This window comes from Melospiza melodia, chromosome 1, assembly GCF_035770615.1.
Source record: "Melospiza melodia melodia isolate bMelMel2 chromosome 1, bMelMel2.pri, whole genome shotgun sequence".
Lineage (NCBI taxonomy): Eukaryota > Metazoa > Chordata > Aves > Passeriformes > Passerellidae > Melospiza > Melospiza melodia.
Window position 1 is genome coordinate 1,146,605 of NC_086194.1, and position 119,146 is coordinate 1,265,750.

General features: G+C 54.4%; 8 protein-coding genes and 1 long non-coding RNA gene across 13 annotated transcripts; 4 read left to right on the forward strand and 5 right to left on the reverse strand.

The window, feature by feature from the left end:
* Positions 1-9,206: 9,206 nt before the first annotated feature.
* On the reverse strand, positions 9,207-19,797 carry LOC134422178 (zinc finger protein 282-like). 3 transcript variants are annotated; one of them, XM_063164297.1, is made up of 10 exons: positions 19,442-19,797; positions 18,843-18,972; positions 18,520-18,621; positions 17,996-18,091; positions 17,619-17,738; positions 14,233-14,346; positions 13,071-13,163; positions 12,423-12,536; positions 12,151-12,261; positions 9,207-10,568 (listed from the first exon to the last, which is right to left on the reverse strand). In XM_063164297.1, exons 1-10 carry the CDS (start codon positions 19,757-19,759, stop codon positions 9,610-9,612), a joined length of 2,157 nt encoding a protein of 718 aa, XP_063020367.1. In that variant the 5' UTR covers positions 19,760-19,797; the 3' UTR covers positions 9,207-9,609. The 3 variants fall into 3 exon arrangements, with proteins under 3 accessions (XP_063020367.1, XP_063020219.1, XP_063020304.1); XM_063164149.1 differs by having other exon boundaries at positions 12,423-12,539; positions 19,442-19,796; XM_063164234.1 differs by having other exon boundaries at positions 12,423-12,539; positions 17,619-17,735; positions 19,442-19,794.
* Positions 19,798-22,215: 2,418 nt separating this feature from the next.
* Positions 22,216-27,498, forward strand: LOC134428971 (uncharacterized). The gene is made up of 6 exons (XM_063176059.1): positions 22,216-22,317; positions 22,872-22,973; positions 23,015-23,174; positions 23,889-23,999; positions 24,349-25,155; positions 25,582-27,498. Exons 1-6 carry the CDS (start codon positions 22,216-22,218, stop codon positions 26,910-26,912), a joined length of 2,613 nt encoding a protein of 870 aa, XP_063032129.1. The 3' UTR covers positions 26,913-27,498.
* A 921-nt stretch (positions 27,499-28,419) lies between these two features.
* LOC134428978 (zinc finger protein GLI4-like) lies at positions 28,420-32,414 on the forward strand. The gene is made up of 4 exons (XM_063176072.1): positions 28,420-28,872; positions 29,707-29,830; positions 30,213-30,326; positions 30,973-32,414. Exons 1-4 carry the CDS (start codon positions 28,420-28,422, stop codon positions 31,998-32,000), a joined length of 1,719 nt encoding a protein of 572 aa, XP_063032142.1. The 3' UTR covers positions 32,001-32,414.
* A 384-nt stretch (positions 32,415-32,798) lies between these two features.
* Positions 32,799-41,557, reverse strand: LOC134428981 (zinc finger protein 184-like). The gene is made up of 8 exons (XM_063176085.1): positions 41,185-41,557; positions 40,318-40,737; positions 39,251-39,705; positions 39,014-39,140; positions 38,406-38,591; positions 36,722-37,603; positions 36,012-36,119; positions 32,799-35,392 (listed from the first exon to the last, which is right to left on the reverse strand). Exons 1-8 carry the CDS (start codon positions 41,555-41,557, stop codon positions 34,398-34,400), a joined length of 3,546 nt encoding a protein of 1,181 aa, XP_063032155.1. The 3' UTR covers positions 32,799-34,397.
* Positions 41,558-45,496: 3,939 nt separating this feature from the next.
* On the forward strand, positions 45,497-48,767 carry LOC134429125 (uncharacterized). 2 transcript variants are annotated; one of them, XM_063176228.1, is made up of 4 exons: positions 45,497-45,642; positions 46,241-46,315; positions 46,512-46,598; positions 46,789-48,767. In XM_063176228.1, exons 1-4 carry the CDS (start codon positions 45,522-45,524, stop codon positions 47,922-47,924), a joined length of 1,419 nt encoding a protein of 472 aa, XP_063032298.1. In that variant the 5' UTR covers positions 45,497-45,521; the 3' UTR covers positions 47,925-48,767. The 2 variants fall into 2 exon arrangements, with proteins under 2 accessions (XP_063032298.1, XP_063032306.1); XM_063176236.1 differs by having other exon boundaries at positions 46,792-48,767.
* A 7,548-nt stretch (positions 48,768-56,315) lies between these two features.
* Positions 56,316-58,427, reverse strand: CAMP (cathelicidin antimicrobial peptide). Its single transcript, XM_063176245.1, has 4 exons — positions 58,250-58,427; positions 57,416-57,523; positions 57,237-57,320; positions 56,316-56,456 (listed from the first exon to the last, which is right to left on the reverse strand). Exons 1-4 carry the CDS (start codon positions 58,421-58,423, stop codon positions 56,346-56,348), a joined length of 477 nt encoding a protein of 158 aa, XP_063032315.1. The 5' UTR covers positions 58,424-58,427; the 3' UTR covers positions 56,316-56,345.
* A 3,548-nt stretch (positions 58,428-61,975) lies between these two features.
* Positions 61,976-82,866, reverse strand: KLHL18 (kelch like family member 18). The gene is made up of 10 exons (XM_063176105.1): positions 82,819-82,866; positions 72,281-72,411; positions 71,972-72,112; positions 69,163-69,361; positions 66,629-66,789; positions 65,647-65,783; positions 64,192-64,414; positions 63,407-63,511; positions 63,101-63,212; positions 61,976-62,356 (listed from the first exon to the last, which is right to left on the reverse strand). Exons 1-10 carry the CDS (start codon positions 82,864-82,866, stop codon positions 61,976-61,978), a joined length of 1,638 nt encoding a protein of 545 aa, XP_063032175.1.
* On the forward strand, positions 82,822-106,718 carry KIF9 (kinesin family member 9). Of its 2 annotated transcripts, none has more exons than XM_063166807.1 (23): positions 82,822-83,151; positions 83,698-83,775; positions 85,324-85,460; positions 86,697-86,784; positions 87,355-87,520; positions 87,644-87,750; positions 89,269-89,493; positions 90,508-90,591; positions 90,718-90,810; positions 91,348-91,495; positions 92,947-93,011; positions 94,483-94,560; positions 95,639-95,707; positions 96,331-96,435; positions 96,725-96,780; positions 97,182-97,323; positions 98,481-98,587; positions 99,576-99,833; positions 102,477-102,685; positions 103,234-103,413; positions 104,758-104,873; positions 105,645-105,749; positions 106,506-106,718. In XM_063166807.1, the coding sequence occupies exons 1-23, from the start codon at positions 82,906-82,908 to the stop codon at positions 106,611-106,613; spliced, it is 2,970 nt and encodes a 989-aa protein (XP_063022877.1). In that variant the 5' UTR covers positions 82,822-82,905; the 3' UTR covers positions 106,614-106,718. The 2 variants fall into 2 exon arrangements, with proteins under 2 accessions (XP_063022877.1, XP_063022963.1); XM_063166893.1 differs by having other exon boundaries at positions 83,063-83,151; positions 85,351-85,460.
* LOC134423698 (uncharacterized) lies at positions 106,393-108,923 on the reverse strand. Its single transcript, XR_010029187.1, has 2 exons — positions 108,230-108,923; positions 106,393-107,979 (listed from the first exon to the last, which is right to left on the reverse strand). It is a non-coding gene; the product is annotated as an uncharacterized LOC134423698 (long non-coding RNA).
* Positions 108,924-119,146: the final 10,223 nt, after the last annotated feature.

Below are 119,146 nucleotides of genomic sequence, written 5' to 3' on the forward strand. Positions count from 1 at the left end.
TCTCCAAACAACAATTCCCGATTTGCTGCTTCTGGACAAAACCCTTAAGTTTTGGGTTAAAAAAAAAAAAAAAACAAAACCAAAAAAAACCACAAAAAAAACCACACACACACAAAAAAATACCACCAAAAAACAAAAAACAAAAAAACCAAACCAACAACAACAACAAAAAACAACCAAAAAAAACCAACCAAAAAAAAAAAAAACCAAAAAATCACCATCAAACCAAACAAAAAAACCCCCAAAACCCAAAACAAATAAACAGACAAACAAAAACAAAAAAGCCAAAAAACCAAAATCACTCCCCCCAAAACAAAAAACAACAACCTCCCCCCCAAAAAAAACCCCAAAAAAAAACCCCACAAAAAAAAACCCCCAAAAAACAACCCAAAAAAAAAAAAAACCCAAACAAAAAAACCCAAAAAAAACCCAAAAAACCCAACCCAAAACAAAAAAAAAACCCCACAAAACAAAACAAAAAAACCCCAAAAAACAAAAAAACAAACAAAAAAAATGCAAAAATGCAGCAGAGCTCAGCTGGAATCCCCCATCCCTCCAATCCTACTAATTTCAAGGTGCTACCAGACAATTCCCACAACACCACACACCTGTGCTGAGGATGGCAGGGATTTTTCTTTCCTCCAAATCTTGCGGATCCCTGACCCATGCCGCTCCTCCTTCTGGGATATGGCTTTTGGGAACAAGAGAGCCTGAACAAGGAACAGAAAAAACATGGCAATGATGGTCATCACTATTTCCCCCTGATGGTTTTCCAGCAAATCCCTGCATCACCCACTCTCTAAAGAGCATCTCTGTTATTCTAGGAAAAGATCCACTGGGGAGGGAGAAGCAGCAGCTGGCCCAGTGTCTAAAGGGGTGTCTGGGATGAACAGGATTTGTGCTCCAACTTTTATAAAATATTCCAGAAATTACACCCAGGAGGTTGGAGATTAAATGTTGAAAATTGGAAGGTCTTGGATTTGAGCCTTAACCCCCAGCCTGGTGCTGGATTTCATGGTTCAGTCCTGTCCCTAATTCCTCCTCGTGCAACGCCCCCAGTTTCCTCAGGTTCTTCCAGGAATCAATCCAAGGAATTACCTGAATGCTGAGGAGCCAGGAAGGGCTCACAGCTTCAGAATTAAAACATAAGTGACTTCAAGCAAACATACAGTTGGGCATTTAAAGCTAAATATTGAGATTTCTTCATTTTCCGGGCATCATTCAGGTTATTTCACTTCTGCATCATATGGTTCAATTCTCTTAAGCAAATCCCAAACCCAGACATGCATCAGGGTCTGGGGATGAGGAAAACACAACTTCACTGTAATTAATGAGGGTACAGGATTAATGATCCCATGTGTTGTTGGGACCCTGGATGCTGAGAATTTCAGATTTCTGTGCTGCCAGGCACTGACCCCCAAGAGAACACTGCACTGACCTGAGGCCGTGGAGAAGCTTCCAAAATGGAATGACAGAACTGGGATTGTGGGTGTGGAGTTTGGATAGAAGTGTGTGATATCACAGGGTGGGAAACTCAGAGTTTAAGGGTTCAGAATGTAGTGATATATATAAAGATAAGATAGAAGTTTTAGGGTGAAGACTAATCCTTCTTCTTCACCTTCTTCTCCATGGGTTTGGGTAGCATTGTGTAATTAGACAAAGTCCACGTTACAAGAAATGAGTGATTAATTATTAGGTCAAAAGTAAAAATAATTTAGGCATCATTTCTTAATTAGATTTTTTTTTTCTTAAAAGACCGTGTAGAGATAAACACGGGGCCATTTTATAACTTGTTAGTGAAATACTGTAGAACTTGACTTGTAAGACTGTAATACAGATAAGAAATAGTAAATATCTAAGTCCAAACAGAAACTATTGTCTCTGCACATTTAATTCCAACACTGACCAAGACAAAAAAATAAAAATCAACAGTGTGTCACTGCAGCTCCTGTATTCAAAACTTTTCCATTCCTTATTCCTTGTTTTTATTGGCAGCTGCATTCCCTGGGATCCTAAACTGTCCTTCAACCTTTTAAAGGAAAATTGTGGAGCTTTTTGTCTCTCACAAAGGTTCACAAGCTCTTAAAGATGAATTCTCTAAACATCCAGGGATGTGAGGAGTGACAAGAGCCAGGCCAGACCCAGTGTGTGTCCCTTTGGGGAGGGAAAACTGACCTTTTCCCAGTGTGATCAAAGGCCCAAATTTCTCCTTCAGCAATTGCTTGTAAAATTCATTCTGCCAATCCTGCAGACGTGGCCACTGAGGAAGCATCGCAGGGACCTAAAAAGCGAAACGCTCCACAGTCAGGGGAGCTGAGAATCCCTGAAAACCCTCTCATCCCAACAGTTTAAACACGTTGGAACCTCCCAGCTGCTCCCAGCGATGTCTGTGCTATGTGTAAGCAGCATATTAATGAAGGATTTTACATAAGAACCTTCTACTGTTAATCCAGAATGAGAGAAAAGGCTTTAAAGTGATGTGACTCAGCCAGAACAATGATTTGCTCCAATAACTGGGTCAGAAATTAGTCATAAAACCAGATATCTGCGGTCAGCATCCACACCCAGCCCCCTCAGGGAATGTGGTTCTTCCTTCAATGAAAAATAAAATAATTCAGTGTTTTAAATAAACCCTGAGGCTGTGCCTTGATCTGTCAGACTGGCTGGAAAAGCTCCTCCCTGGTCATGAAAGCTTATTATTAGGGAACAACAATATTATTATTACTAATTAAACCCTCCGAGGGATATTTTTGCAAGCTGCTTCCAAGGCTTTACACACAGATCTCCCTTTAACTGAATTCATTCCCACCACCCAGCCCCTCGATTACCCCACAGGGCTCAGAAATCCGGATCCTTTTTCGGGTTTTGCTGCTCATCGCGTCGCCAGGGCCAGCCTGGGGGGTGCCCACGAGCCAGGTGCCATCCAGGGCCAGGATGAACTTGCTGGGCACGGCCTCCTTCAGCAGGCGCCGCCGCTTGCGGGGTTTCACGGGGTGCGCCTCGAAGGAGCTCTCCTCGAAGTGCTCCGAGCACAGGCAGTGGTACTTGGAGGGGGTCTCCATGTCCCTCCCCATGTTCTGGAGCCACTGCCTCAGCAGGGCTTGGTTTTGGAGGGGGAAGGCGTAAAAACTGACCGAGCTGTTCTTGTAGGCGCCGCTGGTGCCGTTGCGGCAGTTCAGGGCCGCGCAGTAACCCATCCTCAGGGGCCAGGAGTGGGGGAACACCCCGAAAAACACCCCAAAAACACAGCAGGGAGAAAGCTCAGGGAGTTTCATCAACCTCAGTCCCAAAGAGGTCTACATTTCTCTGAAAACCCCATGGTTTTGGCAAAGAGGAGCTGAGGTGGCCGAGTGAAAGGCGGGGCTGAACTTCCCACAGGAGCTCCCCACGGAGAGGAGCCAGGTCTGTCCCAACTGCTTCAAATCGACGATCTGAGAAGGAAAAAAAGCTTTAAGATCAGCTTAATGCCCACTGAATATGCAGGTTTACATTTAATTAACCCTTGTGGTATGCACACAGAGTGAGCTTAGTTTATTTGTGATTTCACAGTGAGTTTTGTTCATTTGTGTATCCACAAGAGACACCGAGCTCCAAAGGTCATCCAGCACACACAGCACAGGGCTGAGAGACAAATAATTCCCAAAAACTGAAAGTTTGGGGTGTACCAAGAGCTCTCCCATCATATCAGAGGAGAGTCTCAGGGGTGTCAATCAGGGAGGAGATCTTTGGACAGGAACACTGAAAAAGGGGATAAACCATCCAGGGATGGTGCTGCACCCTGCTCCGAAGAAGAGGGGATCCCAAGGTTTGAGGATGCCCAGGGTTAAAAAGAATCAAGGATCAGAAGGTCCAAAAAAAGCTCACAGAGCCTGATTATTAAATTAAACACTCAGCGTGGAGATTGGTACTTCTGCCCTTATCTTCTGAGAGAATGTAATGAGAGAAATAAAAGAATAAAAGAAAAGAGGGAGATCAGATGACAGAGGGAAGGAAATCACCAATCCCGGCTCCAGCACTAATCCTGTCCCGAGGGCACATTCTCACAGGTAAATTTTCCCCGCCCTGGAATTAGGTTTCTCCTTTTATATGTAAATGAGCGAGGATGCACAGTCCCTTCTCCCAGAGCTTTCTGGAAAGGGCCTTTGGGGCTCTTGATCACCTCTCCTGGACCAGTCTCCGGCTGACACTCTGCGCCCCTTTCCCGACCCCATTCCTTTTCCCTCTGCCCTTATCTCCCTGGAGCAGAAGGGAAGCGGCCCCTGGAGGTGCAGCCCCACCTCCGTGTTCCTCATTTCTCCAACCACATCCTTTTTAAACTGCTGCTTACGGGACTGTGGGACACAGCAGCCCATCAGCTCCTTGGGGCCCAGGTGTCCCCAGGTCCCCAGCACGGGGAGGACAGGGACACTTTGGGGTGAGGCCAGAAGGGGCCACGGAGCTGCTGCAGGGCTGGAGCCAGGCTGGGAGAGCTGGGAATGTTCATCTGGAGAGGAGAAGGGAGAGCTCAGAGCCCCTGGCAGGGCCTGAAGGGGCTCCAGGAGAGCTGGAGAGGGACTGGGGACAAGGGATGGAGGGACAGGACACAGGGAATGGCTTTAGCTGAAGGAGAGGTGGGATATTGGGAAGGAGCTCCTGGCTGTGAGGGTGGGGAGGGCCTGACACAGGCTGTCCAGAGAGCTGTGGATGTTCCCTGGCAGTGTCCAAGCCAGGCTGGACGGGGCTTGGAGCAATCTCGGACAGTGGAAGGTGTCCCCGCTCATGGCACCGGATGAACTTCCAGGTCCCTTTTAACACCGCTCCAGGCCAGCCCGGCTTTCACCGCCTGCACATGCCCGGGCTGTCTGTGCCTCTCTCGCCGTCCCACAGCCGTGGGGGAGCGGGTAGCGGCGCTGCCATCGGGGGCCCGGGGCCCTCGGGAAGGCGCCGCAGGGCGAGGCCGGACACGACTCCGCACCCGGGGAGCGCCGCGGGACCCCCGCGCCGCCATCTTCCTCCCCTCAGCCGCGCCGAGCCGCAGCAGCCAATCACAGGAGGCGCCCGGCAGCAGCAGCCAATCGGAGCTCAGCACTGACCATTTCCCTCACGCCATTGGCCCGCGGTTCCGTCCAGCCCCCGGCGCGCTGTGGCCGCCACGAGGAGAGGGCGGGAGGGACGCTCATCCCCATTGGTCAGCGCGTGGGGGACAGCATGGCGCTGATTGGACGAGACGGGAAGGGAGGCGGAGATTGGGACGGCGTCCGCCCGTTGTCACGGCAACGGCAGCGCGGCGGAAACCGCGGGAGCCTCCGCCGAGCACCGGCCGCGGGTAAGCAGCGGAGCCCCGGGACTCCTCACCGAGCACCGGCCGCGGGTCGGGAGCGGAGCCCCGGCACTCCTCACCGAGCACCGGCCGTGGGTCGGGAGCGGAGCCCCGGGACTCCTCACCGAGCACCGGCCGTGGGTCGGGAGCGGAGCCCTGGCACTCCTCACCGAGCACCGGCCGTGGGTCGGGAGCGGAGCCCTGGCACTCCTCACCGAGCACCGGCCGCGGGTCGGGAGAGGAGCCCCGGCACTCCTCACCGAGCACCGGTGGGACGCGGGATTCGCCATCTCGTAACGCGGTCCCGGGCCAGGGCAGCAGAGGGACTCTCCCCCGCTCGGATCGCAGGCGGACGCCGGTCCCGGGCCCGCCTCTCCGCCCGTTTCATCCCAATGCAAAGATGCCTCGAAACCTGGGATTTGTGGAGTGGCAGCCGGTCAGTTCCTCCTCTGGCTTCAGCCTCGCTCCTCCCTTCCCCTCCCGCTGCAGAACGACCCGTGGCACTTGACAATTTTAATTAAAACCCCTGAAATTTCCAGCCAACGAATCAAACATCCGGACAAAACTCAAGCACAAATACGCACGCAAAAAAGCTCCTTGAAGGAAGTTTCCTTAAAGTTAAAGGAGCTCTGACCACAAACAGGCTCTTCCCTGACTCTGTTTCTCTATTTTCCCCCACGGTGCAGGTGACAAATCTAGAATCTTATTAATAAATCGTGTCCTTACAAGGCCACGACACAACCTGAACACGAGCAGAAGGGCTCGGAAGGAGGATGTTTAATGAGCAGTGCCGCGTCCCGCTCCAAGGCGAGGGAAATTCCTCAGGCGTGGAGATGCCCCGGGTCCAAAAGGAATGACAGAGGGTCCCGAAAGAGCGACCAAGTTTGATTAGTAAATGATCGACTTGGCATGGAAATTGCCATGAGTTAGCACCTGATCTTCTATTAGTAAATGAAAAAGGAAGGAGGGGCGAGGGGAGAGATGAGGGAACGTCACCAGTCCTGGCTCCAGCGCCGACCCGGGTGTCCAGGGTGTCCAGGGTGTGCAGGGTCCCGAGGGTGCTGTGGGGACACCTTCTTATGGGTAAATTTTCCCCGCCCCGGCATCAGGTTTCCCCCTTCCCATGCAAATGAGGGAGTGTGCGCAATCCGCTGCTGGACCGCTCTGGAATTGGGTCGGGGGCTTTGAGGGGCCGTGGTGATCTCGATGCTCCCCTGCAGATCTCCCTGCTCGCTTCCCCGCTGGCCTTGTCCCGCGTTTGTCGCGTCTCCGCGTCCCCAGGGGGAGCTGAACAGCACCGGCCCATGCGCCGTGCCCTCCTCTCCAACCACATCCCGTTCTACCCCGCTCCTTATCAGTGTTTAGGGCACAGCTTTAACTCCTTGGAGCCTTAGCTGCTACAAGTGCTCAGATTAGAACGGGATGGGAACTCGGGGTGATGCCGAGAACCGAGGTGAGGCCATTCCTTACCTCCTCCAGCACCCCCCGAACCTCCTGGAGTCGGGAAATGGCTGATGAAAAGCCATTTCAGAGCTCCATCAGAGCCAGGTTCATTTGCAAGAGCATCCCGGGCCCTGGGGAGGGAAACAATCCGGAGTCAGGCTGGGAACTGCCCGAGCTTTGCATAACAAAGGGCACAGCGAGGGACACAGCAGGAGCCGCTCATCCCGCATTTTGTTTAGGGGGTGAGGTGAGAAAAGCCCGGAGAGGGGGTGGGATTCCTTTGTTTGGGTCCCAGCATGGAGGCACCACCTTGAGCCGTTCCCCTGCCGTTGTAATCAAGGTTAAATTATTGCGAGGGTCCAGCTGGCCGAGGCTCTGCAATGGGAAATCTGGGATGGAGACGGTAAGGAAAGCTGGGTGAGATCAAGCACGCACCCATGGGCTCACAGGAGCCGGTCCCAGCTCAGGTAACGCTCAGCTGTGGCTCCACAGTGGCTCCTGGATGGGCATGCAGGGAAATTTCCTTAATAGCCACACATCCAGCTAGGGGAATCTTATCCATGCAGCCAGAATAATGGCCTGGATATTCGCATTCCAGCTGGTTCTTGTCAACAATTAATAAAATTTTTTAATAGACACGGGAGCACAATTTCCAGCATTAACACAGCAGCATGCTGGTGTAGGACCCGGAGGGCAAAGAGTTAAAATCCCTGGAGCAAATCCCCCTGTGCCAAACTCAGGGTAATTTATGGCTCCTGGGTGAGAAGCAGCAATCTGCCAACCTTAACCCCAAACGAATTCCAGAGGCTATAGGGCACTGACTCCACGCAGCACCTGCCCTCCTTGATTCAAAATTAAAGTACCACGATGGCAAATTCCTGATGTGGCAGGAATGGGAATTTCTGGAGCTGAGCTGGTCCCAGTAGGAGCTGTGTGTCCCAACACCGTGTGGGCAGTGCCCTGGGGTGCACCATCCCGGGCACCAAGGAGTTAAAGTGCTGCTGTGTCCCAAACCTGGGTAACAAGGGACAAATTGGAAGAGGACATGGCTGCGGAGGGGGACCCTCTGAAATTTTCAGCCCCTCTGATATTTCCAGTTTTGGGCTTGTCTTCCTCCTTTTCTTCCTTAACTCTTTCTGCAGTTGCTCAGTTTTCACTGACAGCAATAATTCAGCTCTTTCCCTCCCTTTCATTTCCTCTCTGGGCTATAATTTCTCTCTACCACGCTTTTCCCTACCTAAATTCTCAAATAATTCTCTTTGCCTGCATTTTGCTGAAGCAAGTAGAGCCCCAGGCTGGTCATTTTCCAGGCCCAGGTTTATCATTCTGGATTCTGTAGAAGGCCAGGAGATAAAGGGCTGTGTCTCAGCTGTGGAGCCAGCCAAGGACTGTTGTGTGAGACACTGAATGGGGAAGGATGGGATGTGGCTGGAAAAGAGGGGCACACGGAGCAGGGACAGCTTTTTTGGGACAAAAACCCTCGTTCTGGCTCCTGGAGATAAGCACAGCATGCACAGCACAGGGCAGGGAGTGCCCAACAAAGGCTGATCAATCAGGGGGGATCAAAACCACCACAGACCCCCTGATCCATTTCTAAGAGGATCCAGTCTCATGGGCTGTGTCTGCTGAATTGTTTGCATCAAAGTGAAAAAAGCAGCCCCAGGGTGTGGAAAATGTGGCTGTAAAAGGGTGACCCAGGGCTCACAGGGCACCTCTGGGATCCTGAACACAGCTGGAATGATGCTGGAGCCAGGACTGGTGATGTCCTTCCCTTTGTCTCTCTGATCTCCCTCTCTCTTTCCTCTTTTCTTTTACCTTTTTATTTCTCTTCTACCAGAAGGGCAAAATATACCAATTCCCATGCTGAGACTGGGATTTGCTGCTAGAACTTTTTGTGAGCTTTTCTGGACCCTTCTGACACCTGTCGTTCCTTTTTGACCATGGGCATGTACAAACCTTGAGAGTTTCTTTCCTCCTGGGAGTGGGGCAGAGCTGGGGGAGGAGGCTGCAGGAGCAGAGCTGCCCCTACCTCCACCCAGCAGATCCTGTTATCAGTGCTTGGGACACAGCAGCTCATTAACTCTGTGTTTCCCAGCTTTCTGCAGCATCTCCACGGTCTGCTTGCAAAGGATTTGGGAAACTGAACAAACAGAGAAGTCTGTGAACGATGTGGCAGAAGAAATGCAAGACAACTTTTAAAGGCTGTGCAGAATTAAAACCATATTCCAGGCTCCCTGGCCAACTTACAACTCCCAGGAAGGATCTCAGCCTTCAGGAATTCTCCCTTGGGGCTCAGCATCGAGGAGCCCCAGGATGTGAGTGGGAATGAGCTGCCTCCCTGGCTCTGCAGCCTTCTCTCTGTTTGCCACAGAAGAAAGAGGCTTCCTCCTACAGCCACAGGGGTAACACTTCCTTTCCCAAAGCACCTCACCCAAGTGTGTGTTTCCTGACAGGGCTTCACTCCTTAGTGGACAATCAATACCTTTAACTCACTTGTTCCCAGCCCAGGCACTCGTTAGTGGACAATCAATATCTTTAACTCACTCGTTGCCAGCCCAGCCCAAGGACTCCGGATTCCTGGGATAACATTTTGGATACATTTTGGATCATTTCTCTCTATTCAGACAACTCTCCTTTGTAACACACATCGCAAATTGTTCCATGTCAAGGTGGTTTCTCTCCCACACAGCCAGCAGTCCCTCCGAACTGCACCTCCCCAAACCCACAGGCACTGGTGAATGCTGTCTAACACAAAACAACCCCCAGCCAGCTCCCTTTTCCCGGGAGAGGCTCGGGATGGCTGCAGCACAGCCTCCTCCTGCCGTCAGGGTGTGTCACAGCGCTGGGGGTGCTGCCCTGGGGATGTCCTATATGGAATGCATCACGGAGCCCCTGATGTTCCCGCAGGGCCAGCTGACCAGCGGCACGTGGGTGTCCTGCATGTGACCCTCCTGGTGCTTCAGCAGGCTCCTCTTGAGCACAAACCTCTTGCTGCAGAGGGGACACTGGAAAAGCCTCTCCCCCGTGTGCCGGCGCTGGTGGTTCAGCAGGTAATCCTTCCTCCTGTAGGTTTTGTCACACTTGGAGCACTTGTAGGGCCTCTCTCCGGTGTGACTCGTCTGGTGCCTCACCAGCCACGAGTGGCACACAAAGTTTTTCCCGCAGTCGCTGCAAATGTAGGATTTGCCCCGGGCCTGGCTCTGCTGCTGGGCTGGGCTGCCCCGGGCCAGGGGCGGCTCCCAGCAGGGGCTGGACCCCGAGGTGTCCGTGGGGAAGCTCTCCTCGTTTTCAGCAGCCTCCTCTGTGCCCAGGCTGGCCCTGCCCGGGCCTGGGGGAGTCTCTCTGCACTCAGAGTGGGATCCTGGCCCCTCACAGGGCAGGGGAGCAGCTCCAGGGCCCATTCCCTTCTCTCCAAGGTTCATTCCCCTCTCTCCAAGGTTCATTCCCTTCTCTGCCAGGCCCACTCCCATCTCTCCTGGGTGTGGGTGCAGCAGAGGGAACATCCTCTCATATGTGGGGCCTGGAAATATCTCCCCTTCTCCCTGCAGGTCCTGCTGTGGGCAGCTTCTCTCACACCTGTACATACAGGGCCTCTTCTCCAGGCTCTTTTCCTGAGCACTAAAGAAATCGTACTGAGCATCACCTCCAAGGCTGTTCCCATTCCCTGTGGGGGCTGTTTCCATCATTTCTGAATTCCACTGACTGTCCCATGTCACTCCATGGCTGGGATCTTTGGGGAACACTTCTCCCGGCCTTCCCGGTACCTCTAAGTCACAGGTCTTGCTCTCCAAGGAATTTGCTGGATGGTCCCTCTTCAAACTTTCATCTGAAACAGAGATTTCAGAGATTTTTAATTCAGGAGTCCCCTTAGGAATGTCCCTCCCAGCCCAAAGCCACATCTTTAATAATGAGGGAGGAACAAAGTACCAGCATCCACTGAAACAAAAATTCTATTTTAAGAAGGACTTTTTTCAACTGTATTTTTAAAAATCTACATAAAAAAATGACTGCTGCAGTTTCAGATTCAGCCTCTCAGACAGATAACAGAGCAGACACTGTCCCACCTCAGCGTTCCCAGCTGCTCTCCAGACACTCTCCTGAGCATCTCCAGGAGCAGGGTCCAAGCAGGGCCCTGAGCTGGCTCAGCAAATCACAGAACTATGGGATCCCCTGAGCTGGGAGACACCCACAAGGATGGAGCCCAACCCCTGGCCATGCATGGACACCCCAACAATCCCACCCCGTGCCTGAGAGTGTTTCCAAATGCTCCCTGAGCTCTGGCAGCCTTGGGGCTGTGCCCATTCCTTGGGGAGCCTGTTCAGTGCCCAACCATTCCCTTGGGGAAGAACCTTTTCCTGATATCCAACCTAAACCTCCTCTCCTGGGCTTATCAGAAGCACTCTCTGCTCCCAGGAACTTGTGCTGTCTAACAAGCACCTGTTTTTTGGTGAACAGCCTCAGAACCTATCTGTCTTGCCTGAATAACAACCCAAGTGGAGTAACATTTTTGTTATGGAACTTTCAAAGAAAGTCACTGACTCAAATTGCAGCCAGGATGGAAAATCACTGATTAAAGCCCACTCTCCTGCAACCCTATAAACTGAGGTACAAAGTGAGACCCACAGAGCTCCCAATTCCCAGAAAATCAAGGAATGTGTGTCCCAAACACTGATAACTGGATGGCCATGGAGCCATGAGAAAGAACAAGATGTGCTGGAGAAGGGGGTGCCATTTGCAGACAGGGCAGCAATTTCTGGGACAAACACCCTTGCTGTAGCTCCTGGAGACAAGCACAACACAGAGCAAAGGCAGGAATGAGGTCAGGAAGTGGGAATGGATTACAGGGGGGGGGATCAAGACCACCAAAAATCCCCAAAGCCTCCAAACCATTTCCAGAAATGCCTGGAAGAACTGACAGCATGGGAAGTGAGAAACTTGTCCTCAGGGCAGGGAACTCTGGCCATGAAAAGGAGTGAGGGTGCCATCCCTCCCCTCATCCACATTGCTGACAAAGACATCAAACACAGTGGCCCCAGCATGTCCCCAGCCCTGGGGACACCACTGGCCACCAGCAGATGTCCCTCCCTTGCCCAGCACTGTGGGCCCAGCCCTAAGCCAGGTATTTATCCAGATAAAAGCAGCACAAACTCGATCCATGCAGCTCTGGGCCTGCCTCTACACAAGCCCAAGCCAGTGCCTCTGACAGCTTTTGGCTGGCTCAAGAGGGAAGGAACCTCTTCAGCTGACAGAACCCAAAATTTCCGTGACCAAATATTAACCAGCAAACTGAGGTTTGTCCCAGTTCTCTCATGGTTACATTGTGAGGTTGTGACATTTCATACAGTATTAAAAAATACTCGAAACTGGATTTACTGTCCCCAGAATCCCAGCTGAAATCCATTACTGACCTGTGCTTGGATCTGCAGAGATTTCCTCTTTCTGCAAGTCCTGTTGTTCAGAGCAGGGTGGCTCCTCTTGTTTAATCCACGATGAAACACCCCTTGCATAAGTCTGAAATCCTGTTTGTTGGGGAGAATTTACACAACTGAGAAACACCAGGGGAAGGCACAAAGCCTGGACAATTTGGGAACGCACAAAGGTAACAAAGCAGCAGGGAAAGCACGACAGGAAGAGCCAATAAGGGGCAATTCCTGCAGTGGAGTTTTTGGCAGATCCTCACCTGTGGCAGGATCTCTCTGGAGGTGCTCACCCTCTGTGCCTGGCAGCTCCCTGGCATCCACCTCGCTGCCCTTCCTGGTCTGACTGGATGCCTCAGGCTCGTAAAATCCTCGCTCTGCTGAGGGAAGAAGTCCAGGAGAAGTGTATCATACCTGCCTAAACTCAGGATTTCACAAGGCTGAAACACTGCTCTGGTAAGTACAATTCTAGTGGAGCCAACAGGCAGCACCACTACCTTTGTAAAGAGTGAGGAAAATCTGCAAAGCAGAGCAGCTGATTTGTAAAACAAAGAGGTTCCAAGTGAGGGGGCAAAGAACAGGGCCCTGGGCTCTGCAGCCTTCCAGAGGAGTCTGTGTGCTCCTCCTTACCCAAAAAAGCCCCAAAAGGGAAAGGAGGAGGGAAAAAGCAACCTGAAGGAATTTAGGAAGAGCCACACTTGGATAAAAACCAACCATGCAGCCACAAACTCCAAAATGCCCGTGAGAAGGGAATGGGGCAACACCAGCCCTCACCTGGGGGATCTGCTGACAAGTCTGCTCAGAACTTCTTAAAGATTTGGAATACATGAGCAGAGGTGGAGAATTTAATCACACAACCTGGAATTTAATCCCTCTGTTTCATTTTCCCTCTGAGGTATGCAGTTACTCACCTGGGCAGGGCTCTCCAGGAGCTTTTGCAGCCTCCTCCTTCCGATCTGCAGTGCACAACCCTTCCTCTTGCTTAATCTGGATTATGCTGTCCTCTGTTAACAGGAACCAGTGTTATTTTAACACCATACAAAATTAATTCCAATTGTCAGCCCAGCCCAGGCAGATCTGCTCTGTTCTAGCTCACATTCCAGTTCTAGTTCCTGCTGACCAAGGCCTCTTGAACAGACCTGAAATGTTGGTTACAAAACCCTCAGCAGATGTTTGAACCTGAGAAATGCACAGAATTTTCATACAAGTGGAAACACGTTCTCCATGGCCCCAGGAGAGGCCAGAGCCACTTGAATTCTTGTCCTTGAGTTTCGTTTCTCTCTTGGTGCTGCCAGAGTTCTGTTGTTTTCTTTTCAATCCCTCTCAGTCACACACCACTTCTCACTCATCAGAGAAACACTCATGAGAACAGAGTTCTTAAAGAAATTCATTCAAGTAATGAGAAAAGAAAAAAGAAGTCTGTAGAGTAAATAAAGAAAAGCAGATGGGCTGGTGCTCTGCACCCTTACAGTGCAGACCTGGCCCAGGAACTGGAGGATTTCCCAGGAGAGAGAGAAGAAGGATGTGATGGAAGGTCCTGGAAAGGCTGGTGGGGATGGAATGCCTGACAGCAGCAGCTGGAAGACCAAACTCAGCACAGCAAGTGCCTTGGGGAGATGTTGGTCATAGAATTGTGAAATTGTTGAGGTTGGGAAAGCCCTTTAAGGTCACCGAGTCCAACCATTCCCCCACCACTGCCAAGGCCACCCCTGACCATGTCCCCAAGTGCCACATCCACAGGGATTTTAAATCCCTCCAGCAATGGGGACTCCAGCACTGCCCTGGGCAGCTGGGCCAGGGCTGGACAGACTTTTTGGGGAAGGAATTTTCCCAATATCCACCCTGAGCCTCCCCTGGCCCAGCCTGAGGCCGTTCCCTCTCCTCCTGTCCCTGTTCCCTGGAGCAGAGCCAACACACCCAGCTGTCCCCTCCTGTCAGGAGCTGTGCAGAGCCACAAGGTCCCCTCTGAGCCCCCTTTTCTGCAGGCCAAAACACCACCCACACCCCAGATGTCCCCAGATCCTGGCAGGTGCTCCCACATCCCTCTCCCACCATTGCCCTGACAGCACTCACCGGAGCCGGTCTCTGTGGGATTCCCTCTCACATCCCGCTCCTGGCACCTCCGGGCCCCTGGCCGGTTCCCGCCCTCCGCCGGGGCCTGGGCCTTGTGTCCAGCGGTGTCCGGCTCTGCGGGGAATGGCGGCTGAGGGGCGGCTGGAGGCACCATGGGGCTCCTTCACTGCCCACCGTGACCCCGGCCACCCTTGTTCACAGCACTCCATGAGGGAACAGGGTCCCCCTCAGAGCCGTGAGGGATCAGGGTTCACCCAGAGCCATGTGGGACTGGGGTTCTACCCAGAGCCATGAGGGAACAGGGTCCCCCTCAGAGCTGTGAGGGATCAGGGTTCACCCAGAGCCATGAGGGAACAGGATCCTCAGAGCTGTGAGGGATTGGGGTTCAGCCCAGAACCATGAGGGAACAGGATCCCCCTCAGAGCCTTGAGGGATTTGGGTCAACTCGGAGTCATGAGGGAACAGGATCCCCCCCCTCAGAGTTGTGAGGGACTGGGGTCCACCCAGAGCCATGAGGGGACAGAGTGCTCAGAGCCATGAGGGATCAGGATTCATCCAAAGCCATGAGGGAACAGGATCCTCAGAGCTGTGAGGGATTGGGATTCATCCCAGAGCCATGAAGGAACAGGGTCCACCTGGAGCCATGAGGGAACAGGGTCCCCCTCAAAGCTGTGAGGGATCGGGGTCCACCCAGAGCCATGAGGGAACAGGATCCCTCTCACAGCCATGAGGGAACAGGATCCCCCTCACAGCCATGAGGGATTGAGGTTCACCCAGAGCCATGAGGGAACAGGATCCCTCTCACAGCCATGAGGGAACAGGATCCCCCTCACAGCTGTGAGGGATTGGGGTTCACCCAGAGCCATGAGGGAACAGAATCCTCCCTCAGAGCCGTGATGGATTGGGGTCCACTCGGAGTCATGAGGGAACAGGATGCTCAGAGAAGTGAGGGATTGGCATCCCACCCGGAGCCATGATGGAACAGGATCCTCTCTGATCCATGAGGGCCAATTTCCTTAGAGCAGTGAGGGATCGGGGCTCCACCCAGAGCCATGACAGAACAAGGTCCTCAGAGCCATGAGGGGTAAGGGGCCCACTTAGAGCTGTGAGATATCAGGGTCCCATCCAAGCTGTGAGGGGCTTGGGGATCCTCTCAGAGCTATGAAGGATTGAGGATCCTCTCAGAGCCATGAGGGAACAGGGTCTCCTCACAGCAGTGAACTGTCCCTTTCTCTGTCACTTCACATTTTGTCTTGAATTCAGGACTCTATTTTGCAATTCAAACAACACAAATCCAAAAATAGCTCAGAGATTTGCTACAAATACATGTATTTGTCTCTGAAATTCAGGAGAGCTGGGCTGGAACAGAGAAACTGACTGACTGTAAAATATTGCATCATCTCTGATATCAAAGGCAGCTTCAAAAAGTGATGAAACACGGAGCATGTACAATACAGAAACAGCCCAGAAAGGGCACCTCAGATTGTTTGTAGAATAATCCAGAAGTGCTTCTGAGATCATCCCAAACAGAACTCAGGATATTCTGGTCACAAGGGAATCACAAATGTCCCTCCACTGCTTCAAAGGGCCACAACTTTCCCTCTTTATCCCAGAATACCTCCTGCTCATATGGAATCCTGGAATGGTTTGGGTGGGACCTTAAAGCTCATCCAGTGCCACTCCCTGCCATGGGCAGGGACACCTTCCACTGTCCCAGGCTGCTCCAAACCCTGTCCAACTTTTCCTTGGGCACTGCCAGGGATCCAGGGGCAGCTTCTCTGGGCACCCTGTGCCAGGGCCTGCCCACCCTCAGCCAGGACTTCCTTCCCAATAACCCACCTAACCCAGCCCTCTGCCAGCAGGAAGTCTTTGCCTCAATATTATCCTGCAATTTAGGGCACAAATAATATTTTTTAAAATTAAGGTATAAAATGTTTTAATCCAAGTTCAAACTGGACCCAAACACAGAATGCAATTTTCCCTCTTTCTGTACTAAACCAAAATTTTAGGGAGAGTTCTAAACTCATTTGTTCCTGAGTGAGGTCTGACTGAGCAGATTGTGACTGGAAGTTGGTTTCTGTCTCCAACAATTAAATCCACAGGAGATGAAATGTAACAGGAACCCCAACAGTTCCATTGTCATGACACCATCGAGTCAAGAGGTTTGATGTTTCCATGTCATTTTAATGTGAGATGAACTGTTGATTTCACAGATTTCCTTGGGAGGGAAAAACTCCATTCAAATCATCTGACAGTCCACAGAACCCATGGATTCTTGGATAAGAGCAAGCTAAAAATGCTCTTCACAACTGAACATTTTGACTGAAAGCCCAAATTTTATGCTGAACCAGAAAGCACAAACTTCTCCATGGGAAACTGATTTCTGTGTGACCTAAACAATAATGAGGTCATTATTATTTAGGTGTTTTGATTTGTTAGTTCTGTTTATTTTCAAGTTCTCTCCTCTCCACCCTCCATATTTGGGTCTCAATTTCTCTATAAATTGCAATATTCTACCACTCTTGTGACAGCACTCACAGGGACTCTGGAGGGCAACAACCCCCCTGAACTCATGCTCCAGGACAAACAGCTGCCGTCAAACACAAGTGAAATTCACCAAGAAATAAAAAAAAGAAAAACCAAACTTAAAACAAATGAAACATTTTTTCTCTCCCTGGACTAAACCCATCACGACCACAACACTGAAAATGTTTTGCTGGCTGCAAATCTGGGTGAGAATTGTATTGTGAGCTTATTTACACCCTATTTTTAGACATTTTTACACTAGGCCTGTTTGGATCTTGGATACACACATGGAGAACCATTCTCCTGCTCAGGTTCCACCACAGTATTGAAAAACAATTAAGAACAATTGAACACCATTGGGTTTTTCTGATTTGAGGTCAACTTCTGTCTCTCCATCCATAAGGTACAATACTACAAACTACCATTTACAGCTGGTAAAATTATGTGAAAAATAAAAAAAAAGATTGAAAGAAAGCATTTAGAACTTCACAGGCTTAATGCTATTTTTATTAAGAATCAAGTCTTTACTGCTGCAAATTTAATCACCATTTTTCAAATAGACAGAAACAAGCTCCCTGCCTTGAATTGTTCTCAACTTAATGATTCCTCGTATTCCAAAGGATTCATTCTAGGTATGCCAGAATCCTCACGTGCAGTTCCTCATTCTCCCAGCTCTTTCACCTTCCCAAAAATAAAACTCTCCCAGGCTTCCTGCCCACTCCCCACCTCAGCATGGCTCCTTCTGTTTCCCAGTGCCTCCCCTCAGCCCCCACATCCCAGCACACTGTCCCACAGCAGGAATGTCAGGGATTCCCACGCCCCCAGCAGCACAGGGCGCTGTGGGATCGCTCACAACTCACCCACACCAAGCTCAGAGAACTCCACACCCTCCACGGCTCCCTTCTCCTTTGCATGTGGCTCTTCCTCCTCTTCCTGCTTCACGGTGACAGCAAAGCTCTGCTCTGGAATGCTGCTGTCTGCTGAGGAAAAGAGGAAACTCCTTTACTGGGAAAGAGGAGACTCCTTTACTGGTTATCACAGCCCCACTGGACTCCTCCCTTGCTGCTCCAGAAGTTTGTGCCCACTCACCCACTCTGCTGCTACACATAACCTTCAGCACCTTCCATTCCTGCTCCTGGGAGCTCTGCTCTGCCCTGCAGGGAAGGGGTTCCCCCTGTTCCCCCAGTTCCAGAGGGTTCTCCACACCCTCGAGGCCAGGCCCTTCCACAACACTCACCATGGCCAGGTTCAGCCAGCCTTGCTCTTCCCTCCTGGTTTTCCTGCGCTTCTCTGCTGTCCCAGCTGCTCACGTTGAGTTCAAACAGCAGAGCCTCTGCCAATGCCAGAAATCATGGAATCAGATCACAGAACCCCAGGAGGGTCTGGGTTAAACCTGTCCCACCCTCTGCCACGGACAGGAACACCTTCCCTTATTCCAGATTGCTCCAAGCCCTGTCCAACCTGGCCTTGGACTCTTCCAGGGATCCAGGGGCAGCCACAGGGCAATCTGTGCCAGGGCCTCACCATCCTCACAGCCAAGAAGTGAGGATATGACGCAAGTCTTCCTTGTAATCCTTAAAATCAAACCTGTTACACTTTTTTATCACTCTCTGTTACTTCCCCAGAACCTGCTCCTTTTGAGATCCAGAAGTTCCCTCAGAGCAAACCAGGACAACCACTTTGTGCCAGCCTCTGTGTGGTGACAGCACCACACGACCCTCACCCTCAGGATTAAAGCTTTGATTCATCCCTGGCCTGCACCTGGTTCTGCTGGGATCTCTCCAGGAGGTGCCTCCTCCTCACTGCAGGGCGCTTCTCCTCCCTGGAGCCGGGACAGGAGGGCAGGTTCGGAGATGACATCGTCTGACAGGGAACAGAGAAAGGAATGAATGTTTCTGTGCTGTACCCACAGGGAGGAACACACCCAAAACCAGCTCCAGCAGCTACAACGCACGGCTGGGCAGCACAGAGAGTCCTCAAACACAGGCAGCGGGCTCACTGTGTTCCCACAAATCTGCTTCCCACGTCTGGGAAAGATTCCCTAACCAGAAAGTGCTGATAAGCGACGCAACAGCAACACTCACCCAGCAGGACCAGGGCTTCTCTCTTCCCTGTCAGCACCTTTCCATACAGCTCCCTCTGCCACTCCTCCAGGTTCTCCCATTCCTGAGTGGAAAAGCCGGTGGCATCGTTTTCCAACGCCACAGCCGGGGCCTGCAATCCCAAAAGTGACACTCAGCACAGCTCCTGGAACACAGGGAATCCTACTCCCTACTTATCCCTGCTACCAGGTGTCAGGGAAAGAAAATTCCTGCCTCGGGGCATCCTCTGGACACTGAGAGTAACACTTTGGAGCTTTGCTAAACTTAGCGAGATGAACTGTGTATTCCACGATATTCTTACTTCCCCCTGGAGCCTGATCCCAATGGGGACCTCAAAGTGGGGAAGAACTTCCCGCTGTTGGTAAAAACGTGACAGCCCATCCTTTTGTAGGGAAAACCAGCTGAATCTAACAATACACAGGAGAATCACTTCCTGCTTCGTGCCTTGGCACGACAGGGGACAGAAGAAATCTCGGCAGAGATCGTGGAATGATTTCCATGGCGGAAAGCTGAGGTGAGGAGCAGAGGAACCTCCGCGCTGTCCCTGTCCCCCCCAGGCCCCTTAAAGACCCATCCGATACCTTGGGGGCCTCCAGCCCGGGGGGCAGCCGCAGGATCCAGAGATTCCTGTTCTTCAGCAGGTTCTCCATGTTCTCCAGGCGCTTCTGGAGCCGCCCGTACTCCTGGACGAGGGTGCCCAGCGCCGCGCACTTGCTCTCCAGCTGGTTCCCGAACTCCCCGACCATTTTCTCGCAGTCCTGGTGCTTCTTCTCGCTGTTCCCGGCGCGGTGCTCCAGGCTGAAGAGTCGGGACGCGTGTGCGGCCACGCTGCGCTCCAGCGCCTGCACGGCCGCCACCACGGTCCACAGCGAGATGGTGCTGCCGGCCGCCAGCTCCATCGCCGCACCGGGAACGGCGGAGCGCAGGGACGGGCTGCGCCGCCGGGGCTGCCCAAGGCACACGGCGGCCCGGGAGAGCCTCGCCTCGGCCGCCGCACACCGGGGCCGGCCCGCTCCTTCCCGGGCCTCCGCACCGGAGCCGGAGCTCTCCGCTCCGCTCGGACCGGCCCTCGCCCGCCGCCGCTGCTGCGCTGCCCCGCCGCCGCCTTTCCTTCCCTTGCCGCCAAGAAGCGCCGCTTCCTCTTCCTCCTCCGCTTCCGCCGCCGCCACAGCGGCCCCCGCCGGCCGGCAGCCCCCGCAGTGATTGACAGCTGTCAGTCACCGGCAAGGGGCCGATGCTGATCGCTGTGGCAGGAAACCCTCCCGGGGTTCCACCGCAGCGGCGCTTCCCCGCAGGACACAATCCCGGAATTCCTGAATGGAAGGGACCACAGTGGGTCACTGGTGGCACCTCCCTGCTCCAGCAGGGCCATCCCAGAGCACAGGGCTCAGGATTACAACCTGACAGGTCTGGGATATCCCCGGTGAGGGAGATCCCACAGCCTCTCTGCTCTGTGCTCAGGGCTGGGCACTGCCCAGGGCAGAAGTTCTGCCTCCTGTGCCGGGAGAATTCCTGGGATCAGTCCCTGCCCGTGGCCCTGGTGTCACAGCTGGGTCCCCGGAGCAGAGCCTGGCCCTGCTCTGCCCCTCCTTGCACCCAGGGACAGCCAGGGACACTCAGGGACACCCAGGGCTGAGGGCCCCTCTCACTGGGGCTCCTCTCCAGGCTGAGCAGCCCCAGCTCCCTCAGCCTTTCCTGGGCACAGAGATGCTCCAGGCCCTTGCTCAGCTCCAGCAGCTCCTGTCCCTGCTGTGCTGAGGAGCCAGAGCTGGACACAGCACCCAGAGGTACCTCTAGAGCTGAGCACAGGGGGCAGGATTGTCCCCGACCTGCTGGGAATGCTCTTCCCAATGCACCCGGGATCCCATCGGCCCCTTTTCCCCAGCACACTCTGTTGGCTCAGGGACAGCTCATTGTCACCCAGGACCCCAGCTCCTTCCCCTTCCATCTATCCATCCAACCCCCAGCCTGTGCAGGTACCTGGGGTTGTTCCTCCCCAGCCGCAGCACCTACACTTGCCCTTGTTGAATTCTAGAAATTTCCTCTCTGCCCATCACTCCAACGTGCCGAGGTCCCTCTGAGGGGCCACACAGCCCTCGGGGAGCTCAGCCACTCCTCCCAGCTTTGAGCCCTCAGCGACCCCTTCACCCAGGCCAGCGATGAAGCAGGCAAACAACAGCGAGCCCAGCAGACCCCGTCCTGCAGCCACACCCCGTGCCATCGCCCCCGACCCTCCGGGAGCTGCCACTCAGCCGCTTCCCAACCCATCCCACCGCCCATCCATCCATCCATGCATCCAACCAACTCATCCCTCCGGGGGCTCGGTGCGGCCCTCCCAGCCCATCCCTCCATCCATCCATCCAACCAACCCACCCCTGTAGGAGCTCGGTGCCGCCCTCCCAACCCAACCCATCCCACGGTCCGTTCGTCCGTCCATCCATCCATCCATCCATCCATCCATCCATCCATCCATCCATCCATCCATCCCACCCCTAGAGGAGCTCGGTGCCGCCCTCCCAACCCAACCCATCCCACGGTCCGTCCATCCATCCATCCATCCATCCATCCATCCATCCATCCATCCATCCAACCAACCCACCCCTGTAGGAGCTCGGTGCCGCCCTCCCAACCCAACCCATCCCACGGTCCGTTCGTCCGTCCATCCATCCATCCATCCATCCATCCATCCATCCATCCATCCATCCATCCATCCATCCCACCCCTAGAGGAGCTCGGTGCCGCCCTCCCAACCCAACCCATCCCACGGTCCGTCCATCCATCCATCCATCCATCCATCCATCCATCCATCCATCCATCCAACCAACCAACCAACCAACCAAACCAACCAACCAACCAACCAAACCAACCAACCAACATACCCACCCCTCCAGCAGCTCGGTGCCGCCCTCCCAACCCATCCCACCGCCCATCCCACCGCCCTATCCATCCATCCAACCAACCAACCAACCAACCAACCAACCAACCAACCAACCAACCAACCAACCAACCAACCAACCAACCAACCAACCAACCAACCAACCAACCAACCAACCAACCAACCAACCAACCAACCTCTCTGGGAGCTCGGTACCGCCCTCCCAACCCAACCCATCCTACCGCCCTATCCATCCAACCAACTCATCCCTCCAGGAACTTGGCACCGCCCTCCCAGCCCATCCCACCGCCCTATCCATCCAGCCAACCAACCCACCCCTCCGGGGGCTCGGTACCGCCCTCCCAGCCCATCCCACCCCCCTCTCCATCCAGCCCACCCTCCCTGCTGCGCTCGGAGCCGCCCCTCCGGCGGCGTGTCCCGTCCCGCGCGGTCCCGCCCCGGCCGCGGCGGCGCGGGGCCATGGCGGAGCTCCCGGCGCGCCTCGAGGCGCTGGAGCGGCGGATGGAGCGGGCGGAGGCGGCGCTGCGGGAGCTGCCCCTCGCCGCCCTGCAGCTCCACGGGGTGAGAGCCGCGATGGGCGAGCCGGGGGAGCGAGCAGGGCTCGCTGGTGGGGCTGAGGGTGAGACCGAGGAGGGCTGGGAGTGGGATGGGGGAGTCATGGGGTCATTGTGGGGCCGGAGGTTGGGAGTGAGGCTGGGGGAGCACTGAGGGGCTGGTGGGAGGTTCAAGGGGAGGCTGGGGGTCGCTTTTGGGGCTGTTGGAAGGAGGGTTGGTGGCTGGGAGGGAGCCTGGGGGTCGCTCATGGGGCTCTGGAGGGCTGGGAGCGGTTCGGGAGCCCCCTGAGGGGGCTGCGGGGGGTTCAGGAGGCGGGATGGGAATCCAGTGGATTCCCGGCTGGCCGGGAGCAGCTCGGGTGGCTCCTCAGGGGGCAGCAGTGGGTTTCGGGAAAGTGGGGATGAATCCGGTGGGCTGCTGGGAGCAGGCTGGTTTAGGAGACTGGGAATAAACAAGGGGGACTCCGTACGGGGGTTTGGGAGCTATTGAAGGGCTGGGGGGGGGGTCTGAGGGTCTGGGAGTTGTTCGGGGTCGCTGCCCCGTCCCCGTCCCCATCCCAGCCGGTGCTGCAGGTCCCGGTGCGGTTCGAGGATGTGGCAGTGCGGTTCAGCCGGCAGGAGTGGGCAAGCCTGGACGAGGGACAGAAGGAAATGTACCGGAGCGTCATGGAAGGCAACTACGAGATGCTGGTGTCCCTGTGTAGGCTGCGTTTGCGCCGGTTTGGCAGCCCCAGGGAGCTCTCTTGGGGTCCTTTCTCTGCCTCTTTGCCTTTTGCTGCAATCTCCAGCTCTCAGATAATCCTCCCTTTCCCCTGTCCCCTCCGGCAGCGTTTGGAGCATGGCAGGGAGTCGCAGGACAGGGTAGTAAGTGCTTGGTGTCTTTTCCTTGTGGAGAACAGGTCCATTGTTGGTGTTATCATCTCCCTGGGTTGTCACCTCCAAAATTCTCTGCCTGGGACACCCTTTTCTATGAGATTTTCCCCTACAATCCAACCTGAACCTCCCCTTGAAGCTGTTTCCTCTTGTCCCGTTCCCTGGGAGCAGGTCCTAATTCCCTCCTGGCTGCACCCTCCTGTCAGGAGCTGTGCAGAGGCAGAAGGTCCCCCCTGAGCCTCCTTTTCTCCAGGCTGACCCTCCCAGCTCCTGGTGCTCTGTTCCCTTCCCTGGACATGCTCCAGCCCCTCAAGGTCTTCCTTGGCATGAGGGGCCCGGAGTATCCCCCAGGATTCAAGGTGGTCCCTCAGCAGTGCCCTCATGCAGTCAAGAGTCTCACAATTCCCTTCCCATCATTCAGGGTATTTTCCTATCTGCAAGGTGAATTTCTGGGAGAACAGGGGATTCTGTAGCAGGCCCAGAGCAAGGATGGGTTTTCATGCAGTTGTTCCCAGGGGACTGTCAGAGGCTGCTTTCCATACTCCCTGTCAGCTCTGCCTGCTGTTTCCTGTCTGTGTCCATAACTCCCGTCGTGGCCACGGTTGCAGATGAAGTTTCTGGGGTCGGGACTGGCTCTGTTGCCCAGCTGTGGGTGCAGAGTCCCTGTCCCATCATGTTCCTGATGTGTGTCCTGCTCTTGCCCAGACTCTGCGCTGTCCAAGCCCGAACTGTTACTGCAGCTGGAAAGTGAAGAGCTCAGCACACCGCCAGAATCAGAGACAGAGGCAGAAGAGATGTCCCCAGAGCTGGCTGTAGGTGGGTGACACTGGGTTCCTTCTGTGCCACCAGCTTCTGGCTGCTCACTGGGACCATGAATCTCAGAATTTTGGGTTTGGGTTGAGAGGAATCTTAAAGCTCATCTCTTTCCAAGCCCCTGCCATGGGCAGGGACGCCTTGCACGAGTGCAGGTTGCTCCAAGCCTTTTCCAACCTGGGACACCTCACAAGGACTGGGAGGTGTCCGCTGTGAGGGAACACCTGCTGGGACATGTGGATAGCCTGGAGCCCCTGCCCCATCGGCTGCTGGGTGTGAGGGACCCTGACACCCTCTGGAATGGGATTTTTCACTGGCTGCTGGTGAATCCAAATGTCCTTGTCCTCCACAGAGCCAGCCCGACAGAACTGCACCAGCGATGATGCACTGCTGGAGACAGAGACAATGGACAGGGGCTGCAGGGAGCCAGAGGAAAGCGGGAATGTGGCAGAGAAAAGTGAGAACCTGGTGGAGGAAAGCTGGGGCCTAGTGGAGATAAGAGGGAACGTGATAAAGGAAATCTGGGACGTGGCAGAGGAAAACAGGAGCTCAGCAGAGGAAAACAAGAGCCAGGCAGAGGAAAACAGGAGCTCAGCAGAGGAAAACAGGAGCCAGGCAGAGGAAAACAGGAGCCAAGCAGAGGAAAACAGGAGCCAAGCAGAGGATAACAGGAGCCAAGCAGAGGATAACAGGAGCCAAGCAGAGGATAACAGGAGCCAAGCAGAGGATAACAGGAGCCAAGCAGAGGATAACAGGAGCCAAGCAGAGGAAATCAAGAGCCAAGCAGAGGATAACAAGAGCCAAGCAGAGGATAACAGGAGCTCAGCAGAGGGTAACAGGAGCCCAGCAAAAGAAAGTGGGAACCCAGCAGAGGAGAGTGAGAACCTGATGGAGGAAAGCAGTAGCCCAGTGGTCCCAGAGAACTGCAGCACACGTGAGTGCCTGGCAAACTGTGCTGCTGCTGCTGCTGTGGGGGGTCCTGGAGCCCTGCCTGGCTGTTCCTTACCCACCTTCCTCCCTGCTCTTGCCCTCACAGCACCTGTCCCTCTGGAAGCCCCTGCTGTCCCGGCGGATCTCAGCCAGCCGAGATCCCCTCCCTGCCCGCTCTCCGTGCACTGCCAGGACGCCGTGGCTCAGAACAGTTCTCCCCCTGCAGCAGGTACTGGGGCAGAACCCTTCGCCCTCCTTGGTGGGGCCAGCAGCTTGGGGGGGGGTCTATTGGGCCTCTATCTGGGCTTGGGGCTTCCAGCAAAGGGAAGCAAATCGTGTTACCAGCCCTGAAACTGTTTGGGTTATGGCATGGCATCGGGGCACCTGCCCAGACCAGCCCCGGGGTGGTTGTCAGAGTCCCTTGTCCCCCTGGGTGATGTTTCCACCTCAGACTGTCCTGGGGTGTCTATGGGGATCAGCTCTGGCTGTTCCTGCCTTTTACACAGTCCAAAGACTGAGCTGGAAGAGGAGAGTGGGGCTGGGACTTGTGCTAGCTGGGAATAGGGCAGGAAGTGAGGGAGGGTGGGAGCAAAGCCCTTTGCTTTTCATGCCTTAAAACCATGTTTAAAATGATTGGATTCTAAAAAATTCCCAGGAGATGCTGAAGCGGGGATCCCGATGGAGGTGCCACAGGAGGAGGTTGCTGCAGAGAATCTGTCAATGCCCAAAACACCCTCCAAGGGTCAGGAAGAGGACAAGGGTCAGGAAGAGGAGGCCATGAAAGATCCATGGAATACTGGCCAAGATCTGGTGGCCGACATTCCTGAAGAACCAGGAAAGGAGGTGGCACCAGATGTCCACAAGATGACAGAACAGGCAGATCCCAGCCCAGGGGAGCCAGAGAAGGACTCCTGCGTGGGCCGGCCCGTGCCCTGGCAGCGAAATTCCGCCCGGGAATTTTACTCCTGCCCCATCTGCAGGAAAACCTTCCTGCTGAAGATCAACCTCCTGATCCACCAGCGTGGCCACACCAACTGGGTGCCCTATGTCTGCGTCCACTGCGACCGCAAGTTCATGTCCAAGAAGAAAATCAGGCGGCACCTGCGCGCCTGGGCGGCCAACGGGACGTGCCAGCCCTCGGAGCTGGAGGTGTGTCCCAGCCAGGTGCCATTCCCAGCGTCCCATCCCCAAACCTGGCCAGCTAATGGCATGTACCAGGCCTCAAAGCCGGAGGAGTGTCCCAGCAGGACACCGTGCCCAACATCCCAGCCCCAAACCTGGGCACCCAACGGCACCTGCCAGCCTTTGGATGCAAATGGATGTCCCAGCCAAGGGATGCCGTGCCCAACATCCCAGCCCCAAGCCTGGGCACCCAATGGCCCCTGCCAGCCCTTGGATGCAAAGGCATGTCCCAGCCAGGGGCCATGCCCATCATCCCAGTGCCCAACATCCCAGCCCCAAACCTGGGCAGCCAATGGCACCTGCCAGGCCTCAAAGCCGGAGGAGTGTCCCAGCCAGAGCCTGTGCCCGTCCTCGCAGCCACAAACCCCGAGCAGGGACTGTGGCACGGTGTGGCAGGAGCCCGGCCCTGCCCGGTGCTCGCTGCCACCTGGAAAAGTGATGTACACGTGCACCGAGTGCCGGGAGAGCTTCTCCAACCAGGTGTTCCTGACGGTGCACCAGCGCCGGCACTCGGGCCACCACCTCATCCTGTGTCCCTGCTGCAACCGCAGCTTCACCTGGGTCTCGGACTTCGTCCGGCAGCACTGGATGCTCATGGGCGTCCGGCCCCACCAGTGTGGCATCTGCCAGAAGACCTTCAAGAGGTTCTCCCACCTCAAGGCCCACCAGAGGATCCACAGGCGGCAGGAGCGGCCGTTCGCCTGCGCCAACCCGGGGCCCGTCGTGGCGGCTCCCGCGGCAGGGGACGGGGTGGGAAGCCAGGCTGTGACCCCCCAGGGATGGGGCCCTGCTGTGGGACCTTGAGGGGACCTCCCGGAATGGGAGGCTGCTGTTGGAGCTCAGGGTGTACACACAGGGGTGGGGGAAGCTGCTGCTGAAATTCGAGGTGACCTCCCACGATGCTGCTGATGACTTTGAGGTGACGTCCCGGACACAGGGTGCTGCTGATGGACTTTAAATTGAGATCCCTAGGATAGGAGGCTGCTGTCTGATCTTGAGGTGAAGAATGGGCTGGTGCTGCCGATGGGCATTAAGGTGTCCTCTCAGGAATGGGATACGTGATGAACCTTGCTGCTGTTGAACCTTGAAGTGTCCTCCCGAGAACAGGATGGTGCTACCTAGACTTTGAAATGACTCCCAGGGATGCAATGCTGCTGCTGGATTTTGAAGTGACCTGGGGACTGGAGGCCGCTGTCAGACCTTCTCCCCTCTATCCCTGCCCAGATGAAGGCTGGAACATGGACAACATTTTCTGGCTCCCCTGCCCTGGTGTGGGGACGGGGGGCACCTGCCCAGCCCATGTGAGGGGGCTCCTTGTTCCCGAGCCCTGGTGGGTGGGTGGGATGCTGGGAGTGGGTCCCTTTTCTGGAGAGTGCCAATAGATGCTGTAGAAACCAGGATGCTGCACGTGGATTCCTTGAGGGGGCTCTGGGAGGGTCCTGCCGGGTCTGGCTGGGTGGGCAGCACCAGGAACGGGATCTGTGGGATGGAGTGATGGAAGAGTGAGAATGGAACACTGGGTGGGGGATGTCACCTGCTGCTGGGGGGCTGCAGTCCCAGTCTGAGATGGGGTGGGATGGGACTGGGGGTCTGGATGGGCCTCTGGGAATGGCACTGGGGATTTGAGGGCTGGAGCTGTGATCCTCATGCAGGGCTGGGGATGGATGGGATGAAGATGGAATAGGGGTAGGGTGGGATGGGGGTAAGAGGGGAGATGATGGATGGATGGATGGATGGATGGATGGATGGATGGATGGATGGATGGATGGATGGATGGATGGATGGATGGAATGGGGGTGGATGTGGATGTGATAGAAACCAGGATGGGAATGGAGATAGGATGGGACTGACAAAGCTTGGCTCTTTGCTGTGGGACCTGGCAACAGGACAAGAGGAACAGGCAGGAAACTGATGCCCAGGAAGTTCCACCTGGACAGGAGGAAGAGCTTCCACCCTGTGCAGCGACTGAGCCCTGGACCAGACTGTCCAGAGAGGGTGTGGGGCCTCCCTCACCGGAGATATTCCAGAATGGTCTGGACACAATGCTGTGCCATGTGCTCTGGGATAACCCTGAGCGAGCAGGGAGCCGAGACCAGATGAGCCACAGTGATCCCTTCAGTGGTCCCTTCCAGGCTGACCCATCCTGGGATGGGATGGGGATGGGGATAGTGTGGGCTGGGGCTGTCGATGGGCTGGGCTGGGGCTGTAACGGGGCCGGGCCGGGCCGGGGTCTCTCGGTGCGGCGGGCGGGGCGGCGCGGTTGGCGCGGGGCCGGCAGGGGGCGCTGCGGCGGCGGCGGTGAGGGGCGGCCATGGCCCAGTGGGGCCGCGCTCAGGTACCGGCGGGACCCCCCGGCACCGGCACCCCCGCAGCCCCGGCGGGACCCCGGGCCCGGCCGCCCCTCACCGCCCTCTTCCCCCCGCAGCAGGACCCCGAGCGGGCGCCCGAGGCCTGGCCGGGCGCGGGCCCCGATCCTGGCGCGGGCCCCGGCGGGGCCGCCCCGGCGGAGCTGTCGCTGCGGGCCGTGGCGGTGGCGGAGCGGCGGCTGGAGCGGGGCGTGGAGGCGGCGGAGCGGCGGCTGGAGCGGCTGGAGCGGCGCGTGGCGGGGCTGGAGCGCACGGTGCGGGCCGGCGGGGCCCGGCTGGCCGCGCTCCTCAGGGACAACTCCCGCCGCCTCCGCCGCATCCAGCGCCAGCTCCGCCGCTGCCGCTGCGGGGGAAACCGCACCGCGACCGGTTCCGGGACCGCCCGGGAGCGGACACAGGTACCGGGACGGGGTAGGGGCCCAGGGAACCGGGACGGGCCCGCACGGGGACACGGTGGGCCCGGGGGACGCGGGGATGCGACCCGGGGAACGGGAACCAGCCCCGGGGAATGAAGAAAGGAACGGGCACCGGGGAATGGGGAAAGGGCTGAGCCCACGGGGACGGGGACATGCCAGCGGTGACAGGGACAAGTTCTGGGTAACGGGATGGAGATGAGCCCGTGGTAATGGGGATGAGTCCCAGGGAACAGGGATGTGCCCTCAGTGACAGGGATGTGGTGTAGGTAATGGGGACAAGCCCCAGATAACGGGGACATGCCAGCGGTGACGAACAGGGACAAGCGCCAGCTAATGGGAATGTGCCAAAGACGGACAGGGATGTGTCCCAGCTCTCAGGGATGTGCTCAGCGTGACAGGGACAGGCCACAGGTGACAGAGATGTGCCCAAAGCAGTGGGAAAGTGCCCCAGGTGACCATGTGGCCATGGGAAGAGCTATTGGCTCTCAGGAACTGCACGGAGCCAGACGGACACGGCTTGTTTGGTGCTTGTCACTGTCCCCAGGGGAGAGGGGGAGCAGAACACCCACCCCAAGTGTTTCAGTCATATTTCAGGGCCCCACTGGGGTGATTTGGGATGGTGCCACTGTCCTGCTCCCACCTGAGGGGTCACTGCTCACCTGGCTGACAGGATGGATACTGGGAGGAACAGCTGAGCCTTGCTGGGATGTCTGGGGATGTCCCTCCTGACATGGCTCTGTCCACGGGAGCTCTGGACCCCAGGGGCTGGGGAGGGGCTCAGTGGGGACCCCCAGGTGGAGCCTCCTGTACTTCCAGGTGCCAGCAGCGGGCGAGGGCGAGGAGGCCGCTCTGCCCGAGCAGGAGCTGGGGAGCAGCGTGGGCAGCCGGGAGCTCCGTGGGACCGCCAGGAAGGGCAGCTACGAGGCCATGGTCCCTCTCGGTGAGGATCACTCAGATCATGTCAGAAACATCATCATCCCCGGGCTGATGCAGCTTCCAAACCTTCCCCATGTGGAACGTGGGGGGATTCCAGGTGACGTGTCCTGCAGCCAGTGTTCCTGCACTGTTTATCCTGGAATATGGGCTGTACATGGATCACCCTGCAGGGATTTGCTGCAGAGATTCCTACATTTTAGTACTCATTCATTTTGGGCTGAAATTTTAGAGCTTGAGTGTCCATCAGGCACTTCTGGGATAAGGAGAAATCCCATGCCTGGTTCAGCTGCCAGTGGCCTGTGTGATCAGATGTCCTGGAATTCCAGGAGCCCTTTTTGGGTGGTCCCCACTGTCAGCAGTTCATCCCATTGCTCCCTCCTTCCCAGGCTCTGAGGATGATGGTTCCAAAGCTGCGCTGCTGCCACCAGCCGAGGACAGGGAGGATCCAGGGAGCCCCGGGCTGCCGGACAAGGGAGCGGGGCCAGGACAGCTTGGTGACAGTGAGTGACAGCGAGGGGGGCTGAGGATGGGCACTGACAGCCTGCCCGGACTGGGCAGCGTTCTTAAGGATGGAAAATGGGAAAACCTGGGGCAAGGCTCAGTGAGGGTGGCTCTGGAGCTGGGTACCTGTGGGTGGATGCTCCCTCCTGCTTTGGGGAGGCTTTGCTTTGACCCTTTTCCCTGGATTCACACACTTAAACTCTGCCACTCCTGATGGGGTTCTTTCCAGGATGGAGGACTCTGCACCTCAGCTTTTCCTTCACATTCCCTCTGGTTTGGTTTTTTTGTGAGGATTGTATTGTCAGTCCATAGTGTCATTGAGTCCAGCCATGTGCAGGGCAGTGGTGGAGTCTCCATTCCTGGAAGGATTTAAAAGCTGTGTGGATGTGGCACTTGGGGACACGGGACAGTGGTGGCCTTGGCAGTGCTTGGTTTTGGTTTTGAGGGCTTTGCAAACCTCCCTAATTCCGTGATTCCAAGATGTCCCTGAGGTCCCACAAGCTGCACCTCATCTCCTCCTGGGAATCCCTTCGTGCTCCCTTTCGTTCTTTGCCAGTTCCTCTCACCTCTGCTCCCGCTCCCACTCTGGAGCTGCAGGCACGGGAGGCCTTCCCTTCCCGGGAATGGACTGCGGTGTCTCCACAGGTGAGATGATCGTGATCAAGACGGAAGAGCAGCAGCCGCAGGAGGACGGAGCCGAGCTCCTGGCGCTGCCGATGGTGCCCGCGGTCAGGCTGGACGAGGAGGTTCCCCTCGGCCAGGAGCAGCCGGTGTCCTGGGAGAGCCACGGCGTGGCGGGGCCCAAGGCGGCCGGGGAGGGCCTGGGGGAATTCTGCCTGGGGGAATTCAAGCCGGTGGTGGTGCCGGTGGAGGCTCACCCCGCCCCGGGGCTGCCGTTCCCCGCCGAGCACGCCCTGGGCGCGGGCACGGAGCAGCCGTTCGCGCTCGCCCAGGGGATGCCGCTGCCAGAGGACCCCGCGGCCGAGGTGGCGTCGCCGCAGGCCGGCTGGGAGCAGCAGCAGAGCGCCCAGGACGATCCCCGGGCGCTGCCGCCGGGCTGGAAGAGCGTCCGGCTGACGCGGAACCTGCTGGCGCGGCAGCAGAGCCGGGAGAGGAAGAGCAACGGCTCCTTCATCTGCACGTCCTGCGGGAAGAGCCTGGCGCACCACGCCGCGCTGCTGCGGCACCAGCGCCTGCACACGGGCGAGCGGCCCTTCCAGTGCCCGGCCTGCGGCAAGAGCTTCAACGAGAAGTCCAACCTCAACAAGCACTACCGCATCCACACCGGCGAGCGGCCGTACCGCTGCCCCGCCTGCGGCAAGGGCTTCGTGCAAAAGCACCACCTGCAGAAGCACCAGCGCATCCACGGCCCGCAGCTCCGCAGCGCTTGGCCGGGCCGGCCGGCTCGGGGCGGCGCCGCCGGGGAGCGGCTCTACCGCTGCATCGAGTGCGCCGAGAGCTTCCCGCAGAAAGCGTCGCTGGAGGAGCACCAGCGGCGGCACACGCAGCAGCGCCCCTTCCAGTGCCACGGCTGCACCAAGAGCTTCCGGCACCGCCAGTCGCTCAACCACCACCAGAAGGTGCACGCCGTGAGCGCCTCCCCGGCCGGCAGCTTGCCGGGACACGAGCCGGAGCTGGAGCCCTGCGAGGCTCTGAGCCAGGACAATCGGTAGCCAGAGGCACGGGGAAGGGAAGGGACAGCGGTTCTTCAGCGTGGGACTTGTGGCAGCACCCGGAGTTTGTGCGCGGTGCTGTGGGACTCGTGGCACCACCTGGGTCTCGGGAGGAGGAGCAGCAGGAACCTGCTGTGCTGTTCGGCAGAGAAGGGCCCAGGTGGGATGGGACTGGCCCCGAGGCAGCAGAGGAGGGTCAGTGAGTGGAGCTGACCCGGCGGTGCCGCTGCCCTGGATTCAGCAGAGGAGAGGCTCTGTCAGCTCCCATGCTGGAACTGGGGTTGTCTGAACTCCAGCGCTGTGCAGGGAGGGGGGCTGGGAGTGGTCAGTGGCCTGGGGGCAGCTGATAGCCCCACACGGCTCTGGGGGCTGGGTGGCCGGACCAGCCGGGAGGAGAATCAGATAAAAGACTGAGCTGACTGGTCTCCTGTTGTGCTCCGGGGCAGCTGGGGGGCGACATCCCGGACTCAACAGGGATGGGGCCATCGGGGGAGGAGTGCAGAGCTACCTGCTGGGAATGTGGAGCAGTCACACAGGAATCCCCCACAGGATTCTCTGGGCACTGTGGGACTCCCTGGCAGTGCTGAGGGACGTGTCCCACCCATGGTGGCCAGGGCCACTCCATCCCCTGCCCTTCCCTGCTCATCCTTCCACGCTGGCATTCCACAACTCTCCCAGTGGCCTGGGGGCTCTGGAGCTGCTGGCAGTGACTCCTAAACCCCTCCTGCTGAAAGCTGTCCTGGCTGATCCCAGTTCTGTGCCCACAGGCACCAGCACAGCCCCCAAAGCAGCCAGACATAGAGACAAATACTTTATTGATTCCACAGCCTGAGAAAGGGATCGGGAATGTCACAGGAAACTGCTCCCGGTCACAGCAGATTTAGAAATGCCAGGCTGGGGCTGCTGGCCCTTCTGCTGGCCTTCAGCACTGACACACCAGCTCAGCCATGCCCCTGGGATCAACTGGGGAGCACTGGGATCTCTGCTGGGCAGGGATAACAGGGATAACCAACCACTGGCACCCCTCCCAGCTCCTGCTGCAGGCTACGAACGCTCCACAGTCCCAGGGGCAGGAAGTGTGAGAGCAGCCCAGAGGAGCAGTGGGATGCTGGATGCTGTGTGTATTCCTGTGGAGCAGCTCAGGTGCTGCTGTCTGTCCCGTGGAGCAGGAGGTGGCTGAGGATCACACCTGGATGTGGCAAAGGCGTCCCCTCAGCTCCCAGAGCTTCCCACAGCAGCACCATCACACCTTGGGAGTGACTCGGAATGAGAGATGGGAAAAGCCTTCCAGTGCTCACTGCTCAGAGAGGGACAGAGATCTCAGGATGTCAAATAATTACATCAAACAGCTCAAAACAAAAAAAAAAAAACCTGAAAAATGAAATGCAAGAGTCCCAACAGCTGCTCCACCGTGTCCGTGTGGCGCCGGCCCCGGGCGGGAGGCGCTCCCTGTGCACACCCAGCACGTGGGGCTCTGGCCATGGACACTGCTCTGGTGGCTCCAGGGGACACTGGGGACACTGGCTTCCACTGGCTGCCTCCGGGCAGGTCCCCTCTCCCTGACTGAGGTAGCTGCAGAAGTGTTTTCCCATAGGATTCATTAAGGTGGGATTTGGGGCAAAAGGGGACGAGCTGTGGTTGGGGAGTGGGAGTTTCCTCCAGAGCTGAGGGGCTGCTCCATGCAGATCCACAGGGATCAGGGTGCTGCTGCAGCATGGGGCTGGCTGACCTGTCAAGTATTCCTAAAATCACTCTGCAGCCGTGCAGGATGGTCCTGAGGGTGCCTGTGGCCTTCCTCATGGACCTGCCCTGGAATATGGAATATGGAATATGCCAGCACAGAATATTGGGGTTTGGTTTTTCCTATGGATCATCCAGTGCCAAGCTCCAGTGTTCCCAACCTGCTGGAGGGGCTGTTGGCTGATCTTTTCCCCAGGGTGGCCAGGACGTGGTGGGGTCTCAGAGATGTCACTCTCCATCTGGTGTCTCAAAGGGCTGCATGGGAATGCTGCCAGCTCCATTCCCTTCTCCCTGCCCTCTTCAGTTGTGTTTCTGAATGCAAGGGGTCAGCTCCAACATCAAAGAAAGGCAAAGTTCTGCTCCTGTTTGACCAGGATTCACCTGGTCATCTCCCAGGAATGTCAGCTTGGGAAAATTCCAAGTATCAGCCAACAGGACCAAGTCAGTGGAATGGTGAAGCATTATGGATCACTGGAGGCTTCTGCAATTTGCTCTCTGTTGTGGTCTCCAAGCTTCCCATCCTTTCCACAACCCAGGAAGCTCCTAAAACACAGCAGATTCCCAGCCTTGGTGTCCCACCAGGTGCAAACCCAACAGACTCACAGCTTCCTTCCAGGGACACGCACAGCTCAGATCTGTCCCAGGGCCTGTCATCTGTCATTTCTCTGTCATCTCTGAAGCCACTGCCCTGGATCCCAGCTGGACCACGGGCTGCACGGCTTTCCTGATGCACTCAGGGAGGGGGGAGCCTTTGCCCGGGAGCCCCAGGGGCGTTGTCCCCAGCAGCAGCACGTTGGGCAGGCTCGCTTTCGCGGCCTCAGGGCTCCCGTTCTCTGGGGAAGGGCTCCTCTGGGCCTCGGGAGCCGGGTGCTGCAGGGACGCCGGGAGAGCAGCAGGGGGCTGGGCCAGAGCCCTCTCGTGGATCTTCTTGTGGCGCAGCAGGTGATTGCTGCGCATGAAGCACTTGTTGCAGGAGCTGCAGCAGTAGGGCCGGTCCCGCGCGTGGGTCTTCAGGTGCCGCCGCATGGACGTGGAGAAGGCCAGGAACTTCTTGCACAGGGGGCACTTCTGCCTGGGGGCGGGCGGCTGCACGGCCCCCGAGGCGGCCAGGCCCTCTCCGTCGGGCTCCTCCTTGGGCTGGCCCGGCCAGGCGCCCGCGGCGTGGCCTGCGCCGCCGCACGGCTCCCTGCGCGGGCGGATGCGCAGCTCGGGGTGCACGTTGCCCCAGACCTTGGCGCCGAAGGCTCTGTCCTTGACGTGGATGCTGCGGTGCAGGTCCAGGTGCCGCTTGGTGCCGAAGCCGATCTCGCACACGGGGCACTCGTAGGGCCCCTCCTTGGCGTGGCTGCGCTGGTGGATGATGAGGTTGATCTTGAGGCGGAAGCGCTTCCCGCACTCCGTGCAGGGGTGCGACCATTCCCGCACGTACCCGCGCCGGCAGTTGCCCATCAGGAGCGCGCTGGCCTCGCACCGGTTCGGCTTCTTCTTCATCTTGGCTTTCACCAGCTCGTTTTTGGGACACTTCTGGATCTCTGAGCCGGGAGAGGGGGTGGATTCCTCCGCCAGCAGCTCGGGCTCCTCTTCCTTCACCTTGATGTCCTCCAGAGAAGCCCCTTCGAATGGTGTTTCATCTTCCATGGATAAGGCTTCCTCTGGAACAGAGAGGCTCCGTGTTGGTGTCAGCACTGGTGTGACACAGGACCAGGGCCCCTCCCTGTGCTGGCACTGCTTGGGCGCCTCCAGTCCCAGGGGCAGCTCTGGGCTCCTCATGACAAGAAAGACATTGAGGGGCTGGAGTGTGTCCAGGGAAGGGAACAGAGCTGGGAAGAGTCTGGAGCCCCAGGAGCAGCTGAGGGAGCTGGGCAGGGGCTCAGCCTGGAGAAGAGGAGGCTCAGGGGGGACCTTGTGGCTCTGCACAGCTCCTGACAGGAGGGGACAGCCAGGGGGGTCAGGCTCTGCTCCCAGGAAACAGCACCAGGGCAAGGGGAAACGGCCTCAGGCTGTGCCAGGGGAGGTTCAGGTTGGATATTGGGAAAATTCCTTGCCCAAAAGGGTTGTCCATCCATGGCACAGTGGCCCAGGCTGAGCCCTCCGTGGGTGCCATTGGGACCAGTGGCACAAGGGTCCCACCTCTAAACCCACATGATGTTGCAGGAAAGAATAAAAGGAACCCCTGAAGCCTCATTTTCCCTCCCTGCTTCAAGCCCATCAGCTCTGGAAGCTGCTGCCACCCTCCTGCCAGCCCCGTGTCCCCAGCACAGGGTGACTCACCAGTGTCAGGCTCAGCCGGGTCCTCCTCCATCTCCGCGTCCTCCTCTGCCACCGTCCCCTGCTGATGGTCCCCCAGGGACATCACGTCCATCATCAGGATGCGGAGCTCTGTTTGCAGGGAACAGCATTTGAAAGACCCATGGGGACCTCCCAGGCCCTGCTCCAGCAATATGAACCAGGGATTGCTGGGAGTGTGTGGAAGAGCTGGAGGAAGCTGCAGCTCAAGAGCCAGGATGTGGATCAGCTATCAGGAAAATCCCCTCTGGAAAGGGCTGTGCAGCCCTGGAACAGGCAGTGCTGGAGTCCCTGCTCCTGCAGGATGTGTGGATGTGGCACCTGGGGACGTGGGGCCTTGGCAGTGCTGGGGGATGGTTGGACCCAGTGATCTCAGAGGGCTTTTCCAACCCCAGCAGTTCTGTGGAAAGGCTGGAAGGTGTCAGGAGGAACTGGGGTGAAGCCACACATGGACCAAAAGCAGAGGGAGGGCTGGGAGGGAAGGACACCAAGGTGCCACATGCCACCAGCTCACAGAGCAGCCTCACCCCACCACCTCCACAGGCTGCATTACCGTGTCCAGACCTTCTTCCCCTGTGCTGTGACAACATGCCAGGGGTCCCTGGCAATGCCTCTGCAAGCACCAGGGCCATGCACCTCTGCCCTGGAGAGCTGGGAAGGGGAAGCACATCCTCCCTGGCACGCCTGGCACTCACCTGGGCCAGCTTCCGTGGGCATGGGATCCTCTCCCGAAGCCTCCTCCTGCTGCTCCATCTCTCCTGGTGTCTGTGGGGGCTTCTGAATGTTGGGGACACCTGTCTGGAGGGGGTTCTGACTGTCCCCAGTCTGTGTCTGAGGCAGTGTCTGGCTGTCCCCACTGTGTGCCTGTGGGGACTTGGGGCTGTCCCCAGTCTGTGCCTCTGGGGGTTTGGGGCTGTTCCCACTCTGTGTCCTTGGGGACTTTGGGCTGCTCCCGCTCCGTGTCCATGGGGACTCTGGGCTGTCCCCAGTCTGTGTTTGTGGTGTTTTCTGGCTGTTCCCACTCCGTGTCCATGGGGACTCTGGGCTGTCCCCATTCTGTGTCTGTGGGGTTTTCTGGCTGTTCCCACTCCGTGTCCATGAGGATTTTGGGCTGTCTCCAGTCTCTGCCTGTGAGGGGTTCTGGCTGTCCCCACTCTGTATTTGTGGGGTTTTCTGGCTGTTCCCACTCCGTGTCCATGAAGATTTTGGGCTGTCCCCACTCTGTATCTGTGAGGGGTTCTGGCTGTCCCCATTGTGTGTCTGCGGGGTTTTCTGGCTGTTCCCACTCCGTGTCCTTGATGATTTTGGGCTGTCCCCATTCTGTATCTGTGGTGTTTTCTGGCTGTTCGCACTCCGTGTCCGTGGGGATTTTGGGCTGTCCCCACTCTGTATCTGTGGGGTTTTCTGGCTGTCCCCACTCTGTATCTGTGGGGTTTTCTGGCTGTCCCCACTCTGTATCTGTGGGGTTTTCTGGCTGTCCCCACTCTGTGTCCGTGAGGGCTCAGGACCCTTTCCATTGCTGGGCTCTTCATCCCTCTCGATGCAGGTCCGGCTGCTGGGCTTGGACTTGGCACTGTCTGTTCCCAGGGCACAGAACGGGAGCTTTATTAGGGTTTAACTGCACCTTTACCCTGCCAGATTCCCAAGGTGAGCCTTGTCCCCTCTCCCAGCCCCGGCAGAGACACAAACACCTCCAAGCCCAATGGCAGAGCTGCCTCCTTGGCCCCGGGCAGGACCCACACAGGAGAGAAGCTCTGAGTATCAGAACCTGAACCCCAAATGAGATGTCCCTCTGTGTCCCTTTTCCTGTCCCCAAACTCCCAGCTGGGCTCCAGGTGAGTGTTCCCATGGGACAGCACCTGCCCAGCTTCTCCTGGGGTGCCTTTAACCCCCCCAGCTCCTCAATCCTGCAGGAAAGAGCCCTCAACCGCAGCTCTTCCCACATCTCTGCTGCTCCCAGCTCTGTCTGGGTCTGCCTGTCCCTTCCCAGCACCTCCCACTCTCCTGCCCAGCCCTCCCACTCTAAATCCACACCCCAGGGATCCCCACATTCCTCTGTTGCCCCAGGACAAGCAGAGCAGCTCCAGCCTCCTCCTCCCACCCCAGCTCCCAGTTCCTCACTTCCCAGCCTGTTTCCTGTCCCTGCACAGCAGGCAGGAATGCCTCTGGAAGCCCCAGTCCTACAGGAGGCCTTTCCCGCTGCTCCACACCCTCCTGCAAGGCTCTGACTGCTCTTCTCCATGGGATTCATCCCACCAAGCACTGCCATTTCTCCTGGAATGAAGATTCACGCTGCTCTGGGGTGCTTCTAGTCCATGGAGAGAGCCCTTCCTTCCTCAGGGAGATCCCCAGGAACAGCCACCTCCTCCTGGCACCCACCTGGGGCAGCTCCCATGGGGCTTCCATCTCCTGCAGCCTCCTGTGCCTTGTTCCTCTCTTCTGCTGCCCGGAGGAGCTCCTGACCATCCCCAGTCTGTGTCCATGGGGACTCCTGACCCTCTTTGTAACAGAACTCCTCGTCCCTCTCCAGCTGGGACAGGAGCTCGGGCTTGGACACGGCGTAGTCTGCTCGTGGGGCAGAGCATGGGGGGTTGATTAGGATTTGGCTGTGGCTTTAGTCTGGCACATTCCAACAGCGACCCTTGTCCCCTGCCCCAGTCCTGGCGGAGACACAAACACCTCACCCCTACCCCAAACACTCCCCTGGCCCCAAGGCAAGGTCCAGCCCCAAGCACAGAGGCAGCTGAAGCAGAGAGGATCTTAACCAGCAGGACATGAACTAAAATCCCAAATGAGGGAAAAGCTTTGGCTGGAACATTTCCCTCTAGTGGAAGTCAGGGACACCTCCCACTACCCCAGACTGCTCCAAGCCCCATCCAGCCTGGCTTTGGACACTGCCAGGGATGTGGGCAACCTGGGCCAGGGCCTCGCCACCTCACAGCCTTCCAAACCCATGATTCCATGAGCTCCAGCCCCCCAGGCCTTACCCAGGGACACCAAGGTCTCATAGTTGCCCCTCATCACGGCCCTGTACAGATCCTTCTGCCAGCGCTCCAGCCTCTCCCACTCCAGCTCGTTGAAATACACGGAGATATCATCGAAGGTGAGTGGCACCTGGAATCACAGGGAACTCCCTGGAACCACGCCTGGCCCGGGGCATGCAGGAGCTCAGCCCCCAGCCCTCGCACGGTCCCAGGGTCCCTGGGAAGCACCGCTGCTGCTACCTTGGGGATCTCGCCCCCGGAGGCGGGGGGCAGGCGCAGGATCCAGAAGTTCCTGTTCTTGAGGAGGTTCTCCAGGTTGAGCAGGCGCTGTTGCAGCTGCCCGTAGCCCTGCAGGAGGGTGCTGAGGGCGGCCAGGCCGCTGCCCAGCTCCCCGACCAGGTTCTCGCAGGCCAGCAGCCGCCGCTCGGCGCGCTCCGTGCGGCTCCGCAGCTCCTGCAGCTCCGACGGGGCCGTGCCCGGGGCCGCCCTCCGCCGGAGGCTGCCCGACACCTGCGGGGATGCACGGTCAGGGCCCGGCCACGCCCTGGCCACAGCACGGGCAGGCAATGGGGCCCCGCTTGGGACCCCCCGGTAGCCCCGAGGGACGTCCCCAGACCCCAATTCCGCAGGGATCTGCCACAGCCTGGCCGCCACCCCCCGCGTCCCGCTGTCCCCACCTCCCCAGGGAGCAAAGGCTGAACGGACAGCCCAGGGGAGCCCCCCGGAGCAGCACCTTTGGGGGGCTCCCCAGTTCCACCTCTCGCAGGAGCAACGTGCCTGGGAGAGCCCCTCACCCCTGGGAGAGCCCCTCACCCCCGGGAGAGCCCCTCACCCCTGTGAGATCCCCTTACCCCTGTGAAATCCCCTCACCCCTGGGAGAGCCCCTCACCCCTGGGAGAGCCCCTCACCCCTGGGAAAGCCCCTCGCCCCTGTGAGATCCCTCACCCCTGGGAGAGCCCCTCGCCCCTGTGAGATCCCCTCACCCCTGGGAGAGCCCCTCGCCCCTGTGAGATCCCTCACCCCTGGGAGAGCCCCTCACCCCTGTGAACCGATATCCCCGGGGCAGCCCCGTCCTCCCGAGCTGTCACCCAGGACCCAGAGGGACACCCCTGGCCCCAGACCCAGCACCCTGGGGGCTCCCTCAGCACCCCCTCCCTCCCCTGGGGACCCCCCAGAACCAGCTCTCCCGGAGAGCCCCGGGCTGTCACCCCCAAGGACCGCCCCGTGCCACCTCTGTCCCCCCATTCCCCGGACCCTGAGGGGCCCCCCTGACCCCCAGAGCCACTTCCCCCACGGGACCCTCGCACCCCCCTGAGTCAGCACCGCCGCGCCCCGCCCCGTCCCGTGTCCCGTCGCGCATGCCGGCCCGTGGCCCGTGGGCCGGGCGGGCCCTGACCTGTGAGGGCCCCCGGCGGGACATGGCCGCGGCCGCAACCGCCGCCTCGGGCCCCGCGCCCGCGCCGCCACCGGGCCCACAGAGGGCGCCGTCCGCCAGAGCGGCACCGCGCGGGGAGCGGCGCCCCCTGGCGGCCGGGAGGAGCGAGAGCCGGGCGGGGGCGGGGCCACGCCGAGGGGCGGGGCCACGTCAGGGGGCGGGACCGGAACAGGGGCGGGGTCGGGTAAAGGGGCGGGGTCAGGGCTGGGGGCGGGGCCGGGCCCAGGGTCACCAAGGCCGGGGCCCCCAAGGCCGGACCTGTGGGCACTCCCTGGGCCCTGAACTGGGAGCCCTGCGGGAACCCCAGACCGGACCCACGTCCTCTGGGACCACCATTCCTGGGGGTCTCCCCATCCCTGTGATCCAGCATTCCTGGGGGATCTCCCCATCCCTGTGATCCAGCACTCCCGGGGGATCTCCCAGTCCCTGTGATCCAGCATTCTCGGAGATCTGCCATTCCCCTGAACTGGGAGCCCTGCGGGACCCCCAGGACTGGCATTGCTGGGGGGGGGGTCCTCCAGCCCCACCTCCTTCGGGACCAGCATTCCTGGGGAATCTTGCCATCCCTGTGATCCAGCATTCTTGGACATCCGCCATTCCCCTGAACTGGGAGCCATGTTTAGGACCCCGAGGACTGGCATTGCTGGGGGGTCCTCCAGTCCCACCTTCCCTAGGACCCCCACCTTCCTGGGGGATTTTCCCATCCCTGTGATCCAGCATTCTGGGGAACCTCCCATACCCTTGGACTGACATTCCTGAGGGACCCCCAGGACCAGCACCCCTGGAGGGTCCCGCAGCCCCACCGCCCCGGGGTCCCCCCGCAGTCCCCCTGTGCAGTCACCCCACGGGTTGGCTCCGACCCCCGGTGTCCCCACAGTGCCACCCAGCCCAGCCCAGCGCGGGGCGGCTCTATCGGGGGTCACCCACTCTGCGCGTGTTCCCCCAAACGCATCCGCTCCCTCCGGTGTGCCGGCTTTATTTGGGGGCTTGGCAAGGCGGGGGCGGCTGCCCCAGAACATTTTGGGGGTGGGAAGGGCGGGGGGCTCAGCGCAGAGCAGGGGCGGGTGCTGAGCTCTCTGCTGCCGTGGGGCTCTCCCGGTGTCCCGCGGCATGCCCAGGCTCCGGCACCGCTCCCGCCGCGCTCTCGGCTGCTCGGTGACTCCTGCAAGGTTCCGCGGGGGCTGCCGGGGGGTTCCTGCCGGGCCCGGGCTCCTGCCGGGGCTCCGCTGTCACCTGTCACGGCAGCGGGATGTGCCCGGAGGGCTGGGCCGGCTCCGGGCTTTCCCTTCGGGCTCTGCCCTGCGGGAGTGAGGCCGCGTCACACGGAGAAGGGACAGGGAGATCTCATCGCATCGCATCCCATCCCGATCAGACCCCATCCCATTCCCATCCCATCCCACCCCGATCAGACCCCATCCCATCCCCATCCCATTCCACTCCCACCCGACCCCGTCCCTTTCCCATTCCAGCCCCATCCCGTCCTGTCCCGTCCCTTTCCCATTCCACTCCCACCCCACCCCGTCCCTTTCCCATTCCAGCCCCATCCCGTCCTGTCCCGTCCCCATCCCAAGCCAGTCTCCATTCCCACCCCATTCCCGGGCAGCCCCGGTACCTCCGGTCCCTTCCCGCTCCGTGCCCGCCTGCCCGGCTGAGCCGCCTCCTCCTCCCGGGAATTCCAGGGCATGGACTGCGACTCCTGCGGGACAGACGCGGCTGTGGGAGCCCCGGCCCCCGGCCCCATTCCCTCATTCCCGCATTCCCGTGTCCCGGCTGACCTCGCTCAGCACGGAGAAGCAGCCGGAGCAGGGTCTGTGCGGCCGCCGCCGGCCCTGCGGGGGAAGGCTGGATCGGCATCTCCCGGAGCACAGCGGGGAGCGCGGGCAGGGCCGGGAATGCCGGTGATCCCCCCGGGATGTCCCGCGGCTGCGGGGCCCGGGAGTGCCGAGCCCATCCCCGCAGGGACGGGAGGCTGGAAAAGCTTCAGCCCGGGATTTGCCCGGGCTCGGTGCCGGGATAGCCCCGAGGGGCGGGAGGGGGCACGGGCAGCTGCCCGCGGAGCCAGGGCCGTGCCCAGCTCCGCCATTCCCGGCTTACCCCTCTCTGTACAGCACCGACCTCTCTCCTGTGTGCCGCCATCCCGGAGCCGCCGTGCTCAGCCCCGGCCAGCCCGGCCACGGCCACGGCCAGGGCGCAGAGCAGCCACAGCCTCATGGCGTCCCCGCGGCTGTGCCGGGCCCGCCTGGACCTTGGCCCCGATGTCACCACGGTGACCCCGCAAAGGTCACTCGGGCTGGAGCTGCCGCGCACGGGGAGGGGAAAGGGCCGGGTCTGGATAAGGGATGAGCTGGAGAAAACTTCTCCCCAAAACTCTGCCTTGGGGTCCTGCTCCTGCTGCACCCCCCTCACAGAGCCCTGGAATGCTGGCATGGCCTGGGCTGCGAGGGGATTCAAGGATCGTGTTGCCAACAGCAATTCCAGATCCTGCTGCTGTTGCTGCAATAACCCCACAATTCCAGGCTCTGGGATTGTTGTTTAACCAAACCAGGCTGGCTGTATCCGTTTAGTGACCAGCAATTAGTCCTGGCCACTCCTGAGGATCCCCAGGACACGATGCAATTTGATTCATTCCAAATTTCTGGCTTTTGGTGGCGCAGATGCGAAGGGTCCAGGCAGGACAGAGGAATTCCACAGGAAATTCCAGGCGGTATGAAGACTACTACTAGCTGGAGACTGCTTTCAGGGGGTTGGTGGGAAGGGAATCAGGGACAAGCTGCACACAGGATTTACAGAATCGACAGGAAATTTATTCAGGAGAAGAGGGAAATCTGGAGGAGGTGAATCCAGGAGGGATGTGCGGGCAGCGGGGAACACCAGTGCAGGCCTCAGGAAAGGGCACGGGAAATCCCAGAGGTGGGACCAGATCTGAGAGATCTCCGGTGGAAAACCTGAGGATTCTCACGCTAAATCTGGGATTTTTGGGGAATCGGTGACTCTGGAGGCCAAACGGGATGGGAGCGGGCTGGATCCGGGAAGGGCTCAGTCTGCGCTCGCAGGGAACGGGGACAGGACGGGAGGAAACGGCCTCAGGGGAGGGCACGGGGACAATCCCTCCCGGGAAGGGGCCGGGCCGCGTTCTCGTTCCGGTTCCCGTTCCCATTCCGGTTCCCGTTGGGATCTGACCCCTGCCCCGCCCCGCCTCACGTGCCGGGGTCACGGCGGCGCTTCCGGGGCGCCGCTTCCGGCGGGGCCATGGCGGCGCTTCCGCCGTGGGCGGGGCCTGTACCGGAAGCGCGTGCGGGAGAGGCGGCGGGAGGAGCCGGGACCCCCCCGGGGCCCCCGAGACCCGCGGGGCCCCCCGGCCGCCATGGCGGGGCAGGCGCAGGTAGGAGCCGGGAGATACCGGGGAGAGCCCCGGGCCGCCCTCGCCGCCCCCCGGGCCCTCGATGTGCGGACCCCCGATCCCTCCCCCACCCCGGATCCTGGGGGGTCCCGCAGCGTCCCCTCGGCAGCTCCTGGGGGGACTCGGCCTCCAATGGACAGGGACCCGCCACCCCGAAAACCCAAATCGCCCCCCCAAGTAACCCCCATCCCACCCCCGATCCCACCCCATCATCTCCTTCATTGCCCCCCACTCCCATGGAATTCCGCCTTGAGGACCCCCCATCACCCCTACCCCATCACCCCCCCAAAATCCCCATCACTCCCCAAATCCCCATCAGCCCCTAAAAACCCCCGTTCCATGCCCCCAATCCCACCCCCATCACCCCCCACCCCAAAACCCCTCTCACCCTCACATTTCCCCTCACGTCCCTCCCCTCACTCTCTCTGCCCCTGTTCCCCCATCCCCACTGGGATCACTCCTGAGGGATTCCCTGGGATGGGCGCTGGGGGTCACAGGGGCCTCTGGGAATGTCCCCCAGCCCAGCTCCAGGTGACCTTGGGACCTGCACTACCCCAATCCCGCAGGATCACGGAGTGCTCCCGGTAGGAACGGTAAAACACATCCCAAGGTGCTGGATTGCGGTGTTTGGCGCTAGATTCCAGCATGTTCTTCTCCCAGATCTGTAATTCCCACCCCAGTGGGGAACACACCTTCCTGGGACAGCCCCATCCATGGCCTCGTGTCCTGGGAGCTCCCTGGGGCTGGGAAAGGCTTCTCCTGCTGGGAGGGAGGAAGTGATCCGTGAGGGAAGGTGTAATCCCTGAGGGAACATGAGATCCGTGAGGGACGGTGTGATCTGTGAGGGAGGGGGTGATCCCTGAGGGAGCATTAGATCTGTGAGGGAAGGTGTGATCCCTGAGGGAACATTAGATCCGTGAGGGACGGTGTGATCTGTGAGGGAGGGAGGGGGTGATCCCTGAGGGAACATTAGATCTGTGAGGGAGGGTGTGATCCCTGAGGGAAGAGTTGATCCCTGAGAGAGGATTAGATCATTGAGGGAAGCTGAGATCTCTGAGGGAGGATTAGATCCTGAGGGAGGCTGTGATCCCTGAGGGAGGATTAGGTCCGTGAGGGAAGCTATGATCCATGAGGGAGGATTAGATCTGTGAGGGAGGAATTGATCCCTGAGGGAAGTGTGATCTGTGAGGGAGGAGTTGATCCCTGAGGGAGGGTGTGATCCCTGAGGGAAGAGTTGATCCCTGAGAGAGGATTAGATCCATGATGGAAGCTGTGGTCTCTGAGGGAGGATTAGATCCCTGAGGGAAGTGTGAACTGTGAGGGAGGAGTTGACCCCTGAGGGAAGGTGTGATCCCTGAGGAGGGAGCAATCCCTGAGGGAAAGAGTTGATCCCTGAGGGAAGTGTGGTCAGTGAGGGAAGATTAGATCCGTGAGGGGGGTTTAGATCTGTGAGGAGGGTGTGATCCCTGAGGAAGGAGTTGATTCCTGAGGTAAGCTGTGATCCCCGAGGGAAGGAGTTGATCCCTGAGGAAAGTGTGATTCCTGAGGGAGGGTGTGATCCCTGAGGGAGGATTAGGTCTCTGACAAGGGTATGATCCCTGAGGGGAGGGTTTGATCCCTGAGGGAAGCTGTGATCCCTGAGGAAGCTGTGATCCCTGATCCCGTGGCAGGAGCCGATGGCCTTCGAGGACGTGGCGGTGTTGCTGAGCCGGGCCGAGTGGGACGCGCTCACGGCGGAGCAGCGGGAGCTGTACCGGGACGTCCTGTCTGACACCTACGAGCTGCTGACCTCCCTGGGTAATCCTGGGAACCTCCCCGGGCAGGGCTTCCCTCAGATCCCACCCCAGCGCCTTCCAGAGCGCTCAATCCCAGAATCCCACAGTGGCTGAGGTCGGAAAAGGCCTTGGAGATGGCTGAGTCCAACAATTCCCCAACACCGCCAAGGCCATCACTAATCCATGTCTCCAAGTGCCTCACCCTCACAGCTTTCCAATCCCTCTAGGGGTGGACAACCCTCCCCGTGAGGAGTTTTCCCTTCTAGGGGCTCATCAGGGAGTTTAGTGCTGGAAAAGGCAGGATTTGGGTCTGGGTTTGAGCACCCCTGGAAATGATTCCCTGAGATCAGGGAGCACTGTGGGATGTCCCACCCCTGGGATGAGCAGGAGACATTCCCTCACTGGGAAAGCCTGTCAGTGGAACTGGGAGGCTGTGGAACTTTCCACACTTGCATCAGGGCTCTCAGGAATAAATTCCTCTCTGGCAGCAGCTCTGGTTTCTCCCTTGCTTTTCCCACATCCCAGAGGTGTTCCCATGCACGATGAGGCACAGCTGGGGTGTCCCAGTCCTTGGTTTTCCTGTGATCAGGGACAGTCCAACACCCTCTGTCCATTCCCAGGTTATCCAGGCCCCAAGCCCGATGTCCTGCACCGGCTGGAGCGCGGGGAAGAGCCGTGGATCTCCTCATCCCCAGGTGAGCAGCAACATCCCGACCCTGCGAGATGGAATCCACATCCAGGATGGGGTCAGAACTTCCTGCTCCATCCCCATGGCTGTGGAGAAGTCAGGATTCCTGGTGGGGACAAGGACAGGGCTCTTCCTTCATTCCTATGGCCGTGGAGAGTGAGGATTTCCAGCCTGGCTGGTGACATCTGCTGTTTTCCCTGCAGGACACACTGAGAGCTGGCTGGAGGAGCCTTCCTCTGACTGGTGGTCCAGATCCAGTGGGTACCAGGGTCTGGAGACCTCGTGTCCAGGTGAGTCCTGCTCCCTCCTGCTCCATCCCCATCCCTGGGCCACTCCCAGGACTTCTCCCACTGCGGGGCTCCTCTGATGTCTGGCAGAGGTTGGGATGTAGAGCCTGGGTAGTCCCAGACTGGGAAGAAGGGATGTTCCTCTCCCTGCTCCAGCCAGGAATGATCCAACCCCTTCCCGCCTCTCTCCCAGCAGGATGGAGCACGTTGTGGTGTCTCCAGGACAGGAACTTCCAGAAATTTGTCTGTCACAATGGAAGGAGCCAAGCCCCGTCGGAAGCAGACAGTGGAGTGGGGAGCCAAACCCAGCCATGGCCTGTGAAGGAGGAAGTGGAGGATAAACCTGAACCCATGGAAGACATAGCCCACAGTGAGATATTCCCGCTTCATTCCATGATGGAACAGCAGAGCCTGCATCCTTGGGAACAGCTGTGGGATGGCCCAGGGCAGAGGAGTCACGGGAATGCCCAAAACCACGGATACACCTTGGGAGAGGCGACGCTTCTCCCGGGGACCCGGGGGCTGCGGGTGGAGGAGCTGCGAGCGGCGGCGGCGAAGGACCACGGCTACTGCCTGCGGAGCGAGCCGGGCACGCCCTGCACCCCGCAGCCCTGCTCCCTGTGGGAACATAACTACTGCCAGCAGCTCCAGGCCGGGGAGAGCCACGAGGCCGAGGGGAGCCGCGAGGGCCGGAGGAGAAGCAAGGCCGGGAGGAACCGCAGGGCCGGGAGGAGCCGCAGGGCCGGGAGGAACCGCGAGGGCAGCTCCCTGCGGGCCATGCGGCGCCTGCTGGCGTGCCGGCAGTGCCGCGGGCGCAGGACGTTCCGCAGAGCCAGGGAGATCCTGCGGCGCTACCAGCCCTACTGGAGGCTGGGCTTTCCGTGGAGAGACCGCTCCAGCTCTGGCGGTGACGCCGCGCAGGGGACGAATCCCGAGGTTTGTCCCCCGACGGATGCGGCCGCGCCGCGCCAGCTCCAGAGCGCCGGGAATGCCGAGGGGGTGACACTGGACACGCAGCGTGCCCCGGAGGGGAGTTTGGGAACTGGAGGGTCACCCCCTGCCCTAAGCCTGGATGCAGGGGTGGGGAATGGAGCGAAGCCTCTGGAGCATCCTGGTGCCACGCAGGAGCTCGAAGGATGCACAGAAGGCCAGAAAATGCAGGAGCTGTCGCTCCAGGATGTGTTCCGGAACGTTCTGAAAGCAGTCAGGTACATACTGGACTCCATATGTGAGAAGTTGGAGCTCCAGGGGGTCCCCAAAGGGAAGAGCATCTGGCCCATCATCATCCAGATTGACAACTTGACAGAGAAGAAGAAGAAGAAGCTCTGACTCCCGGGGGGAAACTGGGATTGGATTCACTGAGGCACAGCGCTCAATCCCCCCCAGTTCCGGGGGGTTCAGGAGGAGAGGTGTGGCAGAGGTGGATTGGAGGAGGGGAAACTGGGAATGTGGGGCCTGCCTTGAACTGGGATTGACTGAGAGGCTTTGGAGAAAAGCAGTGGGAAAGGGGAGGGTTTGTGTGGCTCAAAGGAGGAAAGAAGGAAAAGTGAGCATGGGATCCTGAAATCCTGGAATGGCTTGGGTTGGAAGGGATGTTAAATGCATCTCTAAAAACCAGCCAGGGGTTGGGCTGTGCTCCTGTCACTGAAACGATGGGAGAAACAAAAACCCTCAAACAACGTTTTTGGTGTTAGACAAGGCACTGCCATATTCTGGCTGGGATGTGCAACAGAAATTATTTCACCCACACGTGGCCTGGGTGTGCAGAGAAAATCATCTCATGGCAGGTGAATTTTACTCGATTTTTCCCAAACTATATCCAGTCCAAAACCCACAGAAATTCATTGGTTCAATGCTCATTGGTTCCAAATTGCAGAGTTCTCAGAATTTGGTTTCTTATTGGACCGGGATTTTTTTGCCTCTGATGTTTATTAGGCCCTGACAAATCTCTTTATCAGCCTTTTCCAGCTCCAGGGGTCTGGGGTAGATGTTCCTCAATGTTTGCTGATGGTTGTCATCTTTTTGGGCCTCTTTTGGGCTATTCCCAGTTTGTTGAGATGTTAAGTTTATCAGGCCTCACAGAGGGGAACAATACCCTCAAAAATATTCCTCTAATTCCCTTCTCAAAGGCAAACTGAGCCTGACTAGAGAAATAAAATAAATTTTAAACATCGTGTAGTTGCCAAAACTCCCAAGGAAAAGAGACAGGATGAGGGGAAACACTTTCGAGTTGTGCCAGGGAAGGTTGGGTTGGGTGGAGGGGTGGATATGGGGAAGGACAAAGGAAGGTTTAGTTCCAGTCGTGTGGAAGCGTTTTCCTGGGAAATCCAGCCTGGCCTGAATTCCCAGCAGCTTTTGGAACCTCTGGAATTGGATCATGACAAGGAAAAGGTGATTTCTGGCATGTTCTCCAGTGCCCTTCCAGGGGCCAGGTGCTGTTGTGGGGACAGAAGGAAGCTCCAACAAATTCAAACAAACTGAGCCCATGGATCCGTTCCCTCTCCCAGTTCTCCATGGAGCTGGGGCTGGCCTGGGGAAAATCTGGGGTGCCTGAATTGGGGATGCTCCCACCATCCGTGGCTGCTGCTGGTTTTGGCAGCAGGATGTTCCTGACAGCTGGGGGTGCTGACTTTGGGGCTTTCAGCATTCTCCTGCCAGATCCCAGATCCTTCTGAGGGAGCTGCAGGGGCTGATCCTGGAGAAGAGGAGGCTCAGGGGGAACCTTCTGGCTCCTGCAATTCCCTGGAAGGAGGAAGGTTGGAGCCAGGAGCGGTCGGGCTGTGTTCCCAGGGAACAGGACCAGAGGGAAGGGCCTCAAGGGCAGGTTCAGGTGGAATATTGGGAATGTTCCTCCTGGAAAGGGCACTCCAAGAGAGAGAGATCTCAAACTCTGCAAAGCTGCCCAGGGCAGGGGTGGAGTGCCCATCCCTGCAGGGATTGAAAAACCCTGTGGATGTGGCACTTGGGGACATGGGGCAGTGCTGGGCTTGGACTCGGGCATCTCTGAGGGCTTTGTTAATCTCAGCAATTCCATGACTCTGCAATTCCTGTAAGGAATTGCCGCCTTTTAGTGCTGGCGGACGGTGAAACGGGACTTTAAAGCAAATAAAGCCGGTGAAATGTCTCGAGAGCCGCTGTGTCCCGGCTCCAGGCTCGCTTTGAGGGCCGGGGCTCCCCGTCACCTTCCCGCATCCCGGTTACCCCCCAGGACCCCCGATCCGCACCGCGCGGAAGCGGCGGCACCGCCGCCCAATCGCGGCGCGAGCTGCACGTCACATGCCGCGCTCCGCCAATCACACCGCTCACCGCCCTGCCCGGATGCTGTACAGCCTCTCAACATGGCGGCGCCCAGTGAGCGCGGGAACGCGCCACTTCCGGGTCGAGGCGCGAGGTTACGATGGGGGCGTGGCCTAACGCGGAAGCGCCGGCGCGTGTTCAGCGACGTGACCACGCCCCCTCCGGCGCGGTTGCCATGGTGACCAGGGCGGTGCCGTCGCCGTGGAAACGGGGACGGGCCCGGAGCCGGAACCGGGAACCGGGAACCGGGCGGGGACGGGGCTGAGACCGGGCGGGAACCGGGCTGGGACCGGGCTGGGACCGGGCGGGGACACGGAGCGATCCAGAGCCGGCCCCGGAGCTGCTGCAGGGCTGGAGCCAGGCTGGAGAGCTGGGAATGTTCATCTGGAGAGGAAAAGTTCCAGGGAGAGCTCAGAGCCCCTGGCAGGGCCTGGAGGGGCTCCAGGAGAGCTGGAGAGGGGCTGGGGACAAGGAATGGAGGGACAGGACACAGGGAATGGCTCCCAGTGCCAGAGGGCAGGGATGGATGGGAGATTGGGAATTCCTGGCTGGGATGGAATTCCCAGAGCAGCTGTGGCTGCCTGTGAAAAATGCATATTTTATGATTGGCTTTTTGCAAATATTAAAATGAATATTATATGTGTTGTGTGTTAAAAAGTAATGCTGTATTAATTCTCTTAAGTACTGTGTTAAATACAGTTTTAGGTTATTAAAAAATGTTAAAGTAGAAACCATGCTGTGTAGGATAGTTTTTTAAAGAAAGGACTCCCAGCGAGATAGCAGCCAGGACACCTGAATCTTTCAGAGAAAGAGAATTTATCGCTCCATTATCAGCAGAAAGGAACTTCTTCCCGTCTCGAAGGCGCTGTTAGGATTCAGAGGAAGAAGTTGACACTGACCAGACAGAATCCTGCGTTTGAATGGAATTTATGCATCATGTATGAGGTGTATGAATATTCGACAGGCCATTGTTTTTAAGGGTTAATCCTCTGTTAACGGGTGTTCTGTTTTTGGGCTTTTGCTGCCCAGAAAAGGAACCCGGACTGTCCATAACTCTTTGTTTCTATTGTCTCATATTGTACTAATTGTCCAAATTAATATTACTCTAATTGTGTTCCTATTTTTATAACCATTTTATTACTATTAAACTTTTAAAATAAAAAAAAAAAAAACCAAGTGATTGGCGTTTTTCACACTGCCCTGGATCCCTGGCAGTGCCCAAGGCCAGGCTGGACCCTGGGGCTGGGAGCAGTGGGAGGTGTCCCTGGCCATGGTGTGGAATGGGATTTGTGCTCCATTCCAGCCCAAACGCTCCAGGATGATCCCACGACGGACCAGCCGTGCTTTTCCTTTCGTATCCGAGCATCCCAGACCCGTTGGGATGGAAGGATCCCGAATCCCCTCCATTGCCAGCCCCTCTGTGGGACTGGGAGCCGGGGCCTGGCTGTGGGAGCGGCTCCAGCACAAACCCAGGAACGTTCCGGAACGAGGAGGGGCAGCTCGGCCCTGGCAAGGGCAAACAAACCCCGAGCCAGATTTATGGGCAGGGAACTTCCCCAGCTCGGGGCCCAGGGTTTGGTTTTGGGTGGGATTTACTGTCCCTGTCAGGGCTGGGAGACGTCCTGGGAGTCACAACTTCCCAGTCAAAACTCACTCAGTTTTCCCTTTTTTATTCCCAAGGATTTTGTGGCTTTTTGGAGCCTGCTCAGGGCTGGCGCGGGCAGCTAAAAATGGAATTTAAATATTTCACATCTATTTTGAAACTCTTGACGTTAAATCCTAGGTGGGATACATGGGGTGAAAATAGGAACAGCTGAGGGGTTTGGAAGGAGCTGGGAGGATTTTGGAGGAAATTTGGAAGGAATTGAAGTATTTGGAGGGAACCTGGGAAGGAATTTGGAAGGAATTACAGAATTTAAGGGGAATTTTTAAGGAATGGGGCACATTTTGGAGGGAATTGGGAAAGATTGAAGGGAAGCAGCGAGACCAATCAATCCCCCAAGGAAAACTCACTGAATTTTCCCTTTTTTATTCCCAAAATGGCCTCCAAGGATTTTGTGGCTTTTTTGGAGCCTGCTCAGGGCTGGCACGGGCAGCTAAAAATGAAATTTAAATATTTTACATCTATTTTGAAACTCTTTCTCTTGCTGTTAAATCCTAGGTGGGATACATGGGGTGAAAATAGGAAGAGCTGAGGGGTTTGGAAGGAGCTGGGAGGATTTTGGAGGAAATTCGGAAGGAATTGAAGAATTTGGAGGGAATCTGGGAAGGAACGGGGAAGGAATTACAGAATTTAAAGGGAATTTTTAAGGAACGGGGCACAGTTTAGAGGGAACTGGGAAAGATTGAAGGGAAGCAGTGAGACCAGTGAATCCCTGGGGATGTGTTGGATCCCCAGCCCTGGATGTGGATCCCACCTCTCTCCATGGAAAGCTGGAGCTGGCTGCACCTGGACTGTCCCGGGGCCAGCTGGGGTTTGCTGCAGGGCTCTGACTGGCACTGTCCCTCCCAGGGGACTTCCAGGTGCCACCCCCGGTGTGGTGTCATTGTCCCCGTGTGATTTATGGGGATGTTTTTCACTGCTGGTGGCTCCGGGGTCACGCTCGGGGCAGGATCCTGGGTGTCCTCCTGAGCTTCCTGCTGCCCTGTTTGCACGGGGGACAGGCCATAAATCACTCCCGGGCTGGAAAACCCCGAATGCCTGCAGAGAATCAGGGGAAAAGTCCTTGGAGAGCAAAAAAAAAAAAACCCCAATCATCCCCCAAGCACTGCCACTGTGTCCCCAAGCGCCGCATTCACAGGGGTTTTAAATCCTTTCACCCACGGGGACCCCAGCACTGCCCTGGGCAGCTGGGCCAGCCCTTTCTGGGGAAGGAATTGTCCCAAACCCAGCCTGAACCTCCCCTGGCCCAGCCCGAAGCTGTTTCCCCTTGTCCTTGTTCCCTGGGAGAAGAACCCGACCCTCACCTGGCTCAGACCTTTCATCCCCACCACGCTCTGGACCATCCGCGGCTGTGAAAAACGCCGATCGCTTGTTCTTAAAGTTTTTAAAAGTTTAATAGTAACAAAATGGTTGAAAAGAATAGCGACACAATTAGAGTAATAACAATTTGGGCAAATTGAATTAGGACAATATGAGACAATAAATACAAAGATTTACAGGGGTACGGGTACCTTTTTCTGGGCATCACGAGCCCAACGTCTCCCCTCTAATCCTGACAGCGCCTTAGAGGTGGGAAGAAGTTCATTTCTTCTGATAAGAAGGCAATAAATTCTTGTTCTCTGAAAGATTCAGGTGTCCTGTGGCTGCTGTCTCACTGCAAGCCCTTTCTGTTAAACAAAGCATCTTACATAGCATCGTTTCTATTTTAACAATTTTTATAACCTAAAACAATATTTAACACAGTACTTAAGAGAATTAATACAGCATTACTTTTTAACACACAACACATAAAATATTCATTTTAATATTTGCGAAAAGCCAATCATTAAATACACGCATTTTTCGCAATGGCCAATATGGGAAATGGATTTGTAGGGAATTCTCCGAGCCTGACAGAAGGCTCACAGTGTGTGATCTGTGTGCAAACCCTGAGACAAGAAATGCTGACTCAGAAATGCCATGGGGCAGGACAGGCATTGCTGAGGGAGAGAAATGGAACTAGGAACAAGTTTTAAAGGATGGCCTTGCAAATAAGACTGGATATTTTGGAGAAAAAAAACTATGAAAGAATTAAAAGTAATTTTAGATGATTGGTTTTAAAACATTTACAGCATGGTGTGGCAAAAGCTGATAGGCCAAGAAATGCTTATAATGTATTGTAAATAGGAAATAGTTGGATTCTGATTGTCACGGTGAGAACGATAACATCTGTGTTGTCTCACCCTTCGACTGAAAACGGAATAAAAATTTTTTAAATTTTTAAAGTTGCCCCCTCTCTGGGTCAAAAAAGAGCTTAATCTGGCAGGCCACGTGTGTCACCCCTGTCCGTGTCCTCGCTGTCACCCCCGGTCACACGTGGCAGGGGACGCTGACCGCTGTGTCCCTGCTGGCCGCGGTGACCGGCACGGCGCTCCCCGCTGCCCCGGGCCCTGCAGGGCTGGGCCGGGCTCCTGGCCAGGTTCACCCCCTGCAACGCCCAGCGCAGCTCCCATAAAAGCGCCGGGGAGCAGGAGCAGCATCCAGGAGCGCCATGGGGCCCAGCCGAGCGCTGCCACCGCTGCTGCTGCTGCTGCTGGGGCTGCTGGGGCCGGCTGGAGCCTCCACGCCAGGCCCACGCGGATCCACGCTGGGACAGGGTGGCACCGCGGCGTCCTCGTCCCCACCGGGGTCCCTGAGCTACGGGGACGTGGTGGCGGCGGCCGTGGAGCTGCTCAACGCCAGGGCCGCCAGTCCCTTCGTGCTGCGGCTGCGGGAGGCTCAGCCCCGGCCCGGCTGGGTGAGCGCTGGGCTCTGCCTTCCCAGGGAGGCTCCAGGGCCGGGCACTGCTGGATCCGGCCTGCTCCGCCTGGGGCTGCCCTGTTTTGGGGCTGACCCGTTCCAGGCTGGATTCCTGGGGCAGGTCCTGTTTTGGGGCTGACCTGTTCCAGGCTGGATTCTTGGGGCAGGTCCTGTTTGGGGCTGACCCATTCCAGGCTGGATTCCTGGGGCAGGTCCTGGTTTGGGGCTGACCCGTTCCAGGCTGGATTCCTGGGGCAGGTCCTGTTTTGGGGCTGACCCGTTCCAGGCTGGATTCCTGGGGCAGGTCCTGTTTTGGGGCTGACCCGTTCCAGGCTGGATTCCTGGGGCAGGTTCTGGCCCGTTGTGGGAGGAGGATCGATCCCTGATGGATCCTGTCCCTTTTCCCAGCCCTCAGACCTGCAGAGCCGGCAGGAGCTGAGCTTCACCCTGGAGGAAACCACGTGCAGGACGCCGGGAACGGCCGCCAGCAACTGCAAGAGCCGCTGGCTCGGGGTGAGGCTTCGTCCCGTGGGAACTGGGGGTTATCCAGCGGGGAAACTGAGGCACGAGGGGGTTGTGCTCTGCTGTGTCCCCTCTGTGCCCCACAGGCCCTGACCTGGTGCCAGGGCTCCGCGTTCCTGGAGGGGCAGCAGCCCACGGTGGAGCTCTCCTGCCAGAAGGCCCCGGCCGCGGTGAGAAGGGGCTGCAATGGCTCCATGTCCCCCGGGGGTCCCCAGGTCCCCTCCTCACCCCCCCTCCGGGTCTGACCCTGCTCTTTGTTTCCCCAGTTTGGCCATGTCTGGAAATCCAAGATCAAGGATTTCTTTGGCAAGGTCAAGCAGCGTTTCCAGGGCTTGTTCCAGTGCGGTCGGATCTGGATCCGGGACAGGCTCAACCTCAAGGCACCCAAACCCTGAGGGGTGACACTGGTGTGTCCCCTCCCTGTGTCCCCTCCCTGTGTCCCCTCCCTGTGTCCCCTCTCTGTGTCCCCTCCCTGTGTCCCCTCCCTGTGTCCCCTTCCTGTCCCCTCCCTGTGTCCCCTTCACTGCCAATAAAGGTCCCTGCATCACTCCCGGTGTCACCCTGAGTGTCCCTGTGCCCCAGTGGGGACCCCTGAGTGTTCCCGGACCCCCCAAATCCCCCCGTGCCCAGCCAGGGAGCTGTGAGAGCTGGGAACACCCTGGGGTCACCAGTGGGGGTGTCACGAGTGGGGGGCGCTCTCTGGGGCAGATCTGGGGTCCCCCCATCTCTCCAAGGCCGTGGAGGGGCAAAGGGACCCCCCCCCTGCAGGTGCTGCCACCTCGGGACCCCCGAGAGCCCCTCCCCAAATCCAGCTGCCTCCGGCGCTGCCCCGCGTTCCCTGCCGCTGTCACCGCAAGGGGGACGCGAGGAGGGGACGGTGCTGGTGACAGAACCCAGGAGCGGCTCCCCCAAAATGGGCACGACACGGGCACCCCCGGGCTCTCCTCCCGCCACCGGCCCCTGCCGGGACTTGGGGCCCTGCGATTGTCCTTCCCTGTCCCCACAGAGGGGTTTGTGGGGTACAGACCCACAGGAATATCGGGGGGACAGGAGGGACCCCTCCAGGGGGCTGCAGCCATGACCCTGCCCCAGCCGCTTTTGGGGCACAGGGGTCCCCGAGCCCCCCAAATCTGCCCCCACAATGTCCCTGTCCCAAACTGGGCCACCATGGGGGTCCCCTCGGGACCTGAACCGCCCCTTGCAGCTCCCTGGAGGGCTCACAGTGTCCCCTGTGTCCCCTCCCCAGCTCCCTTTGCCATCGCTGCTGGTTTGGGGGGGACAATGCCACCACGGGGACAATGACTATGGCGACAGTGACACCCTGGGGATGGCAGTGACCCCTTTTTTGGGTGGGCTCCTGGGGTCTCCCCAGAGCGAACCCAAGGGCGGAGCAGCCCCGTGTCCCGGCCGTGCCTCAGTTTCCCCGTGTGACAGAGACAGACAGGAGGACGCGGTGCCCGCACGGCCACTCCCGGTGGCTCCTTTATTGCTCAGCCCAGCCCCACGGAGCCCCTCAGGTGCACGTTGAACTTGACCTTGGGTCGGAAGCGCCGAACCTTCCTCAGGAAGCGCCCGAAGCGGCCGCGCTGGATCAGAACCGGCTGCAGGAGGAATGGGGGGCTCAGGGGGTGCGGGGGTGGGGGAATCCCCCTTGGGAGCACAGCCGGGACCCCAGCCAGGGACCCCCGGAGCTGGAGACCCACCCAGGGCCCCGCACCAGGGACCCCATCCCTGGGATCCCACCCAGGATCCCACATCAGGGGTATTTCCCATGCAGGACCCCATTCCAGAGACCCCATCCCTGGGATCCCACCCAGGACCCCATTCCAGGGACCCCATCCCTGGGAATCCACCCAGGACCCCATTCCAGGGATCCCCTCCCCAGGATCCCACCCAGGACCCCGCACCAGGGACCCCATCCCTGGGATCCCACCCAGGACCCTGCACCAGGGACCCCCTCCCCAGGATCCCACCCAGGATCCCACATCAGGGGTATTTCCCACCCAGGACCTCATTCCAGGGACCCCATCCCCGGGATCCCACCCAGGACCCCACACCAGGGACACCGTTCGTGTCCCCACACCAGGGACCCCCCTACCTGGGACACTTGGCACCTCATATCCAGAATCCAACACTTGGGACCCCACTCGTGTCCCCAAGCCCAGACCCCACCCAGGACGACCCACCTGGGGCCCTGCACCCAGTGAGCTCCCCAGGACCCCCCACCCTCCTGTGGAGCCACCACGGGGCAGCGGAGCTCTCGGGGTGTCCCTTTAGGGGGATGCGGGACCCTCAGGGACCCTCAGGGACCCTCAGGGACCCTCGGGGACCCTCAGGGACCCTCGGGACCCTCCCCTCCCCGCCCGGCTCCCCCCGCTCACGTCGGAGGAGGCGTCGGAGCAGCTCAGGTCGATCTCGGGCGCGTCCTGCCGGAACTGCACCGGCCCCGAGCACTCCTTGATGGCCTGGGGGGACACGCGGGGTCAGCCGGGGACGGCAGAGGGCCCCGCGCCCCCTTCCTCCCGCTCCTCCTCCTCCTCCTCCTCCTCCTCCTCCTCACCCCGTTCTCCTTGAAGTCGCAGTCGTCGGGGTTGGCGCGGGCGCTGGCCGCGCACTCCGTCTCCATCATGCTGAAGTTGAGTTTCCGCAGCGAGCTCAGCTCCACGCCCTGGGGACACGCGTGGGGGGCAGGTGGCAGCAGAGGGGTCAGCAATGGGGTGGCGCTGGGAGGGGTCACCAGTGGGGTGGCAGTCACTGGTGTGGGCTCAGGGCCGGCGCTGAGTGGTGACAAGGGGGGGATCATGAGGGGTGTGCGACAAATGGGGGGTCACGAGTGGGGGGCACTCACGAGTGGGGTCGGCACTGTGCAGCCCGAGTGGGGGGACAGGAATTGAGGTCATGGTCACAAATGGGGGGTCCCGGGTGGGAGACACTCACGAGTGGGGTACCGTGAGTGGGGGGACAGGAATTGGGGTCCTGGTCACAAATGGGAGGTCCTGAGTGGGTGACACTCACTCACGGGTCGGCTCTGTGCGCCATGAGTGGGGTACCACGAGTGGGGGGACAGGAATTGGGGTCCTGGTCACAAATGGGGGGTCCCGAGTGGGTGACACTCACTCACGGGTCGGCACTGTGCACCCCGAGAGGGGGGACAGGAATTGGGGTCCTGGTCACAAATAGGGGGTCCCGAGTGGGGGGCACTCACTCATGGGTCGGCACTGTGCACCCCGAGAGGGGGGACAGGAATTGGGGTCCTGGTCACAAGTGGGGGGTCCCGGGTGGGGGGCACTCACCGGGGCGGGCTCAGGGTCGGGCTGGGCAGCCCCGATCAGGCACCAGGAGCGGGGTGGGGGTGTCACCCGTGGGAGGGGGGTCCCGGGTGGGGGGCACTCACCGGGCCGGGCTCGGGCTCGGCGCTGAGCAGCCTGAAGGCGTTCTGCACCTCGGGCTGTTGGTTGTAGGAATCCACGGCCTGCGCCAGCGCCTCGGTGTACGAGAGGGGCGCCGGGGCGGGGAGGGCGCAGGCGCCCCCCAGCACCGCCAGCAGCAGCACCCACGGGCTCGCCATCGCTGTGCCCACGGCCACCCCCGCGCCCCTTTTATCCCCACGGGAGGTCGGGGACCCGCCCCGGGGCTGCCCCTGGGGAAACGCCCGGCCCCAAGCCGCAGAGCGGCCGTTCTTTTGGGGGGGGTCCCCGCGTGTCCCCGTGATGGGCGGTGGCATCCGCACCCCTCGGGGTCCCCTTGGCCAGGAGCCGCCGGGTGGTGACACGCTGCCCGTGTCAGGTGGGTGCCCGCGGGGTTGCACAAGCCCAGAGTTGCCCCATCGCTGTTGCCCAAGCCGAGGGTGCCCCCCAAACTGTCACCCCCCCAAACTGCACACACGCACAGGCCCGAGCCCCCCGAAATCTCTTTATTGCGGCCCCGCTGGGGACAGGGGGCGGCGGGACGCGCTGGGAGGGGGCCGAGGCCGCGGGGGGGGGCCCGAGGATGATGATGAGGAGGATGATGAGGATGAGTGACCTGGGCTGGTGCCAGGGGAGCGGGGCTGGGCGCTGTCACCGGGCTGCTGCGGGGAGAAATAAAGGGGAGATTTCACTCCAGAGCCAAAAACCCCCCCGAAGCGATGGGGACGCGTGTCCCAGCCCGGGATGCGCTCCCGGAGCCCTCACCGGCTCCCGGCCGCACTCCACCATCGAGAGCGGCACGTCGGGCAGGAAGGTGAACACGGACACCTGGGCCGAGCAGCGCTGCACCTGCGGACACAGCGGCCTCAGCACACCGGGGACCCCCCGATGCCCGGGCTCGGGGCCCCCGCTCCCCGCTCACCCTGCCCGGGCGGCCCCGGCAGCCGCGGGGGTCCGGGCCGGGCTTGGGGCAGGGCGGCTGCCGCGCCGTGAAGTTGATGCTGAAGTGGGTCCCCCAGTCGAAGCTCTGCCGGGAGAGAAGCTCCGTGGGGCCCCGCACGGGATGCTGCGGGATCCCGGAGCACCCCCGCACCCCTTTTCCTACCGTCCGGGCCACTCCGAGCAGCCGCAGCAGCCGCAGCTCCTGCCCGTGCGTCTCCAGCACGGATCGTGCCAGCTCGCGGGGCGCGGGCACGGCCGGGGGCACGGCCGGGGGCACGGCCGGGGGCACCGCAGCGCCCGCCGCCCCCAGCAGCAGCGGCAGCAGCAGCGGCAGCGCCATGAGCCCGCGATGAGCCCCGGAGCGGGCTCGGGCTCGGGCTCGGCTCGGGGCCCCCGGCTGCGGCTCCAGGGTAAACAGCGGCCCCATCCCGTGCCGTGCCGGGAGGGGATCGGCTTCCCGCTGTTTGCCTTGGCCCGGTGCCGCGGGGAGCGCGCCTGGACCTGCAGGGGATGCGGCGATGCTGGAGCTCGGCGGGGCCGATCCCCCTCCGCGGCCCCTGCCCGGTGCCTGCTCCCAGCTCCTCGGAACGCTGCTCCTCCCGAGCCCCTTCCCTGTGCCTGCTCCCAGCTCCTCGGAACGCTGCTCCTCCCGAGCCCCTTCCCTGTGCCTGCTCCCAGCTCCCTGGAACGCTGCTCCTACCGGGATCCTTCCCTGTGCCCGCTCCCAGCTCCTCGGAACGCTGCTCCTACCGAGCCCGGAGCCACAGCAGCCTCCTGCTTCCCACTGAGAGAAGAAGCAGGAGCCCCCTCCCCTCTCCCAGCTTCTTTACACGATTTTGGGTTTTTAATATCCCTCTCACCCTGCTCAGATTCACCCAAACACCCCAGGCCCAGGTTTTCCTTGGATTCAGGAACACAGGGTTTACTGAGGACTGCACTGTGTGCATCCTGCTCTCCCAGTCTGCCTTCCTTGGGTGAGCAGATCTCATTTCCCCAAAATTCAGGATCTTCCTGTTGCCTTTGGAGCTAGGAGCTCTCCTTTCTCCTTGCTTCATCCACACTGGAAAAGCAAAGAAATGCCTGGGGAAGGGATCCTGGGAAGCACATCTGGGGAGATGTGACACCCCGAGCCTCCCTCTGGAAGCCCTGGGGCCATGGACAGCCCTGGGCCCAGGGGAGCTGCTGCTCCTCCAAAGGCCTTTGTTCCAATATTCCCATTCCTAGGGACACAAGGCCCAGGTGGGAGACGGTGGGAGGGAAAGGGATAATGGAACACCAGGAGAGCAGCTCACCAGAGCCTCCTCTGCCCATGGAGACCATGGGGAGGGGTCCTGGAGAAGAGAAGATGCCACAGGCAACAACTTCATTCTGATCGTGTTTTTTCTTATTTTTCCTTTTTAAAGTTTGAGCAGCACAGAAAAGTCCAAAGGATTCCCATTGCTGGGAAGCCAGCAGTGGATAGATGTGGGGGAAATGGATATGTCCTGACAGATCACATGGATAACCAGATATGCTCATTGTAGACCCTAAAATATACACAGAACCCCAATATAGACATCCACATGTACAGCCAGAGTCAGTCAGTCCCGGGGACGTGGGAGCAGGAGCAGCCACCAGGAGCGGGGCTGGGGGGCACATCCTGCTCCTGCCAGCCCTGGAGCACCGGGGGAGAGCCCACATCCCCGGCCCTGCTGCCCGGAGGAGGTATGGCAGTGCCCAGGGGGGCACGGGCAGCTCCGGGGGGATCACGGATCATGCAGGGCAGGGCTGAAGCTCTTTGGCTCTGCCAGCATTCCGAAGTTTCCTGGCACAAAACCCATGGCAAAGACCTTTCCCAGCAGAGCATGACAAGCTCACAAAGTGTTTTCCTTGCCTCTCCTAAAATATCCCAGCCTTTCTGTTCCAGCTGCCTCTTAGGCTTGGAAAATACCTTGATATTTAATTTAAAGGACATCCTGATAATCTGTTTTCCATTTTGAAACCCTCAGGCTGTTGCCTGGAGTCGTTTCCATCTATCCTTCTCCAGAGCTTGCCCAAACGATCCTGGTTTAACCGAACCTTTCCTCTTCCTGGTTTCTCCATCCTGTGGCTCTTGTGGAGAAGTTTTCCACATCAAGCTGAGGAAAGCACGAGAAACTGGGGGTGTCTTGTGTAAGGAGCTCCTGGAAGCGACAGCGCCGTGTTTGTCCTGTTTGGAGACCCCCTGTGCAACCAGGACCCCCCAAATCGCTGCTGGTGCCCCTGGGAGGGAGGGCTCAGGTGGCTTTGCAGCTCCCTGAAGGTGCAGATGGATTTTCCAAGTCCTTGAAGTGGCTGTTTTTATGTCACAATGAAGCCTGGCTCCCTCCCCCAGCCCACAACGGCGCTTCCCAAAGGTGCAACCGCAGGAAAACGGACGGTGGGTGGGTGGATCCTGGGTGGGTGGATCCTGGGTGGGCGGATCCTGGGTGGACGGATCCTGGGTGGACGGATCCTGGGTGGGTGGATCCTGGGTGGGCGGATCCTGGGTGGACGGATCCTGGGTGGGTGGATCCTGGGTGGGTGGATCCTGGGTGGATGGAACCGCTCGGCCTCAGCTCTGGACAAGGCCAAGGGGTCTTTGCTCGCCACATTTCACCCTTCGGGACCTTCAGCCCAAAATCTTACAGGTGGGGATTACTCTCAAGTCAAGTTCGTGTCCGGATGGAGCACCTGGAAATCCCGGCACGCTCGCTGCAGACGAGACGCCCCCAAAGCCAAACCCAAACCCCAAAGCCAAACCCGCCGCGGCGTCAGATGGTGAGGAGCGGCACGCAGCCCACGCCCACGCCGCCCTCGTGGCACACCATGGGCGCCATGAACGTCCAGCGGTCGCTCTCGGGGTCGTACATCTCCACCGAGCTGAGGTTGGACTGTCCGTCGTAGCCGCCCACGGCGTAGAGGCGGCCGCAGTTGGCCACCAGGGAGACGCGGCTGCGGCGGCTGTTCATGGGCACCATCAGGTACCACTGGTCGCAGCTGTAGAGCTCGGCGGCGCTCAGGAAGCCGGAGCCGTCGTAGCCGCCGCACACGAACATGCGGCTGCCCAGGGCGGCGGCGCCGTGCCGGCAGCGCTTGTTCAGCATGGGCGCCACCGAGTGCCAGCTGGACGTGTGCGGGTTGTAGTACTCCACCTGCCAGGGGGAATGGGCACGGTCAGGGTGCTGCTGCTGCTGCTCTGCCTTGGGAATCGCCCTGGGGCATCCCCTGAGGTGCTGGGGCAGCTCCAAACATGGGGCAGTTTGGGGCTTCTTGTGGTGAATCGGGGAAGGGAAGGTCTGGAGCAGGGAGCTGAAAGGACTGAACAGCCTTCAGTTAAAAGTTCGGCTGTTATGGGATGGTGCCTGAAGGGTTTGGGTTGGAAGGGACCTTAAAGCTCATCCAGTCCCATCCCTGCCATGGCAGGGACACCTTCCACCGTCCCAGGGTGCTCCAAGCCCTGTCCAGCCTGGCCTGGGACACTGCCAGGGATCCACTCTGTGCCAGGGCCTGCCCACCCTCCCAGCCAGGAACTACTTCCCAATATCCCACCTAAATCTCCTCTCCTTCAGCTCAAAGCCATTCCCTGTGTCCTGTCCCTCCATGCCTTGTCCCCAGCCCTTTTCCAGCTCTCCTGGAGCCCCTTTAGGCCCTGGAAGGGGCTCTTTGGAGCCTTCTCTTCTCTCCCAGCCTGTCTCTATATCCAAGGAGCTCCAGCCCTCAGAACATCTCCACATCCCTGAGCGGATAAATGAGTCACTTCTGTTCCCCCTCAGGTTTTCCTGTTGTGGCTGGAAGTGACACAATTTGGTGGCACAACCACTCGGGGCTGTTTGGATGCCCAGGGACGGGACACAGAGGTGCTGAGTGCAGGGGCTGAGCCCTGGCCAGGCCCTTACACTGTTGAAGATCTGGAGCCCGTCGTGGCCCCCGGACACGTAGATGCGTCCCTCGAACACGGTGACGCCGGCAGCGCTGCGGTTGGAGCTCATGGGGGTCACTGTTGTCCACCTGGGGGGAGAGGGGACAGCTCAGCAGCACTCCCACTGACCATTCCATGCTTTCCCAGTGCTGGATTCTACCATCTCTCCTTTGCCCACTCCTTATCCAAACCATTCTCACAGCACAGATGCCCAGCGGTGCCAGGACGTGGAATACTGGAGGGGAACCCTCTGGAAAAGCTCTGGGACACCAAGGGCTCTTACTTGTTTGTTTCTGGAGAGTAGGACTCCACCGAGTTGAGGGACGAGTTTCCATCGTAGCCACCGCACACGTAGATCTGCCCATCCAGCACCACCGTTCCCATGGCACTGCAAGGAACACCAGGAGCCTCTGAGGTGGCTGGAGGTGCTGTCACCCTGTCCCCAACGCTGTGACCCCACACACTCTGCCTGTGGCATCCCACCAAAGTGCCTTTTCCCTGGATTCACCTCCAAACTGCTCAGTCCCACTTGAACTCTGAGCTCACAAAGGGGAAATTTTGGGAATTTGAGGTGTTCATGGCAGGAGCACCTCAAATCCTGGGTGTGGATAGAGAAAAAGACATTGGGGCGGCTGGAGTGTGTCCAGAGAAGGGAATGGAGCTGGGGAAGGGTCTGGAGCACCAGGAGTGGCTGAGGGAACTCCAGAGAAACCTGGTGAAGGGCATGTGCACCCTCTGCCTTGGACAGCCTGGGCCAGGGCTGGACAATCCCTTCCAGGAGGAATTTTCCCTGTATCCAACTGAACTCTCCTGGCACAGCTTGAGGCCTTGTCCTATCCCTGTTCCCTGGGAGCAGAGCCCGGCCCCCAAGGAAATCCAGCAGAATGTGCAGTCTCTGCACTGCCCCACTCCTCCTTTCCCATTTTTCCCCCTATAGACACACACCCACCACCTGCCACCCCACTCTTCCTCCAAAATCATTTCTCCTTGCGTTTCAAGAACCGCCCTCCCTCCAACCTCGTTTCCCCCTGCTTTTCCAGAAGTCTCCTCCCTCTGAGCTGCCCATACCTCCTCTTACTGTTCATGCTTTCCACTTTGGACCAGGAGTCGGTGTCGGGGTTGTAGACCTCGACGGTGCTGAGGCGGAGCTGGCCGTCGTAGCCGCCGATGGCGTAGAGGAGCCCGTTGAGCACGGCCACGCCGACGCGGCTGCGCGCCGTGCCCATGGGCTGGCACCGCTCCCAGCGGTTGGCAATGGGGTCAAACACCTCCACCACGTTCAGCGAGTCGCCTGCATAGAAATTTGCTACTCAAATTAAAAGAGGGAGACCTGATGGAGCCCTAGGATGGTGGGGAGGGGGTAGAGGGGTGCCTAAAGATGGCGTTGGCATGGGGAAATTGGCTGGTTTTCCTTTGGGAAAATATTTGGGGAAAGGTTCAATAAGGTCAAGTGCAAAGTTCTGCACATGGCTCCCTGGAAGTGTCCAAGGCCAGGCTGGACAGGGCTTGGAGCAGCCTGGGACAGTGGAAGGTGCCCCTGCCCACACTAGGGATGATTGTCGCTATGGGACACGAAATAAAATGATGGGGACACGCAGCTCTCCAAGGCAAAATAAAGGATGTTTAATTCCTGTCTCTAACATTTATAGATTTCCAAAAGTGACAGTGGATTGGAGGGTGACAGTGCCACCTCTCCAGTGACACTGGACAAACCAACAGTCCATCAAATTTCTCCTCCTCCATAAAAGAATGCAAAACAATAAGTTATTTACATAAGTGTGTGAGAAAGTTTGTTGCAAGAATGTAAATATCATAAGGCTTAGAAAAACTTAAAAAAACAGGGTGACAGGATGATCCTTAAGGTCCCTTCTAACTCAGACCATTCTGGGAATGGATTCTCTGTCCTATCCTGGGCTCTCACATCCTATTCCAGCCTTCCTGCTCCCTTTTCCCAGCCACACATCCCTGCTCACCCCAGAGATGCCACTCTGAACAATTCCCGTTGTTCCCACACTCCAAAAGATCGGGGAACATTTCCAAGCTCTGCTGGGCTCTACACGAGGAGCCTGCACACGTTCCCTCTGTGGAAATGGCACCTCCACTGTCCTCCAAGGGGCAGCAGAGACCTGCAAGTCCCATCTGTGGTGTCGCTGCTTCCGGGGAGTGCAGGTTTTTCCTTGGTCACTTTCTGTTCCCCTTTTATGCTATGGTGAGACTCATGTCAAAGTGCTGTGATCCCACAGCCCCAACAACATCGTGGAGATCCCTGCATGTCCTGCTCGGGGCTCCAGGCCAGGACACCATCCTCAAAGTCTTTAGGAATATATCCTAAATAAACCTCACCTGGACAGGATTTCAGATGGAAGATGTTAAACTACAGGCACAACCACCCTGAGGGTGTCACTGGAAGGGTCAAAGTGCTGCATGGAGGAGGTGAAACTGCTCCACGCTTCCACAGGAGGTAACTCCAGCATCCCACCATCATCCCAGCCAGCCCCTGGTGGTCTTTCCACTGCAAGGTACCTGCTGAGTTGAGTCCCCCCACGGCGTAGATGAGCCCCGCGATGGAGGTGCAGCACCGCGGCCGCGTCTTGAACGCCGGCAGGTGCGGCCGCCGCTCGGGCATCAGGTGGTAATCCTTGGCCTCATCCACCAGATCCCTGAAACACAATGGAGGAGGGTTAGAGAGGAGATCTGACTGGCTGGAGACTGAGAATTGTTGGGGAAGATGAAACGGGAAAGCCTTATAAATATGATTGCCTGGCAAAAGATTTTGAGAATATGGAAACTGTAAGTGAGATTGAAATGAAAGCTTTGAGATACTTCAATTACTGAACAACAGGAAAACAATGGTGTGGCCAGCTGAAGGTGATCCCCTTTTGATGGAACAACACCCTCTGCTTGCAGACAGACCCAAGGGTCAGAGCAGACTCTGTTAGCTTGGCAGAAGGGCCCAAAGAGGAGTTTTTAGGGTTTAAAATGTAACACAGTCTGGTAATGTCATGATTCTTATAGGCTGTATGGAAATGCTATAGGATTTGTATATTGTACTAGATTGGTTAGTGAGAATTAGACTATTTAGCACAGAAGATGATTTATTGTATTGCAATGAGAACCTCACTTACCTTTTTTACTCCCTTACTCTCTCACCCTCTCATCCTCTCTCCCCCTCTCTTCTCTCAGTCCTGCTCTGAGCTGTGGGTGGCAGCTCCCAGCAGGGCTCTGTACCCAGGCCCTTTGCAATAAACCCCAAATTCCAAAGGGCCCCTGCACCCAGGCCCTGTGCAATAAACCCCAAATCCCAGCAGGGCCCTGCACCCAGGCCCTGTGCAATAAACCCCAAATTCCAAAGGGCCCCTGCACCCAGGCCCTTTGCAATAAACCCCAAATCCCAAGTCCTGGCTGCAGAGATCTCTCATCTCCATCCATCCTGACCATCCTACCCCCCTTTGCTCCTACAGAGGCTGCAGGCTGTGGCTGTGCCCCCCAGGTGAGGCAGGCCCACCTGCACTTGTGGCAGCAGCGCACCAGGTCGTCCTGCTGCACGCGGTCGCTGAGGAACTGCGGGCGGCACAGCGGCAGCCGGATCCGCGACAGCAGCTCGGGCAGGAAGGGCTCCCTCTGCTCCCTCTCGTACCTGATCCACGCCAGGGCAGCTTCAAACACCTGCCAGGACACAGCAGGGAAAAGGTGCAGTCAGCGGGTTGTGCAAGTGGATGGGTGTTGGATTTTCTGACTCAGAAATGGGGTGGCTGAGAAGTGTTTCAAAAACTTTAATTCCATTTTTAGTCTCATGTGAAGGGTGAGAAAATACAGATGTTATAATTCATGCTATTACAATCAAAACCCAACTATCTCCTAATTACAATGCATTATAAGTGTGTCTTAGCTTATCAACTTTGACCACACTATACTAGAAATACTTCAAAGCTAAGATATAAAACTACCCCCCATGTGTCTTACTGCAATGCATCTTTCATAGTTCTACTTCTCCAAAATATCCAGTCTTATTTACAAAACTGACCCTTAAAAATTGTTTCTAGTTCCACTTCTCTCTCAACAACATCTATCCTGTTCCATGGCATTTTAAAGTTAACATTTCTTCAAAACTTGTTTTAGTTCCATTTCTCTCTCAACAACGTCTGTCCTATTCCATGGCATTTCTAAGTCAACATTTTTTCTCTCAAAGTTTACATGCAAATGTGTACTATGTGAACCTTCTGTCAAACTTTAAAAATTCTCTACAGATTCATTTCTCACAGATGGGAATGAAATGACATGAAATTTTGGAATGGTTTGAGTTGGAAGGAACCTCAAGGATCATCCAGTGCCACCCCTGCCATGGGCAGGAACACCTCCCACTGTCCCAGGTGCTCCAAGTCCTGTCCAGCCTGGCCTTGGGCACTGCCAGGGATCCAGGGGCAGCCACAGCTGCTCTGGGAATCCCATCCCAGCCAGGAATTCCCCATTCCCAGTCTCCCATCCATCCCTGCCCTCTGGCACTGGGAGCCATTCCCTGTGTCCTGTCCCTCCATCCTTGTCCCCAGTCCCTCTCCAGCTCTCCTGGAGCCCTCCAGGCCCTGCCAGGGGCTCTGAGCTCTCCCTGGAGCTGCTCCTCCCCAGGGGAACATTCCCAGCTCTCCAGCCTGGCTCCATGCAGGTTTCTTTCCCTGCCTCTGACAATCCTGTCCCATGGGATGGGACATTCAGCACAGAAGTTTGCAGGGAGATGAGGGAGCTGCAGGGAGGATTTTGGCAGAGGAGCTGGCACAGAACACAAAATGTGTTTATTTAGTGACAGAAATCTGCAAAGTGGGAATGGTGCTGCTCCATGAGAAACCAGGAGAAGGTTTGATGAGAGGAATCCATCTCTGGATGACTGCACTGGAGACACCTGGAGCTGAGCTGGTCCCTTCAGGCTCCATCCCAGACATGGAGGACACTGAAACCCCTCTGGATGACTCCAGCTACAGAAGGATCCTGGTGCCCTGGTCCCAGCTTAATTTGGGATCCACATTCCTGGGTTCACAGGGCTCCCCATTAAAGTTATTGCAGCCTTTACAACTGATCAGAACAAATGATCAACTCTTTCTTGCAAGGTGGCATCTGGAGCTTCTCCCAACACAATTTCCAAACTTTCCAGTGCAAAAATGCTTCTCCAACAGCACCACAGGGATTAAAAACCCCAAACCAACTTTGTTGCACTCCGCAGGGTGCTACTGGAATTTCTGAAGGGTGGGGCTGGCAGTTCAGGGAAGGGGAAATGTCCCCAGGATGGACTCTGTGGATCCTACCTGCTCTGGGAAAAACAGAGTGAGGAATTCTTGGTATGACACAGGAATGTGGCTGGAATGTGGGGCAGGTTCCCCTCCCTCCCTCACCCTGATGAAAGAAGCACATTTGTACCCTACAAGGAGAAGCTGGAGCTCTGCTCTGCCCTTGTCACCTCCTCAGGAAGAGCAGGACAGATTTCCAGGCTCAAGGACAGGCTCTGCTTTCCTTGCTCACTGTCAGCCCACACTGATGGATTCTCAAGGCTGTGGGAACACCCCAAACTCCTCTCACTCCCACAAACTCCCTGACAGGAGGGTGCAGCCAGGTGGGATTCCAGGGAACAAGGGACAGCAGGAGAGGAAACAGCCTCATGTTGTCCCAGTAGAAGTTTAGGTGGGAATTTGGAAAAATTCCTTCACAGGAAGGGCTGTCCAGGGCATGGTGGAGTCTCCATCCCTGCAGGGATTTGAAAGCCATGTGGATCTGGCACTTGGGGACATTGGTCAGTGGTGGCTTTGGCAGTGCTGGGGTAAGTGTTGGACTCGATGCTGTCTGAGGTTTCTGTGATCCTAGAAAAGCCCTGCCTTGTGTTTCTTTAGGACCAGGCACAGGAAACCATCACAGCTCTGTCCAGCACCTCTGAGTGTCCCCACTGTGCCAGGACATCTCAGCTTCACTCAGCCCAGGAGCAGGACAATTCCCATTCCCATTCCACGCCCAAGCAGCAAGGAACCCCTCAAGGCCAAACCTTCCCCAGGTACCCACCTGCTCTTCAGACTTGACGTTGAGCTCATCCCTGGAAACGAGCTCCAGGACATCCTCGAAGGGCAGGGCCAGGAACTCCTCGGACATGGAGACCTCCACGAAGTGCTGGTGGATGAAGCTGTTGGCGGCGTCGTAGAGCACCGTGCACATCATGGTCTCTGCAAACTGCCGCACACCCAGGCAGTTCTTGGGGTGGAGCCTGGAAAGAAAGGGGAGCAGGAGAGAACAGGAGCGTCAGGTTAGTGGAGGAGATGGCTGCTCTGGATCCCTGGGAGTGCCCACGGTTGGACACTGGGGCTTGGAGCAGGCTGGGACTGTGGGAGGTGTCCTTGCCATGGCAGGGGTGGAATGGGATGGGATTTCAGGTCCCTTCCAACCCAAACCATTCCAGGATTCTGGGAAGCACAGGAGGACACACAGTGCAGTGAAGATGTGTCCTGTCCTCTCCAGTGTCTGTCACATCTGGCACATTTTATGAAAAATCTTTTCTTTAGGATTTTTCCTCCCGAGAAGATGAGAGGCCTCAGGAACAAAGTGTAAACAATGTGTGGAGAGTCTGGCTCTAGCATGGCTTAAAGAAAGAGGCCATGAAGGTATACAGTTGAGGGAAAAGTAAAAGGTAGTTGTAAAGCATTTCCCAGGCTTGATTCTATAAATAATTAGGCTCTCTCAAGCACCACTTTATAAACAATAAGATTCTCAGACAGTCTTCCCATAACAGGCAAAACATTCTGTCCTTGGGCTCTCTGGGAACAGATATGAACATTTTGAGAACTTTTCATATCACAGTGAGAACGCTGGTCCTGTTTTCAATAAACAAACCACAGGTATTGTAAGACAAAAGGAGGGGGTAGAGTTTTCTCTGTTAACCTACCGTGAGCTTGGATTTTGCAATATGCATGAAGTTAATTGACACTATTATAAAGTGGCTGATTTAATCAATAAATCCAAGTCAATGCTGATCAATGACAAGGTGGGTTGGCTTCCTTCACTTTGAACAACAATGGTTATCTGCTGCTGTGGAATGCAACAGGTGCATCTGGGATTGGGCTCATGTGGCTGTTTCTAATTAATGGCCAATCACAGCCAGCTGGCTCGGACTCTGACAGAGACAGAAGCTTTTGTTATTCATTCTTTCTTTTTCTATTCTTAGCCAGCCTTCTGATGAAATCCTTTCTTCTATTCTTTTAGTATAGTTTTAATGTAGTATATATCATAAAATAATAAATCAGCCTTCTGAAGCATGGAGTCAGATCCTCATCACTTCCCTGATCCAAGAACCCCTGTGAACACCATCACAAGTGTCCTCTCACCCAGGAGCTGACCTGCACAGGGAGCTCCAGGTGGATCCAAGGCAGAGCCAGAGGATGGAAACACAAATGTCCCCTTGTCCCTGCCAAAGAGGCATTGGATAGACCCAGGTGGCTCTGGGAGCATCCACAGCTTCCCCAGGCACCCTGTGCCAGGGCCTGCCCACCCTCCCAGCCAGGAATTCCCAATTCCCAATCTCCCATCCATCCCTGCCCTCTGGCACTGGGAGCCATTCCCTCCATCCTTGTCCCCAGTCCCTCTCCAGCTCTCCTGGAGCCCCTCCAGGCCCCGCCAGGGGCTCTGAGCTCTCCCTGGAGCTGCTCCTCTCCAGATGAACATTCCCAGCTCTCCAGCCTGGCTCCAGCCCTGCAGCAGCTCGGGGGCCTCTCTGGGTCTCTGCAGCAGCTCCAGCTCTTTGTGCTGCTGGGTGGGGAACTGTCACATGGGGGTGACTCTGAGGGCTTGGTTACAACACAGCTGCCTAAAAATACCCCAATTCTCAATTCCACTTAAGAAGGAAAGCTCAGTGTCCCTGTCCCAGCTCTCCAGGTGGCCAGAACCCACTCATTTTTGGTTAATAACCAAACTGGCAGCTGTGCACTCAAAGCCAGGACTTCACTTAGGACACCTGGCTGCTCCTGGTGGATTTGGGAGCGTTTTGGTGGCCAATCCCTGTATTTGATGGGTGTGTTTAACATCACACCACAGAATGCCCTGAGCAGCTGCAGAGAAGCCAGGCTGGGAAAAGTGAACACATCAGACTCCCTGGCAGGGCTGAGAATCCACGTGGAATGTACACAAAGAGTGTCCCAGCTTTCCATTTCCACACCATGCTGCTGGAACAGCCTCACAGCCAAGCCCCAGTGAGGAAATTGAAGAACCTGGGATCAATTTAGGGCTGTGGCACAGTTTCCTGTCCAGCTCCTGGGCTGAGGCACTGTGTTCCTCCCCTTTAGCACACACAGCAGCAGGAAGGGCAATTCCTGCCAGGATGGGCTCTCAGAAAGGGAAATGTCTCCTCAGTTTTGCTCTGAGTTTTGATTCTGTGGCTGGCCAAGGTTTCTCACTGTGTGCCCATAAAGGAGTGATAGGTTATTCTGAAGGGAATGAGAATGGCAGGAGAAGAGGGAATGGCTCCTACTGCCAGAGGGCAGGGATGGATGGGAGATTGGGAATTAGGAATTCCTGGCTGGGATGGGATTCCCAGAGCAGCTGGGGCTGCCTCTGGATCTTTGCAAGTGTCCAAGGCCAGGTTGGACACTGGGGCTTGGAGCAGCCTGGGACAGTGGGAGGTGCCCCTGCCCATGGCAGGGGTGGATTGGGATGAGCTTTAAGATCCCTCCCAACCCATTTTGTGCTCCATAACTCTACAGATGCCACGTTTTGGGATGCACACTCCTCATCCTGCTAGAAGGACACATCCTGCTCCTCCCAAGCTGGACACAGGTGACAGAACCTCGCTGCTGGAATCCCCCAGGATCCCCCCAGCCCCTCTCACCTCTCCCTGAGGAAGGTGCAGCAAGCATCCTTGATGTTCTGCAGCTGCAGGAAACTTGCCCCCATGAGCAGGGACTGCACATTCTGCTGGTCTATGGCCAGGTGACCGTTGTAGGCAAAGTTGATCAGAGCCTCCAGAGCACTGAAAACGGGGAGAAAGGACAGAAAATGCACTGAACTGCAGCTGGGACAGCCCTCTGCCCACAGCAGGACGCTCTGTGGGATCCCTCACATGGGAACAGGCTGTGAGCCCTGCACACACAGCGAGGCAGGGCAGCTGTGCTCCCTGGGACTCCCCTGGGCGTTTTACCTGGGATCCATGCCCTGCATGACAATCTCATCCTGCTTGCACTCCATCATGTCGTTGGTGAACATGGCGTGGAAGTAGGGGATGGAGGCGGCCAGCACGATGCGGTGAGCGCTGAACTTGTGCTCCCCCACCTGCAGCAGGGAGAGCAGGGATCAGCAGGGATCAGCAGCAGCCACTGCCCCAGGGACCCTGCCCTGGGACAGCTCACCTGTGGGGAGCTTGGCAAGGAGGCTGAGACAGGAGCTCTGAGTCGTTCCTGATGGTGGGATTTATTTTCTTATCTACACAGGCAGGAGGGGTGAGCTCGGCTCACACCTTCACTGCACGGCTCACAAGGTCACAAAACCCTTAATTAAAGACCTTTTAAGGATTTATTTTATCCTGCCAACAAGGATATTTATGTTTTTGACCTTAAATATTTTGTCCTTAAATATTATATCCTAAATATTAGTATTATATCCTTAAATCTTTTGTCTTATGCTACAGTGTAAGCTTTCTCAGCCAGCCATGTTATGGCACACAAACCCACAGTGCTGCATTCCAAACTCCTTCTTTACCTCAGTAACTGCTTTTATTTTTATATTTTGAACTCTAAAACTCTAAACTTCCCTTTAGTTAGCTCAACATGTCTCTGCTTTAAACTACACATCCACATTCTGGTTTCTAGCACCTGAGTTTGGGAGCCTTTTCCAAGGTGTCAGATCAAATCCTGGGTTTAATTCTAAGCTTTGGCTTAAAGTTGTGAGAGTTCCCTGCATTTTGGATTCCAACATGCAGCATCCCACGAGGGGATGGAGCTCCCCGGAGAGGAAGGAATGTTGGCAGAGCAGCTTCCCACCCTGGCTTCACACAGAGAGCACAAACCCCAGCCTGGCCAGAGCTTTAGAAACACAAAAATGCAGCAAATTTCACAAGGCAGGGCCATAAAGGGAAGTGATTCCAGAAGCTGGGAGCTGACAGCCCCTCCCCACACCCCTGGGGTTTCACTCCCTCCCTCCCTGCCAGGTGAGGCCTCTCTGTGCCCCCAGGTGCTCCCCAGGACAGGGAAATCCCTCTGGGTTTGGGAATTCCCAGCGGGAAGGGCTGGCACAGTGCAGGCGTTGTTGTGTTCATGGAAGGGGTGGGACTGTGATTAGAATGATTTATTGTTTAGAGAACATCAGTCTCAAAGGTGATGAGATTTGTAAGATAGTAAATAGTCAGCCATAGTCTAAGATGGTTACAAATTCTTTGTTGTAAGAGAGTATATAACTTTCTGATCCAATGGACAGTTGTTATAGAGTATGTTTTGTTTTTTTAATACCCTTATTTTTTTACATTTTTACTACCTGTTTTCTTATTACCTTTATTTTTTCTACTGTAATGTGGATACTTTTGTCTAATAAGGTCTTATTATATGTATACACATATATTTCTATTTTAATATCTAAGCTCAGTTAATTATATATATAATCACATTACTACATTATTATATTATAGAACCCTTCATCATCTTATCTACTACAGTTTATTACTTATTTCAGGTATATTCTTACTTATAACTTATAGAAAATTATAGATATATATAACTTATAGAAACAGAACTTATAGAAAGGCGTAGATATATATAACTTATAGAAACATAGCTTATAGAAAGTTATATATAACTTATAGAAACATAGCTATTAAAAATTATAGATATATATATAACATAGAAACACAACTTATAGAAAGTTATAGATATATATAACTCATAGAAACATAAGCTGATGATTTCTCTGTTTGATGTCTGTGTACCTTGTTTTCACATCAATCTAGGCTTCTTCTAGGAGTGTAAATCAAACTCTTTTTTGTTTGTTAGGATTTCTGTCTTTCTGATTCCCACAACACAGGAGCAGCCACAGCCTGGGTGACCACAGGGACAGTTTTGCTGCTTGGCCTGTCCCCACTCCAGCCTGGGGGCTCAGGACCCCTCCCTGCCCAGCAGCTCCAGCACCTCCAGCCCATCCCTGGCCCATTCCCTGAGCAGCTCTCCTGGCCCAGCTCAGTGATTTATCAATAATAAATCCCTTTATTGACACCCCTCACTGGTGCTGGGAAATCCCTTCCTGTGTGTCCCCAACACCCCAACCCACAGGAACAGCCCAGTTCTCCTTCTGCTGTTTCTGAAAGGTGAGAGAACAAGGGCTGCTCTTATCTCTGAAATGCTGTAAGGAATTCACTCCAACTGGAGCAGTTCATTTGGTCTGTCTGCATGAGTGCTCCCATTCAGGCTGAGGGTGCAAGAAAAGCAACATTTTACTTGACTTTCATTTCCCCACTAAGCCCAAGCTGCCAAAAATCACAACTGGCCAAATCTCATTTCAGCTTTTGAATAAATGAAACGTGGTGCTAAAATTGAACAGGCACCTCTTAAAGTGAAACACCTGCTTCAAATGCATACAGTGACCTTCTATTTATAGGCAAAATTATCTTTATAACTAAAGATAACAGGAATTTCAACACCAAGGTTGTGTTTACTCAAACCCCAAGCCTGCAGTGTGACCCAAGGAGGAGAAAAAGGCCCTTATTTCAGAAAATAGCTGTAATTTACAGAGCCCAGGGGGCAGCTCTGGGCCCCTCATGACAAGAGTGACATTGAGGAGCTGGAGGGTGTCCAGGGCAGGGAATGGAGCTGGGAAGGGGCTGGAAAACTCCTGAGGAGCTGGCAAGGGGCTCAGCCTGGAGAAAAGGGGGATCAGGAGGGCCCTTGTGGCTCTGCACAGCTCCTGCCAGGAGGGCACAGCCAGGGGATTTTGGGATCTTATCCCAGGGAGCAGGGACAGGAGGAGAGGGAACGGCCTCAGGCTGGGCCAGGGTGGAAATTGGGAACATTTCCTCATGGAAAAGGAGGTGAGACCTTGGGAGGGACAGCCCAGGGCAGTGGTGGCTCCCCATCCGTGGTGGGATGTGACATCCATGGATGTGGCACTTGGGGACATGGTCAGGGTGGCCTTGGCAGTGCTGGGTCATGGCTGGACCCAGTGATCCAGGAGGGCTTTTCCAACCTAACCCATTCCATGATTCCAACCCAAACCATTCCATGATTCCAACCCAAACCATTCCATGATTCCAACCTAACCCATTCCATGATTCCAACTGAACCCACTCCATGATTCCCACCCAAACCATTCCATGATTCCAACCCAACCCATTCCATGATTCCAACCTAACCCATTCCATGATTCCAACCCAAACCATTCCACAATTCCAACCTAACCCATTCCATGATTCCAACCCAAACCATTCCATGATTCCAACCTAACCCATTCCATGATTCCAACCCAACCCATTCCATGATTCCAACCCAAACCATTCCACGATTCCAACCTAAACCATTCCATGATTCCAACCCAACCCATTCCATGATTCCAACCTAACCCATTCCACAATTCCAACCTAACCCATTCCATGATTCCAACCTAAACCTTTCCATGATTCCAACCTAACCCATTCCATGATTCCAACCTAAACCATTCCATGATTCCAACCCAAACCATTCCATGACTCCAACCCAAACCATTCCATGATTCCAACCCAAACCATTCCACGATTCCAACCCAAACCATTCCATGATTCCAACCCAAACCATTCCATGATTCCAACCTAAACCTTTCCATGATTCCAACCTAACCCATTCCATGATTCCAACCTAACCCATTCCATGATTCCAACCCAAACCATTCCATGATTCCAACCTAACCCATTCCATGATTCCAACCCAAACCATTCCATGATTCCAACCCAAACTTTCCATGATTCCAACCCAAACCTTTCCATGATTCCAACCTAACCCATTCCATGATTCCAACCTAACCCATTCCACAGTTCCAACCCAAACCATTCCATGATTCCAACCTAACCCATTCCATGATTCCAACCTAACCCATTCCATGATTCCAACCCAAACCATTCCATGATTCCACGGCCCAGTCCCTGGCCAAGGGTGGATGGTTCCAGCAGGGACCTCTCCAGGGCTGCACCACAGGAGCTGCCCAAATAGCCTCATGATCTCCTACACAGCTGGGCCTTGCAGAGCATCCTGCAGGATTCCTGTGGGACAAGGACAGCTGGGATCAATCACCACTGGGATGAAATCCCTTCCTTGGGCCTGGGATTGCCCAGTGCTGCCCCTCCTGTGCTCCCAGACTGGGAATGGTCCCTGTGAGCAGGAGATCCAGAGCCTGGCAATACTCCCTGCTGCTGGACAAGACGAAAGCTGGGATTCCTCCTCTTTGGAACCTGCTCCTGGAATGGTGGAGAGCCCCTGGGGAGATGGAGAAATTGGGATCTCTGCTCCAAAAGCATCATTGTGTTCATTCCATCAGAGAGTCCCCAGGGAACAGCTGCATTTCCTGCTGCAGGCAAAGGACAGGATTTTCCTGTGCAATACCGAAAATCCTTCCAAGGATGAGTCCATTCAGCTCATCCTCATATCTTCTTTCCCAAAAAGGGCTCCCTACCTCCAGAGCCAAAGGTTCTCCCTTGCCATGAGTAAATTAATGCACTTTCCTTATGGAGTCACCTCAGGAGAAAGTGGGAAAGAGCTCATCCTCCTCCTGATGCCTTGTGAGGCTGACCCAGAACAGAGACTGCACAGAGCTAAAGAATAAAGCAGGGATTTATTCAAAGGATCTCCTCCACGGATGCACCTTGGGCAGCACGAGAGCCCAGCCAGGGCTGCACCCAAGATGAACCAAAATGGCCCCAAAATGCACGAGCGCTGCCGGGGTCTCTCCCTGGGATCAGTTCTGCTCCATTTGCACCTTGCAGTTCATTGTCCCATTCCAGCTTTAGCCCAGGCACTCCCACCCTGCTTGTTTTTCTCTCTCCAGCCCACGGTGTTTGTGCTCCTGGGCTGAGATTTGGATCATTTGTCCTTGGTGCCCAGCTGGAGCAGGAATTGTTTTGTCTCCCTGCTCTGTGCACAGAGCTCACCATGCCCTGATGTGAAGCTCAGACCCACAAACTAAAGCAGCACAGGATCTGAAAATATAAAAGCTGAACCTGAGGCATCAACACCATTGCAGGATGTTCTGTTTTACAATTTATAATTTTAGGTGCTTTGCTTTTAAGGCCAAAGATTCAGTTTTCCAGAAGAAGGAGCTCTGCAAGCATTCCCCCTGATCCCAGCAATCCTGGAATTCCCTTCTGAGTGGGTGACAAAGGAATCTGGCCCTGGACACCCCCACATGCTAACAAATTCCAGGGCACAAGGAGCCTTTCTCCAAGGAAAAGGGTGTAGGTGGCAGAAAGGCATTTCTGTGCTCCTGACGTCAGCACCCTGCAGAGCTGAGAACTCGCTGAGTTTTGTGCTGCAGAGGTCTCAGAAAACCCCAAATCCATCCCCAGCATCTTTTGTGCTGCAGAGGTCTCAGAAAATCCCAAATCCATCCCCAGCATCTTTTGTGCTGCAGAGGTCTCAGAAAACCCCAAATCCATCCCCAGCATCTTTTGTGCTGCAGAGGTCTCAGAAAACCCCAAATCCATCCCCAGCATCTTTTGTGCTGCAGAGGTCTCAGAAAACCCCAAATCCATCTTTTGTGTGGGATGCTGGCACTGAGGGCAGAGCTGGTGTCCAATCCACCTCAGCCCCATTCTGCCAGGGATAGGTGACGGGATGCAGCTGGATCAGGACAATCCCAAACACAAATCCAGGCTGGGGGAACAAGGGGGACCATGAGCAGGGAAGGATTTGGGGCTGTTGGTGGGTGAGGAGCTCCACATTCCCTGACCAGAACCCCCTCCATGCCCTGTGCTGATCCCCCAGTGTGGGCAGCAGCAAAGAGGGAATTCTGAACGGCTCCCAGTGCCCGAGGGCAGGGATGGATGGGAGATTGGGAATTGGGAATTCCTGGCTGGGATGGGATTCCCAGAGCAGCTGTGGCTGCCCCTGGATCCCTGGAATGCCCCAATCCAGGTTGGACATTGGGGCTTGGAGCAGCCTGGGATGGTGGGAGGTGTCCCTGCCATGGCAGAGTGGGAATGGGATGATCCTGAAGGTCCCTCCAGCCCAGAGCATTCCAGGATTCCATGAGAATTGTGACCAATTCCTTTGAAGCACAGGACACATCCCCTCTGGATGTACAACAAAGAATTCCCAGAGAATTCCCTGCCAGCTCAGAGAAGCCCAATTCCTCTTTGGAATTCCAGTCCCTGCACTTCCCACAGGGACAGGAGCACCCTGAGGGGATCAGCTCCAGCCCTGCCCTCCTCAGTGCTCCTCAAGGGACAGCAAAAAGGAATTTTGTGTTATCCTGGAACTAAAAATCCTCATATTTCTGTAAGGGGAGAGCTGACAACAGCCAAGAGCTCAGGGGAATCACACCCAGGCAGAATGCCAAAGAATTCCTGTTCTGGGTGCCAAGGTTGGGATCACAGGCTCACCTGCAGCTCTGCTGTGCACGATGCATCACCTGCCCCTCCAATCCCTCCCATAAACCAGATATTCCCTCTCCTTCCAGGCCTGTTCTCCTGCAGGATCTCCCAAACATGCAGCAACATCTGCAGCACAGGCAGGCTCTGTTTCCAAGGATCCTGCTGGGATCAGGCAGGCAGCCTGAGCTCTCTGCAATTCCACTTTTCCAGAGGCTCCTCCACCTCTGCATCAGCTCCCAGGGGTGCAGCTGCTCCAGTTTGGGGGTCTGGAGTTAACAGTCTGCTCTGGAGAAACTGGGATCGGGGTGGGAGAGAAGGGCTATGCCCTGTTGGTGCCACTGGGATTGGACACAAAGCAAATATTGTATTCCCTCTCCACAGCTGGGAATTATTTCAGTTTGCCAGACCTGGAGACTTTTCTAATTAGGCTTGGAGTCAGTCATGGAAAAATGGCATTGGAGGGGCTCAGATCCACAGGAGGAGCTGACATCAGCTCTGTCCAAGGATCTGGGGAGGCACAACCCTTCCTTCCCTCCTGCCACAGCTTGGCCAGGATTGCTGGAGGTGCCAGCCTGGCACTTGGACCATTCCCCCAGCTGGGCAGGGATTTATTCCCCCTTGATTTGTAAGGAAGGAATGGGATGGATCTGCTCGCCCTGGTTCCTGCATTTGTCCCTGGAGAGCGCCAGACACAAAACAAATCCCACAAAACACAACTGCCCAGGCTGCTTTCATCCTGCAGGGATGAAACAACTCCAGAAACAATGCTCAGGAAGAGCACCAGCACTGAGGAGCTCCTTTTGTGCTGGTAAAGATCACACCAGGGAATGAACATGTGAGCTGGAATTCTCCTGGGGCTTTGCAGTGTTTAGTTGGGAGCTGTGAAGGGAAGAAGACTGGAAACCCACTAAAAATAAAGAGGAGAGGTTCTGAGAGAGGAATTCTGCCCTTTGGCTGGTCCACAGCTGGAGTTCAAAGCCTCAAACCTCACCAAATTAGAGGTAAAAAAGGCTCAGAGCCTCATTTCTGCTCTGCCCATGGTTATTCCTGGCCTGGTGTTTCCCTGTGGAATCTCCATCACCTTTCCCATCACCACCAGGACTGGATGAGGAGCAAAGCACAGCTGGGATGGGGATCAGCTGGGGAGAAAGGCTGCCCTGGTTATTTCATGGCCACACCAATGCCCAGCCCAGTGAATCTCAGAGAAAGCAGAAATGTGGCTTTGCTAAGCAAAATTCTGATTTTTTTTCCAAAGGAAAAGGAATAACCACAGCCTGAGGTGTGTCTCCTCCCTGCAGCCCATCCATGTGTGCTCCTACAAATGAATATTTAATTCAACATTTGGGAGAGGCTCCAAAGGGAGCTCTGAGGGAACATCAGACCTGCAGCTGGTAAAGAGACAGTGAGAGAAAAGAAATCCCCCAAAAGAATTCCCAAATCCATGAGCTGGAGCATTGGGAACATCAAGATCCAACTTCTGGGACAAAGGGGGGTTTGGAAGCTTTCTGGTTTAGAAATGGGACAGACAAAAAGCAGCAGGAGTGGAAAAAAGGGGAAGGAAAAAAGGGGAATGAATTCACTGCAGTGGTGTGGGAGCATCAGGATCCACCTGGAGGTTCCTCTGGCTTGGACTTGGAATGGTTCTCCAAGCTTTTATCTGAGAATCCTGGAACGGGCTGGGAGGCACCTTTGGGACCATCCAGTGCCACCCCTGCCATGGCAGGGACACCTCCACTGCCCCAGGGTGTCCCAATGTCCAGCCTGGCCTGGGCACTGCCAGGGATCCAGGGGCAGCCACAGCTGCTCTGGGAATCCCATCCCAGCCAGGAATTCCCAATTCCCAATCTCCCACCCATCCCTGCCCTCTGGCACTGGGAGCCATTCCCTGTGTCCTGTCCCTCCATCCTTGTCCCCAGTCCCTCTCCAGCTCTCCTGGAGCCCCTCCAGGCCCTGCCAGGGGCTCTGAGCTCTGCCTGGAGCTTCTCCTCTCCAGGGGAACATTCCCACCTCCATGATTCCTTCCTTCACATTCCTTCCTTATTCTGGGTGAGAATCACCCAAACCCTGTCCCTGCTGGAAACCCAGCCTGGATTTCCAGTGGGAAAACATTCCTGAGGCAGGGCAGGGCAGGGTCACTTTGTGCTGGCTGAGTCTGGGGGGTTTTGGGTGATCCAAAGGCACCTCCAGTTTCCAGCTGGGACAAACCTGGAGCCCCAGCAGCTGGAGCAGCCAGGCTGGGCTGGAACGGGCAGGGAAGGTTTGGCTGCTCTGATCCCAGGGGGATGGCCAGGGGCAGCTCAAGGTGGGAAATTTTCACAGCGTGACTCAAGAGAGATGAATGAAATGCTTGGAATTCCAAGCTGAGGGTGTAGGAGGGAAAGCTGGAATGCTTGAAGCAACAGGGACAGAGGGCTGACAAGGAGGCAGCTGCTGTGGGATCTGTCTCGGGGATTTTGGGGAGGAATTGCTCCCTGGGAGAGTGGGAATGCCCTGGAATGGATTCCCAGAGCAGCAGGGGCTGCCCCTGGATCCCTGGCAGTGCCCAGGCCAGGCTGGATGGGGCTTGGATCACCCTGGGACACTTGGGAGGTGTCCCTGCCCGTCCAAGGGGTGGCACTGGGTGATCCTGAAGGTCCTTGCATGCCAAACTGGTCCGTGATGGTTTTGATCTTCCTTAAAATGTTTTAAACCTCTGTAGGTATAAAGAGGATTTAAACAGCTCTTTGCTATGGAAAACCCACAGAAATGGAAAATTATTCACAGGAATTTCAGAAACAACGCTGAGGAATTTATCCAAGATAAGACTGGGATGCTAAACCTCCTCCTATTGTCTCCCAGAAACGTGGGACTGCCAGGATCTGGCCACCTCCTGCCACACCAACACCCAGTTTAATCCCAAACCCACTACAGTGCACCCCAAAGCAGCGTTGGCACAGCACTCCCCCAGGTGCCAGCAGCATCACCCGGCAGAAGGAAGGAGCTCTCCCAGCAGGATCCCAGCCCAGCCCCTCCTCCATGGAACGCTCCCCACCCCACAGCCCGGCAGGTTCCAGGAGGCTGAGTAGGCTGGCAGCACCTTGGCGGTTAATTAAAGCGCAGAGTTAATTGTGCAGTGAGTCAGAGCTGCTCCCAGCCCACCAGCTCCTGCGAGGCTGCAATCCTCAGGGATTCCAGCAGCTCCTGCCTGCACAGGACACCCCGAGAGCCACCCTGGGACACGGTCCTGAGCGCTCACCATGCTCGTGGATTGGTTTTGATTAATCTGGATTCATTCCTTTGAATGCCAAGAAGGGATGTTCCCATAAGGGAATAGTACCCACAGTTTGGTCCCTAAACCTGGATCCTCTGAGGCCCCACAGGGCTGGGGAGGTCCAGCACCCCCGACACCCCACAATAAGGGGGTTTGGGGGGTCTCAGCTCCTGCTCCTGTCCCCTTCATCTCCCACCAGAGGGGTCTGGGGGAGCTCCAGCTGCCTCCCACCCTCTGGAAAAGAGAATGGGGGGGTCCCTCAGCCCCCTCTGTTAAGGGTTGGGGTCCCTCCTTAGGGGTCTGGAGGTTCCTCAAGTCTCACCTCCAGAAGCTGAGTGCCCAGGAATGGGGATGAGGGGGTCCCCCTTGTGAGGCTGGGGTCCCTCAGCCCCCCTCAAAGCCTGTGGGGGTCCCTCAGTCCCCTCTGTTAAGGGTTGGGGTCCCCCCTCAGGGGTCTGGGGGTTCCTCAAGTCCCTTCTCCAGAAGCTGAGTCCCCAGGAATGGGCATGGGGGGGTCCCTCAGCTCCCCTCAAAGGCTGTGGGGGTCCTTCCTTATGGGTCTGGGGGTTCCTCAAGTCTCCCCTCCAGAGGCTGAGGTCCCTCAGCACCCCCTGGAATGGGGATGGGGGGGGTCCCTCAGCTCCCCCTTCTGAGGCCGGGGACCCTCAGCCCCCCTCAGCCTCCCCCTCCCCAATACCCGGGACCTCCTCAGGGCTCCAGGTCCCCCCTCAGGAGCCGGGGGGTTCCTCGAGCTCTCTGAGCCCCCTCAGGGGTCGGGGTCCCTCATCCCCGTCAGGGACCGGGGGTTCCCTGGGGGTCCGACCTCTCCCAGCCCCGCTCCGACCCCTCCGGTGCTCCCTCGCCCCCGCCGCCCCCGGGGGCCGGGCCGTACCTTGAGCGTCACATCGCAGAGCTTGCCCTGCCGCCGGATCTCGCCCATCACTCCATAGCCGCGGCTGGGCAGGTCTCCCACCGAGAAATGCACCAGATCCTCGGGATCCAGCTCCGGGTCCGCCGCCGCCGCCGCTTCCAGCATCGTCCCGGCCACTCCCGTCCCGCTGCCGTCTCGCTTCGCCCCCGCCGCGCGCTGGCCCCGCCCGGCCGCCGTATGCGGGGCCACTTCCGGGAGAGCCCGGAAGCAGCCGTTGCCATAGAGAACCCGGAAGTGGACGCTGCCATGGCGACCCCGGACGCCACGCCGGAATCTACTGCAGAGGGGTCGCAGGTGGGACAGGCCCGAGGGGGTGCCCGGGGGGTCACCTCCCCTCCTCAAGGGGTGATCGGAGGTCGTATCCCCGCACAGGCGGCATCAGCTACCCCAGGCATCGCCCACCTGCCCCCGGGCATCGCCCCCCTGCCCCGGGGCATCGCCCCCCACCGGCCTCGGGGGGGGCACTGGAGGGAAACACGGCGTGATTCGGTTTGAAGTGACCTAAAGATCATCCAGTGCCACCCTCTGCCATGGCAGGGACACCTTCACTGTCCCAGGCTGCTCCCAGCCCCAATGTCCAGCCTGGCCTGGGGCACTGCCAGGGGTGCAGGGGCAGCCGCAGCTTCCCCGGCCAGGCCCCAGCCCTTCCAGAGGGATTTAACCCAAAATCCTGCCGAAATCTGATCAAAGCTTTCCCCGGACAATCCCCAGCCCTTCCAGAGGGATTTTCCCCAAATTCCTGCCGAAATCTGGGCTGTGGGAGGGGAGCCTCCCCACGGCGAGGCTTTGGGGATGTGTGGGTGATGCCCATGTGGGATCGGGGCTGTTTTTCCCCGGCAGGAGGAAGAGGAGCAGGAGAGCTCTCAGGGGCAGGAAAAGAGTGCAAGTTCTGCGGGCAAAGCAGAGGGTGAACATGAGGTAATTCCAACGGATGTGCCACGGCTGGGCTGGGGAGGGACCTCAAAGCACCCCCTGGCCCATGGCAGGGTCACCTCCCGCTGCCCCCAAGGCTGGGAGAAATGCCGATCGCTTGGTTTAAAAGTTTAAATTTAAATTTAAAAATTAAATTTTTTTTAGCAATTTAAATTTTTAGCGATTTTAAAATTTTTTAAAGTAATTTTAAAATTTAAAATTTGAATTTTTAGTAATAAAATCGTTATAAAAATAGTAATACAAATTAGATTAATAAGAATTTGGACGACCAGAGTTAGGACAATAAAAACACAGACAGATGGAGAGTCCAGGTGTCTTTTTGGGCAAATTAACCCAGAATTAACAAAGGATTAACCCTTAAAAGCAACAGCTTGCTGCATATTCATGTATCTCATACATGATGCAAAAGTTCTTTTCAAACAAAGAGTGTTCTCCGGTTGTTTTCAAATCCCTCTCCTTCGTCTTGTTGGCTCCTTCATGTCTGGAAGGAGGTAGAAAGAGTTTGTGTCCTTCCTGATAAGGAGGCAATAATTGTTTTATTGGGAGTTTTGGTGTCTTGTTGCTGTTATCTCTGTGCAAAGAATTCCTTGATTATCTCATTCTTTTCTTGAGCTAGTTACAAAAAGTATCTTACATCTCATAGTTTCTATTTTAACATTATATAATGTAAATATACATGTATAATGTAATTACATAATGTAAATATTTAATATAAATATATAATATATAATATAAATACATAATATAAACACAAATATAAATATATAATACTATATAATATAAATATAATATTATATACATTATATAATATGTATATATTATGTAATTATATGTAATACAATTTTATTATTTATAATCATATAATTATATAGTGTAATTTTAAATTATTAATTTAAACTGTTATATAATGTAATATACATTATATACCATGATATATATTATATAATTACATTATATAATTTATAATGGTATAATGTAATAATATATATGGCATTATATAATTATAATATTATATAATTTATATAACATTATATATTACATTATATAATATTATAAAATGTAAATATAATATTATATACATTATATAATATGTACATAATATGACTATCTACAATATATAATTTTATTATTTATCATTATATAATTATATAATGTAATTTTAAATTATTAATTTATAATATTATATATTATTCTATTCTATTCTATTATTACCTTACATTATATAATATATAATTATATAATGTAATATTATATAATGTATATAATATCATATTTACATTACATAATATTATATAATGTAAATATAATACTATATACATTATATATTATATATATATATATATATAATGTAATGATATACATTATATATAATTTTATAAATTTAAAGAAATTATAAATAATTTCTTCTCCCTCTGATTCTTAATGAAGTTATTCCCAAACAAATTTCTCTTCCTCCTTTCCCTGCTGTTTTTCTTGCTTTGGAGGAATAATTCCCAACTGCTCCAGCACTGGGTTTTGGGGTTTTTTGGACAGATTTCTGTGAGCTCTGTGAAATTCCAGGAACAGGAGCAGAAGCACAGCCCAGAGCAGGGGAAGAAGGAGAAAAATGAGGACCTGGAGAGCATCATCACCTCACTGCTTGAAAAAGAGCACGAGGGTGACAGCCCCAGGTATGCCCCAAATGTTCCCCTGTGCACTGGTTTTGATTTCTTAATTCAAGACTCTTTTAATTTAAAAAAAAATTAATTAATGTGTTGATGAGTGTGGTGGTTAATTGGTTAATTGCTAGTGTATTTATTTTTTGTTGGGAGATAGGATTAGCAGAAAGGTAAAACAGGTTTAAAACTTTTAAAAGGGTATAAAGAAAGTTTTATTAATAGTGATTAAAAGAGAAAAAAAGTAGTGAGAATTAAAATTAACCTTTCAGAATACTTCTCTTCCCTGCCCCACTTTTTTTTTTAGATTAATAATGTAAAGAAATTATACCTAAAATTTTTAGTTAGTTTATTATTTTTAGAAATTTTTTTTTTAGTTTATTTAGGGGGAGATGTCTTTTTTGTTGAGGTTATGGAGATTCTTTTACAAGTAGAAAAAAACTTTTTTTTTGAGGTTTTTAATTTTGTTGTGAATAACAGCTGCCCTGGGAGCTCTGTTCCTGACTCCCTGATTGAAAACAATCAAGTCTTGGCTCAGCTCCAACCCCCACAATTCATTTTACAGCAGGTAAACTGTGAGAGGCCACAAAAAACTTGGATGTACCAGAAATCCCAAAGATTTTGTCCCAAACCAGAAGTTGTCACTGCTTTCTGCACAGTTATTGAGCAGGGGTTATTTGCAGGAAATGTTTGAGGGAAAACGTGGGATTTACACATTTCCAGGGATTTTAAAATCCTCAGTGCATGGGGCTTCAGCAGCTGGAGGATCCCTGAGCCTTCCTTGTGGGGTTTTTACTCAGCAGATCCTCCAGCCTGTGGATATTTCCTCCAGCAAATTGAAAATCAGCTGTTCACTGGGAATTGAAATTATTTTTAAAATAGAAGTCTGTGTGTGACAAAAGAAAATCCCTGTCCCATTCCTGTGAATATTTTGCTTCCCAAGGCTAAGAGGAAGAAAAGTGGTGTTCTCCAGCACTCCTGAGCCTGGTGCACATGAGGAAATCAGGAAATTAGGATCAGTGTGACCTTTCTCCTTTCACACCCTCAGATTTCCAAGACCGGAAGGAATTAAATTCACCTTTAATTTTCAGCCACTCTTTGCCCACAGTTGCTTTTAATGGGGAATAAAGACTTCAGCTAAATAATTGCCAACACTTTGAATTTTGACTCCTCTGCCTCACCTTTTGCTGGAAAACACTCCAGTTTAGGGAGTGTGAGATGATTCTTTTCCTCATTTTTCTCTGTCCTCAGAGCACCAAGTCGAGTCATGGCGTTCGTGCGGGTCAAGCCAACTGCTCATTTTGCCCAAGACATGATCAGGCTTGGGGCAGACAACAAGGTAGAGCCAAAGAAACTGAAGTGGGAAAGGTTTGGAGTCTGGCTGCAGCTTTTTCCAATGGAAAACCAGGATTTTTCCATCCCTTGACGCCATGGATGATGTTTTGGGGGTGTTGGTCGCTGTGTTCCTGCTCGGCTGTGGTTTTGTCACAGTGAGTGTGAGGATGGAAAACACAATTCCTGTGGTACAATCACCAGGAAAACCCTCCAAAGGACTGGGGCTGGCTGATCCATGAGGATTTCCCAGTGCTAACCACAAATTGGCACAGTCTATTTCCATCCTCTCTTATGCAAATCCCTCCCTTTGCCTTCTCTTGCTTAATTAATTTCCCTGAGGCACAAAATCACTGAAAGTTAAACAGATGAGCTTAACCACATTTCCTTTTATTTTTATAATATTTGTCACCAGGAATTTTGAGAGCATTACCATATACTTTTAGGGCATCTAGAACCATCCAAGGCAGTAAAATAACTCTGTTATTTGTGCTCCCTTTTCTACCTAACCCAGGTCCTGAAGTGCTGAGAACCCTCAGGGCTGTTGAGTTCATCTCCCTCTCTTGTTGGCTTGCAGAGCATCGATATCTACATCCAGAAGAATCCCAGGGGAGGAGTTGTGAATAATTCTCAGACTGACTGGTCCTTCAAGCTGGATGGGGTCCTCCACAACACTTCCCAGGAAATGGTTTATGACACTGTGGCCAAGGACTTGGTGTGCAAAGCTCTGCAGGGCTACAACGGTGAATTATTGCAATTCTTATTCTTTTGGTCATAACAAGAGATGGGGTTTAAGCAGAGAGCCATTTGCTGTTCTGTTGGAGGCTCCCTCCTGAGTTTTTCCTTTTGCTTTGGGTTTTTTTTAGGTACCATCATGTGCTATGGGCAAACTGGAGCTGGCAAAACCTACACCATGACAGGAGCAGCCTCTGAGTACAGGAACAGAGGGATCATCCCCAGAGCTATCCAGCAGGTATGACAGCAGCTGGTTGGGAGGAGAGGAGGGAGAGACACCAGGGAACACTCTTCTGTCACCTCTTGCTGATAGAAAAGTGTTTGAACACAGTGAATAAGTTTTATGTGGTTATTTTTTCCCTTCATTTTACCCCAGGGACGATGGTTAAAGAATAAAGGAGTTTTATTGTTATTTTCAGAGGTTGTTCCCCTTTAGTTCCTGTTTGAGTTCTTGCTGCTCCCCAGATGTCACTGAGCCTTCAAAAGAGGTGTTTTCCAAACTGTTATTTTGTGAAATCAGGATAAAATAATTTAAAAACACCCCTAAGGCACAGAGACACTGGCACAGAGTGTCCAGTGAAGCTGTGGCTGCCCCTGGGTCCCTGGCAGTGCCCAAGGCCAGGCTGGACAGGGCTGGGAGCACCCTGGGACAGTGGGAGGTGTCCCTGTCATGGCAGGAATGGAATGGGATGGGCTTTAAGGTCCCTTCCAGCCTAAACCATTCCAGAATTCCATGCTTCTATAAGATCATTAAATCCAAATCCAAGCTGAGCCCTCAGAGCTCAGATTCAGCCCCACACACCCCCAGATGCACTTGGAGCTGATCAGAACTCTTTATCAATATCTATCTCTATATTACAGAAATTTATGTGTTGAATATACTCATGTATTTATTTATATTTGATATCCATTTTCATTTTATACCCTTCTCATTTCACATTCTCAGATCCCCAAGCAGGACAAGGCCAGGAGGAATTTTCAGCATCTCTTTACCCACAGCTGCTTTTAATGGGAAACATATCTTTTTATATCTTCTCTGTTTATATCTTACATCTACTTAATACCACACCCATTTATATCTTATATCAACATCTACCCAAATATCTGCTCTGTTTATCTTACATCTACTTTTACCACACTCATTGTATCTTATACCAACATGTACCCAAATATCTTTGTTTATATCTTACATCTACTTATACCACACAGATTTTATATCTTATATCTTACATCTACTTATACCACACAGATTTTATATCTGATATCACCATCTACCCAAATATCTGCTCTGGTTACATCTTACATCTACTTTTACCACACAGATTTTATATTTTGTATCTTACATCTACTTATACCACACCCATTTATATCTTCTATCAACATCTACCCAAATATCTTCTCTGTTTATCTTACATCTACTTTTACCACACTCATCTGTATCTTATACCAACATGTACCCAAATATCTTTGTTTATATCTTGCATCTACTTATACCACACAGATTTTATATTTTATATCTTACATCTACTTATACCACACCATTAATATCTTATATCAACATCTACCCAAATATCTTCTCTGTTTATATCTTACATCTACTTTTATCACACAGATTTTATATTTTATATCTTACATCTACTTATACTACACCCATTTATATCTTATACCAACTCCTACCCAAATATCATCTCTAAAAAGTCACAAATAACTGAAAATCCTCCCTGTGAACGGACACAAACCCTCTGTCTTGGTGCAGGTCTTCAAATCAGCTGCAACATTCCTCAATATCCTGGTGACTGTCCGAATTTCCTACCTGGAGATCTACAACGAGGCCCTGTTCGACCTCCTGGCACCGGCGCTGGGCCGCGGCTGCAAGGACAACCAGCTGTGTGTCATGGATGGGCCCCAGGGGGTTTATGTCAAGGGGCTCTCCATCCACCCTGTCAGCCACGAGGAGGAGGCTCTGCATCTCCTTTTTGAGGCAAGAGAACCCAAATGTTCTCTTTAATCCCGTGGTTGTGGGTGCTGGCTGAAGTGGAAGAGCAGGAGTGGGTGGCCAGGGTGGTGGAATGAGGTTCAGCCATTGAACTCCTCTTGGCTGTGGGGAGAAAACTCTTGGTCTTGCAAGGAAAATGTCCCTGGTTCAGGGATTCTGGAAGATGCTCCAAGAAAAGATGGTTTGGGTCATCGTGGCACTCTTGGAATTGACAGCAGGGCTGTTCAGGGTGAGAGGTTTGTGAGGGGATTTGATTGCTGAGATCAGCATTTTTTCCTCATGGATGCTTCAGTTGGTGAGGAAAACAGGGATGAATAATTGGATCTGGCTGCAGGAGGTGGATCCTCACCCAGAGCCATCTGCTGTCCTTAAAATCTGTCTCTGGCCTTTTTAATAACCCTGTGGTGTCCTGAGCTCTGGGATGTGCAGGAGCTGCCTCTTCCTTTTTAAAGAGCAGGAGGAGGCTGGGAGAGCTGGGAATGCTCATCTGGACAACAGAAGGATCTGGGGAGGGCTCAGAGCCCCTGGCAGGGCCTGAAGGGGCTCCAGGAGAGCTGGAGAGGGACTGGGGACAAGGGATGGAGGGACAGGACACAGGGAATGGCTCCCAGTGCCCGAGGGCAGGGATGGATGGGAGATTGGGAATTGGGAATTCCTGGCTGGGATGGAATTGCCAGAGCACCTGTGGCTGCCCTGGATCCCTGGCAGTGCCCAAGGCCAGGCTGGAGCACCCTAGGACAGTGGGAGGTGTCTCTGCCATCCAGGGGGTTGGATGGGATGGACTTTAAGGCTTCTTCCCACATCCCTTCATGTTCCTGGCAGAGGTTCAGATCCCTGCCCATCACACCTGTGGGAATTTTCAGCACCATTTGAAGCTTGGGGAGCTCTTTGCATTTCCAATCATCAGGAAATGGAAAGAGCCACAGAGATGTTGCCTGGTTTATCCTCAAAAAGCCACAACTCCATGAGCTGAGCCTGGAATTTTCTCTCCATTGGCAGGGTGAGACCAACAGAGTGATAGGAGAGCACAGCCTGAATAAGAATTCCTCCAGATCCCACTGTATCTTCACCATGTACATTGAGGTGAGAGCTCCAGCCTTGTTCCTATGGACTGGGACAACTTTCTAGGGATCCCAGAGGATCTTTGTTTTCTCCTGTATTTCAGTTTTGTCTGCCCCTAAGTGCAGTTTCTCTTCCTCTCTCCCTCAGTGTCGTTCCAGAGATTACACAAATCACAAATGCCTTAAATCTAAAATCACCTTAATTGACCTGGCAGGGTCTGAGAGGCTGAGCAAGACCGGGGTGAGTGCTGGGAGCTCCTCGGGTTCCTTTGGGTCCCTTTGGAAAAACAGGGAAGGGAACTGAGCTGGGGAGGGTTTGGAGCACCAGGAGGGGCTGAGGGAGCTGGGAAGGGTCTCAGCCTGGAGAAAAGGGGGATCTGGGGGGACCTTGTGGCTCTGCACAGCTCCTGACAGGAGGGGACAGCTGGGGACAGCCAGGCTTTGCTCCCAGGTAACAGGGACAGGAGAAAATGGCTTCAGGGAGAAGTTCAGGTGGATATTTGGAATATTCCTCCTGGAAAGGGCTCTCCAACCCTGGCCCAGCTGCACAGGGCAGTGGTGGAGTCCCCATTGCTGGAGGGATTTAAAATCCTTTTATTTAAATGGTCAGGGGTGGCCTTGGCAGTGCTGGGTCATGGTTGGACTCAATGATCTAAGAGCAATTCCCCGATTCCGTGGCATTCTGCATTGATCAGAATCAAAACAACATCAGCCCTTCTGAGGAACCCTCCCTGTCCTGTGTGTGACCAGAAGTGTCTCCTCTTGCTCTCCATTGCAGTCTGAGGGCCAGGTGAGGGTGGAGGCCGCCTACATCAACAAGTCCCTGTCGTTCCTGGAGCAGCTGATCATCGCCCTGGCCGATCCCAAGAGGGAGCACATGCCCTTCAGGCAGAGCAAGCTCACCCACGTCCTCAAGGACTCGCTGGGTAAGGGCTGGCACTGCCCCCAGCTCCTGCAGAACTGGGCAGGGCAAGTCCTGAGCTCATCATTTAGCAGGGAATCCTGCAATGGTTTGGGTTGGAAGGGACCTTAAGGGTCATCCATTCGTCCTCTGCCATGGCAGAAATACTTTCCACTGTCCCAGGCTGCTCCAAGTGTCCAACCTTGGACATTTCCAGGGATCCAGGGGCAGCCACAGCTGCTCTGGGCATCCTGAGAAACAGAATTTTTATTTATTCCCATTCTCTTCCTGCATTCTCATCCCATAAGACAGAAATTTGACCTTTTTAGTCACTCTGTGCCTCTTTTTCTGTGCCTTTGGAGGGACAGTTACACCCTGATGTGTCCTTTGTGCTTCTTTAAACTGGTTGGAAGGGACCTTAAGGATCATCCATTCCTCCTCTGCCATGGCAGGGACACTTTCCACTGTCCCAGGCTGCTCCAAGTGTCCAACCTTGGACATTTCCAGGGATCCAGGGGCAGCCACAGCTCCTCTGGGCATCCTGAGAAACAAAATCTTTACCAACACCTGGAACTCGGAGTTCTTATTCCCATTCTCTTCCTGGAACTCAGAGTTTTTATTCCCATTCTCTTCCTTCATCCTCATCCCATGAGACACAAATTTCACCTTTCTAGTCGCTCTGTGCCTCTGTTTCTGTGCCCTTTGGAGGGACAATTACATCCTTTGTGGTTCTTCAAACTGAAAGAAGCCTTAGGTGGGATCCTGGGCGGGAATTCCTGGCTGGGCTGGAATTCCCAGAGCAGCTGTGGCTGCCCCTGGAAGTGTCCAAGGTTGGACAGGGCTGGAGCAGCCTGGGACAGTGGGAGGTGTCCCTGCCATGGCAGGGGTGGCACTGGGTGATCACTAAATCCCTTCCACCCCAAACCACTCTGGGATTCTGTTGGAACCCTGGCTGCTGAAAATTTTGGACTTTCTGTGTTAACAGACACTGACCCCCAAGCAAACACTACATTTAACCTAAAACCATAGAAAAAACTTCCAAAATTAAATAATAAAACTGAAATTACATGTATGTATGTTAAATAAAAGTGTGTAATATCACATAGTAAAAAACTTAAAGTTTTAAAATAGTGTAATATATATAAAACAACTTAGAAGTTCTGACAGAAGCTTGTCCTTCTTCTTTACCTTTTTCTTCACCTTCTTCTTTGTAAGTTTAAATAATATTATGTAATTAAATAAAAAAATCCACATTACACGTCACGAGTAATAGTTATTAAGTTAAAATAATTTAAGTATCATTTCTTAATTAAACAATTTATCCTTTAAAAAGCTTGTAAAAAATACAACTGCATTTTTACCTCTCCTCTATTTTAATCAGCACATAATAAAATACACTGCAGGAAAGGAAGCAACAAAATAAAAATCACCCAGAATTATATTGTTTGCTTTATTTTTATTCTGATTTTTTCCCAGGGGGGGGCTGCAACACTGCCCTGGTGACAAACATCTATGGGGAAGCTGAGCACGTGGAAGAGACCGTGAGTGGGGAATTCCTAATTCATCCCAAACTGTGGAGAACTCATCTGATCCCAAAGGCTCAAATCCAGACTCCTGTCAGATGAGAGCCTGAGGCACAGCAGGCAGGAACTGCTGGGATTTAAACTCACAGCAGAGATGATGATGATGATGATAATAGTAATAGCAGCACTGTGGTAATATTACTAATACATAATCTGTAATAATATAGAACATACCATAATACATAAATTATTAATATAGTTATTATTAATTAGTAATTATTAATATTAATTTGTAAATGTAATTATTTATATCAATAGTAATTTATTAATAATATAATATAATATAATATAATATAATATAATATAATATAATATAATATAATATAATATAATATAATATAATAATATATAATAATATATAATAATATATAATATAATATAATATAATATAATATAATATAATATAATATAATATAATATAATATAATATAATATAATATAATATAATATAATATAACATAACATAACATAACATAACATAACATAACATAATAATATAGTATAATATAAAATAATATAATAATAGTGGCTATTATTTTTTTTTATTACATGGTGGTATTATCATTACTATATAATCTGTAATAATATAGAATATACCATATTATGATAATTATTAATATAGTTATTAATAATCGGTAATTATTAATAATATATTAGTTTTATTAATGCAATCATCTATATTAATAATAATTTATTACTAATAATACATAATGTATAATAAAATATAATATAATTATATATTAATATAAATATTATATTATATTAGAACTATTATGAATATAAATTATATAATATTATACAACATTATATTATAGTATATTTTTATATAATATAATAATATAAGATTATTGAATTATATTATTATCTAATAATGACAATATATAATAATAGTAATAACTATCATATTTATAGAATATAGAATATAGAATACAGTATGATATTATTATATAATAATAGCAATAATATAATAACACTAGTAATAGTAATTATTATATATTTAAACTATTATATAATATAGTATGATATTATTATATAATAATAGTAAAAATACAATAGTACTAGTAATAGTGATTATTATTGATTTATATTTATACTACTATTATCATCATCATTATCAGTGTTTCCATGGGCCATCCCCTGGTGGACTCCCTGGAGCTGCCCAGTTCCCAGCAGAGCTGAGCTGGCTCCCTGCTGCTGCAGGAATGAGCAGGAACCCCCCAGGGGTCGTTTTTTAACCTGTAAATGATCAAATGGGTGAAAATCCCCCTGTGTGAGCTGGATCTGTAGCAAACAGGGAGGAAACCCCTGAAACAATTCACAGATTTTATATCTCTCTGCTCTTGGATCTGACAGAATTAAGTAGAAAGATCAGGAAAATGATATTTCTGCCAATATCTCTTTTATTGACTTTAAACTTTTATTTTTCCAGCTGTCCTCCCTCCGCTTTGCCACCAGGATGAACTGGGTGACAGCTGAGCCTGTCCCCAACGAGCCCTTCTACAGGGAGGTAGGGACAGCAGGGAAAGGGGAAGGGAGCTGTTATAATTTTATCATTAATATTTAGGAAATAACCTGAAAAACCTGAGGAAAATCAGGTGGTTTCATAAATAACCTTTCCTCAGCCAGGCTGACTCTGCTGATTTTAGGTGGGTGATGAAATGGATCAATATTAAACCTTTTAATAGGTTTTTAATTACAGCTCCCTGGTCTAAGGCACAGCCATGCAGGTGCTCACATCTTCCTGGGGATTCTTTCTTCTGCATATCCCACATTTCCCTGATGAGGTTCCGCTCTCAACAGAGAGATTTTATGGTGAATTATTCCCCTGACATGCAGGAAATCATCTCCAGTCCTCCTGCAGCTTCATCCCTGTTGCTGCTGGTAACAGAACAGCTTCTCCACAATTAGAAAACTTGGGTAATTAAGGAAATCATTTAAAGGAAGTGATCACAGGATATTAGAGTGCACTTTCAGAGTGGAAACCAAACTGGAGGAGCTGAAATTGGAAGGAAACTTTGTGGTTTTGTTTTCCAGAGGTCACTGCAAAGCAGCTCAGTGCCCACTTCTCCCTGAATCCCAAGATTTTTGTGCTCACCTTTCTGGGAACACATTTTAAAAAGTGAATCCTTGAAGATATTCCATGTTAGGGAGAAATCCAGTCACATCCAGCACAGGAAAGTCTCTCCTTTGTCCCAGTTACTGCCAGAGCTGCTGAGTTCAGGGCAGAGGTGAGCCCTGCACAATGCTTGGCTTCCATGATGATATCCCAGATCCTGGAATTTGATGGTCCCTGCGCTTCCAGACCAGGAAATTATCCCATGAAAAAGCAGTGATGCCTTGGGCAGGCTCTGCAGGCAGCACCCAGCACAACCTGCCCTGGAGGGAGTAATAATAAAATATAAAACAATAATCAAAGGACAATCAAATTGATTTCCAGAGCCACTGATTCCCTGCTGCAGGCCATGAGGGAGCTGGGATCCAGCTGGGATATTCTCCAGCAGCCAATTTGTGCTGCTTTAGCAGTTTATTTTTTTTTTTTTCCCCAATATAATTTTATGTTTTCTCACCCTTCTTTCCCCTGTTAGCCATCAGTGAAGGCTCTGGAGGAGGAGATCCAGCTCCTGAAGCAAGAGCTGATCATGCAAGTCAACTTGGTGAGGAGCAGTGAACTCATTGCCCAGTGGGGTTGTGTCCTTCCCTGTGCTCCCAGCACCACCCTCTGGGGCTCAGGGGAACCTCTGAAGATCCCACACAGAGGGATGGTGTTGGAATTCCAATCCCCAGCACTGGAGATGGGGTTTGGGTTTTTTCCAGACTCTTCTGTTGGCTGGTTACTCCCAAATCCCATCTCCTACCAAGTCAGGTGATGAGAATGCCAAGCAGAAATGGGCACAGCAATTCCAGGTGTTTGCCAGAGCAGTGGAATCACAGAATTCCAGAATGGTTTGGGTTGGAAGGGACCTTAAAGCCCATCCAGTGCCACCCCTGCCATGGCAGGGACACCTCCACTGTCCCAGGTTGTTCCAAGCCTGGCCTTGGGCACTGCCAGAGATCCAGGGGCAGCCACAGCTGCTCTGGGAATTCCATCCCGGCCCCTCCCCACCCTCCCTTCCTTAAATCCATCCTGAATCTCCCCTCTTTTAGTTTAAACCCATCCCTCCTTGTCCCACCACGACAGGACCTGCCCAGAGCTTTGTCCCTGTGGTTCTCTCAGGCTCCCTCAGCTGTTTGCAGCTCCCTGATTCTCAGTTTTCCAATCTTTTGGGGTTTTTTTTAGACAAGTCATTCCTTGATGACTTACAACCCCCTGACTACAGCTCAGAGAGCAGAAATCAGATCCCAAGTCCAGAAATACCTCAGAGGAGTCATTGAGGAAATCGATGTAAGTAGTGAAAAAAGGATTTAAATCCTGATTCCATCCTCTTCCTCCAAGAGAGGAGCAGTGACCATTTCTTTTGAAGAGGCTGTTTTTCACCCCAAACCCACTACAGAATTGTAGTTTAATTTCTTTTTGCTTTGTTAAGTTTCTTGCGTGTTTTCATTCCATTTTGGCTGATTTGGAGGCTCTGGAAGTATTTTCCTTAATCTTGAAACCCTTTAAACTGATTTATTTGGAACTCCTTTATATAATTAATACCAAAATTAATGGGTTTTTTACCTCTCTTCCTCAGATTGTGAATGTCAGGCAGATCCAGGAGGTGTTTAGACAGTTCAAAGTGATTTTAAGGTAAGTCCAGAGATCCCAGAGTGGTTTGGGTTGGGAAGAACCTTAAGGATCATCCCGTGGGCAGGGACATCTCCCACTATCCCAGGCTGCTCCAAACCCCTCCAACCTGGATTAAAGGTTCAAACAAGGGGATGGAACTGAGCAGAGTTAGCATGGTTTGATGTGGACCATTAAAAGGTGCTGTAAATTATTAAAATAACCATCAAAAAGCTTTAATGTTAAAGAGCCCTAAAGGAATGCCATGGAAAAGGAGAGGAAGAGAGTGGACAAAGGGTATCATGGGAAGCCTGGGAGGGGTGCTGAGGGATAAAACCACAGGTAAAGGGGTTTTTCTTTGGGAATCTGCCTTTGGCAGGGCTGACAGGTGGGAAAGGATTCCTAAAGGGCTGTTTTTTCCTTAGCCAACAGGAGGAAGAACTGGAAAACAGGCTCTGGAGCAAGTATGGGATGGGATTCATGCCTGGGGCTGGCTCCATCTCCAGCTCTGATCTGCGTATGGAGGAGGCTGAGGAGGAGCAGGAGGAGGAGGAGGAAGAGGAGGAGGTAATACTGGGGCTTCACCTGGCCCAGACTCCACCTGAGAGCTGGCTCCTTTGTGCCAAAGTGGGAATTGTACAAAGCAGACTTTTCCCTGTTGAAATCAAACCCAGAAATGTCACTGGGGTGAGTTTGGCAAAAAACATGTCCAGGGCAGAGATGCACCATTAACAAAGAGGAATTCCTGGCAGCAGAGGGATTAATTTGGCCCTTTATCTGCAGAGAATAATTTAGGAAATGGCAATTAGAGTCCCAGAAATGTTTGGGTTGGAAGGAACATTAAGGATCATCCCATTCCATGGGCAGGGACACCTCCCACTGTCCCAGGTTCCTCCAAACCAAACCCAACCAAGCCTTGGACACTTCCAAGGATCCAGGAGCAGCCACATCTGCTCTGGGAATTCCATCCCAGGGCCTCCTCATCCTCCCAGCCAGGAATTTCTTCCCAATATCCCATTTAAACAGTGCCCCTTTTGGTTTAAAGCCTCCTCAATGTCCTGTACAATGCCACCTCCAAAGCGACCTGTGTGTCACTGGGCTGGAGAAGGTGAGGTCCTGCCTCTGCTGAGATCCCTTTTTTAATCCTTATAATGTCTGGAGGCAAGTGTATAAATCCCACCTAATCCATAAATCCTCCTGTGGGCTCTCAGAGAGTTTTTAATTCCCACATTAGGCTGTTCCAGGGGATGGAGGAGCTGCTGGGTGAGGCCTGGAGAGCTTCCATGTTGTTTAAAAATGGGATATTCCTTTGTGTTTCCATCTTTCCTTTCTGTGCTCCCAGGATGTGCACAAATGGGATATTCCTTTCTGTTTTCATCTTTCCATGGTGTGCACAAAGGGGATATTCCTCTGTGTTTCCATCTTTCCATAGTGTGCACAAATGGGACATTCCTCTGTGTTTCCATCTTTCCATGGTGTGCACAAATGGGATATTCCTTTGTGTTTCCATATTTCCTTTCTGTTCTTCCATGGTGTGCACAAATGGGATATTCCTTTGTGTTTCCATATTTCCTTTCTGTGCTTCCATGGTGTGAACAAATGCGATATTCCTTTCTGTTTCCATCTTTCCATGGTGTGCACAAATGGGATATTCCTTTGTGTTTCCATCTCTCCTTTCTGTGCTTCCATGGTGTGCACAAATGGGATGTTCCTTTCTTTTCCAGGAAAGTGCAGCTGACCAGGAGGAGGATTTGGAGGTCGATGCAGGGACTCTTGAGATTGGAACTCCTCCCACATCCCCTGTTTCTGATGGGGAGAAGGAAGCTGATGAGTGAGTGAAGCAGTCACAGCCCTCTCCTTTACCTCTGAAAATTGTGGAACCATGGAATTGTCAAGATTGGAAAATCCCTCCCAGATCATCCAGTCCAGCCATGGAGGAGGGAATGGAGGGAGCTGCCAGAGGAGCAGCAGAGGTTTGGGGAGGGAAGGGGGAAGCAGCCAGTGCTGAGCAGAGGAAGAGCCTTCAGTGAACCCTGCTTGGTTCCTCCCTGACACTTCCCCAAAGTCCTCGTGGAGGGAGCAGAGGAGCCACCAAGGCTTTGGTGTCCACGTGACCCCTGGGCTCTGCTGGGCTGGTTTGGTTTCAGGAGATGTGGCAAACACTGTGAATGTCTTCCAAATCCCCAATCCCACTGTCCTGGTCACAGCATCCCTTAGGAAGAAATCCCCTGGCAGGGTCCTGGCACAGGGTCACAGAGCAGCTGTGGCTGCCCCTGCATCCCTGGCAGGATTGGTTAAATTTGGATCACCCTGGGACAGTGGCAGGTGTCCCTGCCATGGCAGGGGTGGATTTTAAGGTCCCTTCCAACTAAACCCATTCCATGATTCCATGATGATTCTATTTCCATTCCCTGCAGTTGATGCTGGAGGGGTTTGTGGAGGGACAGGAGCAGGGAGCCAGGCTTGGTTTAATTCTGGGCTTGGATCAAATCCCTGGGGATTCCTTTTGGGGAGGGTTAACCTTGTCCAGGTGTGCCCAAAGCTGGGCAGGGTGGGACTGCTCTCCTGGGGATCCTTCTCAGGAGAGCTCCTGCAGCCTGGCCTGTGTCCCACAGTATCCAGGGCACTCTGAGGATGAGGGATTTGTGGCAACAAGGCTGATTTCATTCCTTGTCAGGGGATATTCGTCTGGAAACTTTGGTGGAAGCTACCTCAGATGAGTTTTGAGCTCAGCAAAGCCAAACCTGCAGCGAGTTTTGGTTCCAGATCCCTCTGGTGAAGCAATGAATGAATCTGGTTTGTCTTTCCCCCCCTGGCAGGAAGGAAAAAATTGGGAGCCCTTCTCCTGAGGCAGGTCAGGATGAAACCTCATCAACCAAAAGTCCCACCAAGGATCTGGAAGAGGAAGAGGAAGATGAAGAGAAAGAGAAAGAGAAAGAGAGAGAAGAAGAACAAGAAGAAGAAGAAGAAGAAGAAGAGGAAGAAGATCAGGAAGAGGAAGACGAAGGAGATGACCAGGACAGTGATGAAGAGTGCTCAATCGATTCTGAGGATGGCCAGGATGCCCAGAACCTCAAGTAGGTTTTCCCTGGGAGGGAGTCAATCCCCATTTTCCAGAGGGTGCTTTGCACTGGGTTGTGTTCCCTGAGTGCAGCTCCAAGGCCAAGAGGAGAGATTTGGGGATCTGCAGGAACACAGGACAGGAGAGGTGATGGGAGCCCCTCATGGTGGTGGTGGGGTCACCTCTGTGCTTCCAGCTCTGCCCTGGCCACTTGCTCTTGAATATTTAAAAACTTCAATTAATTTAATTTCTTTAATTTTATTTTATTTAAATTAGTTTAGTTCTTTAATCTCTGAAAACTGCAGCATCCCTTTGGTGAGTGGGAAAACTGCAGGGAGACTTCATGTGCAGCCAGAAATCCCCACAGTCATGGAAATGGAGCTAAAGAATCCTGAAATTCCAGGCTGGCTTGGGTTGGAAGGGAGTTTAGGGACCATCCAGTGCCACCCCTGCCATGGCAGGGACACCTCACAGTGTCCCAGGGTGTCCCAGTGTCCAGCCTGGCCTTGGGCACTGCCACAGCTGCTCTGGGAATTCCATCCCAGCCAGGAATTCCTCATTCCCAATCTCCCATCCATCCCTGCCCTCTGGCACTGGGAGCCATTCCCTGTGTCCTGTCCCTCCATCCTTGTCCCCAGTCCCTCTCCAGCTCTCCTGGAGCCCCTCCAGGCCCTGCCAGGGGCTCTGAGCTCCGCCTGGAGCTTCTCCTCTCCAGATGAACATTCCCAGCTCTCCAGCCTGGCTCCAGCTCCCTGTGCTGGTGGATCTGGGGCAGCTCTGCAGTGGGGTCTCACCTGAGGGGCACAATCCCCATTCCCTGCAGCCCAGGCTGGGATCAGCCCAGGATGTGGATTCTGGCTTGCAGCAGGGCAGTGAAGCTGTTGCAGAATTCCCTCCTGGAGCTCCTCCATCCCCTCTGTGCCCTCCCCACGGGGTTTGTGTCCCTCTGGGGCTCCCAGGGCTGGCAGGAGAAGCTGCTGCAGCTGCAGGAGGCACATCCATGGCACTCCCGGCAGCTGGCAGCTGGAGCTGTGGCACTCTGCCCAGGGGCTGTTGTTTACAGCCCTGTGCCAGCTCTCACAGCCCTGCAGGAGCTGGAAAATGCCCTTAAGAGGTCACTGAGGAGAGGCAGGAGCTGCAGTTTGGAATGTGGAGCCCTCTGGGCACCTGCCTTGGAACAAAATGAGCTTTGAAGTCCCCTCCCACCCAAATAATGCCATGATTTTCTGTCTGTACCTCCTGCTCCCAAAGCCATCCTGCTCTCCAGGAGTGTCACCAGCACAGAGCAGCATCTGTGCACTGTGACATTCTCACATTCTCCTTTTTTTTGCCTGGGGTGCCTCATGCTGGAACAGCACCAGGTGTCCACTGGGACATGCTGGCATCAAAGTCACTTCACAGAAAAGTCAGGAATGGCACTTGGAATTCTGACTTGGGAAACAGGCAGCACTTCCAAGGGCTGGCAGCAGTGCTGAGGAGCTGGCCAGAGTCTGGAGCTGTGGGTTTGGCTCCAGAGGGGGCTGATCCTGCTGGGAATGCAGCATGGGCCGAGCACAGGCGTTTCTTTAACAATAGGGAGGAACAATATCCATTATTTTGGTGAAAATTCAGCCCATGAAAGGCTGGCTTTCCAGGGAATACTCAGTTCTGAGGCATCTCCTGGGGAATATGGTGTCTGTGGGTGTTGGGGCTGCATGGGGGCAGTGCCAGGGACCCCTAAGGAACCCACAGAAATCCCATCAGACCTGGGCTGTGGCTGTTCCCAAGGACTGGGGGGGCCACACCTCAAATCATGAGTGGAGTTCTGGGCCCCTCACCACTGAGGGGCTGGAGTGTGTCCAGGGAATGGAGCTGGAGCCCCAGGAGAGGCTGAGGGAGCTGGGCAGGGGCTGCAGAATCCCTGAGGGAGCTGGGCAGGGGCTGCAGAATCCCTGAGGAGCTGGAAGGGGCTGCAGAATCCCTGAGGAGCTGGGCAGGGGCTGCAGAATCCCTGAGGGAGCTGGGCAGGGGCTGCAGAATCCCTGAGGAGCTGGGAAGGGGCTGCAGAATCCCTGAAGGAGCTGGGCAGGGGCTGCAGAATCCCTGAGGGAGCTGGGCAGGGGCTGCAGAATCCCTGAGGGAGCTGGGCAGGGGCTGCAGAATCCCTGAGGGAGCTGGGCAGGGGCTGCAGAATCCCTGAGGAGCTGGAAGGGGCTGCAGAATCCCTGAGGAGCTGGGCAGGGGCTGCAGAATCCCTGAGGAGCTGGGCAGGGGCTCAGCCCGGAGCAAAGGAGGCTCAGGGGCCCTTGTGGCTCTGCACAGCTCCTGCCAGGAGGGCACAGCCGGGGGGATTTGGGATCTTATCCCAGGGCACAGGGACAGGAGCAGAGGGAACAGCCTCAGGCTGGGCCCAGGGGAGGTTTGGGTTGGAAATTGGGGAAATTCTTTCCTGGAAAGGCTCTCCAGATGTGACACAGCTGCCCAGGGCATGGTGGCTCCCCATCCCGGCAGGGATGTGACATCCACATGGATGTGGCACTTGGGGACATGGCTCAGGGGTGGCCTTGGCAGTGCTGGGGGATGCTTGGACTCCATCTTGGAGAGCTTTTCCAACCTGAATCATTCACTGCACGCTGCAGGGCAGCACAGAGTGAGCTCCTGTGTCTGTGTCTGCTTTCAGGCCCATTCTGTCCAAGCAGCAGGCCTTTGAGGTGTTCAAGAAGGAGACTGGACAAGAGATCCACAGGATCTTCAGGGACAACAAGAGAATCCTCATTGCCAAGAAGAAGGCAAGCCATTCTGTGGCCCAGAGGCTCAACAGCCTCAAGGAGGAGGTGGAGACAACCAAGGAGGCTCTGGAGGCTCAGAGGAAGAAGCGGAGGCAGGAGGGTGAGGAGGCAGCACGGGACAGGGGATGGAGCTCTCATGATCTGATCCAGATCTCATCCTTGTTTGATTTGATTTAATTTAATTTAATTTAATAGAGGTGGTGATTAAGGAATTGCCCTGGGATAGGGCTTTGCCTCTGGATTCCCCATATTTCCTCTGTCCCTCTGTGATTCCCAGGTTCCAGAGCAGTTTTGGGTGGTCACAGGACTCCAGAGTGGTTTGGGTTGGAAGGGATGTTAAGGATCATCCCACTCCACCCCTGCCATGGACAGGGACACCTTCCACTGTCCCAGCTTGCTCCAAACCAAATCCAGCCTTGGACACTGCCAGGGGTCCAAGAGCAGCCACAGCTTCCCTGGACAACCTGTGCCTCCCAATCCTCCCAGCCAGGAATTCCTTCCCAATTTCCTATCTAAGCATTCCCAGGGATTTTTTTTTCCCCTGGAAGCCAAGTCAGACCCTCCATCAGATCAGGTGTGACATCTGCAGAGCCCTGTCCCTGCTCCCCACCCTCAGCAGAGCCTTCCCTTCCTTTTCTCCCCCTCCAGGAGAATACATGGATGAGAAAGGACAGGTGATCATCGACGAGAACGAGTTCTCCCTCATTGTGAGGCTGAAGGAGCTGAAGGAGGAGCACAGGGCTGGCTTTTCTGAGCTGAAGGACCTGAAGGCAGAGATCCAGTACTGCCAGCAGCTCGTGGATAAGAGCAGGAAAAGGCTCATCTCAGGTACAGAGCACCAGGGCTCAGCTGGGATAAATCCAGACTGGGGCACCCCCAAACATCGTGGGATCCCACAATGGTTTGGGTTGGAAGGGACCTTAAAGATCATCCAGTTCCAATCCCCTCCCACTATCCCAGTGGCCCTGGACACTTCAGGGGACACAGAGCTGCTCTGGGCACCCTGTGCCAGAACATCCCTACTCTCCCAGTCAGAAATTCCCAATTCCCAATCTCCCATCCATCCCTGCCCTCTGGCACTGGGAGCCATTCCCTGGGTCCCATCCCTCCATCCCCTTGTCAAATTACCATTCTCTGGTGTCCTTTGTCCTGTTGCCTTCCAGGCTGGATTTTATCCATAACCAGGTGGAGTTTTCTGACCTTACCTTGAATTTCTGCAGATTTTCTCTCCCAGATAATGTCCCTCTACTCCTTGGTCCCACCCCTACATGGAGGAAAAAGCCTCCCACAAGGAATCTTACACTGCTGACCCCAATCTCATCCTTGATTTGATTTAATAGAGGTGGTGGTTAAGGAATTGCCCTGGGATAGGGCTTTGCCTCTGGATTCCCAAAATTTCCTCTGTCCCTCTGTGATTCCCAGCTTCCAGAGCTGCAGCTCTATCAGGAAAAGGAGCTTGGCCACAGCTCTGCCTGGGAAATCCCTACAAATTCCTGCTGGGCTCCACCTTGAAATCTGTGGGTTCTAACTGCTTTATCCCTGGATCTGCCCCTCTGAGGGAAGCCAGTCCCTGTGGGAATTCCAGAGCCCCAAACATTTGGATGCAGCATTTCCAGGGGACAGCTTGGATCCATCAGAGCATCCCACGCAGGAAGAAATGGGATAATCATTCCAGGGACAGTCATTCCCATCATTCCAGGGATAATCATTCCCATCATTCCAGGGATGAGCAGGACCCAATCACAGCTGTGCCACTGCTTCCTCTTGGATCTGGCTTTGGCATTTTTGGGTGCTCCAGATGTTTGCTGTTTGTTCAAACGTGCAGGACTCGCCCAGATCAGGAGTGGAGTGCCCTGGGAAATGCCCAGGATTGATAAGGACACAATTCCCACCTGCTGTGTGTTCTCACTGCCTATTATGGGGTGGCAAATGGCTGCGTGGGATTGAAATCCGAGCCCCAGCCCTGCTGCCCATTCCAAAGGGATTCTGGGGACAGCCAAAGCCTCCTTAAATTCACTTTTCCAATCGTTTAAACTCCAAATCCTGGAGTTCTGAGCTCCTGTCTGAGGGTTTAAGAGCACTGAGATGCTGCCTGATCCACAGGGACAAGCAATCCATGCTGGGTTTTGGGTGATTAATTACAGCCATGAATTGGCCCTCTTGGCTTTGCAGAGTTTGAGATCTGGTACAACGAAAACTATCGAATCCCTAAGCATGTGAAGGAAGCTCTGAAGCCTGGTGGGAACATCAGACCTGGGATGATTCCCATCAACAGAGTCATGTCCCTGGTGAGTTACGCCAGAGTTCTGCTGGTTCCCCTCAGGAGCCACGAGTGGGGTGTGAGGGAATGAGGGAGCCTGTGGAAGAAGGAGGAGGAGGAGGAGAAAAAGGAGGAGGAGGAATGACACACAAAGGGGATATCTGCAGCCACATCCTGCTGTCACATTCCCTTCACTGTTCAGGCTAAATCAGGACAGTGACTGAGGCACCTGGGCATCTGTGGGACACCAGGGACTGGGCAAAGTGCCTGGGGGTGCAGGGTTTGGATTCCCAGCCTGTGGGATCCCAGCTTTGCAGCCAAACCAGTCCTGTGGTGGGAGCCATGTGGGGACCTGGCTCTTTTCTCATCCTGAAAAGCACATTTCTGTTCAACTCCCCATTCCCCAGAATTCTTGCAACTAGAACAGTGTGACCAGAAGGGGGAATTGTGCACCTCTGAGGTGAGACCCCACCGGCAGAGCTGCCCCAGCCCCAGGGCCAGCAGCACAAGGACCTGGAGCTGCTGGAGACATCCAGAGGAGGCCCTGGAGCTGCTGCAGGGCTGGGGCCAGGCTGGGAGAGCTGGGAATGCTCATTTTTCCCTGTGGGAAAATCCCAACCCTTGCAGGTTTTTGCCCAAAGCCCTGCCCAAAGCTGCTCCTCCAGGGTGTGGAAAGGGAACCTCTCACCTGCAGGGTTTTCCTGGCTGAGTTGGTGCTTGGTGCCACAAAAGGGATGGTTGTCCCAGGTGTGCAGGTGTGTGTTTTGCACATGGAATGGGGAATGCTTTTCCCTGGCAGGATGAAGATGAGCAGGACAAGTTTGAGCAGGTGCAGGAGAAGATGCTGCCAGACAGCCCGGGCTCCGTGTCCTTCTACAGGGCCAGGATGAGGACAGATCAAAAGGTAACCCCAGGGAGAGTTCCAGGATGGATTGGGATGGAAGGGACCTTCAGGATCATCCATGGGCAGAGACACCTCCCACCATCCCAGGGTGCTCCAAGCCCTGTCCAGCCTGGGCAGAACAAATTCACCCAGAGAGAGATGGGAATGTTCACCTGGAGAAGGCTCCAGAGACACCTCAGAGCCCTTCCAGGCCCTAAAGAGCTGGAGAGAGACAAAGGATGGAGGGACAGGACACAGGGAATGGCTCCCAGTGCCAGAGGGCAGGGATGGATGGGAGATTGGGAATTCCTGGCTGGGAGGGTGGAGAGAGACTGGGATGAAAATTTCCAGAGCAGCTGTGGGAAATCCAGGAAATCCAGCCTGGCAGTGTCCAAGGCCAGGCTGGATTTGGTTTGGAGCAGCCTGGGATAGTGGAAGGTGTCTCTGTCCATGGATTGGACTAGACTGAAATAAATCTTAAGGTCCTTTCCAGCTGAAATAATCCTGGGATTCCATGAAAACATCTCAGACATCTTTTCAGTGCTCTGGAGAATTCCCTAGGGATTCCTGTCCTCTCCTTGGAGCCTGCTGGCATCTGCTCTCAGCAGAGCAATGCTGTGTGATGGGGGCTCTCCCAGCTCTTTCCAGCACCCCTTGGAAAGTCTGAGAAGGAATTTGGTTTTATTTTTCAGAAAAAAAAAAAAGTTTTTACAGGTGAGAACTGTGCTCTGAGAGCCGAGCTGAGCTCAGTGACCCCTTTGTGTTCCCTGTTCCCAGCAAAGCTTCAGCAGCTCCCTGGATTCCCTCCAGAGCATGCACAGGAAACCTGGACTGCTCCCGGATGCTGACAAGAAGAAAGCCCTGACCTTCCTGTCCATCTCATAGCCTGCATCCCAGCATTCCCCAAGGAATGGCACCTCAGCAAGTGCCCCCTGCTCGCGTCCACCATCGATTTACAAAAATAAACAGCAGGAGAAGCGACCCACACAACCTTTGGGCAGGCAGGGAGTTACTGGGGATCGATGGCGCTGTTTGCACAGGGCAGGAGCCAGGCAGACCCAGCTGGTGTTCCTGAGCCTCTGGAAAAGGCAGGATCACAGCACAGAGGCTGCTGTGGGTAACCCAGGCTGCTCCTGATTCCCTCTCTCCTGGTGCTGGAGCTGCAGCTCTCCTGGGCTTGTTCCCACTGGAGCAACAACTCATGGCTTGGCCTGTTGGATCTGCCTGGAGAAGGGAATGAAACAAAGATTCATTTCTGGGGAATCACAGAATGGTTTTGGTTGGAAAAGCCCTCCAAGATCGAGTCCAACCATTCCTCAGCACTGCCAATGCCACCCCTGACCATGTCCCCAAGTGCCACATCCACAGGGTTTTTCAATCCCTGCAGGGATGGGCCACCACCCCTGCCCTGGGCAGCTTTGCAGAGTTTGAGATCTCTCTCTCTCTCTTGGAGAGCCCTTTCCAGGAGGAACATTCCCAATATTCCACCTGAACCTGCCCTTGAGGCCCTGCCCTCTGGTCCTGTTCCCTGGGAACAGAGCCCGACCGCTCCTGGCTCCAACCTTCCTCCTTCCAGGGAACTGCAGGAGCCAGAAGGTGCCCCCTGAGCCTCCTCTTCTCCAGGATCAGCCCCTGCAGCTCCCTCAGAAGGATCTGGGATCTGGCAGGAGAATGCTGAAAGCCCCAAAGTCAGCACCCCCAGCTGTCAGGAACATCCTGCTGCCAAAACCAGCAGCAGCCACGGATGGTGGGAGCATCCCCAATTCAGGCACCCCAGATTTTCCCCAGGCCAGCCCCAGCTCCATGGAGAACTGGGAGAGGGAACGGATCCATGGGCTCAGTTTGTTTGAATTTGTTGGAGCTTCCTTCTGTCCCCACAACAGCAGCTGGCCCCTGGAAGGGCGCTGGAGAACATCCCAGAAATCACTTTTTCCTTGTCATGATCCAATTCCAGAGGTTCCAGAAGCTGCTGGGAATTCAGGCCAGGCTGGATTTCCCAGGAAAACGCTTCCACACGACTGGAACTAAACCTTCCTTTGTCCTTCCCCATATCCACCCCTCCTCTGCTTCCCACCTCATCCCTGTGGGTCCCTCCTGCCCACACCATGCCCCCAAATCTGGGAAATTCCCCAAAATCTCAATATTGGAATCTGTAAATGTGGTTTGGAGGATTCCATGCTGGGTCTCCTGAAGTGCTCCAGCACCATTCCATGGAGGAGCTCTCCCAGGGACCAGGAAGATGGGAAATGACCTGTGAAAGGAAAAAAAAGGAGTTTTAGTGATTTTTAGGGCAAATGTGGCCTGGAAGAGCCCCAGGGATCTGGTGCCAAGGGGTGCTGGTGTCCAGGTGTGATCTCAGGGGGTGATCCTGGGGGTGCTGCTGATCCTGGGGTGCTCCTGGGGGTGATCTCAGTGTGAGCTGAGAGATCCTGGGAAGTTCCTGCCTGTCCCATGAGTGATCCAGGTGTAGCCCAGGTGATCCTGGCAGTCCTGTAGCTCACCCAGGTGTGGCCCTGGTGATCTCCCACCTGCTCCTGGTGAGATGCTGAGGATCCCAGGGGTGATCCCAAGGAGATCCTGCAGCTAATCCTGGTGTGGGACCCAGGGGAATCATGCTGAGATCCTGGGAATAGCATGGCTGAACCTGGAGTGGCCCTGGTGATCCCAAGGGTCAGCCTGGTATGGTCCTGGTGATCCCATGGAGATTTAGTGATCCCATGGCTGATCCTGGTGATCCTGGGAGTGACCCAGGCGTGATCGTGAGGAGATCCTGGGGGTGCGGGGCTGACCTGGAGGAGATCCTGGTGATGTAGGGCTGACCTGGAGGAGATCCTGGGGGTGCAGGGCTGACCTGGGGGAGATCCTGGGGGTGGAAGGGCTAACCAGGAGTTCCTGGTGGTGGTGCAGGGCTGACCTGGAGGTGCAGGGCTGACCTGGAGGAGATCCTGGAGGTGCAGGGCTGACCTGGAGGAGATCCTGGAGGTGCAGGGCTGACCTGGAGGAGATCCTGGTGGCGCAGGGCTGACCTGGAGGAGATCCTGGTGATGCAGTCCTGACCTGGAGGAGATCCTGGAGGTGCAGGGCTGACCTGGAGGAGATGCTGGCAGTCCCGCGGCTGATCCCGGTGTGCCCCGCTGACCCTTCCCGGATCCCGGTGGGATCCCAGTGACACCCAGGCTGATGCTGGCGTGCCCCGGCCATCCCTGCCATGATCCCAACACGGTCCCAAGAACGTCCCGGCGGTGCTGCGGCCGATCCCGGTGGGATCGCGGTGGCACCGCGGCCGGTGCCGGTGGGATCCCGGTGGCACCGCGGCCGGTGCCGGTGCCCGCTGTGGCCCCGGCGGTCTCGGGGGCGATCCCGCTGTGTGCCAGCAGATTCCCCCCGCGCCGCGGCTGCTCGCGGCCCCATGCCGGGCCCGATGCCGGCGCGTCCCGGGGCTCGGCGGCCGCTCCCGGAGGGCTCCGGGCGCTGCGCGGTGTCGCGGGAGGAGGAGCCGGCGGCCGGGGCGGATCGCGGCGGGGCCGGGCCGGGCTGGGCGCGGGTGGCGGGGGGGCCCCGCCGGACCATGTGAGGAGCCCCGACGGGGCGAGCGGGGCCTCCCCGGCCAGGGGGCACTTGCGGAGCCCCGCGCCCGCCCACCCACCATGGGGGATTTCTACGACCCGGAGCACCCCACGCCGGAGTAAGCGCGGGCCCTCCGCGGCCTCGGGCCCGCCGGCACCGCGCGACCGCCGGCAGCCGGGCCGCGGCCCCTTCCCCTCCTTCCCGTTCCCCTTCCCATTGCCGTTCTTTTGCCCCTGCCCTTTCCCCGTCCCGCCGCCCTTCCCCTTCCCGCCGTCCTCCCGCCGGTCCGGGGTAGGCCGCGCATCCCCGGCCTTGCGTGATGGCCGCGGCCGGGGCGGGCGCGGGGAGGGCGGGCAGGGAGCGCGGGGAGGGCGGAGAGCGGGCGGCGAGAGCGGCGGCAGCGGCCGCGCCGGGGGTGGCGGGTGGGCTCGGGGGCCGTGTCCCCCTTGTCCCTGGCCGTGTCCCTTTCCCTGTCCCGTCCCTGCCCGGGGTGCGCGGGGGGAGCCGGGCGGAGCGTGCGGACGTGTCCCGGCCTCCCCGCGGGGCCATTTTTCTGTACCTTCTTTATTATTATTATTGTTATTAATGCTGTTTTTCCTAGTTACCGAGCCTCGTCTGGCTTTTACCCCTGAAATTCTCTCCCCCCGGGCGGCCTTTGCCCTGACCCCATTTTCTGCCAGGAGGAAGGAGCCAGGGAAGGGGGAGCAGCCTAATGGCCGGGAACTCTGGTTCTCCTTTGGATGGGGAATTTCACCAACCCACCCCCCTGATCCCGCCAGGGCCTCCGGCTTTATCGCCTCTCCTGAGAAGTCACTCCGTCCCTGCTGGGTTTCTCCCCCCACACCCATTTCCCGCTGGTTCTCAACGCTATTTTTACATTTTTAGACTTCCTTGGCGAAGGATTCAGGGGCTCCATAAACTTTGCCAGCTCTGGGGTGGAAGGAGACATCTGGCACGGAGCACCCCCCAAGCGACGGCCGGATTGGAGGCACAGCTAAACATGGTGGTTTTTTTGAGCAGGGACAACAGAGCAAACCTTTTTTGAGTGAGTTCTGCCTGTGCCCACCTGGAGCAGCTGAGGAACAGCTTCCCCTTGTTGCAGCTGAAATGGTGCTGGTGGCTGAGCCTTCTAAAATTAGTGAGGAATGGAGGATTTCCTTTGGAGTGCAGGTTGTGTTTTGCCAGATGTGGCTCCCAGGATGGAAGTAAATCCTGGTTTTCTTCAGCTCAACTATGGTGGGATGATCCCTTCCCGGGAGACCCTCTGGGTCCAAAGGACTCTTGTTCATCCCAAAACTTTTAGGCTAATTCAGGTATTTTACCTTTGTTGTTTGGAGCCTGTGGAGGGACCCTCGTGCCCGGGATTGATCTGGCACTTGGAATTTGGTGTCCAAGTGTCCAGGTTGTCTCATGTTGCTGTTTGTTATCTGAAAATGTCCAGTGGCACCAACCTGGGCTGTTGAAAGGAGCTGGCGTGGCTCCTCTAACGACTTTTAAATGGAATTATGGATTATCTGGCCTGATTTTGGGGTTTCCTTGGGGTGGGTGTTGCGTGTTGGGACTCAGGAAGTTTTTGGGAGGTGTCCTGGTGTTTTCAGGGTTGTTGTTTCCCCATCCCCACCTCAAATCCCGGCGTTCCCTCCGCGCCCCAGTCGCGTTCGTTAGTGGTGTGCCTTAATTGGGATGTGCTTTCCCAGCACAGAGCTTTTACCTGGAGAAAAGGATCGCTTGGGACAATTGGCTGAAGGTTCTTAGGAACATCTGAAGATCTGTTGGGGTTTGGGAAGAGTGGAATCCAAGCAGAGCCGTGCTGCCTGTGGGGTGTTTGTGGCCTCCCCCATCCCGTACCCGCCGCAGGGTGGGATCAGGAGGGACGTGCAGGGTTGGTTTTTTGGGATGAGTTGCTTTTGTAGCTCGGAGCGTTGGGATTGTGCTGCTTGGAGAGGTTTGATCAGAGCCCCATGAGTCCTCAGGCTCAGCCTGAGGAATTATTCACTGGTTGGTTTGGGTGGGAAGGGGCCCTGAGGATCATCTCATTCCACCCTTGCCATAGCAGGGACAACTTCACTGTCCCAGGGTGCTCCAAGCCTGGCCTTGGACACGTCCAGGGATGCTGCTGAGCTGGAGCTCCAGGCTGGCTGGAGAAGGTGGATGCTGAGCTGGGAGCTGAACGATGGCGCGTCCATGACGATGGCTTTGACTGGAATTTCCCTGTGGAAAGGAACTCTGGCTCACTTTTACCTTGTGGGTCACTCCATGTCCACTTGTCAAGCAGAGCTTGCATTCCTGGGAGCTTCAGTGTGCTGCAGAACCAGGTCTCCCGGACTCTTTGGATGCTTAAATTTGGAACAACCCAATTCCCAGAGCTCAGAGCTGCCACCACATTCCACATGGAGCTTCCCCACAGAGCTGCCCGTGCCAGCGTGGACCTGCTTAGAATCCCAGACTGGTTTGGGTTGGAAGGGACCTCAAAGCCCACCCAGTGCCACCCCTGCCATGGGCAGGGACACCTCCCACTGTCCCAAGTGCTCCAAGCCCTGTCCAGCCTGGCCTGGGCACTGCCAGGGGTCCAGGGGCAGCCACAGCTGCTCTGCACAATCTGTTCCTGATGGACATGGATGGATGTTTGTGTCCTGCTGTGAGCAGCAGCCACTTCAACTCTTGGTGCTGCTGTTTCCTGGAAGAAGATTCCAAGATTGTCCCCGTGCTGAAGGTGCAGGAACCCCTTGGAGCAGTGACACCTCCGTGACAACACTGTCAGAGGAATTCAGGCTGTCAGGAGTTCAGACTGTCAGGGATTCCGAGGATTTCTGTTCCTTCTGTCATCATGGAAACTCCATTTATCCATCTGCTTCTGGAGACCTCCCCAGCAGGAACTCAGCTCCCTTTTGGGGCAAGAAGCTTTTCCAGCCATCCTGGTGATCCTGGTGGGGCTTGCTGGGTGCTTTGGAGGGTTGGGATTTAGGATCAGGGCATGGAATATCCCGTTGGTTTTGTTAACGTGGCCCCATGTGGATTCAGGCAGTCTGGAGCTCCAGGTTTTCGGTTGTGGCTGTTCCCAAGGATTTGTTTTTGCTCTTCATTGGAGCTGTAGAATCTCCCAGGCTGTTCCATGTTGGTGTCGCTTTGGGATGGTATTTGCTGGGAATCTGGATTCTATTTTCTGCCTTCCCCTAAGGAAAACCATCCATGAGGTTGGTTCCCTCAGCACAAGCTCCTGGTAAATGTGCTGTGGTTGAAAACCCACATTTGGATCCTGGAGCACGTTCCAATCCAGTGGGAGATGCTGAGGGGAGGGAAAGGCTGATTTTTCCACCTGCATTTCCCTTGGAATGCTCCTCCCTTTATTAAGGAAATTAATGATGGTCCCATGGGCTGTGGGATGGGGAGAGGGAGAAACTTGACTCTCGTTTCCTGAGCATACCCATGGATTTTCCATCCTTAATGTGTCTGGAAATTTGGATTATTTAAGGAAAATTCACTTTATATGTTTGGCTTTGGGAGCCTGAATGGGGAATTTGGATTCTGACCTGGGACATTTCCAGGAATGGGGCAGCTGGAGCTTCTTGGGGCAGCCTGTTCCCAGATCTGCTGATCTGGGAATTTTAAATATTATTTGTTTTTGGATATTTAGAAGGGAAGAGAGGATTTATCCACACCTGTTTTTTAATGGGCATTTTTCCTTCCAGAATTTTAGAACTCCTCCAGGAAAAGTCTTGAGGACATCCAAGTGTGGCTCTGGTTGATGGAGTGTTGGTAGAACAGGTTATTTTCTTTCTCCTTGATTTTTTTCCCATTTTTTGGAGGTAAACTTCCCTAAAACTGCTCCATCCCTGCAGCCTCACCTCTCCTGTGAGCTTCAGCTTTTTGGGATCCACCCCAGAGGCTGCAATCCCTGGGAATGATGTGGAGCTGAACCTGAAATTCAGGAGAATATGAGCCAGGAGTTAAAACCTGATCCCAAAATATTGATGTGAGGAAGAGGCCGGATCAGGAAGGAGCTGGAGCTCCTTGTGGAGCCTCATTTCCAGTGGATTCCCTCTGGATTGCTCCCAGATTTTACAGCTTCCCCAGCATCTTTGTAATTCAATTTTCCCCTTCCTGTTTGAAATGCACCAGTGGAAGTTTTCCAGCTGGAAATCCAAAGTGTGTCATTCCCAGGTAGCAGGAAATAATTACAATTTCCAGCTTTTTGCAGCTGGAAATCCACCAGGGAAAATCTCCAGAGCCTGGTGCTTGGTGTTTGCCTGCACAACCCATTCCCAATTTGGAATCTTATGGCAAATTTCTGGTGTAAGGGAGCATGAAAGGGATTTATTCTCTCCTGTGGAATTGAGAGCAATTCCCAAGGTGTCCCTGCTCCTGCTGGGCAAAATCCCAGGACATTAAATTTCAGCTATAATTAGGTAAGAAATAAATCCTCTGAGAATTTCTATTTATTTTTATTTATTTCTATTTATTGCTATTTATTTCTATTTATTGCTATTTATTTCTATTTATTGCTATTTATTTCTATTTACTTCTATTTATTTCCATCAAAGGAGTGACTCTGAGCTCAACCAGGGCCTTGCAACATTCTGTTTTATATTTTTTGGGTTGCAGGTTGCAGCTGCTCCCTTTTGGAATGGGATTTTAGGGTCACCTCATGATTGGGAATACCTTACTGTTAAATTTGGGATGAGTTTGGGCTCAGAACGGGATATTTGGGCCTTTGATCTGGTGAATTTTGGGAATATCCTGTTAAATTTGGGATGAGTTTGGGCTCAGAACAGGATATTTGGGCCTTTGATCTGGTGAATTTTGGGAATATCCTGTTAAATTTGGGATGAGTTTGGGCTCAGAACGGGATATTTGGGCCTTTGATCTGGTGAATTTTGGGAATATTTGGTGTTGTTTGAAGTAGGAGTTGGTGACACTGAAATTTCATGGTTTTCCTCAGTGTGAATCTTGGGACGAGGGGACAGGATGGCTTCTGTTTTTGGGGATGTTGGGAATGGGTGCCAGCATCCATCTGTGTCCCAAAGAGAGAATTCCTTGTTTTCCAGGCATTTTGGGAGACAAAGGTGCCGTGCAGTGCCTGGGGGGGGGGGTTGATGTCATTCAGGCTCCATAAAATCCCAGTTGGAATTTGCTGCCCCATTCAGGGAAAATCTGATACCTGATAGGTCAGGGAGGGCTGGAAATCCTGGATTTCCCTGGATTTCCCTGGATTTCCCAGAAAAGCAGCAAGTGCTGGGTGCTGGGGGCCATTCCTGAGCCCTCCCCTCTGAGGGAGGGGCTTGCTCTGCTGCTCCGCCAGTTCTCTGCCTGATTTTTAGCACAAATCCCAAATTCTTGGCTCAGCTCAGGTGGAGCCTCAGCACCTCTGCATGTCCAGGTGCTGGGAATGAATCCCAGTCCCTGGGAGTGAATCCTCTCCTTGGGAATCCATCCTCATCCTTGGGAATGAATCCTCATCCCTGGGAATTAATTCTCATCCTTTGGAATCAATCCTCATCCTTGGGAATCAATCCCTGGTAGCAACAATTGTAAGTAAACTGGGATTTTTTTCCTGATTATTTATTTTATTTTAAAATCCTGAAATTCCTCAAGTTTTCAGGTTCCAGGATTCCCTCCTGAAATCTTTTCCCTGCTCAAACCTGTTTTAACTGAAATAGAGGAATTTACAAAGAGCAGCTTAAAAAAAGCAACTTGAACGTCGGAACTTTATCTGGGCACAGATAATTTTGGGATTTGAGCAAAATGATAAAAATTGGGGTTTTTTTCCCTACTATTCCTACTAATTCCTGCATTTTCAGTCCTGGCTTTGTGCTGGTAGTGGGAAATATTTTGGTGGTGGAACTGAGCCTGAGCTTTAAATCTGGCCTAACTTTGGCTTTAGGAGACTTTTAATTTCAATTGCAAATTGTTAATAAGGGGGGAAAACCTGGAAGGAAACGATGCCCTTGGCTGCTCTGATTCCAGGAATGCCCCACACCTGTGTCCAAAATTTCCATGGAATTTTGGATGTAATGTGGATTTTGGGGTTCTTTGTACAGCTGGGTTTTAATGTGAATTTTGGGGTTCTTTGTACAGCTGGGTTTTAATGTGAATTTTAGGGTTTTTTTACAGCTGGGTTTTAATGTGAATTTTGGGGTTCTTTGTACAGCTGGGTTTTAATGTGAGTTTTAGGGGTTTTTTTACAGCTGGGTTTTAATGTGAGTTTGGGGGTTCTTTGTACAGCTGGGTTTTAATGTGAATTTTAGGGTTTTTTTACAGCTGGGTTTTATTGTGAATTTTAGGGGTTTTTTGCAGCTGGGTTTTAATGTGGATTTGGGGGTTCTTTGTACAGCTGGGTTTTAATGTGGGTTTGGGGGTTCCTGGTGCAGTTCCTGTCTGTCCATCCCTCCCACAGGGAGAGATCCATGGGAGCCCACCCTGGAGGAGCTGAGCTGCATTTATTTGTGTGTGGATCCAGGCACCCTGGATGGGCTCAGGGACGTGCTCTGATTTTGGGATTTAAGCTGGGACAATGCACTTCCAGCTCCCTTTTCCCTTTTTGTGGGATTTTTCCTTGGAAGGCTCTTTGTGCCCCGGGGGGATTTGGGGCAGGGATTACCTGGGAATTCACCCCATGGCCATGAGATTTATGGGAAGGTGCTGCTGACTCCCAAAGCTGCTGCTGGAATCTCCCAGAGGAGGAGGGGAAACTTTTCCAAGAGCCCGTGCTTTGAATTCCAGTGGGGATTTATTTGTGCCTCTATTTCGGGTCCCATCCCACTTCCACCCCCATCCTCATCCTCACCCTCACCCTTCCATCCTCCTCCTCTCCCTGTGTGTGCCAGGTGAATCCCTTTCCCATCCTCCATGGGAGCAGCTTCGTTTTTCTTGATTCCTGTCATGATTTCAAGTGGAATTTCTTCCTTAGGTGTGCCCTGAGCAGAAAGGGAAAAGCAGGATTTGGGGGGAGTTTTGGAATTTTCAGGCATTTGGGAGAAGGAGCAGAAAAACTGGATATTTTTGTCTTTACTGGATTTTTTTCCTGGAAGTAAGCTGGATTTTTTTCCTGATTCTTTATTTCTCTAAAATACATCTTTACTTCTCTAAAATCCTAGAATTATTCCATAATTCCATTATGGAATAAATCCTAGATAAATTATGGCATAATTAATAAATGAAGTCACTCAGCCCCTCCTCATTTTTATAAATGAAAGGATAAATCCCTATTTTCAAGATATTTGTCTCCTCTTTCCCTGGAATATCCAGTCCTCCCTGTTCTTTCGTGTTCCAGCACAGGACAAACAGTGTCACTTCCCTTGCTCCAAACTTGCAGCTCCAAACCCTCACTGGGAATGTCTAAACCAGGAAATGGGGATTTTGGGAAGCAGGACAGCTGAATTTGGGGATTTTGGGAGGTACCTTGACCTCATTTTCCAGGAAACTCAGCTTGGATTCCACCTCCTTTAAATAAATAAGATTTTTTTCAGGGATTTTCCCTCCTCACGTGAGTGCTTCTGCCTTTCCATTTTCCACGGTTGTTTTGTGGGAAGGAGTAGGATTGCTTTTTACCTTCTCAACTTCTTTTCCTGCTGTTCATTCTCCATTCTCAGTGTGGTGTTTTTGGGATATTAAAAGCCCAGTGCTCTGCACAAAAACCTTCCCAGGAATTCCTCCCAATATTCCATTGAACACAGGGACAGCTGCACTCCTGTCCTTGGTTTTTATCTCACCTTAGGGATTCATAAACAGAGGAGCAGAAGCACTTCAGGCCTGGGAGAGTTCCAGCAAATCCTTGGGTCTGGAGGATGGAAATGGAGGGGGAAATGGGAATGAAGATGTGGAAGGAGTTCCTGGCTGTGGGGGCAGCGAGGCACTGGAGCAGTTTTCCCAGAGAAACTCTGAATGTTCCATCCCTGGAGGTGTCCAAGGGCTGGGGACAGCCTGGGGCAGTGGAAGGAGCTCCTGGGATGAGCTTGGGGGTCCCTTCCATTCTGGGATTCTGGGATTCTGTTAATCAGAGCAGCAGAGAGGGAATTTCCTCCCCAACTTCCAGGGAATTGCATTCCCATGGGTGCAGCTCTCCATCAGCAGCCAGGAAAAATGACAAAAAATCCCTTTTGGGCTCCAGGATCCTGTTGGAATCCCAAATCTCCACCTGAAATTTGGTTTGGTGTTGTTGGCTCCCAGTTCCCTTAGCCCTGCTGTGGGTGAGGGTGATGATCCATGGAATTGCAGCTGCATCCAGGATATTCCTGCCTAACCCAGCCTGAACAAAACAGGTTAAACCCCAATTTCCTGAGCTGAGCTTCCCTTTCTTTGGACATTGTGGTGGCTTTCAGATGGATCTCTGTGAATTCCTGAGCTGAATTCCTGCTGGGAATGGGCCTTTTCAGCTCCCTGGGCTGTCTGGCTGCTGATGCTTAGATAAGAAAAGCCCCAAGCTTCCAGATTTCCCTCTTTTAATGGGAAGAAAAGAAAAAAACCTCAGGATTTAGGGGAGATGAGGCTCCTAAAGTTTTGTCTTTTAGACTTGAGAAGCCTGAGGGCATTTTTTTTGCTCCTTTTGCATAAGGAAAACCAGGATAAAATTCCAATTATTGTGTGGGTTGCACTTAAAAAAGAGAAAAATCTTCAGCTCAACCTGTTGAAGCACCAAGAAATGCTGGAGCTGCTGAACTCTGGAATTTAAACAAAATTTTACTTTTTATCACCATTCCTGCGACAAAATTGGGATGTTTCCATCAGGAGAGAAGCTGATAAAGTTTAAATATAAAAAGTTTTGGTCAAAATAGATGTAAGATCAAAATACATGTAAGGAAAATTCCATGTAAGAAATTTTGGTGGAAATGTGGCCTCAGATAAATAATTTGGGTTGAAATGTGTGTCCATATAAAAAAAAAAAAACTGATAGAAATGTGACCCATGTAAAGAATTTTGGTATAAATGTGGTTCTGTAGCCTTAGAAAAGCTTTTCCTGGGATTTAATTGGTGTTTAATTTTAGTTTTTTAACAAAATTAGTGCATCAAGCTGCTGGAAACAGATCAAAGGTGGTAAAGCTTCATGGTGGTGGTGTTATTTTTTTGTTCTTTGCTTGATTTTGTGGTTCTTTAGGTTATTTTTAAAATTTATTCAGCACTTCTCAGAGTGCTCAGTTTTATTTTGGGTTTTACCAACTCTTTTCTCCTGACTTTCCCAGGAAGGAGCCACAAAAGTGCAGGAATTCCATGTTCACTTTGATCCCAGTTGTGTTTTTGGTGCCTGCAGGGAGCAAGGTGCAGCTGAGGGCATCGTTCCAACCCCGTGGAGCTGGGAAAGTGCTGGAGGAGCCCTGGGTGATGTGTTGGGATGGATCCCAAGCTTGGAGCAGGGGGATTTTATGTAACCTCATCCCAGCGTGGGAGGAATTTGGCACAAGGTTCCTGAGGGAGCAGCAGCGCCTTCCCTAAGTTTGGGATTCTATTTTTATGTTTTTGTTGGGTTTGTTTTATTTTATTTGGGGAGAGGGAAGAGGCTGGGAAGGAAATGGGATTCATAACCCTGCTTTTAGGAAGGCCAACACCTTTTATTTTAATTGATGGAATCTCAGAATCCCAAATGGTTTGGGTTGGATTGGGGTCATCCTGTCCCACCCAGGGACACCTTCCACTATCCCAGGGTGCTCCAAACCCTGTCCAGCCTGGCCTTGGACACTTCCAGGGATGGGATCACCTGTTTCCTCTCTTTTTTCCTGTAGGATTTGAAGGATCCTGACTCTCTTTTCTCCTTAACATTAATTATCCTTGTTATTAATTATAAATACAATATTTAATTACCTCTCTCCCAATATACAGCTGATTTAAGATGGATTTTTGTGTATAAAGAGAGTTATTTT

Excerpts from the sequence above, each read along its gene's own strand:
- LOC134428978 (XM_063176072.1), top strand. The coding sequence starts at position 28,420 with ATGGCCCAGTGGGGCCGCGCTCAGGTACCGGCGGGACCCCCCGGCACC. Across the intron at positions 29,831-30,212 it reads CGAGGCCATGGTCCCTCTCG|GCTCTGAGGATGATGGTTCC; the intron begins GTGAGGATCACT and ends CCTCCTTCCCAG. Across the intron at positions 30,327-30,972 it reads GCCAGGACAGCTTGGTGACA|GTGAGATGATCGTGATCAAG; the intron begins GTGAGTGACAGC and ends GTGTCTCCACAG.
- LOC134429125 (XM_063176228.1), top strand. The coding sequence starts at position 45,522 with ATGGCCTTCGAGGACGTGGCGGTGTTGCTGAGCCGGGCCGAGTGGGAC. Across the intron at positions 46,316-46,511 it reads GTGGATCTCCTCATCCCCAG|GACACACTGAGAGCTGGCTG; the intron begins GTGAGCAGCAAC and ends TTTTCCCTGCAG. Across the intron at positions 46,599-46,788 it reads TCTGGAGACCTCGTGTCCAG|CAGGATGGAGCACGTTGTGG; the intron begins GTGAGTCCTGCT and ends CCTCTCTCCCAG.
- CAMP (XM_063176245.1), bottom strand. The coding sequence starts at position 58,423 with ATGGCGAGCCCGTGGGTGCTGCTGCTGGCGGTGCTGGGGGGCGCCTGC. Across the intron at positions 57,524-58,249 it reads CCGAGCCCGAGCCCGGCCCG|GGCGTGGAGCTGAGCTCGCT; the intron begins GTGAGTGCCCCC and ends GCGTGTCCCCAG. Across the intron at positions 56,457-57,236 it reads GCTCCGACGCCTCCTCCGAC|CCGGTTCTGATCCAGCGCGG; the intron begins GTGAGCGGGGGG and ends TTCCTCCTGCAG.
- LOC134428981 (XM_063176085.1), bottom strand. The coding sequence starts at position 41,557 with ATGCCGCGGGACACCGGGAGAGCCCCACGGCAGCAGAGAGCTCAGCAC. Across the intron at positions 40,738-41,184 it reads TCAGGAATGTCAGTCCAAGG|GGCTCCCAGTTCAGGGCCCA; the intron begins GTATGGGAGGTT and ends GGGTTCCCGCAG. Across the intron at positions 38,592-39,013 it reads TGAGACCTTGGTGTCCCTGG|ACTACGCCGTGTCCAAGCCC; the intron begins GTAAGGCCTGGG and ends CCCCACGAGCAG.
- LOC134422178 (XM_063164149.1), bottom strand. The coding sequence starts at position 19,759 with ATGGAGCTGGCGGCCGGCAGCACCATCTCGCTGTGGACCGTGGTGGCG. Across the intron at positions 13,164-14,232 it reads TCCCACAGAGACCGGCTCCG|AGGACAGCATAATCCAGATT; the intron begins GTGAGTGCTGTC and ends TCCTGTTAACAG. Across the intron at positions 12,262-12,422 it reads CCAGAGAGATCCTGCCACAG|GATTTCAGACTTATGCAAGG; the intron begins GTGAGGATCTGC and ends CCCAACAAACAG.
- KIF9 (XM_063166807.1), top strand. The coding sequence starts at position 82,906 with ATGCACCAGATCCTCGGGATCCAGCTCCGGGTCCGCCGCCGCCGCCGC. Across the intron at positions 94,561-95,638 it reads ACGAGCCCTTCTACAGGGAG|CCATCAGTGAAGGCTCTGGA; the intron begins GTAGGGACAGCA and ends TTCCCCTGTTAG. Across the intron at positions 103,414-104,757 it reads CAGGAAAAGGCTCATCTCAG|AGTTTGAGATCTGGTACAAC; the intron begins GTACAGAGCACC and ends TTGGCTTTGCAG.
- KLHL18 (XM_063176105.1), bottom strand. The coding sequence starts at position 82,866 with ATGGGCGAGATCCGGCGGCAGGGCAAGCTCTGCGATGTGACGCTCAAG. Across the intron at positions 66,790-69,162 it reads ACGTCAAGTCTGAAGAGCAG|GTGTTTGAAGCTGCCCTGGC; the intron begins GTGGGTACCTGG and ends GTGTCCTGGCAG. Across the intron at positions 63,213-63,406 it reads TACTCTCCAGAAACAAACAA|GTGGACAACAGTGACCCCCA; the intron begins GTAAGAGCCCTT and ends CTCTCCCCCCAG.
- LOC134428971 (XM_063176059.1), top strand. The coding sequence starts at position 22,216 with ATGGCGGAGCTCCCGGCGCGCCTCGAGGCGCTGGAGCGGCGGATGGAG. Across the intron at positions 22,974-23,014 it reads AGAAGGAAATGTACCGGAGC|GCTGCGTTTGCGCCGGTTTG; the intron begins GTCATGGAAGGC and ends GTCCCTGTGTAG. Across the intron at positions 24,000-24,348 it reads GTCCCCAGAGCTGGCTGTAG|AGCCAGCCCGACAGAACTGC; the intron begins GTGGGTGACACT and ends TGTCCTCCACAG.